We start from the raw sequence: 144,179 nt of genomic DNA on the forward strand, positions 1-144,179 counted from the left end.
ACACAAGTTTTGCATTGAATATTGAACGAGCAAGGCTTGTATAAACGTTATAGTGACATGCAAAATCGATTTTCAAATATTAATAACAATTTAAAAATATCAATGGTATATTAAATACAATTTAAATAAAAAAAAATTGAATGCCTCTTACATATTTGCAGCTTTCTGATGTAAATATCAACATTACCTTGGCGGGGTTTGGTGGTAGTGGGGGGGGTGTATATTGTAGCATCCCGTAAGAGTTATTGCTGCAAAGGGTTCTGGGTATTTGTTCTGTTGTGTTTATGTTGTGTTACGGTGCGGATGTTCTCCCTAAATGTGGTTGTCATTCTTGTTTGGTGTGGGTTCACAGTGTTGCGCATACTTGTAACAGTGTTAAAGTTGTTTATACGGCCACCCTCAGTGTGACCTGTATGGCGGTTGACCAAGTATGCTTTGCATTCACTTGTTTGTGTGTAAAGTCTGCATATAGTATGTGACTGGTTTGTATGGAGAAAAAGCGGGCGGGACGACAGGTTGTAGAGGACGTTGAAAACAGTGCCTTTAAGGCACGTCCCCAATGATGTTGTTTGGGTGGAAATCGAGAGAAATTCGGGAGAATGGTTGCCCCGGGTGATTTTCAACAAGGGCACTGAAATTCGGGAGTCTCCCGGGAAAATCGTGAGGGTTGGTAAGTATGAATATTAGCGGTGAATGCGGTGTTATAATACCGGCGGACCAGCTCTAATGTTAATTTGATATTGCCTCAAGGGCCAAATTAAATTACACGGTGGGCCAAATTTGGCCCGCGGGCCTGAGTTTGACACCCATGATGAACAGTAATTGCCATATTTATTCATATTTTTACTATCAGTCATGTGGCTCCATACTGACGATCTACCAAATAATTTCATATGTACAAGCGCAACATTATCATGGCGACAATAATCACATGAGGCAAGCGTCATATTATGGAAATAAATAGCTCTTTATGTCAGTAAAATATAGGTATGGGTACCCATCACATTTGAAGGGTACCAATTACGGGTGCCTGGGAATCTATACCAATACTCAACATTACCAATGGTGCGGTACAGCTCGGCAGGTAGAGTGTCCGAGGTTTGATCCCAGCTTCTGCCATCCTAGTCACTGCCGTTGTGTCCTTGGGCAAGACACTTTACCCACCTGCTCCCAGTGTCACCCACATTGGTTTAAATGTAACTTCGAAATTGTGTTTCACTTTGTAAAGCGCTTTGTCACTAGAGAAAAGCGCTATATAAATATAATTCACTTCACTTTTGTGTGTGTTAATAAATGTTAATTGCCCCTGTGTAGCTGGGATAGGCTCCAGCACCCACCCCGAACCCTGTAAGGCAGTGGTCCCCAACCACCGGGCTGCAAAATAATTTTTTATTATTATTATTTTTTTTTTTTTTAAATAAATAAAAAATATTTTTTTTATTTTATTAAATCAACATAAAAAACACAATATACACTTACGATTAGTGCACCAACCACAAAAACCTCCCTTTTTCATGTCAAAAACGTCCCTTTTTCATGACGAAGAAAAAAAAAAAAAAAAAAAGGACATCCCCAACCCACCACCCGGGCCGCGGGACAAATTATTAAGCGTTGACCGGTCCGCGGATACAAAAAGGTTGGGGACAATTGCCGTAAGGGACACGCGGTAGAAAATGGATGGATGGATGTTCGATAATACAACTACCATATTTTTCGGACCCGAGTACGCACCGGATTGTAAGGCACACTGCCGATGAGCGGGTCTCGTCAGGTTTATTTTATAGGTCTATAGGTCTCATTAAAAGGGGTCATGTTATGTCTTTCTAAATGGAAAACACTTCCTTGTGGTTTACATAACATGTAATGGTGGTTCTTTGGTCAAAATGCCATCCATCCATCATCTTTTGCTTATCCGAGGTCGGGTCACGGGGGCAGCAGCCTAAGCAGGGAAGCCCAGCCTTCCTTCTCCCCAACCACTTCGTCTAGCTCTTCCCGGGGGATCCCGAGGCGTTCCCAGGCCAGCCGGGAGACATAGTCTTCCCAACGTGTCCTGGGTCTTCCCCGTGGCCTCCTACCGGTTGGACGTGCCCTAAACACCTCCCTAGGGAGGCGTTCGGGTGGCATCCTGGCCAGATGCCCGAGCCACCTTTATCTGGCTCCTCTCGATGTGGAGGAGCAGCGGCTTTACTTTGAGTTCCTCCCGGATGGCAGAGCTTCTCACCCTATCTCTAAGGGAGAGCCCCGCCACACGGCGGAGGAAACTCATTTCGGCCGCTTGTACCCGGGATCTTATCTTTTCGATCATGACCCAAAGCTCATGACCATAGGTGAGGATGGGAATGTAGATCGACCGGTAAATTGAGAGCTTTGCCTTCCGGCTCAGCTCCTTCTTCAGCACAAAATGTTGCATAGACTATGTTTCACAGATCATCTTCAATACGCTTTCTGACAGTCGCTTCCAGATGTGCCGTTTTGTGGGCGGTCTCATTTACGTGACTCATCTTCGACAGTGTCTTCTCCCCGTCATCTTTTTTGTAGCGGGAGTGGAAGAAGAGTCAAAAGTTGGAGCTAACAGTTTTAATGACATTCAGACTTTACTTTAATCAATAACGGAGTAGCATCTCCTCATCCGTGGCTCACCAATACAATAACAATGCCTTAAATGTGTCCCGTGAAAAAAAGACGTCCCACCGGAACTCTCGAATAACCAAGGTTCCTTAGGTGAATAATGTTTACTCACTACACCGGTATGTTTTAGCGCTTTCATGGCGAGTTTACTGACAAATATAAGTAAGAACTTTACACTACTTTATATTAGAAATGGCAACAGTAGAGGATGAATATCCCATAAGATAGGGAAAAATAAGCTTATCGACTACGGCGTCCCCACAAACTACAAAGGCGGACTCATGCAAATTTTCAGGATTTATGCAGATCCCAGGTACCAGAAAGTAAGAAAAGTTGCTTTTGCATACTGCGAAACGAAACGCCAGCTAATATATCTTACCTTATACACACACCATATTAATACTCGGATGTTGAAGCACAGCACAATGCATCAAGCGATGAGACGTCATCAGCTTACCAAAGTCGTACTAAAACATTTTGATAGATTTTTGAGCACCGAGTGTTGTGTTCTATATTTTCAATGGAACATATAAAATGTTGGTGTTGTTTACTTGAGTCATATTGCAGTCTACGTGTATCTCTTATGTGTGACTGCCATCATATTGTAGTCTACAGGTATCTCTTATGTGTGACTGCCATCTACTTGTCACACTTATCATTTCACCATGTACCAAACAAAATAGCTTCGAGGTCTGTAAGCATAACCAAAATTATTCCGTACATTAGGCGCACCAGGTTATAAGGCTTATTGAGAAAATAAAATTATTTTAAGTGCGCCCCATTGTCTGAAAAATATGGTAATGTTTTTAATGCACAAATTTAAAATGAGCTGATTATGACAACTGTGCTGTCATTTGCTTTATCTTGTTTTCTTATTACATTTCAGTATCATTTGCAATGTTGTTGCACTTCCATGACATTAGATGGCAGTACTGTACAGGCTATATCTATAGTTGGTTGTCTAACTCCAAAGTAGCTTTTTTCCATGTGTTGCGGGCGTTATGTTGCGCCCTACAAAGTGTTTATAGTGTGTGTACGGTGCTCATTACACACCAGTGTTTGATCATAACATTGATCTTAGTTGTCTTTACTAAATTTGGAGGTGTCGAAATCGCCAGGTAAAATCACTAATGCTGATGGTAGCCTGTCTATAACAAATCCCATGTAAATTAGCATTAAGCCAGCGCACTTTGGAAGAGTTTGTTTGTTTGTTTGTTTGTTTGTTTGTTTGTTTATTATTTCTTCGGTCAGTGGTCAATAAAATAAACAAACAGTTTTACATCCATGAATTCATTAATTGACAATTTTACAGACCGAAAGGGTTTAGGCTGAAGTTGAGTGGTGCCTTACTTTACATTGGAGCTTTTTCTACCAAGCATCCGTTCTTTGTTGGTGTTCAATCTGGCCTGCAGGATATTCCCAAATATTTTTTTTAGATCTTTAAGATGGAAACTGTAGCTGCCATTATAATGTGCAGTGATGTTTTCAAGTTACCGTAAGTCTTGAACTATAAAAGTATTTAAATCGTTGGAATTGGCACTTTTGCATAATATTCTAGTTACTATGGTAATCTAAGTCACGGCAGCTCAGACGAGGCACCAAGCAGTGTGGGTTGGGAGCGTTTCCACGGAGTGTTTCCATAGCGACCAGCCTGAAATGTGGGTGTCAGGGACAGACGCAGACTGAGATTTTTACAACAAAGTTCTAAAGCTTAGTGATATATCATATACCTTAGATCAGGAGTGCCCACACTTTTTCTGCAGGCGAGCTACTTTTCAATTGACCAACTCGAGGGGATCTACCTCATTTATATATATCATTTATATTTATTTATTTATGAAAGAGACATTTTTGTAAACAAGTTAAATGTGTTTAATGATAATACAAGCATGTGTAACACATATAGATGTCTTTCTTTCACAAAGACAAGAATATAAGTTGGTGTATTACCTGATTCTGATGACTTGCATTGATTGGAATCAGACAGTAATGATGATAACGCCCACATTTTCAAATGGAGGAGAAAAAAAGTTGTCCTCTCTGTACAATACCACATGAAAGTGGTTGGTTTTTGGCATCTAATTCATCCAGCTTCCATACACTTTACAAGAAAAACATTGGCGGCAAATTCCGTAGCTTGCTTGATTGACATTCACGGCACCCGAGGGTCTTGTGAGATGACGCTGGCTGCTGCCAGTTCATTATTATGAAAAAATGACAGAGAGGAAGGCGAGAAACACTTTTTATTTCAACAGACTTTCGCGCCATCCCTTCCGTCAAAACTCTAAAGCCCGACTGCACATTTCCTATCTTCACAATAAAAGCCCTGCTTCATGCTGCCTGCGCTAACAAAATAAGAGTCTCGGAAAGCTGGCGTGCACAAGTGATGTGCACGCCAGCTTTCTGAGGGATCGCTTGTGCACGCCAGTTTTCCGAGACTCTGTATTTAGTTAGCGCAGGCAGCATGAAGCAGGGCTTTTATTGTGAAGATAGGAAATGTGCAGTCGGCCTTTAGAGTTTTGACGGAAGGTACGGCGCGAGAGTCTGTTGAAATAAAAAGTGTTTCTCGCCTTCCTCTCGGTCATATTTTCATAATAATGATCTTGCAGCAGCCAGCGTCATCTCACAAGACCCTCCGGTACCGTGAATGTCATTTAAGTGACGTCTTGGTGAAGATTGATGATCACTAATTTTTAGGTCTATTTTTTTAAAAAGCCTGGCTGGAGATTGACTGACACACCCCCCGCGGTCGACTGGTAGCTCACGATCGACGTAATGGGCACCCCTGCCTTAGATTGTAGGTGGGGGGAGGGTTTTTTTTACACTTCATGTACATATTTTGCTGTGTTTGTTGCATTTTTGTTGCGTTTCGCTTGATTGCAAAATATATCAATTGAGAGGGGTGTGACGTTCATATCAGAATCAGAATCAGCTTTATTGTCATTATGCAGGGTAACGAGATTGATCAATATTCAGTGTTTTATCATTCATAGTTAATATTGTAAATCCCACATTCTTTATTAGCATGTACATTCTGTGTCTCATTCAGTAAAAAAATAGAAATTCCATTCCATTTTTTAAGGCGGTCTGTCATAACGTTTTTAGCTTTCAATCAGACATTACTGTGTGGTTTTATGTTAGTGTTCCTAAAAATCAGATATATCGGCCCCCAGACACATTTTATTCTCTAAATCAGGGGTGTCAAACTCGAATACAGAGTGGGCCAAAATTCTAAACTGAACAAAGCCGCGGGCCATAGTTGAAAAACTTAACCTTTTAATAGGGACCCAAACAAGTTTTGCATTGAATATTGAACAAGCAAGGCTTATATAACTTTATAGTGACATGCAAAATCGAGTTTTCTTGGTAGCGGGGGTGTATATTGTAGCGTCCCGGAAGAGTTAGTGCTGCAAGGGGTTCTGGGTATTTGTTCTGTTGTGTTTATGTTGTGTTACGGTGCGGATGTTCTCCCGAAATGTGTTTGTCATTCTTGTTTGGTGTGGGTTCACAGTGTGGTGTAACAGTGTTAAAGTTGTTTATACGGCCACCCTCAGTGTGACTTGTATGGCTTTTGACCAAGTATGCCTTGCATTCACTTGTGTGTGTGTAGAAGCCGCATATAATACGTGACTGGGCCAGCACGCTGTTTGTATGGAAGAAAAGCGGACGTGATGACAGGTTGTAGAGGATGCTAAAAGCAGTACCTTTAAGGCACGCCCCCAATATTGTTGTCCGGAGGAAATTCGGGAGAATTTCATTTTCGGGGGGGGAGCCCTGAAATTCGTGATTCTCCTGGAAAGATCGGGAGGGTTGGCAAGTATGAGAATTAGCGTTGAATACGGTGATACAGCGGCACCGCCACTGTATAATACCGGCGGGCCAGCTCTAATTTTAATTTATTATTGCCTCGAGGGCCAAATTAAATTACACGGCGGGCCAAATTTGGCCTGCGGGCCAGAGTTTGACACCCATGCTCTAAATGCTGGGCCCCCCCAGCAAAATAATTGCCCAGAAGAAGTTTTAGCGGAGTTCACCCCGAGTGCTGCCTTAGTGATTGTTTCTTTGATATTGCAACCGGACGTGACGTCACAACCAACAAAGGTATCGTAACTTGGCAACACTTGATTGAATTGATACCCGGTAGCACCAACAAAATTCAGTCGCTGCCTATTAGAGTACCAAATTTCTTAGTGCTACCTGAGTACAAACTCGGCCACCTGCAACAAGTGTGTTGAAGGTGATATCGTGCAAGTGACGTCTTGTATTAGGGAAATCATGTCGCGTCAAGACAGAGGCACACAGACTCTGGTGCTCTTTTGAAAAGTTACTTCCAAACTTAACACGGCAACAGCAGTCGTCAGATCCAACACTTCATATGTTGCCGTAGCGCTAGTCACAACAGCAACTCAACACTTCCTCATCATGCCAAACTTTTTCAACTGGAGGCCCACATAGTGAAAAGAAATCCAAGGATGCGAGTGCATTTTTGATATTTCACTTTCAAAACCAGTACAATACAAGCCTGCATGTCAGCTTTGTGTTATTGGCGTCAATATTTCAACTGTTTCTCATTTCACTTGTGTTTTTTTATTCCACTTTATATGTTTTTTTTTCCAATTCCACGACCTCTGTGCCACAATAACGGTCATGGTGATCGGGGTGCAGTCACAAATCCCGAAATGTAAATTCTGAATATCAACATTTAACCACAAGCAGGTCGGGTTTTTTTTTTTTGCACATTATCTGTCTTCTGTATCTCAGCTGGTTTTGGTGCAATAATTATTACAAATTTTATTGTACATTGTTAAATTTAGTCATCCTCAGGATTTTCAGAAAAAAACTGGGCCGCATGTTGAATACTCTTGACAAAGTTTAGAATCCCATGATTTGTTGAACTGAAGATGCATATATTTTACTAAGGGTGGGCATCAAAGCAAGTTGACCTTGGCCAAAAAAAAAATGTTTGCCAAAAGGTGACATTAGCAATTTTATTTTTTTTAAGGTTTTATATCTAAGGATTATATAAATGACTATTTTGTTTAACTTGCATGTCACAAAATTCCGTAAAAACAAAAAAGCCATCATTTTCTGTTTTTTAAAGTACTTGTTCATTTACTATTTAGGCAACAGCATTGTTTCAGCATCGTTTGGCACCGGTATCAATTGTAAAGTACTGGAAAGTACTATCCCTTTTTTTACCTTTTCAACTAAAGAGGAGACCCACTCAATTATTAACACTGTATTAGTAATAAGAAATCCAATTCCCTCTATTTATATAGCACTTTTAACAACAAAAGTGTCTCCAGAGTGCTGCACATAAAATGAAACAATAAGAAGTAATCAAATTACAAGCATTCAAAATTAAACAACTTAACAATGAAAACATATATTAATAGAATAAAATAATTAAATACATTAATAAAATAGAATAAAACAATAAAAACATGTCTTTATTTTAATCGTATTCAATAAATTTAGGCTGAATTTAGTTTATAACGTTGTCAAATGATCTATGAAACCATGTGTTAATTACAAAGATTATCTATTCAACACATAAAACATACGCTTATGTCAGGCTGATTAGAGATATAAATATTAACCAATTATACTGCATAAAAGGGGGAAAATTATGTGGAGCTAAAATGATTACATTCTAACTAAATTAATAATAAATACAATTTAAAATCCATCCATCCATCCATTTTCTACCGCTTATTCCCTTTTGGGGTCGCTGGCGCCTATCTCAGCTACAATCGGGCGGAAGGCGGGGTACACCCTGGACAAGTCGCCACCTCATCGCAGGGCCAACACAGATAGACAGACAACATTCACACTCACATTCACACACTAGGGCCAATTTAGTGTTGCCAATCAACCTATCCCCAGGTGCATGTCTTTGGAAGTGGGAAGAAGCCGGAGTACCTGGAGGGAACCCACGCATTCACGGGGAGAACATGCAAACTCCACACAGAAAGATCCCAAGCCTGGATTTGAACCCAGGTCTGCAGGACCTTCGTATTGTGAGGCAGACGCACTAACCCCTCTTCCACCGTGAAGCCTACAATTTAAAATAATAAATATTATTAAATGTGTTTTATACATAAACTGGCAATACAATTGGAGTGCAACTAAAAATACAGCTTTACCAATTGAGTCATAATTTTTGCGCTTAAGAAACTTCTATGACATTAGCTCCAGACTTCTTCTGTTTGTTTGAGATAGTCATTACTGCCACAGTGGTAGAAACGTGTATTACAACTGAGTACTGCTGCGGTCCATACGAACCACAGCTGGGAAGCTGATATATATTGCCGGCCCTCTAGGACTCTGCACAGGACGAACAACATGGTAACTTCTTGTATGAAACATCAGGGGCAGCTGACACGACATGGCTTTTGTGTTTAGGTTTATCTGGCCTAGAGTACGTTAAGTGTATTACTACTTAAAGGGGAACATTATCACAATTTCAAAAGGGTTAAAAACAATAAAAATCAGTTCCCAGTGGCTTGTTGTATTTTTTGAAGTTTTTTTCAAAATTTTACCGGTCCCGGAATATCCCTAAATAAAGCTTTTAAGTGCCTTATTTTCGCTATCTTCGAAACCACTATCCATTTTCCTGTGACGTCACACAGTGCTGCCAATGTAAACAAACAATGGCAGATACCACAGCAAGATATAGCGACATTAGCTCGGATTCAGACTCGGATTTCAGCGGTTTAAGCGATTCAACAGATTACGCATGTATTGAAACAGATGGTTGGAGTATGAAAGTATTGAAGAAGAAACTGAAGCTATTGAGCGAATAGCTATTGACGCTATTCTTAGCCATAGCATGGCCGAATAGCTGCGTTAGCATCGCCGGTAAAATGTGCGGACCAAATGATCAGGACTTTCGCATTTTGTGATAATGGAGCAACTTAAATCCGTCGATTGGTAAGTGTTTGATTCGCATTAAATGAGGGCGGAAGGAAACATAATATAGTTGCAAATGCATCTGCAGGTTATCCATACATCTCTGTGCCATGTCTGCTTTAGCACCACCGTTAAATAGCATGTTAGCATCGATTAGCATAGCATGTTAGCATCGATTAGCTGGCAGTCAACATCAACAAAACTCACCTTTGTGAATTTGTTGATTTTATAGTTGCAAATGCATCTGCAGGTTATCCATACATCTCTGTGCCATGTCTGCTTTAGCACCGCCGGTAAATAGCATGTTAGCTTCGATTAGCATAGCATGTTAGCATCGATTAGCTGGCAGTCACGCCGCAACCAAGTATGTCTGATTAGCGCATAAGTCAACATCAACAACACTCACCTTTGTGATTTTGTTGACTTTATCATTGCAAATGCATCTGCAGGTTATCCATACATCTCTGTGCCATGTCTGTCATCGCCGGTAAAATGTGGAGACACTTTGGCACATTCAATGGGGGTCTGGCGGCAGACACTTTCGCATCTTCGGGCCAGTGGTGCAACTTGAATCCCTCCCTGTTAGTCTTGTTACACCCTCCGACAACACAACGTCGAGGCATGATGTCTCCAAGGTTCCAAAAAATAGTCGAAAAAACGGAAAATACCAGAGCTGAGACCCGGTGTTTACAATGTGTTGAAAATGAAAATGGCGGCTGTATTACCTCGGCGACGTCAGATTCTGACGTCATCACATCCAGAGCGATAAACAGAAAGCCAAAATTCACCCATTTAGAGTTCGTAAATCGGTTAAAAAAAAATATGGTCTTTTTTCTGCACCATCAAGGTATATATTGACGCTTACATAGGTCTGGTGATAATGTTCCCCTTTAAAAATGTGTTCTTTCTCAGTTGGCACACATGTACTCAGTGGTTCCTTACAACTACTGGCCAAGCGTGCATATTACAGTGTGTTCTACGTGACACTGTCAGAAAAGTTCCCACATCAACTAGTGTCACAGTTCACATCCCCTCAAGGTTTCTATGAAAAAGAATACAAAATTTCTAGATAAGTTCCATTTCCCATAGTTGAGGTTTACGGGTGTTGTGAACAGACTCCAGTTCAAAAGCAGCTCAAATAACCCAATGTGCTGATGGTGGAAGCACAACACGAAACTACTAATAATCAAGGCTGACATGCTCTAGCAGTTCCCCTTTCCGACTCTAATCAGATAAGAGGACCTGAGGCCCTCAACATCACCTTACCGGGGACTGGCATGACTGAGCACGTAGGTTGTACATTGACTTGATTTTTTTTTTTTTTTTTTTTTTTTAGGAATTACTGTGGTGATATAACTGCTTAAGCAATGACCTCTGCAAAAAAAATTAAAAAGGATTAATATCAGCAAAAATGGGTGCACTTTCACATGATTGAAATTTTTGTAAAGTTTGCAGCAGTTAGTCGGCTCACATTCAAACAAGCTGCAATCACTATTACTTGTTTTCATCAGCTCTAAACATGTAAGTTACGGCCCACGGAATAAACACACGCACGCGCCCATTAGTCATGTTTCTTGTCAGTTAATGATAGCGACTTGGCAATGCTTAGTAATCTCTAATTACAGTGCCCCTCGGAAAAATCTCCCGGAGCCACAATTCTCTCGAATTTCTCCCGATTTCTACCCAGACAACAATATTGGGGGCAGGCCTTAAAGGCACTGTCTTTCGCATCCTCTCTCACCTGAAAAGGAGACTATTATATATATGTCTCCATTATCCATAGGTTTAACCCATAAAGTAGGCAGGCACGGAGGTATTTCTCAGCGTGTGTTTATTCCAGCCGGCACGTTAATACACTGACACACCACATCCTGATTTCCATCATGCATTGCTTCAAAACTACGGCAAGTAGTAATGTCCAAAAACATAACAGATATGAAGCAGAAGAACGAAGAAGAGACGTGGCGACGACGAGTAAGAAGAAGTACGCTTGCAAGTTCCGAAATGATTGGAAAAAATAACTTCAGTTCATCCAGGACAGCTCGAAGGGGAAGGGGTATGCTGTCTGTAAATTTTGTGTATATATATATATATATATATATATATATATATATATATATATATATATATATAGTTGCATCCCAAAAACACCATACATACTGTGAAGCATGGGGGTGGAAACATCATGCTTTGGGGCTGTTTTTCTGCTAAGGGGACAGGAAGACTGATCCGTGTTAAGGAAAGAATGAATGGGGCCATGTATCGTGAGATTTTGAGCCAAAACCTCCTTCCATCAGTGAGAGCTTTGAAGATGAAACGGGGCTTGGTCTTCCAGCATGACCCGGGCATCGAAGGAGTGGCTCCGTAAGAAGCATTTGAAAGTCCTGGAGTGGCCTAGCCAGTCTCCAGACCTCAACCCCATAGAAAATCTGTGGAGGGAGTTGAAAGTCCTTGTTGCTCTGCGACAGCCCCAAAACATCACTGCTCTCGAGAAGATCTGCATAGAGGAATGGGCCAAAATACCAGCTACTGTGTGTGCAAACCTGGTAAAGCCCTATAGTAATCGTTCGACCTCTGTTATTGCCAACAAAGGTTATATTACAAAGTGTTGAGTTGAATTTTTGTTATTGACCAAATACTTATTTTCCACCATAATTTACAAATAAATTATTTAAAATTCCTACAATGTGAATTCCTGGATTTTTTTTTTCACATTCTGTCTCTCACAGTTGAAGTGTACCTATGATGAAAATTACAGACCTCTGTCATCATTTTAAGTGGGAGAACTTGCACAATCGCTGGCTGACTAAGTACTTTTTACCCCACTGTGTGTGTGTATATATATATATATATATATATATACATACATACATACATATATATATATCCATCCATTTTCTACCGCTTATTCCCTTTCGGGGTCGCGGGGGGTGCTGGCGCCTATCTCAGCTACAATATACATATGTATATATATATATATATATATATATATATATATATATATATATATATATATATATATATATATATATATATATATATATATATATATATATACATACATATATATATATATATATATATATATATATATATAAATCTTTTTTTTCTTTTTTTTTTTTCTTCTTCTTTGTCATGAAAAAGGGACGTTTTTGTCATGAAAAGGGGAGTTTTTTGTGGTTGGTGCACTATTTGTAAGTGTATATTTTGTTTTTTATGTTGATTTGATAAAAAAAAAATTTTTTTTTTTTTTTTATAAAAAATTATTCTGCGGCATGGTACCAATCGGGCCATGGCCCGGTACCAGGCCGCGGCCCGGTAGTTGGGGACCACTGACTTAAACCACTAATGGTGACATTTGCTAGCAGGTGGCTGCATTTTTAACACATGATGCCACTCAAACTGACAGCGTTAATTTCCCTCTGAAAGTATGGAATGAACTCACAACTAATCATTAACTTCACTCTGATGTAAAGACGCTTTAACGGAGCGTGAACTTTTGTAAATCAGGAGTGAAGTATGTAATCAACTCACACACACTGCTAGGCTCGCTTTTAAAAACTGTCACCGCAAAAAAAAAAAATCCCTGCTGCGTGTTTTACAAACGTTTACGCCAGATGACTCCACACCCTTCCGAAGGTTTGCTTAGGATGTTGCCAAAAATCTCATGAGAGAGGAAGGCTTTATAAATATATTTTAAAAAAAAGGCCTGCTTCAACATGTTTGGTTTAAGAGGAAAACCACACTTATCTCATTAAACCGTTCTTGCCCCTGGCGAGCAGCAACACTCACAGAAATGCGCGCAACTGTGTGTGTATCGGTCAACTTCAAAATGGCTAATTTACTGTGATCGTGTAACAAATTTGTCAGCTTTAATTAATTGCAGTGATTAATAAAAAAAATTTTTTAAAAAGCACTCCCAGAGGGAGTTGTAGGGTGTCCCCTGCCAGATGACAATTAATTGATTGTAATGGACACTTATTGGGTCTATTTGATTCCATGTGTACACTCTCAGTTACATTTATAAAATAACTTAATATGTAGAAGTTGGGGAGGAATTTAATTTTGTTTGACTCTGTTGCACAGTCAGGAAAATGTTTACTTTAAATATGTTCACTTTTATTGATGTAAACATGGAGTTTTTTTTATCATTATTATTATAGGCCTACTGAAACCCACTACTACCGACCACGCAGTCTGATAGTTTATATATCAATGATGAAATATCAACATTGCAACACATGGCAATACGGCCTTTTTAGTTCACTAAATTGCAATTTTAAATTTTACGCGAGTTTCTTGTTGAAAACGTCGCGGAATGATGACGCGTACGCGTGACGTCACGGACCGTCAGGAAATATTAGCGCTGCACCACTCGCGGCTAAAAGTCGTCTGCTTTAACCGCATAATTACACAGTATTTTGGACACCTGTGTTGCTGAATCTTTTTCAATTTGTTCATTTAATAGTGGAGACTATAAAGAAGAATGCTGTTGGTGGAAAGCGGTGGATTGCAGCTGTCTTTAGCATCGAGACACAGCCGTTGTTTCTTTGTTTGTTGTGAAAGCAGAGCGGTCAAGCGAACATGTTTTCTCTACGTCAACCAGCATGTTTTTGGATGGGGAAATTGTGATATATATCTTACCGGAGACATCAGTGGATTATTCGTCATCCTGCAGCAGCTGTCAAAAAAGGCAGGTGTGAGCTTGGCTCCTCGGCTTCTCTGAGACACTGCGTGTTCATCGCAGCCATCCGACCTGGATGTATGCCTTTACAATCTTTAAAATCTCACTAAAAGACTATTAAAACAATAAGCAGATAAGGGATCTTCCAGAATTATCCTGGTAAATGTGTCTAATTACATCTGAAACGCTCACACTGCCGCTCACACTTTTTTTTTTTTCTAGTCCTTCACTATCAATATCCTAATTCACAAATCTTTCATCCTCGCTCAAGTTAATGGGGAAATTCTCGCTTTCTCGGTCCGAATTGCTCTTAATGCTGTTGGCTCCCATTATAAACAATGTGAATATGTGTGGAGCCCTGCAACTCGTGACGTCACGCGCACATACTTCCGCTAAAGGCAGGGCTTTTCTATTAGCGACCAAAAGTTGTGAATTCTATCGTCAATGTTCTCTACTAAATCCTCTCAGCAAAAATATGGCAAATATCGCGAAATGATCGAGTATGACACATAGAATGGACCTGCTATTCCCGTTTAAATAAGAAAATCTCATTTCAGTAGGCCTTTAAATCAACATAAAAAACACAAGATACACTTACAATTAGTGCACCAACACACAAAATGCATACTCATTCACAGAAAAGGGTTGTTTCCTTCTGTTATTAATATTCTGGTTCCTACAACATATATCAATACAGTCTGCAAGGGATACAGTCCGCGAAGCACACATGATTGTGTATGCTGCTGGTCCACTAATATACTAACCTTTAACAGTTAATTTTACTCATTTTTAATAATTACTAGTTTCTATGTAACTGTATATTGTTTTACTTTCTTTTTTATTTAAGAAAATGTTTTTCATGTATCTTTTTTTTTTTTTATTTGTATTTTTTTAAATGACCTTATCTTCACTAAACCAGGTTGTCAATGAAATTAGATTGTTTAAAAAGTTCTTAAAACCAGGTCCAGTGCAGATTATGTCCAGGTCGGGCTCAGCAACATCACACACATTTTACACATAAAATTAGGGAACACAGATTGCATACAATCTATAATATTAAATTTTCAAAATAAGCATTTATATACAGTCCAGATTATGTCTAGTAAACATGGAGTTTGTTAAAGGAAAAGTGGACATGTTTTTATTTTATTTTAAATTTTTGCCTATTGTTCACAATTTTGAAAGACATGACTTTAATGTATCTTTTATGAGACAAATATTTTGTTTATTTGGCCAGGTCATTGTCACTGTGGTTTCTCTTAAAACAGTAATTGATCCTGTGCTGAAAAGTTTCCATTAGATCATGTATTATGGTGTTTATTTATTTATTATCATTATTGTTTTACGGCTGAAAAGGGCAGATTTTAAAATGAATAAATGAATAAAAAATTTATCGTTTTTTTTTTTTTTTAACTGATTACGAATCGGTATAAATAATAAGGATTCATTTGGAAAAAAATATAAATATATATTTTAACTATTTTGTAATCTCCTTAAAACTTGCCAAACGTAACAAAAACACTTTTAGGTACAGTATGTAACAATATGAATAAACTAGGGCTGTCAAAATAAGTTATTACGCATGTGACTATTAACCAAAAATATTGCATTAATCATGTAGATACACATATTATTCACGCAATTAATTTATTTTCATGATCAGCGATCAAATCAATGCATTTGTCGGTGCAAATATGAGTGAGCAGACTTGAACTGGCGTGCAAATTTCACTTCAAAATACACCCAATGTAAAGCGCTTTGAGTCGCTAGAGAAAAGCGCTATATAAATATAATTCACTTCACTTCACTTCACCCTGACTGGACTTAAGACAAAACTTTTAGCAAGTTTTGGTTAAATAACTGATGTGTACTAAAGTAAAACATTATAAAAATGTTTCTAGATGACATTCTGACAATAAAAATGCATTTTTGTCTAAATGGTTCTTTTATTAAATAAAAAAAAATAATCAGTTGACAGCCCTAGAATAACTACATTTTTTTAAAACCAGGTGTGTCAAACGTAAGGCCTGCGGGCCGGATCAGATGAGTTTGCTAAATATAAAAATGAGCCAAAATGTTTTTAATGAAAGACACTACTATTCTTAATGTGTCCACTAGATGTCGCAATAGCAATTCTTTGTATCTTTGGAGAATATCCTACATAGTGAAAAAAACAAAAAAAATACATGATGTTAGTGCACCAGTCGGAGAAAATGAGCAAACTACATAAACAACATCCTCTAATTTGGTTTTTATTTAAATTGTATCTTGACAGATTGAAAATTAATACATAATTTATCAGAAAGTATAAATAATGACAAATAAAGGTAGAACACTATCCAGCCCTCCATCCATTTCCTACCGCTTATTCCCTTTGGGGTCGCGGGGGGCGCTGGTGCCTATCTCAGCTACAATCGGGCGGAAGGCGGGGTACATCGTGGACAAGTCGCCACCTCATCGCAGGGCCAACACAGATAGACGGACAACATTCACACTCACATTCATACACTAGGGCCAATTTAGTGTTGCCAATCAACTTATCCCCAGGTGCATGTCTTTGGAAGTGGGAGAAGGCCGGAGTACCCGGAGGGAACCCACGCATTCACGGAGAGGACATGCAAACTCCACACAGAAAAATCCCGAGGCCGGGATTGAACCCAGGACTACTCAAGACCTTCGTATTGTGAGGCAGACGCACTAACCCCTCTTCCACCATGAAGCCGGAAGAATACTATAAACTGCAATATATATAAGTATTAAAAAAAACGAACAACATTATGATTTGCACATTTACAGTATGTGCTAGTTCTATTTTTAAACAAAGAAAACAATCCGAAGTTGTCTTTATTTTTAAGTTATCGTACCGTGTTTTTTACAATTCCGGCCCCATTTGCAAGTAGATTTTTCTTAATGTAGCCCCCCGATCTAAAATGAGTTTGAAGTGTTCTTTGTCTGCAATTATTCTGTGTTGGCACGCAAACCACACTTTTTCCCACCTTGCTGGAGGGAGGCCTGTGCTCCATTGAGAGTCGTTCTACTTGGAAAATGGTTTCTCAAAGCAAAAATGTTCAATGCTGACTGCTGTGGAATGTGCGTGCAGCTCTGGGAGATAAAGCAATAACTATATATACATTTGAAATAAACAAAACAAGACAGCTCAGCTAACCCAGATCCTTTTTTTTTTTTTTTTCAAAGAGTGAGAATCAAAGCGCAGGCAGCTACATTCACATTAAGTGGGAAGAATGTAACGCTGAACTCTAAATTACAGGCATTGCAATGTTGTCTGGTTACTCAGCAATCTATCAGTCACACAGGGAGTGAGCACGGGAGGGAGAAGAAGGGGTTGGGCAGCGATGGGGGGGTTAGACATGGAGCAGACAGGCGCCAGTCACAGCAGGATCAAAGCGGGAAAAAGTACCTCAGGGAAAGCAACGGTTAACTACATTTAACCAATTGTCCCACAGACAGTCAGTGTACTGCTGTGGGCAAACAAAAAACAGTTCCCATGAGATGGAAAAAAACATGCCGTATTAGGTTTCCCTGAAAATGATTTGACTTGATTTGAAGTGCTGCAAAGACTCGTTTGGACGGGCCTCTTTAATAGACCTCTTCAACTTGATTTGGGGTTTTAGTACTCACGTCTTTCAAAAGGATGGTCGACAAAGAACACAATAGGTTGAAATACAGCCAATACACAGCCATAGATAATTTCATTACCACAAGGCCAGGAGGTAGAAACTTACATAGTAACTCATCTGTGTATAAATGTACTGTAAATAACATCCTACTTTAATGAAACACATATTTTACAAACATGATTTTATTTTTTCGGGTCAGTTTTTTTGGGTACGTCTGCACACTTACAAGAAATAAGAGCACAACTTTGTCTTTTCATAGAATCGGACCAAGCTCAGCGCTATCCCTCTTTGTTGGTTGTTGTAGAGAGCACTGACAAATTAACTTTCCTGTGGAGTTAAAGCAGGGCTGAGGAACCCAAGACCCCGTGGGCCAAAAAGACTCAAGTGAGAGCATTTGATCCGGCCCACTGTACAGTTCTGAAAACCTCAGAGGAAACATGGGCATAATACATAACAAGAAACATTTGTTGGTAACGGGCCCTGATACAAAAAAGGTCCCCCAACTGCTTGTGTTAAAGTGACAGCTGAAGAAGTCAACAAAAAACCAAATAGACACAACATATATCATAAAATCCCTAGAAACATTTTGAGTACCCTCTGTGGTCTTACCCCTTCAGAAATATTTTTAGAGTGTCCAAGTTTAGTTTCAAAACAAAGGCTGTCGTTTCTAAGTAAGCCACCAACGCTTGCCCAAGAGGCATCCATCAAGGTTTTCTATCTTGTTTACTAGGAAGCCACTATTCGGCTAAGACGTCCTTCCTGATTTTTTCCCCAGAAAACAATCATACTTTACTTAAAAACTAAAAAATATTTGCACTGAGATGCAGTATTGGCGAGTAGTAACATTTCTGCTCTGGGAGAAACTACAAGGAGCAAAATTAGTTTTTAAAGTGATACTATTTACAGATTGACAATCCAATAAAAAACTTTTAGCAAAGTTAACAATGCCATGAAACTTCAGGATTTAAATGAGCGAAATGTGCTCCATGCATGTGATAACATTATTACAGCAGACAAACGTCCATCAAGTGGTACAGTTTGGTTTGCTTCGGTTTACCACAGTAGGGTTTGGAATGGTAAACCCTGGAGTGGTCTGTGTTTTAACTAGGCCAGGGGTTCCCAAAGTGTGGAAAAGTGAGCCTCACTTCAGAAAAAATAACACTGGGGCCTCACATAGTCCTAGATAAAAAAAAAATTTGAAGTGTACTTTGTGGAAAAACTGACACAAAAAATATTTTTGAGTATTTTAACTGATTTGTTTCGGTCAGACATATTAAGTGTTTGACTGTAAAGTATTTTGGACCTATTATATATCAGTTGTTTAAGTGTAATGTACATAGTTGTATATTTAACCGTCATATAAGGAGGTGTTTAAAATCACTATGTAAAATGATTTATGCCAGTAGTTCTCAACCTTGAACATTTTTTTAATTCAAGTACCCCCTAATAAGAGCAAAGCATTTTTGGTTAAAAAAGAGATAAAGAAGTAAAATACAGCACTATATCATCAGTTTCTGATTTATTAAATTGTATAACAGTGCAAAATATTGCTCATTTGTAGTGGTCTTTCTTGAACTATTTGGAAAAAAAGATATAAAAATAGCTACAAACTTGTTGAAAAATAAACAAGTGATTCAATTATAAATAAAGATTTCTACACATTGAAGTAATCATCAACTTAAAGTGCCCTCTTTGGGGATTAAAATAGATCTTAATTCTAAACATTTCTTCACAAAAAAAGAAATCTTTAACATCAATATTTATACAACATGTCCACAAAAATTCTAGCTGCCAACACTGAATATTGCATTGTTGTCTTTTTGATCATAGTTTATGAACTTACATTCATATTTTGTTGAAGTATTATTCAATAAATATATTTATAAAGGATTTTTGAATTGTTGCTATTTTTAGAATATTTAAAAAAAAATTAACTCACGTACCCCTTGGCATATTTTCAAGTACCCCCAGGGGTACGCATACCCCCATTTGAGAACCACTGATTTATGCCAATCAATAGCACGTGTACGGGAATTTCAATTTAAATCAGCATCTGGCTAAAACATTTGTTTAAATTCATTTTGTTTATGTTAAATGTCATGGGCACATTCTTTTGTATCATAAGCAAGTAAATTAAGCTGCTTTATTTCTGTACATTCAGTTGTATGGTGCTTCAAATTTAACGGCTCTTAAATACAAGTCAAATAATTTTGAATTTGCGGAGAAAACCCTATTGTTTCTGCAATGTTCAATAAAACTGGCACACATTTAATTATTTGCACTACTAAACCAAACTTTAAATTAAATATTGACAATTTTGAGTTTCCACAATTTAGGCCATTGCTTGTCATTAGGAGTGATGGTGGGTGGCTTAGCCAAACCAGTTGAGAACCACTGAAAAAGAGGATCTTTAAGGAGTGTTTTTTAGCAGTACATCCTTAAGAAAACTTTTCCCGGAGTTTTGGCAGTATGTTCTTAAAAACAGCAGGGCTCTCCTGAGGAAATAAGTCCTTAAAAACAGTAAAGCACGTCTGTGATAAAACTAGAAGATCTTTGACTGGTGTTTTTGCAGCAGCTCCTTGAAAACAACAGATGTTTCTATTATATTCACATATAACCAAAAAACGGGAAAAGAGGCAGTGTGAATGGGGCAACTATAGACAAACTCCGGATTTATAAATCTAAGATTTATTTATATGATAATAGTTGTTTCCCTTTGAAATTTAGCACTATGCAAAATGTTTCCACCCAGAGTGCCCGGCCCCTTTACACATAATACCCTCGGGTAGAATACACTCGGTCTGCAGATATCATGGACAATGTGGCATATATATATTTGATACTTAAATAGATGTATTTTAAGGAAATGTATCATTGATATGTCTTCTCAATCATCAATCAATCAATGTTTATTTATATAGCCCCAAATCACAAATGTCTCAAAGGACTGCACAAATCATTACGACTACAACATCCTCGGAAGAACCCACAAAAGGGCAAGGAAAACTCACACCCAGTGGGCAGGGAGAATTCACATCCAGTGGGACGCCAGTGACAATGCTGACTATGAGAAACCTTGGAGAGGACCTCAGATGTGGGCAACCCCCCCCCCTCTAGGGGACCGAAAGCAATGGATGTCGAGCGGGTCTAACATGATACTGTGAAAGTTCAATCCATAGTGGCTCCAACACAGCCGCGAGAGTTGAGTTCAAGCGGATCTAAGACAGCAGCGAGAGTCCCGTCCACAGGAAACCATCTAAAGCGGATCAGCAGCGTAGAGATGTCCCCAACCGATACAGGCGAGCGGTCCATCCTGGGTCCCGAAGAGCGGTCCATCCTGGGTCTCGACTCTGGACAGCCAGTACTTCATCCATGGTCATCGGACCGGACCCCCACCACAAGGGAGGGGGGGACATAGGAGAAAGAAAAGAAGCGGCAGATCAACTGGTCTAAAAAGGAGGTCTATTTAAAGGCTAGAGTATACAGATGAGTTTTAAGGTGAGACTTAAATGCTTCTCCCATTAGATGTTTGCTTGCCTTTTTATAGGTGGTGAAAAAAAACACATTTTCAAAGAGTGCATAGGGCCGCGACAATTAATCGGTTTATTTGATTAGAAAAAAGCTTTGATTTATATCATGATGATTTGATTAATTGTTTAATGTAGGCAACTAATAAATAACATATTTAATTAATACACAAACAGTTTCTGCACGGCGGCTGCAATAGAGCACACATGAGAGTGGTGGTGTGTGGGTGCCGTGATCAAGCTTTTTTTTTAAATAAATGCACACACGTGGAAAGTGCAATTTCAATGTTGATGAAGTGCATTTGTTAGAAAAATTAAGGAAGGAAATGGCAAACAGAGAAATTGTCTTCCCTAAAATATGTTTATGAAGTATATGTTGTGTCTATTTGTTTTTTTGTTGACTCCTTCAGCTGTCACTTTAACACAAGCAGGTGGGGGACCTTTTTTTTGTATCAGGGCCCGTTACCAACAAAGACAAGAACAAGAAAGTTTGATCATATTACGCCTGTACTGGCTCACCTGCACTGGCTTCCTGTGCACTTAAGATGTGACTTTAAGGTTTTACTACTTACGTATAAAATACGACATGGTCTACCTCCAGCCTATCTTGCCGATTGTATTGTACCATATGTCCCGGCAAGAAATCTGCGTTCAAAAGACTCCGGCTTATTAGTGATTCCTAGAGCCCAAAAAAAGTCTGCGGGCTATAGAGCGTTTTCCGTTCGGGCTCCAGTACTCTGGAATGCCCTCCCGGTAACAGTTCGAGATGCTACCTCAGTAGAAGCATTTAAGTCTCACCTTAAAACTCATCTGTATACACTAGCCTTTAAATAAACCTCCTTTTTAGACCAGTTGATCTGCCGCTTCTTTTCTTTCTCCTATGTCCCCCCCTCCCTTGTGGAGGGGGTCCGGTCCGATGACCATGGATGAAGTACTGGCTGTCCAGAGTCGAGACCCAGGATGGACCGCTCGTCGGGACCCAGGATGGACCGCTCGCCTGTATCGGTTGGGGACATCTCTACGCTGCTGATCCGCCTCCGCTTGAGATGGTCTCCTGTGGACGGGACTCTCGCTGCTTTCTTGGATCCGCTTGAACTGAACTCTCGCGGCTGTGCTGGAGCCACTATGGATTGAACTTTCACAGTATCATGTTAGACCCGCTCGACATCCATTGCTTTCGGTCCCCTAGAGGGGGGGGGGGGGGGGGGGGGGTCGCCCACATCTGAGGTCCTCTCCAAGGTTTCTCATAGTCAGCATTGTCACTGGCGTCCCACTGGGTGTGAATTCTCCCTGCCCACTGGGTGTGAGTTTTCCTTGCCCTTTTGTGGGTTCTTCCGAGGATGTTGTAGTCGTAATGATTTGTGCAGTCCTTGGAGACATTTGTGATTTGGGGCTATATAAATAAACATTGATTGATTGATTGATATATTTTGTTCGATTACTCAATGAATCAAACAACCTAATCGATTACTAAAATAATTGTTAGTTGGAGACCTTGCAGAGACTGTACAAAGCAGGGCTTTTCAACTGGTGGCCCAGGAATAACACCAGACAGGGTTCAAAATCTTTGACCTGGCTAAAATTTTTGCAGCAGATTCCTAAAAACAAGCTTATTTTTGACAGGCATTTTCGCTGTAGGTCCTTAAAAACTGCAGATTTTCAGGAATACACAAATCTAGATAAGAATTCATGCTGAGAGCAGACTTGAGAGGGCCCTCGTGTCCCCTTGCAACTCAGGGATGTGGTTTGGTTCGCAAGTATCAATCAATCAATCAGTGGAGTCACCTTCTTTCCCAATGACCCAATCCACCATCAAACATTTTAGGCGAACCATCAGATCAAAGTTTGCGCCATTCCATCAGAATCAGAATCAGAAATACTTTAATAATCCCAGAGGGGAAATTAAGATTTTCAGAATAATCCCATTCAAGATCAGACAAACATAACTGGGAGACAGAACAGGATCGCTGACGGGTATGCCAACTTCCGGCGCCCCTTACAAAAAAGGTGTGAAACAGGTAAACGCTGGGGGTGTCGGGGGGGAGAAAAAAAAAAAATCAGTCTAAGCCTGGGCCCCTGGAGATGGTGTCATGACTGAGGCCAAGGGGGGAAAAAATTATACACATAGCACACATAAACGTGTGTAAGACAAAAACATCAAAGAACACAGCGGTCATTAAAGACATTAAAAGAGCAGAGCTGATGCAACCAGCGACTTTTACACACAGCCACAAAAGTAAAACAAAAAACAAAAAATACATATACACTGTGGTAGCCTCTGCGGTGTTCCACGCCATCGTCTGCTGGGGTGGGGGAAGCAATGCCAGAGACAGGAGGAGACCCAACAAAGCAACCAAGAGAGCCGACTCCACCCTCGGCCGCCCACTAACTCTCGTCCAGTGTCCAGTCCGCATGGATGACCGAGGATGCGTCTAAGGAGACCGAGGTGTCTGATACCTGCGTTTGTTTATATTGTAGCGTCCCGGAAGAGTTAAGACTGCAGGGAATTTGTTCTGTAGTGTTTATGTTGTGTTGCGGTGCAAATATTACTCCAAAATGTGTTTGTCATTGTTGTTTAGCGTGGTTTCACTATATGACAAATGTTTATGACAGTGTTGGCGTTGTTCATACCGTGTGACATGTATAGCTGTTGGATAAGTATGCCTTCATTCGATTGTGTGCTAAAGTCAAGATTGTTGCGTCATTAGTTCATTGATCGGTGCGGCATCTTCAGTAATGCGGACACTGTATCGATCCGTTGTGGTGAAGAAGGAGCTGAGCCGGAAGGCAAAGCTCTCAATTTACCGGTCGATCTAGGTTCCCATCCTCACCTATGGTCATGAGCTTTGGGTTATGACCGAAAAGACAAGATCACGGGTACAGGCGGCCGAAATTAGTTTCCTCCGCCAGGTGGCGGGGCTTTCCTTTAGAGATAGGGTGAGAGAAACTCTAAGTAAAGCCGCTGCTCCTCCACATCGAGAGGAGCCAGATGAGGTGGTTCGGGCATCTGGTCAGGATGCCACCAGAACGCCTCCCACAGGAGGCGTTTAGGGCACGTCTGACCGGTAGGAGGCCACGGGGAAGACCCAGGACTAGGGTTGGGTATCGAGTATCGAGTATCGATTGGAACTGGGACTAACTTTCCGATTCTCTCGGAATCGTTCAAAAGTTTAAATTTCGATTCCTAGTTTCGATACCCAGTCCGCCAACCGGAAGAAGCCGCTGAACACCAACAAAGAAGCGCCCACCGCCGGACGTGTTAGCATAGCCGAACCTATGTAGCCGAGCGTCAGCGGTCGAAAGTGTGACTTTATTTTACTAAAAAAAATGAAATATTGGCAAAATGTAACAGGTGCGACAGGACTGTTTCGTGTTTAAGAGGGTGCACGTCGAACATGATGAAGCACTTCCGAGTTCATGGAGTACAAATAAATGCGTGTCCGGTCTTCGACGCGCTGCGCTGACCGTCCTCCTCTGCCTCTTCCTCTAGCTCTGGCTCCGACGCCCAGCCTGGCACCTCAGTGACTGCACTGCAGTCCGAATCCAGTAAGTAAAACAATACATATGCAATAAATAATGTGTTTTGCGCCAACGTTGAGGCAGCTAACAAATTAGCCTGCGTATTTTTTCATAGACAATTTACAACCTGCTAGCCAGGCTCCGCGATGTGTTCAGCGCACTCTGTTCACCGTAGCGGCAATGGGGAAGATGTCGGTGCCACGGACGGAAGTCAAAAGACTGCATCCCTTTTCAGAGGTGGAATCTCCAACATTTAGGTTAGTTAAGCAATAACATTAGAGCTAAGCTAATCGATACTGGGCTAAACAGTAACAGCAACATTACATGTTTGTTTATGTTTGCAGGGATATGGTGAAAACTCTCAACCCAAAATACATACCACCTTCCAGGGACTACCTGGCAAACACATTGATCCCGGCATGGTAGAAGAAGAATCGGAATCGAGAATCGTCAGGAATCGGAATCGTTCGAATTCAAACAATACCCAACCCGACCGAGGACACGTTGGAAGGACTATGTCTCCCGGCTGGCCTGGGAATGCCTCGGGATGCCCCGGGAAGAGCTGGACGAAGTGGCTGGGGAGTGGAAAGTGTGGGTTTCCCTGCTTAGGCTGCTGCCCCCGCGACCCGACCCCGGATAAGCGGAAGAAGAGAGATGGATGGATGGACGGATAGTTCATTGATGGGCACAATGAAATCTTGATTAGACTTTGTTAATAAAAGACTCGATATTTGCTAACTTTAACTTTATGTAAAATTGGCCAACCTCACCACAAAATTAACGACAACAAGATTGATTGGCGCCTACGGACCCGTCAGCGATCCTGTCCCGTGTCTCTGTGAAGTGTGTCTACTCTTGAATGGGATTGTGCTGAAAATCTTAAATTCCCCTCGGGGTTTATGGAAGTATTTATTTTTCTGTTATAGAGTAATAATGCAAACCGAAGATGTTAAGTGGAACGCCAGAGAACAAGGAGAAATATACAAACCCTGTTTCCATATGAGTTGGGAACTTGTGTAAATATGAACAGAATAGAATGGTTTGCAAATCATTTTCAACCCATATTCAGTTGAATATGCTACAAAGACAACATATTTGATGTTCAAACTGATAAACCTTTTTTTTTTTTTTTTTCAAATAATAATTAATGGAATAATTAACTTTAGAATTTGATGCCAGCAACACAAATACTGATAAAGTTGAGGAATGCTCATCAAACACTTATATCTAACATCCCACAGGTGTGCAGGCTAATTGGGAACAGTTGGGTGCCATGATTGGGTATAAAAGCAGCTTCCATGAAATGCTAAATAATTCACAAACAAAACTGGGGTGAGGGTCACCACTTTGTAAGCGAATTGTCGAACAGTTTTAGAACAACATTTCTCAATAAGCTATTGCAAGGAATTTAGGAATTTCACCATCTACTGTCTGTAAAATCATCAAAAAGTTCAGAGAATCTGGAGAAATCCCTGCACGTAAGCGATATTACAAACTTTTGATCCTTCAGGCGGTACTGCATCAAAAACCGACATAAGCGTGTAAAGGATATCACCACATGGGCTCAGGAACACTTCATAAAACCACTGTCAGTAACTACAGTCGGTCGCTACATCTGTAAGTGCAAGTTAAAACTCTACTATGCAAAGCCAAACCCATTTATCAACAACACCAAGAAACGCCGCTGGCTTCGCTGGGCCCGAGCTCATCTGAGATGGACTGATGCAAAGTGGAAAGGTGTTCTGTGGTCTGACGAGTCCACATGTCAAATAATATTTGGAAACAGAGGACATGGTGTTCTCCAGAACAAAGAGAAAAATAAACATTCGGATTGTTATAGGCGCAAAGTTCAAAAGCCAGCATCTGTGATGGTATGGGGGTGTTATAGTGCCCAAGGCATGGGTAACTTACACATCTGTGAAGGCACCATTAATGCTGAAAGGTCCATACAGGTTTTGGAGCAACATATGTTGTCATCCAAGCAACGTTATCAAGGACGCCCCTGCTTATTTCACGAAGACAATGCCAAGCCACGTGTTACAACGGCGTGGTTTTGTAGTAAAAGAGTGCGGGTACTTTCCTGGCCCGCCTGCACTCCACACCTGTCTCCCATTGAAAATGTGTGGCGCATTATGAAGGGTAAAATACGACAGCTCGCCCCATCGTTGTTTGTGAATTACTTAGCATTTCATGGAAGCTGCTTTTATACCCAATCATGGCACCCACCTGTTCCCAATTAGCCTGCACACCTGTGGGATGTTCCAAATAAGTGTTTGATGAGAATTTCTCAACTTTATCAGTATTTATTCCCATCGTTCCCAACTTCGTTGACATGTGCTGCTGGCATCAAATTCTAAAGTTAATGATTATTTGCCAATAAAAAAACGTTTATCAGTTTGAACATCAAATATGTTGTCTTTGTAGCATATTCAACTGAGTATGGGTTGAAAATGATTTGCAAATCATTGTATTTTGTTTGTATTTACATCTAAAACAATTTCCCAACTCATATGGAATCGGGGTTTGTACATTATTTCTTCCTCTATATCAGTGGTTCTTAACCTGGGTTCGATTGAACTCTAGGGGTTCGGTGAGTCGGGCTTAGGGCTTCGGCCAAGGTCAAAACATACCCGACTCTTCGTGTAAATACAAACTTCTCCCTGTTGGCATATTACGGATACGGCAACAGGTGATTTATTTGCAGGTGTGTAATTTGTTGTGAGTTTATGCACTGTCTTAGTTTTGTTGTCTGAACAAGGTGATGTTCATGCACGGTTCATTTTGTGCACCAGTAAAGAAAATATGGTAACACTCTAGTACAGGGAACATATTCACCATTAATTAGTTGCTTTTTAACAAGCAAATTAGTAACATATTGGCTCTTAACTAGTCATTATGTACTAATTAATGCCTTATTCGGCATGGCCTTATTATAACACTAACCCTGACGCTAAACCTAACCAAATAACTCTAAATTAAGTCTTTATTAATTAGAATATGTTCCCCTAGTATAGTGGTTCTTACCCTGGGTTCGATCGAACCCTAGGGGTTCGGTGAGTCGGCCTCAGGGGTTCAGCGGACCCTCTGCCGCGGAGGTTGAAACACACCCGACTCATCATGTACCATGAATTGATTAACGTGGACCCCGATTTAAACAAGTTGAAAAACTTATTTAGGTGTTACCATTTAGAGGTCAGTTGTACGGAATATGCACTGAACTGTGCAATCTACTAATAAAATGTTCAATCAATCAATCAATCACTTAAATAAAAACTTCTCCTTATTGGCGTGTTATGGATACGGCAACAGCAGATTTCACACTGATTTGCAGGTGTGTAATTTGTTGTGAGTTCATGCACTGTGTTGGTTTTGTTCTTTGAACATGGTGCACAAAAAAAATTATATATGTATATATGTATATATATATATATATATATATATATATTAGGGGTGTGGGAAAAAATGTATTCGAATACAAATCGAATCGTTTACGTTGTGGGATTCAGAATCGATTCTCATTTTTAAATATCTATTTATTTTTTTTAATCAATCCAACAAACCACTACACAACAATACCATAACAATGCAATCCAATTCCAAAACCAAACCTGACCCAGCAACCCTCAGAACTGCAATAAACAGAGCAATTGAGAGGAGACACAAACACGACACAGAACAAACCAAAAGTAATGAAACAAAAATGAATATTATCAACAACAGTATCAATATTAGTTATAATTTTAGCATAGCAGTGATTAAAAATCCCTCATTGACATTATCATTAGACTTTTATAAAAATAACAAAAAAGAACAATAGTGTCACAGTGGCTTACACTTGCATCGCATCTCATAAACTTGACAACACACTGTGTCCAATGTTTTCACAAAGATAAAATAAGTCATATTTTTGGTTCATTTAATAGTTAAAACAAATTTACATTATTGCAATCAGTTGATAAAACATTGTCCTTTACAATTATAGAAGCTTTTTTTTTTTTTTTAAATCTACTACTGTGCTAGCATGTCAGCAGACTGGGGTAAATCCTGCTGAAATCCTATGTATTGAATGAATACAGAATCGTTTTGAATCGGAAAAATATCGTTTTTGAATTGAGAATAGAATCGAATCGAAAAAAATCAATATATTATCGAATCGTGACCCCAAGAATCAATATTGAATCGAATCGTGGGACACCCAAAGATTCACAGCCCTAATATATATATATATATATATATATATATATATATATATATATATATATATATATATATACTGTATTTCCTTGAATTGCCGCCTGGGCGCTAATTAATTTAAAACCTCTTCTCACTCCTGCGCTTACCAAAGGCATGCGGTAAAAGTAAGCATGCGCTAATTATTTGAAAACCTCTTCTCACTCCGGCACTTACCAAAGGTATGCAGTAAAAAAAATTGAGTGTGATGTAAGCTTGGACCTTAAATCCTACTGAATAGCTCTTAATCTTCTTCCCTTCATGCGATTTCAAATTACCGGTATTGAGATCAGCCTCCTCCATTTTGAAAATGATGACAGGGGAAGTGTCACTCGTGACGTCACGAGTTTGACCAGGCGGTAATACTAAGCATGCGCTAATTATTTTGGGAAGCGAGTTAGTAATTCAAGGCAGGCGCATACTATATGCCCCTGCGGCAATTCAAGGAAATATTATATATATACATTTGTATTTTAGTTGTATTTTTTTATTATTATTAATTTATTTATTTTCACTAAAGAAGGGTGAATGCACATGTGAAACTGGTGGGGTTCAGTACCTCCAACAAGGTTTAGAACCAATGCTGTAAATAAAGTGCCCCTGGTTCGGGGTGTGCACATGAAGAGCCTGGCCTGTCAGAGACAGGGGGCGGAGCCAAGGGGCCCCACTTACACAAGACCGCATGTAGCATGAAAATAGGGAAACTTTAAGGCACGTCACTGTGAGAGGACTTCAGTAGCGCTAAACAGTCGTCAACATTTGTACTCTTTTGGCTCGACGAGACAAGCAAAACAGCGACCGGAGGGGGGGGAGCGCGGAGGGATATTAGGGTTGTATGGCACCTCAGTTGTGCGTCATGAATCCTGCGCAAGGATCGCCACCCTCGGCTGCAGCAAGGGAGGACGCCTCCGCACCGGAGCGGCTCGACCCGTCACCTGTCACCAGATGTAAAGGCGCAAGAGTGGATCTGCCCTTTAGTGTGGAATCGCTCATATCTGTGGACAGGACGGCGGCAAGAACTCTGCGATTGACGGAGCCCAGCAGAGGATGCGTGAGGATAGAGGAGACTCCGACAGTGGAACTTAAAACCGAGGATGTGGACGTCAACGACACGGAGAGAACCCACTGGCTCCAGTCTTCACCTCCTAGTGAGTCAGGTTTGCTGTAGAATTCAATATTTGGGCTAAAGTTCTGCTGGCAATGGGGAGATGCATAAAATGCATTGCATCAATTTTACTAATATTTTGACTTTTTTAAGTGCATGGCTACTAAATTAAGTGGCAAGATTATTCAGAGACCTACTGCAAAAAATTAAAAAATATATTATACATTTGAATATATATGCATTGTAAAACGCATGTTCTCCCAATACAACTGTTTGGTTGCCAATATGTGCACGTATAATAAATGTAAGAAAAGTTGCAGAAGATAATTAATGATGTATTTGCAGGACTCCCCAGCCCGACACATTGCAATCTGCGCAAACACAAGAACAATAGGAAACCCAGAACTCCCTTTACGAGCTCTCAGCTGCTGTCCCTGGAGAGAAAGTTCCGTCAGAAACAATATCTCTCCATCGCAGAGAGAGCGGAGTTCTCCAGCTCACTCAGCCTCACAGAGACCCAAGTCAAGATTTGGTTTCAGAACCGCCGGGCCAAGGCCAAAAGACTGCAAGAAGCCGAGCTGGAGAAGCTCAAGCTGGCCGCCAAGCCGATGCTGCCGGCCTTCGCGTTCCCCTTCCCGCTGAGCGCACCGATGGGCGCCCCGGCCCTCTACGGCCCTCGGCCCGCCTTGCACGCACCAGGACTATTCGGTGGACCTTACGGGATGTACTACTTGTCTTAAACCTTTTTTTTTAAGACGTGTTATGTGAGACATGCTGCCTTAAAAATGTCCATAAAAGTCTCTTTTAAATGAAGAAATATGTGAGGATATTTATTTAGTAAAAAATATTCATTTCTTTAATAAATATATTAAACTATTCAAATAAAATGCACAATTGGCCTTTAAAAAAATCTAACGAAAAAAGACCCAAATTACTTTTAAAAATAAAATTACACTAATTGTAAAGCCTGCAAAAAAAGAAATTGCAACAATTCATTCCAAGAATAATTTAAAAAAAAATATATAGAGGATATAAACTTACTGGGTTTATTGTAAACAATGTGACAGGATTTATGTATGAAGTATGAAAGCCAAAAAAAAATTAATGTGACATTCCTAATCCAAAGATATATCAACCATTCCAATTACATTGTTTGTTTTTCAAATCGTCAATAAAGTTCTGTCAATACAAGAACTTATTTTACCAATGCCGTTGATTTTTCCACATTGATAAAAATAATGAAATAAACATCTTTGAATTTAAATTAAAACGGACCTCAAGTTGTTTTTTTGACTTTGCACAGATGCTTGAAAAGCTCTCACAAGAAAGGAAACTATATAGCGACAAAGTTGATGTATTTTATATTTAGTGAGTGAATTTGCATCTGTTAATGTGTGAATTGAATATTTTTGACGGATGGGGAAAAAAAACATTTTGGAAAATTAAAGTCTATTACAGAAATATTGAAGTTTGTGTTCTGTTGTTTTCAAAAGTCACAAATAATGCGTCTTCTTCTGCCACACATGAATGAGAGGCTATCAAAATGAAATGTTATTAACTTTATTTATTGTAATTTGTTAAGAGAATTAATCATAAAAATGGGTATTGCAAAGGCAAACCTTTTATAGGTTTTATTTCCTCCTTCCTCTGTGACCTCTGAAGCCTCGGATGGAGCCGTGTCCAAAGCACACATTAGATGGCACCCTATGGGAGAAAACATTTGTAAAAAATAATCAATATTTAAGCAGATTTAGATCTAAACTTTATCCGAAAACAAAATTCTTAAACAAACCTGTAGGAGTATCGTGGCTTCAAGGAATCACCGTGGTGTGTGTTTGTTGTGTTGTGGACCGCAGGAAAAATATTGGCCTGCTCTTCCGCCGAGGCACATTTTTCAGTTAATTTAACTTCTGCTGTGGAAACTAACATCTCCATGGATTCCTCTTGCTCGCCTTGTTTGGACTTATTATCGTCACACGAAACCTCACTCCCGTCATCCACTACCTCCATTGCGGTGTCTGTCTGCTGCTGATGTTTTGACTCTCGAAGTCTAATAATAAGAGAGAGGAATATTAGTAACACTCATAGACCACCACTAAATGTGTATTTGATGTGGCTAAACAACTCAAGTTAAAATGTGACTAGTAAAGTAAAAAGGTATGGAATATTATTAGCCCGTCATATGTCAACGCGTGTGTTAATTAATATTTAGAGTGGCTGAACCTATTTTGTTAATAACTGTGCCATAAACAGGCCATGAAGAAATGTTTGTTTATCATTTCTCCAGTCAGTGGTCAATAAAATAAACAAACAGTTTTACATTCATGAATTCATAAATTGACAATTTTACAGACCGAAAGGGTTTAGGCTGAAATTGAGCACTTATTTCGCCTAACCCTAAACACTAAGCCCCAAAAATAAAGGTACCAAGTTTAACGATTTATAATGAAGGTTTGCTGCCACCTATTGAGCAAATTAGGTAAATGCAGTCTCACCCCTTGTCTCTTTTGGGTTTGTCAAATCTGAAGTCTGGAGGATACTTGTGAATTCGTACAAGGTGGTCCTTCCTGAGTATGCTCGTCCTGAATGTGTGTTCACATCCTTCCACCAAACACTGGTACTGTTAATTATGAAGTAATCATGGACAGAGACACACAAGCATGTATTTCACATGACATCCTATTGATAAAGTTTCAGAAAAGGGAACTGGGTGGGTTTTCATAAGTACCATACCATATCTTGCCGCTGCGCAAGGATCATGAAGAGAGAGTCATGCCACTCCTGAATGTGAATATCCAGGAGCCGGGAAGAGGGCAGAGAGCGTCGGCAGGAGCAGCAAACGTGTCTATGCAAGGAGTTGTAGTGGTGTTCATACTCCTCCAAAGTGCTGTGGGTGGCATTGCATCCAGAGATGTGACAGGCAAACTCTGACACACTGCGCAGAAGAACAAACAAATACTATTGAGCATCTAAAATTAAGGTATAAGCTTTTAGTCCTAAATGGTAAATGTCAAATTTAATGTGTGACGCATCTTAAAGGGGCCCTATTATGCAAAACCAACTTTTCTTACCGATTGGTAGTTCTGGGTGATATATCGATTTTATCAATAAATTGGAGTTTTGTGTTGCAGACGATTTAAAAAACAAAGAATCGATTTTTCCCTCCAATTTCTCTGGCCCATGAGCTTCCGTAGCCCTTGCCCACCCCCCTCACTTCCTTAATTCACACACCAAACCAAACATTGGACGTTTGTTCCAAAGAAAAGAAAAGTGCCGTCAGTGCTTTAGAAATGTGGCAACAGGCGTGAAACAAGTGACTGCACGCTGCAAATTTCCTTTAAAAAAGACAAGAGCACAACAAACTTGTTCCTGCAACTCTTGATGAGGCAAACAAGACCGCAATACCAAAGAAACTCCACCAAAGAAGCACTTTACTGTGTTGGAATAATTTACACAAGGTACCAAGTATGATGAGAAAGGAGAACAATGCACAGAGCAATCACTAAAGCAGTCACTCAGCACATCTAAACCAGACAGCTTGTACGCAAAACTCTCTAGAAATTATAACGCATTTATTCATCAATATAGTGATATTTTACATGCGCAATAAAGTGTACATTGTTTTTCACATCAGTAGACACTAACAAGGAACCCATGACACTTCATGGAAAAGCCTGCATTTTATCAACCTACTAAAAGTCAATATTTTCCCTTATTATCTATTTACATACAAGGGACAATACGTATTTGTAATATATACAGAATTATTAAATACAAGACAGATGTTTTAATTTTCCACTTTGTTGATATGATTAATTTTTATTACCATTTATGATTATTGGTATCTATTGATTTATTGGAGTTTATTTGCTTGCAGTGTGCAATGCTATGTTGCTATTTACCAAAGTATTTTATTCAAGGTAGAAGTTTTAAGTTTGCACTTTATTAATCTGAATGTTGGAGATTACTATTTATTTGCCTGCAATGTGCAATGCTCCATTTTTGTTTGCAAAAGTATTTTATTCAAGACAGAAGTATTGCCTCCTAAAGGAAGCGCTTAATTTAGTTTTTGGAAAATTATTGCATAAAAACAAAAATTTTTATCTGGTATAAAAATAACAACAATATTCAAATTAGAATGTTGCTAAGAGTAAGATGAAGTGTATTTTCAAACAAATATATTTTCATCAAATAAAAGCAAAACTTGTTTTAAATGTACTGGCTTCTTTAAAAAAAGGGAAAAAAATTGGATATCAAATTTTCCTGGAAAAATGTTGAGATGTTACTTTCAGGCCAAATCGCCTAGGCGGACCTACTACTAAAAGCTTTTTTGTATTTGGGAAATACATTAATCTAAAAAAAAAATTAAATCAAACCACCAAGGCATAGTGGAGATATTTATAAAATAATCTTGCCTTCCTTTTTACTTCCAACAAACGAGCTGTTTGGAATTTGCTTCTTTTGTGACCAGTTGTGCCGCGACGTCAGCGGATAATCCATATATAGTAGAAATGTACCCAGAGTGCCATGCGTGCGTCCGTCATAGAATGTACCAGCTATCCCCGTTTGAATAAGAAAATCTCATTTCAGTAGGCCTTTAAAGCTGCATGTCTATAAGATTAATAATGAATTCAGGTATACATAAATATTACATGTATGTATGTATGTATCTTACATTTAAAAATGCTAGCAAGCGAAGTGACCGAAAGGCCTACTGAAATGAGATTTTCTTATTTAAACGGGGATAGCAGGTCTATTCTATGTGTCATACTTGATCATTTTGCGATATTGCCATATTTTTGCTGAAAGGATTTAGTAGAGAACATCGACGATAAAGTTCGCAACTTTTGGTAGCTAATAAAAAAGCCTTTCATGTACTGGAAGTAGCAGACAATGTGCGCGTGACGTCACGGGTTGTGGATCTCCTCACATCCTCACAGCAGCGAGAGCGATTCGGACCAAGAAAGTGACAATTTCCCCATTAATTTGAGCGAGAATGAAAGATTTGTGGATCAGGAAAGTGACAGTGAAGGACTAGAAAAAAATTTTAAAAAATTAAAAAAGACTATTCAGTCGGAGCAATTTACATGTTATTAGACACATTTACTAGGATAATTCAGGAAAATCACTTATCTGCTTATTGCAGGGGTCGGGAACCTTTTTGGCTGAGAGAGCCTTGAAAGCCAAATACTTTAAAATGTATTTCCATGAGAGCCATGCCATATTTTTTAACAAGGAATACAACCAAATGCGTTCATTTTTTAAGTAAGACCAACATTTTTAGAGTATAATAAGGCTCTAATTCTTTTGAATAACATTGTTATTTCTATAACAGGTGCGGTAGAATACGGATGGATGGATTAAAATAAATGAGAATGTTTTATATTTTGAACATTATTTTTAACACCGTGATTACCAGCGGAATTATTCATTACTTATCGTGTTAAGCAATGTCAGCTAACATTTATCTGAGAGCCAGATGCAGTCATCAAAAGAGCCACATCTGGCTCTAGAGCCATAGGTTCCCTACCCCTGGCTTATTGTGTTACTAGTGTTTTAGTGAGATTATGTGATCGTACCTGTACAACCTGAAGGTCGGCCCCGCACTTTTCTTCAGCATTAGTCGACGGGTAGTGGCGATGCCCATCTCTGCCATTCGCAAGGGACCTTCTTCGAAACACGATCTTTCGAAATGATTGCTGCATAATACACTGTACTTTGTGTGTGTGGTCAAATCCAACCGTGTTCGCTTGACCGCTCTGTTCCATAGTAAAGCTTCACCGTCATCTTCCGGGAATGTAAACAATGAAACACCGGCTGTGTTTTTGTTGCTAAAGGCGGCCGCAATACACCGCTTCCCACCTACAGCTTTCTTCTTTGACGTCTCCATTATTCATTGAACAAATTGCAAAAGATTCAACAACACAGATGTCCATAATACTGTGGAATTATGTGATGAAAAGAGACGACTTAAAACTGTGAACGGTGCTGGAACAAAATGTCCTCTACAATGCGTGACGTTACGCGCATACGTCATCATACCGTGACGTTTTAGCATGATACTTCCGATCGAAATTTAAAATTGCAATTTAGTAAACTAAACCGGCCGTATTGGCATGTGTTGCAATGTTAATATTTCATCATTGATATATAAACTATCAGACTGCGTGGTCAGTAGTAGTGGGTTTCAGTAGGCCTTTAAATGTGGCAAAAATATCATAAAATGACAGATTAAAGCTGCATGTCTATCAGATCAATAATGAATTCAGGTACACATAAATATGACATGTATGTATGTATGTTACATTTAAAATACTAGCAAGCGAAGTGACCTAAAGGCCTACTGAAACCCACTACTATTGACCACGCAGTCTGATAGTTTATATATCAGTGATGAAATATTAACATTGCAACACATGCCAACACGGCCAGTTTAGTTTACTAAATTGCAATTTTAAATTTCCCGCGAAGTATCCTGTTGAAAACGTCGCGGAATGATGACTCGTATGATGACGCGTGCGTTTGACGTCTAGGGTTGTAGCGGACATTATTTTCCAGCCCGATCCAAGCTATAAGTAGTCTGCTTTAATCGCATAATTACACAGTATTCTGGACATCTGTGTTGCTGAATCTTTTGCAATTTGTTCAATTAATAATGGAGAAGTCAAAGTAGAAAGATGGAGGTGGGAAGCGGTGTATTGCAGCTGCCTTTAGCAACACAAACACAGCCGGTGTTTCCTTGTTTAAAATTCCCAAAGGTGAAGCTTTAATATGGAACAGAGCGGTCAAGCGAACATGTTTCCCGACCACATGTCAACCGGCAGGTTTCGGTGAGAAAATTGTAGTAATAAGCTAGCTCTTACCGTAGTTATGAGCAGAGCTTGCGTGGCTTCCCTCAAAGACACTGGCGGTCACCACACCCATGGCCACACCCCTCCGGCTTTCAGGTACCATATAATCTCACTAAAACACTATTAACACAATAGGCAGATAAGGGATTTTCCAGAATCATCCTAGTAAATGTGTCTAATAACATCTAAATCGCTCCCACTGCCCTCGCCTTTTTTTGTCTAGTCCTTCACTCTCACTATCCTCAGCCACAAATCTTTCATCCTCGCTCAAATTGATGGGGAAATCTTCGCCTTCTCGATCCGAATCGCTCTAGCTGCTGGTGGCCATGACTATAAACAATGTGAGGATGTGAGCTCTACAACCGGTGACATCACAAGCACATTATCTGCTACTTCCGGTAAAGGTAAGGCTTTTCTATTAGCGACCAAAAGTTGCAAACTTTATCGTCGATGTGCTCTACTAAATCCTTTCAGCCAAAATATGGCAATATCGCGAAATGATCAAGTATGACACATAGAATGGACCTTCTATCCCCGTTTGAATAAGAAAATACTATTTCAGTAGGCCTCTAAGTTTGTGCACAATTGTCACCTGAGAGTTGCGTTGTCTTCTTGTGTCTCTGAAATATAAAGGTCTTGGAGGTACATGTGTCTTTCCACGTCACCATCCTGCAAAGATAGTTCGTCATGAGAAGAAAAGTAGCAGGCTGGTAAGTTAATGTTGGTGTTTATGTTGTCACTACCTCGAACAGTTCATGGTCCTTAGGATGATAGATGAGCCGAGGGCTGAAGTTAAAGGGGTTTTCCTCTTCTTGCTGAGTGGTTTCCGTAGCGCAGTCTCCTCTCTGACATTCCCCTAAAACATATAACCTTGTCGGGACGACTTCTGACTTTGCCATTACCGTATGTCGTCGTTGTCGTACTCTTAAAATGGTAAAAGTGTAGCACTGTAGTGTTTTGGTTTGCAGCCGCACGTGTCGCGGGTTGATTACGTAGAGCGCAAACATCCAATGGCACGCTATGAAATTGGGAAACGGCGCCATCTATAGATCAGGGGGGGGGATTAAACCAGGAGTAGCAAGAGCTCGCTCACGACCTCGGTAATCGTTTTTCACGTATTATTGCCACAAATAATTATTAAATATGTTGTGTAGTTATTCTGTAATATAGCTAGTCCGTTAAAATACATAACTTATTAATAATCGAACGTGTAGGACTCAGCCGTCTTGCATGGATTTTGTGTTTATAGCAGTGAGGTAAAGCGGCCAGCAGATGGCAGCAAACAACACGTTTTTATTTTAAATTAATTGACGCGTATTTTAGTGCAATTGCTAATCATAAATGTGTAAACCTGTAAATATGTTTATTTCTTATGTGCGACCTATTATATAGACTCCCTTTTTAGACCAGTTGATCTGCCGTTTCTTTTCTTTTTCTCCTATGTCCCACTCTCCCTTGTGGAGGGGGTCCGGTCCGATCCGGTGGCCATGTACTGCTCGCCTGTGTATCGGCTGGGGACATCTCTGCGCTGCTGATCCGCCTCCGCTTGGGATGTTTTCCTGCTGGCTCCGCTGTGAACGGGACTCTCGCTGCTGTGTTGTATCTGCTTTGGACTGGACTCTTGCGACTGTGTTGGATCCATTATGGATTGAACTTTCACAGTATCATGTTAGACCCGCTCGACATCCATTGCTTTCCTCCTCTCCAAGGTTCTCATAGTCATCATTGTCACCGACGTCCCACTGGGTGTGAGTTTTCCTTGCCCTTATGTGGGCCTACCGAGGATATCGTAGTGGTTTGTGCAGCCCTTTGAGACACTAGTGATTTAGGGCTATATAAGTAAACATTGATTGATTGATTGATTGATTATCTGTGTCAGTGGTTCTCAAATGGGGGTACGCGTACCCCTGGGGGTACTTGAAGGTATGCCAAGGGGCTACGTGAGAGTTTTTTAAAATATTCTAAAAAGAGCAACAATTGAAAAATCCTTTATAAATATATTTATTGAATAATACTTCAACAACATGTGAATGTAAGTTCATAAACTGTGAATAGAATAGAACAGAATAGAAAGTACTTAAATGCAACAATGCAATATTCAGTGTTGACAGCTACGATTTTGTGGACATGTTACATAAATATTGATGTTAAAGATGTATTTTTTGTGAAGAAATGTTTAGAATTAAGTTGATGAATCCAGATGAATCTCTATTACAATCCCCAAAGAGGGAAGGATTCTTTGAATTGATTAACGTGGACCCCGACTTAAACAAGTTGAAAAACCTATTCGGGTGTTACCATTTAGTTGTCAATTGTACGGAATATGTACTGGACTGTGCAATCTACTAATAAAAGTATCAATCAATAGAAAAAAAAAACTTCTATGTGTAGAAATCTTTATTTATAATTGAATCACTTGTTTCTTTTTCAACAAGTTTTTTGTTATTTTTATGTCTTTTTTTCCAAATAGTTCAAGAAAGACCACTACAAATGAGCAATATTTTGCACTGTCATACAATTTAATAAATAAGAAACCGATGACATACTGCTGTATTTTACTTCTTTATCTTTTTTTTTTTCAACCAAAAATGCTTTGGTCTGATTAGGGGGTACTTGAATTAAAAACATGTTCACAGGGGGTACATCTCTGAAAAAAGGTTGAGAACCACTGCTCTAAAATCCGTAGATGTTATTGTCTCATATGCATGCACAGTAGATGTCAGTATTGTCCTGTTTAAGAGTGTCACAACATTGCTGTTTACTGCAGACAAACTGCTTTACGGTAGACAAAAAGGTGACTGCTGTTGTTGTGTGTTGTTACCGCGCTTGGAGGACGTTAATGAGACTGCCTAACAATAAACCCACATAAGAAACCAAGAACTTGCCCTCGATCATTCTACAGTCATAACGTCATTGGGCAGGCACTATGTTTATATTGTGGGAAAGCGGACGTGAAAACAGGCTGTCGACAAGTCACAGGTCCGCATGTTTCGGGAGATTTTCGGGAGAAAATTTGTCCCGGGAGGTTTTCGGGAGAGGCGCTGAATTTCGGGAGTCTCCCTCCGGGAGAGTTGGCAAGTACTCGGCCGTTTTACATGGATTTTGTGTTTATAGCAGTGTGGTAACGCGGCCAGCAGAGGGCAGCAAACGACAACACGTTTTTATTTTTAATTAATTGACGAGTATTTTAGTGCAATTGCTCATCATCAATGTGTTCACCTGTAGATATGTTTATTCCTCATTCATATGTTGTTTTTAGTAGACTATTTATTTGTGCAACGTATTATCTGTGTATTCTGACATTTTAGTTGTTTAGCAAAGTAGAGAAGTTGTCTGGGAAATCATTTCCAAATCTGAATTTTGACACACTCAGAGACATACAGAATATATATGACGAAATGGTTCTGACTGTGATGTTTTTTTGTGTTTTTTTTTGTTGTACTTTTAGGATTTGTAAGCGTCAGAGGGTCAGTTTCGGGAAATTACAACACAAAGGGGCGGAGATACACAAGTCTTGGCTTTTTTCTCAGACTGTCAAGCTCACAATGACGGAGTCCACTCAAGCAACATGACCCGATTTGGATATTTGATATGGATTTTCTTCTCATCGTGGGGTATTTTTAGATTTTTATTTCTGAGTTTCTTTTTTTCTTTCTTCCTTGCATTTTTCTCATCGGCATGTTGATATTTGCAGGAAGTGTGTGGACTCTACCTCACGTGGTAAAGTATCAAATAGTGACTCCTCAGAAGCTGAAATATTCATCTCACATCATCAGTGATGATGCCACCCATCAGGTAACCTACATACTGTGTGTGTTTATATATATATATAATACATATAAATACATATATACATAAATATATACATAAATACACACATATACATCTACATATACATACATATATATACATACCTATGTACATGCACATATACATACATACTTACATATATATGCATGTATGTATGTACATATATATGTATGTAGGTATGTATATATGTATGTACAGTATGTATGTACATTTATATGTGTATGATTGTATGAATGTAAATATGTATGTATATAGGTGTGTATGTATGTGCATATATATATTTATGTGTGTATGTGTATACATGTATGAATGAATGAATGGTTTATTTTGAGCCATGCAAACAAAGCAAGAGAATGACATAAAATACAAAAGAAATATATAGATACATTATTTTTACACCTACATTGAAAACATTACATGTGATTAATCTTTTGTAGATGTCAAGATTGGCTCAAAAGGGAGTGGGAAGAAGTAAACTTATTAGGTCCCACCCCCATACATATACAATATATATATATACAATATATAATACAATAATATATATAATATAATTCAATTCAGTGGTTGCTGCTATATATTGTCTATATAAAATACATTTAAATTCACACACATTTACATTTATACATATGTACACTCACATATGTACACAACACACACACACACATATATACAATTTATATATATATACATAAATATATATATATATATATATATATGTATATATGTACACACATACATACACATTATCACATACATACACACATGCATATACCCAAAATACACACACACACACACACACACACACACACACACACACACACACACACACACACACACACACACACACACCTAATATAAATACTATGAATATAATAGTATATATAATATACACTTTTGTCTAAACATGTATATACATATACATACATATACATGTATGTATATGTGTATATGTGTAATATATCTATATACTTATATATACATATATATATGTATATATGTATATGTATATATATATAATTCATATAAATACATATATACATAAACATATACATAAATACACACACATATATATCTACATATACATACATATGTATACATACCTATGTACATGCACATATACATACATACTTACATATATATGCATGTATGTATGTACATATATATGTATGTAGGTATGTATATATGTATGTATAGTATGTATGTACATTTATATGTGTATGATTGTATGAATGTAAATATGTATGTATATAGGTGTGTATGTTTGTGCATGTATATATTTATGTATGTGTGTATGTGTATACATGCATGTATATGTGTATATGTGTAATATATCCATATACTTATATATACATACATATATACATGCAAAAAATACATACATACATATGTATGTATGTATATATATGTATCTACCTATATGTGTATGTATATTTGTATGTATATATGTATGTATATAGGTAGTTATGTATATGCATGTATATATAGGTGTGTATTTATGTATGCATGTATGTGAATATATGTATGTATATGTATATACACATATATATATATATATATATATATATATATATATATATATATATATATATATATATATATATATATATATATATATATATATATATATATATATATATATATATATATATATATATATATATATATATATGTGCAACCATTGGCCTATGAAACTTCGACTGAAGCAACCTGTGTGTTGTGTGTGTTAGACATACCCTGACGTACTGGAGTACTCTCTGAAGATTGCAGGACAAAACTGCACATTGCACCTGGAGAGAAATAAGTAAGAGAGGTTTACAATGTGTCTACATGAGCACACATTTTTTTAAATGTTTTTCTAATACGTCCAATTATTACACTAAATAATTTCAGGGAGCTTATTGGAAGAACTTTCTCTGTGACACATTTTTCCGAGGGAGGCGTCCAACTAACAACAAAACCTGCTCTTGAGGTATGTGTGTGGTTTTTGGATATGCTTAGTTATTTAGTCTTTCATGTCCATTTAGACTCTGTAATGACATTTTAATGTAATGGTGCAAAATGTACTGCATGGCTCCTAGACCATACATTGACTTATTAAGAGGAGTTTTTTTTTTTCTACACATAATCTTCCCAAGGTACAGTATACCTACTATAAAAATGAACCTGGATACGCTTTAGTGTAGTGTAGTGTAGAGCTTGTGCAGAAAAATTATCGTGAGATACCCCGAAGGGGATAAACAGTAGAAAATGTGTGGATGGACAAAAACAATTGGACACAAACATAAAACCCACAAACAACTATAATGTATAATAATAAACATTTAATTGTTTGATTTTTTTCTTCACAATTTCAGTATGATCGTGTGTGGACTTTTTGTGGGACGTTCCCTTAACTCTTCCCATTAAGTTGCAAGCATCCAAATGTCCAAAATGTCTCTGAATGATTGTTAACTATCATTTCCCATATAGATGTATTATAGCCTAGAGGTGTGTCCCAAGACTTTTGTCCATATGGTGTATTTCTAATGTAGTGCTTTCAACACACGAGATTGCAGCATGTACTGGTCTGTGTTAATCAAGTACAGGATGTCCTGTGGCATCAATTATTGTTGTCACATTTGCGCTCCAGGATTTGACAAATGGGCCGAGACTTTTGCTTCATCAATGACCAATTTCCTTCCTCTAAATCCGACGTCTCATACAGGAAGTTGATTACTAATATGTAAGATGTATGCATCTGGCTATGACTCATAAAGAGCAACACATAATGTCTGATTTGAGATTATTGTATGTTTATTTGTGTTAAAATCACTCCTTTCCTGACATATTCAGAACCACTGTTACTACCATGGGCACATAGTGGGAGTGGAAGACTCCTCTGCCAGCGTGGAACTGTGCTCCGGGATCAAGTAAGTATTTAAGGCTAGTCTTTCCCTTATTTTCTTCCGTTCTGTGAAAATGATCCCACAAGGGTTATTGTTTCCTTTAGCATGGCACAGCCAAATTCACTTAGGCCCATGATGACTTGCGACTGACCACTGTGACTCATGTCCAGCCTGCAAAAATAGAGACTCTGCTGCAGCCGTTTCCTCCATTAGAATTAATTAGATCACATGTGACGTGTCTGAGAGCCAGACGTCCCTGTCTGATGCTGGTCTCGCTATTTCATACACTAGCTGTAGAAAATGGATGGATGGAGTTCAACTGTCGCCATCATGAAATCTTTACAACTGTTACGCTGTCGGTGATTGTCTTAAGTAATATTAAAAATTCCTAACTGTCATAGATGTAAAAGGAGAAGTTAAGCTCTGAAATTAAAGAGGGCGCTGTTCAGTATCGTGACAACTTATCGGCTCAGCCTCCCAGCATTACTATATACAGTGGGGCAAAAAAGTATTTAGTCAGCCACCGATTGTGCAAGTTCTCCCTCTTAAAAGGATGACAGAGGTGTGTAATTTTCATCATAGGTACACTTCAACTGTGAGAGACAGAATGTGAAAAAAAAATCCAGGAATTCACACTGTAGGAATTCTAAAGAATTTATTTGTAAAATATGGTGGAAAATAAGTATTTGGTCAACCATTCAAAGCTCTCACTGATGGAAGGAGGTTTTGTCTCAAAATCTCACGATACATGGCCCCATTCATTCTTTCCTTAACACGGATCAATCGTCCTGTCCCCTTAGCAGAAAAACAGCCCCAAAACATGATGTTTCCACCCCCATGCTTCACAGTAGGTATGGTGTTCTTGGGATGCAACTCAGTATTCTTCTTCCTCCAAACACGACGAGTTGAGTTGATACCAAAAAGTTATATTTTGGTTTCATCTGACCACATGACATTCTCCCAATCCTCTGCTGTATCATCCATGTATCCATTTTGGTATAAACTCAACTCGTCGTGTTTGGAGGAAGAAGAATACTGAGTTGCATCCCAAGAACACCATTCCTACTGTGAAGCATGGGGGTGGAAACATCATGCTTTGGGGCTGTTTTTCTGCTAAAGGGATAGGACGATTGATCCGTGTTAAGGAAAGAATGAATGGGGCCATGTATCGTGAGATTTTGAGCCAAAACCTACTTTCATCAGTGAAAGCTTTGAATGGTTGACCAAATACTTATTTTCCACCACAATTTACAAATAAATTCTTTAAAATTCCTACAATCTGAATTCCAGGATTTTTTTTTCACCTTCTGTCTCTCACAGTTAAAGTGTACCTATGAGGAAAATTACAGACCTCTGTCATTATTTTAAGTGGGAGAACTTGCACAATCGGTGGCTGACTAAATACTTTTTTTTGCCCCACTGTATAAGTATAATTAAAAAGGTGCAATTGTGACTTAAGGGTGTTGTTTCATGTCAAGAGGGTTTTTACAATGTTGAAAGCATATATAGAAGGTACTAAACATTTTTTATGCCTACACTAGCTATGAAAATATTTGATTCTTACTTCACAGAAATCATTAATCGCGAGCATTTCCGGAGCCATTTAACAGCAATAAATGAGGACTGTAATATGAAGTTAAACTACTCGTTCTTGTGATGTATTTATGAAGCGAACATCTAATAATTGGGGCCTTATAGGTATTACTGAGATGAATAAGTATTATGTTGTGCAGGGATTTACAACTGGATCCATTTGGAGTGGGTGTGTGTTTGTTTGGAAAATCTGTATTTTATAGTTGAAGATATTTATATTTATACTAATATAACTAATATTTATATTAGTTTAAATCAAATCACTTTGATATTTACCCTTTGGTAAATCACTTTGATATTTAGCCTCTAGTTACCAAATGTACAGATACAGTCATCCCTTGTTTATCTTGGTTAATTGGTTCCGGACATGGCCGTGAAAAAGACATTTCCGCAAAGTAGGAATCATTAATCTTAAATCAAACATTTTCAGAGCTAGAGTATAAAAAACTGTTTATTAAACAATTAAAAATAAAACATTATGATAGCCCTCTTGACATGTAATATCACCTTTTGGTATTCTTTACACTCTTTTAAATCTTAATAGTGCCTCAGGCTGAGCCAATGAGCGGCCACAATATTGACCAGTACACTCTGGTTAACTTAGTCTGCTATATTGACCAACAGTACTGCAGTAATGTTATTCATATTTTCAATTCATTTAGCCTTTTTTTTTTTGCTTGAAAATGCTTAAGTTACTTGATTTATGCCAAAAACGCTGTAGAATACGTTCTACAAAATAAACAAAGCCAAAAAAATCTGCGATTTGGTAAAGCCGCCAAATTTTAAGCGTAATTTGGCGAGGAACGATAGTATATAGTAAGTGAAATACAGTGGTACCTCGGTTTTCATACTCCCAAGTATTAGTATAATTTGGTTTTAGCCAAAAAATGTCCCGGTTTTAGTCCAATTTTAAACAATAAATCAGAACATGCTTTGTTGAATCCTTTAAAGCAGGGGTGTCAAACGTAAGTTCCGAGGGCCGGATCAGGCCCGCAAACAGGTTTTATCCGGCCCGCGGGATGAGTTTGCTAAGTATAAAAATTAACATGGAATTTTTGAATGAAATAAACAGCTATTCCAAATGTGTCCACTGGATGTTGCAATAGCAATTTTTTGAAGATGATGCTACATATGTAAAAATTAAACCACGTGTTAATACATCAGTCGAGGAAAATGATCAAACTCCATAAATAAAATACTGTAATTAAATTTTTTATATATTTTTATCATGATGGATTGAACTTTAACACCAATGAGTTGAATGATGAACATTATCACAATGATTAATGCAGAAAATATAAATAATAACAACTAAAGATAGAATACCATTAACCGCAACATGTGAGTGTAAAAAAAAACCCGACCACATTATGACTTGTACATTTTCAGAATGTGCTTGTTCTATTTTTCAACAAAGAAAACAATCTGAAGTTGTCTTTATTTTAAAGTTATCGTGCCGTAATTTTACCGGCCCACTCGGGAGTAGATTTCTCTCCATGTGGCCCCCGATCCAAAATGAGTTTGACACCCCCTGCTTTAAAGGCTCACGCTTTAAAAAAAAAAAAAAAAATTGTATGTGTGATTGGAATTTCAAATTTTACAACTTTGGGATTATTGGACTTTTTAATTTACATAATAGTTGTGTTTCGTAACAAAATTCAATAACATTAGATAATAATCTCATCGAATAGAAATCATTTGGACATTATACAATGAATGTTCTCCCCAACCCTCATTAACTTCCTCTTTTTCCTTTCAGAGGGTTTGTGCGCCTCCAGGACCAAACGTACCTGATAGAACCCCTGGCCAGCGCAGCAGGTGAACAGCAGGCCGACGGTGGGGGCGCTAAAGTTTACAGCGACAAGGGTCCACATGCCGTGTACAACTACAAACATCTGAGAAGGAAGAGGAGCTCTTGTTCCCATGGAAACATAACCATGTACTATGATCACGGAGCCCATCCGTCTGGACTGTTCCAGCTCAGCAGTCTGGTAAAGACACATAGTGTATATAAGCACTCCACAAAAAAGCACAAAATATTGATAAGAAAATAGCAAAATCCTTGCACTGTCTGTTAAAACAATACGACATACAATTAGGTTTGAATGAATCATTGCAAATTAACACATTTTGTATCAGATGCCATTATGGTGTGTAGGTCAGTGGTTCTTAACCTTGTTAGAGGTACTGAACCCCACCAGTTTCATATGCGCATCCACCGAACCCTTCTTTAGTGAAAAATAAAATGTTTTTCAAATTCAAGACAAATTTACATGATCTTTTTACTAGTGCAGAAAATGAACCGTGCATGAACATCAACCTTGTTCAAAGAACAAAACCAACACAGTGCATGAACTCGTAACAAATGACACACCTGCAAATCAGTTTGGGTTCTGCTGTTGCCGTATCCCTAATAAGTTTTTATGTACACGATGAGTCGGGTGTGGCTTGAGTGGAGGCTCCACCGAACCCCTAGGGTTCGATCGAACCCTGGTTAAGGACCACTGGTCTAGGTGTACTTAACCTTCCTCTTGTGTTAGCTTTCTGTTACCATCTCTTATGTTAACGGGTCGGTTTTGACCCATGTTTTAAATCAGCTGTAAAATACACTAAAAACAATTATCTATCATCCAATTTGTTTCTCATCTCTTGGTTACCTTGTTAGGCTTCCTTATCTTTGAAAATATTGGTTTTAATATTTTTGGTTTGGGCCATTGGGCCTTATTTTGTCAGAATACCCCTCGATTTCAATTTTTAAAAATGGTAAAACGAACCTCAAGAGAATTATATAAATAAAAAAAAGGTTGTTGTGTTACCTAACTATTACCCAGGGGTATTAGAACACATCTCTTAAATAAATGTGTTTTGTTTATTTTTTCATTTTAAGAATTTTAACTATAGTAACATCTGTGGTGTTACGGGTCAATTTCGACCCATATATGTTTACTTCAAGAAAAAGGCTAAAAAGTATTTTTTTCAGCAACAGAAATCCAACATCAAACAAACAACCAATCAAGCAAATGAAACCAAGAGAAATAGATTACTAGTTCCAAAACTAATAAAAAAACAAAATCAGAGTGGCAAAAAGTGACACTTTTAGTGTCCGTCTTTTGTTTGTTTTTGTACAGGATAACAAGGTAAAATGAGAATCCACTAAAGCTCACATGATTGGGAGAGGAGCTGGCTGTCAGTGTGTTCAGTTTTGGCTCTTATCATTGCTTTATCATCTTATTTTTATAACCGGGTCGAAACCGACCCTAACAACACCAAGGGCATAATTTCTACCAGAGCATTTTATAATTTAGTGAAAAAAATTTAAATGTTTTATTTTGTTTACAAAGAGGTTCCTGACAAAGTCAAAAAGCTTTGATGCAAAAAAATAAATGTATGTGGTGTTTTTATGCATTTAAAAACTAAAACGGGTCGGTGCCGACCCTAACACAAGACGAAGGTTAATAAAGTGTCCATTAAGTTCACTTTATGTCCATCTGTTTACTGTATATTAAATGCTTCATTCAATGCATGGGCAGAAAGTAGGTTTTATTTGGAAGCATTCCTCACAAGCTGCACAAAAATCAGTAAATTACTATACTTCCAATCGCCCTTCTAATGTTTATGGTGGGGTTTTTTTTGCATTATGTTTATGTTTTATATATTTCATGTATTATCTAAACAAGGTGGTGTCCAAACTACGGCTTGTGAGGCTGGCCGGCGTCTCCAGTTTGGCCCGCGAGGCATCATGAGTTAAATAAGGAATCTGGACCGCAAAGTGTTTGCAGTTTAATTTCAAATATTTGACATTCTTCCATCCATCCATCCATCCATCCATCTTCTTCCGCTTATCCGAGGTCGGGTCGCGGGGGCAACAGCCTAAGCAGGGAAACCCAGACTTCCCTCTCCCCAGCCACTTCGTCTAGCTCTTCCCGGGGGATCCCGAGGCGTTCCCAGGCCAGCCGGGAGACATAGTCTTCCCAACATGTCCTTGGTCTTCCCCGTGGCCTCTTACCGGTTGCACGTGCCCTAAACACCTCCCTAGGGAGGCGTTCGGGTGGCATCCTGACCAGATGCCCGAACCACCTCATCTGGCTCCTCTCGATGTGGAGGAGCAGCGGCTTTACTTTGAGTTCCTCCCGGATGGCAGAGCTTCTCACCCTATCTCTAAGGGAGAGCCCCGCCACACGGCGGAGGAAACTCATTTCGGCCGCTTGTACCCGTGATCTTATCCTTTCGGCCATGACCCAAAGCTCATGACCATAGGTGAGGATGGGATCGTAGATTGACCGGTAAATTGAGAGCTTTGCCTTCCGGCTCAGCTCCTTCTTCACCACAACGGATCGGTACAACGTCCGCATTACTGAAGACGCCGCACCGATCCGCCTGTCGATCTCACGATCCACTCTTCCCCCACTCGTGAACAAGACTCCTAGGTACTTGAACTCCTCCACTTGGGGCAGGGTCTCCTCCCCAACACGGAGATGGCATTCCACCCTTTTCCGGGCGAGAACCATGGACTCAGACTTGGAGATGCTGATTCTCATTCCGGTCGCTTCACACTCGGCTGCGAACCGATCCAGTGAGAGCTGAAGATCCCCGCCAGATGAAGCCATCAGGACCACATCATCTGCAAAAAGCAGAGACCTAATCCTGCGGTCACCAAACCGGAACCCCTCAACGCCTTGACTGCGCCTAGAAATTCTGTCCATAAAAGTTATGAACAGAATCGGTGACAAAGGACATTTGACATTCTGATTTCCGCAATTATCCATGTAATTTTGTGGATAACGTGAGTAAATCAGGTCAATAAACATGAGTTGTGCTTTGAACGACATAAGGGACAGCATTTACTTATACGACCCATGCCAAACAACCTTCCCTAATAATGGCGCAAAAGAAAAAATGCAACCAACACACAAAGTCAACACACACGGTCACACATAACACAACCTGCTCACTCAACTTGGTGATTATTTAAAAATAAATGTCCAAACACCATAAAACATCCTAAATTACACCCATTCAAATCCATTACAAAGCATTATGGAAAAATGAAAAATTGTCTCTTTCTACCCGTGTTTGGTGTATTTTAGCTACTTGATATTTCTGATTGAGCATTTGAACTTTCATCTACTCTTACTATACAGTTATATTAAGTATTAATTACACATCCTTTATATTAATGTAATATGTACCCATAGATACGTGCGTATAGGCTATATACTGTATTGTATTGTTTGAGTTTGGACACCCCTGATCTAAACTATCTGTGTCCCCCAGAGAAGCAGAGCCCAAACCAAGGACAAAGAAAGAAAACCAAGAACTGTGGAGCTCGCCATAGTGGTCGACTACACCGAGGTTTGATTCCCCTTCTTAATGTCAGCACTTGCAGCTGCTGACCCTTAATCTGTTTGCAATGCACATTTCTTTCAAGATGAAACTGATTAATTGCTGAACTGATGTAAATGTTTTCTTTCCAGTACAAGAAGTTTGGCAGTAATAAGATTGTGGAGGCCAGAGTGCTTGAAATAGCAAACCACGTTGACAGGGTACGTGTCTCTTACTAGTACAGTAAAATAGGTTGATTCTAAAATGTGTATGACTGTAGATTCTGTGTTAACTGTGGGTCTGAATAGCAGAAACTCAGAGAGGAACCGTGTGTGGATACGGTGTGTTCTTTACAAATGATTAAAAGGGAAAGTTCTCTCACTTTAACTGTGAATCTTAACACCCTAACGGAGGATGTTCACACATATCACACATTCCTTGTTTGCATATTTTCTAAGAATTGGGCCAACGTCAATGAGTCATCAGACACTAGACCCAACAGTGATGGTCTGTGGCAGAATCATAGCACCAGTATATCCTAGCTTCTGTGGTTTCTAGCGTCTCATGTCTGACTCCTTTCTGTACGGTTATCCTCATAAGTCCTCAATGGGAATTCCTTGCTATTTCAATTTCAAATTGTGTTGCAGCTCTATCGACCCGTAGGCATTCGTGTGATGTTAGTGAGTCTGGATATCTGGTCGTACAAAGATCAAATAGAGGTCAGCACCAATCCCGAGCAAACCCTCAGCCGCTTTCTCGAGTGGCGCCAGCGTAGCCTCCTGCCGAGGACTAAACATGACAACGCACAATTCATCACGTAAGACGGAGACGTGTTTTTTGGCTCACACCAAGAGAGGTTAAGTACTATGTTAACATTTTTCGTTTTCTTCATTTTAGAGGGGTAGATTTTGAAAACACCACTGTTGGACTGGCCAACACAAATGCGATGTGCACTTCTACCTCGGGAGCAGTAAATCAGGTAGGTGCATTCTTTAGTTTTGATACAATCTATTCGCCATTCATCAGAAGATAAAATAGACTTTACTAATCCCATCTCGGGGAAATTCCAAGGTTGCAGTGTAAAATGTACATTAACGGGATGAAAAGTAAACATGACTTGATAAAAAATGGAATAACAAGTACTACAGTGAAAGTAGGAAACTTTAAATAATAAACTCTATAGTAGCTCACATACCGTATACGAAAAATATTACGCATATTACATTATTTACTGGTCCACAGTTCCACGACCAGGACGAAAAGCACACTGTTCCTCCTGAATAGTCAAACCTCGGATTCAGGAGGAACAGTGGGGTTTTCGTCCTGGTCGTGGAACTGTGGACCAGCTCTATACTCTCGGCAGGGTTCTTGAGGGTGCATGGGAGTTTGCCCAACCAGTCTACATGTGCTTTGTGGACTTGGAGAAGGCATTCGACCGTGTCCCTCGGGAAATCCTGTGGGGAGGGCTCAGAGAGTATGGGGTATCGGACTGGCTGATTGTGGCGGTTCGCTCCCTGTACGATCAGTGTCAGAACTCAGTCCGCATTTCGGGCAGTAAGTCGGAGACGTTTCCAGTGAGAGTTGGACTCCGCAAAAGCTGTCCTTTGTCACCAATTCTGTTTATAACTTTTATGGACAGAATTTCTTGGCGCAGTGAAGGCGTTGAGGGGTTCTGGTTTGGTGGCCACAGGATTAGGTCTCTGCTTTTTTGCAGATGATTGGGTCCTGATGGCTTCGTCTGGCCGGGATCTTCAGCTCTCACTGGATCAGTTCGCAGCGAGTGTGAAACGACCGGGATGAGAATCAGCACCTCCAAGTCCGAGTCCATGGTTCTTGCCCGGAAAAGGGTGGAGTGCCATTTTCGGGTTGGGGAGGAGAACCTGCCCCAAGCGGAGGAGTTCAAGTACCTAGGAGTCTTGTTCACGAGTGAGGGAAGAGTGGATCGCGAGATCAACAGGCGGATCAGTGCGGCGTCTTCAGTAATGCGGACGCTGTATCGATCCGTTGTGGTGAAGAAGAAGTTGAGCCGGAGGGCAAATCTCAAATTTACCGGTCAATCTACGTTCCCATCCTCACCTATGGTCATGAGGTTCGGGTTGTGACCGAAAGGACAAGATCACGGGTACAAGCGGACGAAATTAGTTTCCTCCGTCGGGTGGCGGGGCTCTCCCTTAGAGATAGGGTGAGAAGCTCTGCCATCCGGGAGGAACTCAAAGTAAAGCTACTGGTCCTCCACATCGAGAGGAGCCAGATGAGGTAGTTCGGGCATCTAGTCAGGATGCCACCCGAACCCCTCCCAACCGGTAGGAGCCCACGGGGAAGACCCAGGACACGTTGGGAAGACTATGTCTCCCGGCTGGCCTGGGAACGCCACGGGATCCCCCGGGAAGAGCTGGACGAAGTGGCTGGGAAGAGGGAAGTCTGGGCTTACCTGCTTAGGCTGCTGCCCCCGCGACCCGACCTTGGATAAGCGGAAGATGATGGATGGATGGATGGATGGACATTATTTACAATTGCCGGTTATAAAGTTTATGAGACTGCAGATGTAACAGCCTGTTGCTGAAGGAGCTAATTAATAGCCTCCATAATTTCATGGACCTCCATAATTATTTTTTTTTTCCTTTTTTTTTTTTATTTTTTTTCCCTTGGCCTCAGTCTGCACCCCCTCTCCAAGGCCCAGGCTAAGACCGATTTTTTTATTTCATTTTAATCTTCTATTCCCCCCCCCCTTGTTTACCTGTATCTCATCTTTTTTTTGTAAGGGGCGCTGGAAGCCGGCAGACCCGTCAGCGATCCTGTTCTGTCTCCCTGTAATGTTTGTCTGATCTTGAATGGGATTGTGCTGAAAATTGTAATTTTCCTGAAGGAACTCTCCTGACGGAATGAATAAAGTACTATCTAATCTAATCTAATCTAATGCATGGTGTGAGTGGGGAATTGGAGATGGATATTACGGAGGTCATTTTAGGTACCATTTCACAATTTTAACAATAACATCAACAAGTTTAAAGAGGAAGTAAACTGCCATAAAACACTTGTCACGTTCAGATGTAAGCAAAGTTTGAAGCGTCACCCCAGTTACAGGTACAGGTAAAAATGCATTAAATGACAAAAAAGCAGAGAATGCAGCTCGGAGGTGCAAATCTGGAATGTTGAACGCACACAAGTCAATGAAAGGACGGTGCTGGCATAGGAAGCCTCCTGATTAGTGATCCCTAGCTGGTGTGACTCATGATCACTAATCAGATGCAGGAGTGCAGATCCGCACCCAGCAAGGGAGGTGGCGTGGTGGAGAAAGCACACAGGGAATGGAAATAACCAAAAAGAGAGATGTCACGAAAGTAAATGCAAAACACATGAACAAATCAAACAAAGTACAAACCTGCCGTGACATGTTATGGCAACACTACTTTATTGACTTAAATGATGTAATAATAATAGTAATAGTAATAGTAAAACATAAAACCTCAGTGTATTATTTTTAATGATGGATGGCAATGGTGTATATCCATGACAGAGATGTATATTCAAAATCTCACTTTTTATTCACTGTCACTCCAGTGTAAGAAGAAGTCAACCATTGTCCAAAAAAAAAAGATATTTCTTCATTGTGTACTGCTTTAAGTCCTTTTTTAAAGTAAATATAACAAAGTACAACAAGCCATGAATTGATTAACGTGGACCCCGACTTAAACAAGTTGAGAAACTTATTCGGGTGTTACCATTTAGTGGTCAATTGTGCGGAATATGTACTGAACTGTGCAATTTACTAATAAAAGTTTCAATCAATCAATCAATCAAAAGCCAAATGTGCAAATTTAATCAGTGGTTGAAAGCGGAAGGTGTTTTTTTCTCAAAAATTGTTCAACTAAGTTTAAGAGACTGCTTTGATATTTGTAATTTTTTGGGGGGGGTTATCGTGCTAAAACCAATGTAATGTTGGCCAAAATATGGTGTATAACTGAAAAACTGAGAAAAAAAAAAAAACACATCTTATCATTGTGTTACAGATGACATGCCTTATATTCATGTTCTTTATCTAATTTCAAGTTTAATAATTACTTTCAAATATGCCGCAAGCCAATAAAAAATGAGTGCGACATGATTGTTTTACTTGACTTAATATTCCTCCATTGTGCCCACAGGATCATAACAATAATGCAATAGGAGTGTCCTCCACTATTGCCCATGAGATGGGTCACAACCTGGGCTTGTCTCATGATACACAAAACTGCATCTGTGGCTCTTTGACGTCGAAAAAAGGCTGCATCATGGCTGGGAGTGTTGGGTAAGCTCATTGTTTTCACTAATAAATTGCAGTAATGTCAAACTTAACCTCCTTGAACGCCCCCCTAGTGTTGTGTATCCAGAGTTGTTTAGCAGCTGCAGCCAGCAGCAGCTCAGCAGATTCCTGGAGGAGGTCAACCCAGCTTGCCTGCTTGATACCCCTCCTACTAGTCGAATTTATGGGGGGCCGGTGTGTGGCAATGCCTTCCTGGAGCCTGGGGAGGAGTGTGACTGTGGGACTGTAGAGGTACTGTATGCAGTGCTTACATAAACATTCACATGGATAAAGGAGTCCATCAAGGAAGCCTAGATTGTAACGTTGTGTACATGTCCTGTCCCTAAGGAATGCAAGAATCCCTGCTGTAATGCTACAAACTGCAAACTTAACACCAGAGCCCAGTGTGCTGAGGGCGAATGCTGCCACAACTGTCTAGTGCGTAATGTTCACTCTTACTGAGCGACCGTGTCTCTTGACAATGTTCAGGCTCATTTCTGGTCCATCACCATTTGCAGCTGAAAGCGTCAGGCAGCGTCTGCCGGCCAAAGACAGGAAACTGTGACTTGGCAGAATACTGCACTGGACTGTCCGCCTCCTGTCCTCTCGACGCCTACGTCCAGAACGGCCTGTCGTGCAACGGTGGGAAAGGATACTGCTATAATGGAAAGTGTCCGTCGCGACAGCAACACTGCAAGAGGCTATGGGGACCAGGTAGGAGACAAATTGAAATTATAATACAGTAGTACCTCAACTTATGAGCTTAATATCTTCTATGACGGAGAGCTTAGCTCAAAACACTTGTATTTTAAATAAAGGTCTTCTATTGAAGTGAATTGAAATCACTACCCTCTGCCCCCAACCCTGACCCCATCCATCCATCCATCCATCCATCATCTTCCGCTTATCCGAGGTCGGGTCGCGGGGGCAGCAGCCTAAGCAGGGAAGCCCAGACTTCCCTATCTCCAGCCACTTCGTCTAGCTCTTCCCGGGGGATCCCGAGGCGTTCCCAGGCCAGCCGGGAGACATAGTCTTTCCAACGTGTCCTGGGTCTTCCCCGTGGCCTCCTACTAGCTGGACGTGCCCTAAACACATCCCTAGGGAGGCGTTTGGGTGGCATCCTGACCAGATGCCCGAACCACCTCATCTGGCTCCTCTCGATGTGGAGGAGCAGCGGCTTTACGTTGAGCTCCTCCCGGATGGCAGAGCTTCTCACCCTATCTCTAAGGGAGAGACCCGCCACCCGGCGGAGGAAACTCATTTCGGCCGCTTGTACCCGTGATCTTATCCTTTCGGTCATGACCCAAAGCTCATGACCATAGGTGAGGATGGGAACGTAGATCGACCGGTAAATTGAGAGCTTTGCCTTCCGGCTCAGCTCCTTCTTCACCACAACGGATCGATACAACGTCCGCATTACTGAAGACGCCGCACCGATCCGCCTGTCGATCTCACGATCCACTCTTCCCCCACTCGTGAACAAGACTCCTAGGTACTTGAACTCTTCCACTTGGGGCAGGGTCTCCTCCCCAACCCGGAGATGGCACTCCACCCTTTTCCGGGCGAGAACCATGGACTCGGACTTGGAGGTGCTGATTCTCATTCCAGTCGCTTCACACTCGGCTGCGAACCGATCCAGTGAGAGCTGAAGATCCCGGCCAGATGAAGCCATCAGGACTACATCATCTGCAAAAAGCAGAGACCTAATCCCGTGGCCACCAAACCGGAACCCCTCAATGCCTTGACTGCGCCTAGAAATTCTGTCCATAAAAGTTATGAACAGAATCGGTGACAAAGGACAGCCTTGGCGGAGTCCAACCTTCACTGGAAACGTGTCCGACTTACTGCCAGCAATGCGGACCAACCCTGACCCCAGAACAGTAAAATTTTAACATAGCTTTAAAAAGAGAGAAGTAACTTTTTGATAAGAAATATTGTATGAAAACAATATAATATAGAACAGGGGTCACCAATGAGGTGCCCGCGGGCACCAGGTAGCCCGTAAGGACCAGGTGAGTAGCCCGCTGGCCTGTTCTAAAAATAGCTCAAATAGCAGCACTTACCAGTGAGCTGCCTCTATTTTTTTTTTAATTTTATTTATTTACTAGCAAGCTGGTTTCACTTTGCTTGACATTTTTGATTCTAAGAGAGACAAAACTCAAATAGAATTTGAAAATCGCCCAAAATATTTTAAAGACATGGTCTTCACTTGTTTAAATGAATTCATTTATTATTTTACTTTGCTTCTTATAACTTTCAGAAAGACAATTTTATAGAAAAAATACAACCTTAAGATGATTTTTAGAATTTTTAAATAAATGATAAATGGGTTGTACTTGTATAGCGCTTTTCTACCTTCAAGGTACTCAAAGCGCTTTGACACTACTTCCACATTTACCCATTCACACACACATTCGCACACTGATGGAGGGAGCTGCCATGCAAGGCGCCAACCAGCACCCATCAGGAGCAAGGGTGAAGTGTCTTGCTCAGGACACAACGGACGTGACGAGGTTGGTACTAGGTGGGATTTGAACCAGGGCCCCTCAGGTTGCGCACGGCCACTCTCCCACTGCGCCACACATTTACCTTTTAAATTCCTTCCTCTTCTTTCCTGACAATTTAAATCAATGTTCAAGTAAATTAATTATTTTTATTGTAGAGAATTATGAATACATTTTAATTTAATTCTTCATTTTAGCTTCTGTTTTTTCGACAAAGAATATTTGTGAAATATTTCTTCAAACTTATTATGATTAAAATTCCAAAAATTATTCTGTCAAATCTAGAAAATCTGTACAATCAAATTTAAATATTATTTAAAAGTCTTTTGAATTTCTTTTAAAATTTTTGTTCTGGAAAATCTAGAAGAAATAATGATTTGTCTTTGTTAGAAATATAGCTTGGTCCAATTTGTTATATATTCTAACAAAGTGCAAATTGGATTTTAACCTATTTAAAACATGTCATTAAAAATATATATTTATTGTGTGAAATCATTAAGATGATCAGTGTTTCCATAAAGATAAATATCAATAATTATTAAAAGTAACATAGAGTTAAAGGTAAATTGAGCATATCGGCTATTTCTGGCAATTTATTTAAGTGTGTATCAAACTGGTAGCCCTTCGCATTAATTAGTACCCAAGAAGTAGCTCTTGGTCTCAAAAAGGTTGGAATATATTGCTAACAACTACAGTTTTTTGAAGTAATGTAATAATAATGTTCATAATTTACCTTGGAGAGTGGACTTCTCTGTCAAACACACCGTCAGCAGCTTTTCCATATTTTTCTTGAAGAAAAAATGTCTGCTGTTTAGATATAATTTTATTGTCTTTAGCTTGCGTTAGGGGAAGTTCTCCCCATGACTGCGTGGGTTCCCTCCGGGTAGTCCGGCTTTTTCCCACCTTCAAAGACATCCACCTGGGGATAGGTTGATTGTCAACCCTAAATTGGCCCGAGTGTGTGAACGTGAGTGTGAATGTTGTCTGTCTATCTGTGTTGGCCCTGTGATGAGGTGGCGACTTGTCCAGGGTGTACGCTGCCTTCTGCCCCAGTGCAGCTGGTATAGGCTCCAGCACCCATGTGACCCCAAGAGGAACAAACGGTAGAAAGTTGATAGATGGATGGGCTTCCGTTGGACGTATTCTGCTCTTGTACAGACTTGCAGTGATACGCTCAAATTGCTTCTCCAAGTTGGCGACACCATCTTCCATCCATCCATTTTCTACCGCTTATTCCCTTTTGGGGTCGCGGGGGGCGCTGGCGCCTATCTCGGCTACAATCGGGCGGAAGGCGAGGTACACCCTAGACAAGTCGCCACCTCATCGCAGGGCCAACACAGATGGACAGACAACATTCACACTCACATTCACACACTAGGGCCAATTTAGTGTTGCCAATCAACCTATCCCCAGGTGCATGTCTTTGGAAGTGGGAGGAAGCCGGAGTACCCGGAGGGAACCCACGCATTCACGGGGAGAACATGCAAACTCCACACAGAAAGATCCCGAGCCTGGATTTGAACCCAGGACTGCAGGACCTTCGTATTGTGAGGCAGACGCACTAACCCCTCTTCCACCGTGAAGCCCGCGACACCATCTTTCATGTTTTTATTGATTTAATTTTAAATTCAATGAATATCATACACTACTTCTTCTCAGCACTGTTTTTTTTTTACACTTCCTCACTTTCTTCCTTCCCATGTTTGTAAAAGCCAAGTTATGTCAAGCTCTAGCGTTAAGTTAAAGCTAGGGAGTAAGACCAAATGTTTTGAGCACAGGGTTCACTGTGACATTTGCTATGCCAACTAATAGTGGGGATGCTTGTACCTCAGATTTTTGTTTGTAACTTAAAGCGTAACAATTAGCCGAGAGATAGCTCTTATCTCAAAACACTCTTAAGTTGAGGGACATTTTAGTTGAGGTACCACTGTATCTTTGTTTCTGTAATATCAGGACGTCTTGGTCACATATTTCCTTTCTCTAGATGCTGAAGTGGCGGCAGATGCTTGTTTCTTCCAACATGGAGGCTGCAGAAAAACCTTTTTTAGCCAAAGATGTTTGGGAAAGTATGTATTTACATTATAGTATGCTTGCACATGTCGAAGTCTTAGTTTTTGTGTTTTATAAATTTGTGTTGTTCGGTTGCAGAGATCAATCATGCAGGACACTTTTCTGTACCGGAGGCTGGGAGTTCCCAGTCACATCAAGGAAATCTTTCTACAAAGTAGGAAATGAGCAATGCAATGAGGCAACAATGAATCCCAAAGACAACTACCCTGCAGATTTTGGCATGGTGCCCACTGGAACTAAGTGTGGCAACAACATGGTAAACAAAATGATTATTTTGACATATAGATGACATTAGACTCATCCAAACGTGATGTGTGTCTCAGGTATGCTACAATCAAAGGTGTCAGGACATCAGTAGCATCAGAACATATGGGACCAATGACTGCTCAGCCAAATGCAACAACCGCGGGGTGAGAAATCATTTAAACACTACAAAGATGTGAAGCATTTTGCAGAAACAACACTAAAACTAACTGCGCGTATCTCTCACAGGTCTGCAACCATGAGAGCAAGTGCCACTGTGATCCCGGCTGGGCCCCACCTTTCTGTGATGTGCTGGAGTCGGACTTGCATGAAGGTACTGTCCACATTTTTACACATTTCTATTTATATGATTAGCAACACGGGGGGAGAGGGGTTAGTGCGTCTGCCTCACAATACGAAGTTCCTGCAGTCCTGGGTTCAAATCCAGGCTCGGGATCTTTCTGTGTGGAGTTTGCATGTTCTCCCCGTGAATGCGTGGGTTCCCTCCGGGTACTCCGGCTTCCTCCCACTTCCAAAGACATGCACCTGGGGATAGGTTGATTGGCAACACTAAATTGGCCCTAGTGTGTGAATGTTGTCTGTCTATCTGTGTTGGCCCTGCGATGAGGTGGCGACTTGTCCAGGGTGTACCCTGCCTTCCGCCCGATTGTAGCTGAGATAGGCGCCAGCACCCCCCGCGACCCCGAAAGGGAATAAGCGGTAGAAAATGGATGGATGGATGGATTAGCAACAATTCCCGTGTTTAACTATGGGAGAAATTAGCTTTCACTATATTGAAAATATTCAAAAGTCTTTTTTCCAAGCTAACCAGGGTTCAGTTCAGTGCTTAACATCCTACATTAAGATTTTCCAAACATACTGTACAATATACAGTGTTTGATGAGGGACTCCCACTGACTTCGACTACGTCCCACCGGAGAATAACGCTTGTCAGATACTTATTTCCATGTTCAATCAGTTACATTTATTTGCATCAGCAAAACGACATAATCACAGGGCTCTTTAGGCACAAACGTCACCACACTTTGTTGGATCATGTAGACGCCACCATGTGTTCATTCTAAACCCATAGCTTTTTATGCTAAAAAGGAGGGAAGTCACATAAGGGCTCGTATGTACCTTCCACACCGTTTATTATTTTCGTCTGCCTTCTATGAGCGTATTTGTCACGCCTGTAGATTTCGTTTTGTTTTGTGCCATGTTTGGTTATGTTATGTTTAGTTTTTGGGACATTTAGTTCTGTCTTTGCACTTCCTGGTTCTTTTTCGTCTCCATGCCAACCCATTAGTGCCACCTGGTCTCCCAGTCACGTCCCTGTCCTCAGCCTCACACCTGTTTTCACTAATCATCATAGCTGCTATTTAAGCCATTCTGTTTTTTTTTACTTCGTCCTGGCAACATCACCTCCTTCATGCCCTCGAGCACTTTCTATGTCTTCCATGCCATTGATCCAGGCCCCTTGTCCTTTTCCAAGTAAGTTTTGTTATTCATGCCTTTGTGCAAGTGCTTTCTTTTCGTGTTTATAGTTATAGCCTCTGTGCTAGTCTTCTGTTTCACAGCCCAGTTTTTGTACGTCCGCCCTCGGGCACGCTTTTTGTTTGTTCCTTTTGAGTGTTAAATAAAACAATATGTACTCACATTGACGCCTGGCTCGTTCCAAATTCCCTCTGCGTCGAGGAAACAACCCAAATCCAAGTCTTAGTTTGATAGTATTAGTCCTTGATGGTAAACAATATTTGGTATAAACAGTCCCTTTGCTATTATTTATCGGTACACACGTGCAACAATGTTCTGTCCCCTTACACCTTATGTTCTTGTTGAACAAAATAAGACGACACTCACTTGACTGTTTTGTACATTCTGTTCAACCACACTTCTGCATAGGTCAACAGGTCATGGAGTTAATTACATGCACAATACTTTTCCACACTAATCTTTCCACATAGTTTTAAGTAGTCAATATTAAAATAAATTCTAAGATCATCTTTAGCAAGTATAGATATTTAATAATCATTTTAAAAGTCAGTACTAAAGTGAAATAAATCGTAACAACATGATACAAGCAGTTCCAAGAATGGTCTAAAATAACAACACCGTTCTTTTAATAATGGATTAGATTTATATAGCGCTTTTCGAGACACTCAAAGCGCTTCACAGATAAGTGAGAACCCATCATTCATTCACACCTGGTGGTGGTAAGCTATTTATTATTATTATTATTCCACATTTTATGTTATTCAAAATCTTTGGAATAATATTTTTAGAATGTCCATCGGGCCAATAAGAAACTACCTGCGGGCAGTAAATGGCTCCCGCGCCGCACTTTGGACACACTTGTCCTATGTTCTGTTGTACTTCTTTTGACAACAAACTCGTTGTCTCAACAGTGCCACTGCAAGTAATTGCAAACCCTCTACAGCAGGGGTGCCCATTACGTCGATCGCGAGCTACCAGTCGACCGCGGGGGGTGTGTCAGTCGATCTCCAGCCAGGCTTTTAAAAAAAATAGACCTAAAAATTAGTGATCATCAATCTTCACCAAGACATCACTTAAATGACATTCACGGTACCGGAGGGTCTTGTGAGATGACGCTGGCTGCTGCAAGATCATTATTATTAAAATATGACCGAGAGGAAGGCGAGAAACACTTTTTATTTCAACAGACTCTCGCGCCGTACCTTCCGTCAAAACTCTAAAGGCCGACTGCACATTTCCTATCTTCACAATAAAAGCCCTGCTTCATGCTGCCTGTGCTAACTAAATACAGAGTCTCGGAAAACTGGCGTGCACAAGCGATCCCTCAGAAAGCTGGCGTGCACATCACTTTTTTTTGTTGGCGCAGGCAGCATGAAGCAGGGCTTTTATTGTGAAGATAGGAAATGTGCAGTCGGCCTTTAGAGTTTTGACGGAAGGGACGGCGCGAAAGTCTGTTGAAATAAAAAGTGTTTCTCGCCTTCCTCTCTGTCATTTTTTCATAATAATGAACTGGCAGCAGCCAGCGTCATCTCACAAGACCCTCGGGTGCCGTGAATGTCAATCAAGCAAGCTACGGAATTTGCTGCCAATGTTTTTCCTGTAAAGTGTATGGAAGCTGGATGAATTAGATGCCAAAAACCAACCACTTTCATGTGGTATTGTACAGAAAGGACAACTTTTTTTCTCCTCCATTTGAAAATGTGGGCGTTATCATCATTACTGTCTGATTCCAATCAATGCAAGTCATCAGAATCAGGTAATACACCAACTTATATTCTTGTCTTCGTGAAAGAAAGACATCTATATGTGTTACATATGCTTGTATTATCATTAAACACATTTAACTTGTTTACAAAAATGTCTCTTTCATAAATAAATAAATATAAATGATATATATAAATGAGGTAGATCCCCTCGAGTTGGTCAATTGAAAAGTAGCTCGCCTGCAGAAAAAGTGTGGGCACCCCTGCTCTACAGTAATCCTTTGTATGTCGCTGGTTAATTGGTAGGGATCACTAATTGTAAATATTTTTATCGCTAGAACTTTAAATACTGTTTACTACCTTCTTAATACTTTTTTTAAACATTACATTTGCGTGTATGAATAATGCAAGTCATCTTATTCAAACAAAACCAAGTTTTTACACAATTTAATTTGCGGATGTGAGATATGCACCCATAGCAAAAACGTCTACGCTCATCTGTCGCTCAATCTTGTATTTTGAGTTCAATTTGAGCTTCTCATTGGTTGATCATTTGTTTCTTAAATCTTGCTCCTAAGGGACCCTTCGGAGCAAGAGATAAGCTCAAAAGACACAAGACATCACTGTGACAAAGGAGGTTAAGTTGAGATAACCATTTGAGCAATAACTGAGAAGTGGGATACACAGAGGAGCTCTCATATAAAGAGAATGTAATGAGATGTCTGAAACAAATATGAGCTTTAAAATCAGGGTACACACAGGAGAAGTCATAACCTCATCACACGGCAACACAGACAACCAATCACACTCACACATGAGAGACAATTCAGTGTCACCAATCAGCCTACATCAGGGAGAGAATTCATGCAGTCAGGGGGAGAACATGCAAACTCCACACAAAAAGACCCCGAGCCCAGGAATTGAACCCACAACTTTCTCATTGGATGGCTCAAGCACCAACCATAGCACCATCAGTTATCGTCCAGAAGCATACTGCATGTGTACAGGTCTCAAAATTGTCTTTTGAGCATATCATTTACGTTTGGGTTACGTTTTGAATCTCAGGATAATACTGTACATGGCGTGTGTGTAAGAAAGAAAAAAATACATAGATGGTGTAAATATATATATATATATATATATATATATATATATATATATATACATATATATATATATATATATATATATATATATATATATACATATATATATATATATGTATATATGTATGTATGTATGTATGTATATACATATAAATATAATATGTATGTGTATATATATGTATATATATAGTGTGTATATATATATATATAATATATATATGTATTTATGTATATATATACATATATGTATATATATATATATACATTTATATATATGTGTGTATATATACAATTATATATAAATGATGTCACGTTATCGATGGGGAAAATGCATTTTTAGACAATATGTTTGCCTGAACGGCTAGGAGCCACAAGAGTAACAAGAAAATGGATTAGAAAGGTTAGATTTAAAAAAATAATAAAAAAAAAAAAAAACTTTTATTTATTCATTTATTTATTTTTAACTTGGGACTTCCTGCGGGCCAGATTTGGGCTGTAGTTTGGGGACCCCTGACATAGACCATATAGCCATATTTTCTGGATTAATAATTTTCCCAAATTCTGGCATGATATAAACTGAAACATGATTGAGGTATAGTTAAAATGTGCCACATGAAATGCATTACTGAATTTTCTTATTTACTGAGATAGAAAAGAGACGAACATAATAACTCAAATAGTGAGCAGAGAGAGACAAAACCAAGTATATCTCTCACTAAGACATAATTGAGACGTATTGGAAACGAGCTCATTTATCTCTCATTTTTGTCAGAATTGAGATCATGAAAAGAGACAATTGTTAGGCGACTTTGAGATCTCACACACCGCTCACTGGGAGACTTATTTCTTAGGAGACACATTTGAGAAGAATGAGAAAACCACTTTGGTCTCGATTAGTGCTCTTTTATGTCTAGGAGATCTGAATAAAGCATAAATGAGATTACATCTTTAATTGTGCTTTGCTATGGGAAATAAAAAAAATAATATTTACATATGCTAGCTGGTGGATTTCTTGTTATTTATATTTTTATTTTATTTTATTTTATTTTGATCCAGGCAGGCAATTTGATTCGGCACAATGAATATTTTTTTTTTTTTATCAGTTCATCCATTATTGCATACACTCATTGCTAAAATTCACAAATTACAACCAAATTTGAAATCCTTGTCATACGTAATCATTTTGATCAATCTAGTGATAATCTTGAATGAATCATGGAAAATGGGGGCAAAAAAGTGTTTACATGATTTTTAAGCATATATCATCTCAAAGATCAATGAACACAACAATACTTTGTTCTATGATGTACAGCAAGATGAATATTGGACATGGAAAACAAAAAGTAGCCTACAGTTCAAAGACAGTATGACTGAAGTCTTGTAATCTTGCATGAAGTTGAACTCTCAAACAAACAAAGTGACAGTCAGTCCATGTTCGTAAACGAGTTATGACTATGTGGAGTGTGTGTTTTACACGTGATTGTGTCCTGTTTTCTTGTCCTGCTCTTACATGAAACAGTTTAGACAACTGTGGTCTGTTCTTGGAATGAAGTGATTTCATGGAACTCCCCTTATTTGCTGTCACATTTCCTGAGCAACTAATAAATACTGATAATCTATCTCATGTGTATTTACAGGAGGCGGACTGGTGCTCATTGTGTCTCTGGTCATAGGCTTGCTCATACTGTTGGTCGTCCTCATTGGAGGATTTGTGTGCTTCAGCCGGACGAGGCAACCTCCAAAGAGGTTTCGATATTCAGTTCCCTCTTTTAATCTCAATAAACAAATGAAATACGACAGTTCTTACGCTTCAGTGTATGTTCCTTTTACAGATCCTTCCAGTCTACCTCAGGACAGACAAATCCATTGTTTCGCCCAGGCAACGCACGAGGCAGCCCTCATCTTCGCTCCACAACCATCAGCCAGCCAACGTTTGTGGAATCATCTGCAAGCAGAATCTGCAAACCGCTGCCGTGCATTGCCGATAGACCATCGGGTGCGGTGTTCAAGCACTGCAGAACAGCTCCTGAGGTTTGTAGTTTGAGAATGCAGATGTTTTCCATTCAAGTAATTAAAAATCAACTGGAATGGACAATGGACATATAATTGACAACTGCTAAATGCACAGATAGTATAGAGAACCTATAGACTACAGTTGTAAAAAATCCTTAAAAAAAAAAAAAAAACATTGAATCAACAAGTTAATCAAATTTTTCTTTAAAAAAAATGGCCCTTGAGGACTAAAAACTTATATCTGACAGAGACCATTTTTGCCCAACTGACAGAAATACACTATATTGCCAAAAGTGTTTGGCCACCAGCCTTGACTCACATATGAACTTGGAAGTGCCATCCCATTCCTAACCCACAGGGTTCAATATGATGTTGGTCCACCTTTTGCAGCTATTACAGTTTCAGCTTTTCTTCGAAGCCTGTCTATTTATAGGAATTTTCGACCATTCTTCCAAAAGCGCATTGGTGAGGTCGCACGCTGATGTTAGTCGAGAAGGCCATGGCTCTCGGTCTCCGTTCTAATTCATCCCAAAGCTGTTCTATCGGGTTCAGGTCAGGACTTTGCAGGCCAGTCAAGTTAATCCACATCAGACTCTGTCATCCATGTCTTTATGGACCTGGCTTTGTGCACCAGTGCACAAGTCATGTTAGAAGAGAAAGGGGGTCCGCTCCAAACTATTCCCACAAGGTTGGGAGCATGGAATTGTCCAAAATTTTTTGGTATCCTGGAGCATTCAATGTTCCTTTAACTGTAACTAAGGGGTCACTCCCAACTCCTGAAAGACAACCCCACATCATAATTCCTCCTCCACCAAATTTTAGTGTATGTCTCTAATTTTATATATTGAGTTAGGATCTTAGACTAGTCCAAATTAGCACTGTGGGTTTTCTTTGACTCTAGCAGTGTAGTCCTCATTCAGTAAACACTTTGGGCCAGGGGTCTCTGACACTGATATTTAAGTAGCTCATAAAGAGTCAAAGAATATTTGTAATGATATTTGTATTTTTATGCATCTGTTTATTAAAACCAAACATTATTCTGCACTGTTTAAGTAGAGATCTGCTTTGTCAATAAAGTACAACTTAATCATTGCCATTCATATAAATCAAGCACAAATAGATTTAGGTTACAAACCTCATATGTTCAGACCTCTTCATATTATGATGTACTGGCCTGTGTATGAAAACATGTCTCATCGTGAATATTTTTAACATTTTAAAAATCTTAGACACGGGCTCCTAAAATGGTCTTTCTTACATACCCATGGACCGCTACGTTGACCTCACTACTTTTCAGGCTCAAATCCAAGTCCATTGGAGAGCGTTTCAAAATGTTAATCAGAAAAAAAAAGTCATCTTTATCTTGTCTTTGTCTCCTGCAGCCCCCCAGAACTGTACCTCAGCCGTCAAATATCCAACAGGTAGCATGTTCCAGTCATTTGTACCCCCAAGTAGCCATCCTTATCATTCTGAATGTTTATGTTTCTACTTAACTCACAAAATGTGCTTATTTTAGGGTTTAAGGCCACTCTTGAAACCACCAGCTGTGCCAAACAAGCCAGTCTACTCTGAGGTAATAATTCTAATGTCAGACCCGGGCATATATATATATATATATATATATATAGGGGGAACCCCTCATGAAACAGTTCTGTAGAGATGAAGTAGTCTTGTGATTTTTCCCACACCTACATATTGCGCTCTACCACGGTATCGAGCACTGTTCTCTGGATAATCCAATCAAGACATATATATATATATATATAAATATATATATATATATATATATATATATATATAGACGCATTGAAATATACTGTGTGTATATATATATATATACATACTGTACATATATGTAGACACCTCATTTCAATGCATCTTTTTTATACATATACACACACACATATATACATATATATATATATATATATATATATATATATACACACACAGTATATTTCAATGCGTCTTCTTCATTTTCATGACTATTCACATTGTAGATTGTCACTGAAGGCCTCAAAACTATGCCACCTGTGAAGTGAAAATCCTTTCAGGTGACTACCTCTTAAAGCTCATCAAGAGAATGCCAAGAGTGTGCAAAACAGTAATCAGAGCAAAGGGTGGGTATTTTGAAAAAAACTAGAATATAAAACATGTTTTCAGTTATTTCACCTTTTTTTGTTAAGTACATAACTCCACATGTGTTCATTCATAGATTTGAAGCCTTGAGTTACAATCTACAATGAATGAATGAATGAAAATAGTGAAAAACAAATAAAGAAAACGCATTGAATGAGAAGGTGTGTCCAAACTTTTGGCCTGTGCTGTGTATCTAAAATACGTCTAAAGCCATCTTGTGGGGTTAAAAAAAACTGTTACCTACAGCCACAGCTGTTAATGCCATTGTGATTGGTGGTTATTTGCAGTTGTAGACCTTATTGTGAACTCTTGATAGACTAATAAGTGATTCGAAGCTGTTCCTGACTGCATGTGTTTCTTCCAGACCCGGCCACTACCTCCATCCAGACCTCTACCGCCTCTTGCGTCAAAACCAGTAGGTCAACAACTCGTCACGTTGACATTTTAACAGCCCCTAAGTTTGTCGTTTGTCCTAATGTAATTACCCGCTTTCTCATAGGTCACAAAGCCAAAACCTCTGACGCCTCCAGTGAAGCCAAAGCCCGCTGTTGTCCCGGTACCGCTGCCTCATACTCAGCTGGTATGTAAGCCAGAACACACCACCCGATATCCACCACATTTTGTCAGCTGCCATTCTTATATGTATTAGAGGAATGCATGAGGGTGTTTCTTGTTTTGGGGCACCGTCCCAATATAGCAGTTTAATGAACAAGTGGCGGATTTGTGTTAGTGTGCCATCTGAATAACATGAGTGAACAGAAAGAGACTACAAATACAGAGGTGGAGGAAGTTAATTAAAAAGACACTAAAAGAAGCTTATACCTTGTGTTTGCTGACTAGTTATTTGTGTAGCTTGCAGGAAGAGCCGCCCTCATTCTGCACAACAGGCCCAGATGACCGAGGAAAATAACTCCAAACACAGAGATCCTCAGACATTGATGATCTTATCTCACCTTCAAAGACTTTCCTTAAAAGGCTTTCTGGAGACGTGGGGTCAAGGGCTCACGTGAGGTCGAGATGCATCAGTGAATCAACATGAAATATACGCCTCTGCACCGTGAGGAATTACCGCCGTCTGCCTTGCTTCTTTTTCTAATGAAAACCTGAAAACTGTGATTGACACATTCAACTATTATGTGCTATTCAAGACAAATGGCCCCGCCGCCATGATGATGATGATGATGATGTGTTTGAAGGGAAACGTCTCTCCTCAATCCTGAGATATGTGAACACTTAATGACTGCACTGCTGATGCTGTAACTCTTTTGACTTTTACCACAGCCGCACATTGTTTTGGTACTGACTTTCTAAAGAGATGATTTAGGGATTTTTAAATGCGGCACCAATGTGGGCACTTTAAAAGTTATTTTATTATAAGAACAAGAGCGCAGAACATATCTATTGTGGGACTGTATGAATGTATACATTTGACTGTTGTTTGTTCTCTTATTAACATACATTCTCAAGGGATTTTTGTATTGTGTAATCTATGCAGTAATCACACTGTCCCTTAAAATAATCATGTCTTATCCTTTACAATGGAGATAAATCTGATAATCATTTATATTTATAAAGATGTCCATTACCTGTGCATAATTGTTTTCAAATAAATTACACTGTAAACTTGTGTCTACCCAGAACTTATTTGCAGGTGATCATCAACACCTGTGGACATAAAGTACAGGCCAAAAGTTTGGACACAAACCTTCTCTTTCAATGTGTTTTCTTTATTTTCACGACTATTTACATTGTATATTATTACTGAAGGCATCAAAACCATGAATGAACACATGTGGAGGTATGTACTTAACAAAAAAGGTGAAATAACTGAAAACATGTTTATATTCTAGTTCCTTCAAAATAGCCACCCTTTGCTCTGATTACTTTTTCGCACACTCTTGGCATTCTCTTGATGAGCTTCAAGAGGTAGTCACCTGAAATGGTTTTTACTTCACAGCTGTGCTTGAAGCTCATCGAGAGAATTCCAAGAGTGTTCCAAGCAGTAATCAGAGTAATGGATGGCTATATGGAAGAAACTAGAATATAAAACATGTTTTCAGTTATTTCACCTTTTTTTGTTAAGTACATAACTCCACATGTGTTCATTCATAGTTTTAATGCCTTCAGTGACAATATACAATGTAAAAAGTCATGGAAATAAAGAAAATGCATTGAATGAGCAGAAGCTGTGTCCAAACTTTTGGCCTGTACTGTACATGTATTCGTTTGCTCTAGAAAAATTGTATTCCGAAAGAGTTTTGACCAAATCATAACTCTATTCTTTGAGCATGTTTGTGACCAAAAACATCCATAAACAGACCGCAAAGTTAAATATCATGCAAATGGTGTTGATCTGGGTCTGTACGAATGCTGCCTACACTGACAACCTGCAGTTCATCGAGAGAATTATGAATTACAACATGTACTGTGAAGCGACCGGAATGAGAATCAGCACCTCCAAGTCCGAGTCCATGGTTCTCGCCCGGAAAAGGGCGGAATGCCATCTCCGGGTTGGGGAGGAGACCCTGCCCCAAGTGGAGGAGTTCAAGTACCTAGGAGTCTTGTTCACGAGTGAGGGAAGAGTGGATCGTGAGATCGACAGGCGGATCGGTCTGGCGTCTTCAGTAATGCGGACGTTGTACCGATCCGTTGTGGTGAAGAAGGAGCTGAGCCGGAAGGCAAAGCTCTCAATTTACCGGTCGATCTACGTTCCCATCCTCACCTATGGTCATGAGCTTTGGGTCATGACCGAAAGGATAAGATCACGGGTACAAGCGGCCGAAATGAGTTTCCTCCGCCGTGTGGCGGGGCTCTGCCTTAGAGATAGGGTGAGAAGCTCTGCCATCCGGGAGGAACTCAAAGTAGAGCCGCTGCTCCTCCACATCGAGAGGAGCCAGATGAGGTGGTTCGGGCATCTGGTCAGGATGCCACCCGAACGCCTCCCTAGGGAGGTGTTTAGAGCACGTCCAACCGGTAGGAGGCCACGGGGAAGACCCAGGACACATTGGGAAGACTATGTCTCCCGGCTGGCCTGGGAACGCCTCGGGATCCCCCGGGAAGAGCTAGACGAAGTGGCTGGGGAGAGGGAAGTCTGGGCTTCCCTGCTTAGGCTGTTGCCCCCGCGACCCGACCTCGGATAAGCGGAAGATGATGGATGGATGGATGAACATGTACTGTGACATTTTTAGGTAGAGCAAGATCTCCTGAATTCAATCGGCCAATGTGCCCACGTCTGCCTACGCCATGTTAGCGCCAACCCAGCTGGCACAAGACATTGATAAAACTTTGATTATACATACATTTCCTTTCAAACTGACTTTAAAACAACCTTGCGAAATAGTAGTATATGTAAAATGAGAAAATGTTGATGTCTAATGTTGGATCCACGTTGTTGGTTATGAAAAGACCAAATGGTCAAATGAACATCAGTGTCACGGCCAGGGCGCATTCCAATGTACACTCATCCGTGCGCTCTGCTGATTGCGCCTCCAAGAGTGCACCAGAGCCGGCAAATGGTAAATGGGTAAATGGGTTATACTTTTATAGCTTTTTTCTACCTTCAAGGTACTCAAAGCGCTTTGACACTATTTCCACATTCACCCATTCACACACTAATGGATGGAGCATCCATGCAAGGTCCTAACCACAACCCATCAGGAGCTTAAGAACTGTCTTGCTCAAGGACAACGGACGTGATAAGGTTGGTAGAAGGTGGGGATTGAACCAGGAACCCTCAGGTTGCGGGCACGGCCACTCTACCAACCGCTGCAATCAGCACACCTGAAAATGATCATCAAGCCTGCCTTCATAAGCCTGCACCACCTGTTATCCCGCGCCAGAACTTAGTCATCTGTTCCCGTACAGTAGGCCAACGAATGAAGCTCTATGCATTCTCTATCTGTGTTTCTCCACCGTCTCGATGATTGGTCTTGTGTCTTCCTTGTCATCCTCCCTGCAGTCTGCCTCCGTTCCACGTTTTTGATTGATTGATTGAAACTTTTCTTAGTAGATTGCACAGTTCAGTAAATATTCCGTACAATTGACCACTAAATGGTAACACCCGAATAAGTTTTTCAACTTGTTTAAGTCGGGGTTCACGTTACTAAATGTACATCAAACGTTTTTAGATGTGTCTCGTTTTCCTGCGTTCCCTCTGTTTATATGGCTGCCTCTTGGATCTCGACCTCCCTCATGGACACGGATCTTCGACACCTCTCTGTAGCCCCTAACTTTCTGCCTGCTCACAGATCTACAAGCCCGCTCAGACCCTGTTGGACTTCGGCCTCTCAACACTCACGGTAACAATCAGCAAGTAATTCCCACACATAGTCACACACCATACACTCTTGGATTTTGTCACACTCTATTCCCTTCTTATTTTATCCACCATCCATTTCTACCACTTGTCCCTTTTGGGGGCACGGGGGGTGCTGGAGCCTATCTCAGCTGCATTCGGGCGGAAGGCTCTGTACACCCTGGACAAGTTGCCACCTCATCACAGGGCCAACACAGATGGACAGAGAACATTCACACTCACATTCACACACTAAGGGCCAATTTAGTGTTGCCAATCAGACTATCCCCAGGTGCATGTCTTTGGAAGTGGGAGGAAGCCGGAGTACCCGGAAGGAACCCACGCAGTCACAGGGAGGACATGCAAACTCCACACAGAAAGATCCCGAGCCCGGGATTGAACTCAGGACTACTCAGGACCTTCGTATTGTGAGGCACATGCACTAACCCCTGTCCAACCGTGCTGCCTTTGTTCTTTTAAGTTATTTGTTATTTATATGTAGTTAATATACTACGTCCCTGTTGTCTATCCCGTACCTCCTCTTGTTGTACACAACAGTCAGAACCCAACATTGATTAAACATTGTCAAAAAGTATGTTTCAAAGTGTTGGAAAATATTGGTTGGAAAATGTTAAAAATTCAATGGTCAAGTCAACATTAGAACCCAACATTGATTAAACGTTGTCAAAAGCTTTCGTCCTCTCCAAGGTTCTCATAGTCATTATTGTCACCGATGTCCCACTGGGTCATCATTGTCACCGACGTCCCACTGGGTGTGAGTTTTCCTTGCCCTTATGTGGACATACCGAAAATGGCGTAGTGGTTTGTGTTGTGGTTTGTGCAGCCCTTTGAGACACTAGTGATTTAGGGCTATATAAGTAAACATCGATTGATTGATTGATTGAAAAGAGCATGTTGTTCAATGTCCGGACATAAGTCTAAAAGTTCTCAACGGTGATTCGGGAAGTAATACCATTTATGCAAAGGGTGACATTTTGATTTTAGAAGAACACAACAGGAATTTGCATGTCCTTCCCGTGACTGCGTGGGTTCCCTCTGGGTAGTCCGGCTTCCTCCCACCTCCAAAGACATGCACCTGGGGATAGGTTGAAATGGCAACTCTAAATTGGCCCTAGTGCGTGAATGTTGTCTATCTCTGTTGGCCCTGTGATGAGGTGGCGAATTGTCCAGGGTGTACGTCGCCTTCCGTCCGATTGTAGCTGAGATAGGCTCCAGCGACCCCGAAGGGAATAAGTGGGAGAAAAAAAAAGGATGAATGTGAGTGCACAACAATTATTTCATCTAGTTACAAAAGCAAACACACACAAATTCAACCCAAAGGTAAAAATAAGTCTAAACTGAACATGTCCAACATGTCAACAATGTCTATTATACCATGATTTGATTAACGTGGACCCCGACTTAAACAAGTTGAAAAACTTATTCGGTCAGGTATTACCATTTCGTGGTCAATTGTGCGGAATATGTACAGTACTGTGCAATCTACTAATAAAAGACTCAATCAATCAATCAATGTCAAAGTGGAAGAAACGGTATTTTGAAAACGTGGTCACCCCAAATGTGGAATGGACACAAATGTCTATCGTATAGTTCAGGGGTCAGCAACCCAAAATGTTGAAAGAGCCATATTGGACCAAAAATACAAAAACAAATCCGTCTGGAGCCGCATAAAATTAAAAGCTATATTACATACAAATAGTGTGTCATGAGACATAAATTGAATCAAGAAGACTTAAAGGAAACTAAATGAGCTCAAATATAGCTACAAATGAGGCATAATGATGTACATACAGCTCGCCTAAATAGCATGTTAGCATCGATTAGCTTGCAGTCATGCGGTGACTATATGTCTGATTAGCACTCCACACAAGTCAATAACATCAACAAAACTCACCTTTGTGCACAACGTTATAAGTTTGGTGGACAAAATGAGACAGAAAAAGAAGTGGCATAAAACAAGTCTTAGAAAGTCGGAGAAAGTTATACATGTAAACAAACTACGGTGAGTTCGAGGACCGTCTAAATTAGTAGGACAAAACGACGCTCGCCAAATACTCGAATCAGTGAAGCATGTTTAATATAAACAGTAGGGCTGCGAATCTTTGGGTGTCCCGCGATTCGATTCAATATCGATTCTTGGGGTCACGATTCGATAATATAACGATTTTTTTCGATTCAACACGATTCTGGATTCAAAAACGATATTTTTACGATTCAAAACGGTTCTGTATTCATTCAATACATAGGATTTCAGCAGGATCTACACCAGTCTGCTGAAATGCTAGCAGAGTAATAGATTTTTTTTAAAAAAGCTTTTATAATTGTATAGGACAATTTTTTATAAACTGATTGCAATAATGTAAACTTGTTTTAACTATTAAAAGAACCAAAAGTATGACTTATTTTATCTTTGTGAAAACATTGCACACACACACATAATGTAAATGAGGGATTTTTAATCACTGCTATGCTGAAATTATGACTAATATTGATACTGTTGTTGATAATATTCGTTTTTGTTTCACTACTTTTGGTTTGTTCTGTGTTGTGTTTGTGTCTCCTCTCAATTGCTCTGTTTATTGCAGTTCAGAGTGTTGCTGGGTCAGGTTTGGTTTTGGAATTGGATTGCATTGTTATGGTATTGCCATGTAGTGGTTTGTTGGATTGATTAAAAAAAAAATCGATTAATAAAAAAAATGAGAATCGATTGTGAATCGCACAACGTATTCGATTCGATTCCATCCACCCATCCATTTTCCCGCTTAATCCCTTTTGGGGTTGCGGGGGGCGCTATTCGATTTTATTTTTTCCCACACCCCTAATAAACAGTGTGCTTTATAGCAATTAGGGAGGTTTGTGTCAAGTTTATCCTCCTGCAGAAACCATATTAAAACAAAAAATATGTTTTTTTTCCCCTCATCCATCCCCATTTTTCACATATTTTTGAAATAGTTCCAGAGAGCCACCAGGGCGGCGCTAAAGAGCCACAGGTTGCCGACCTCTGCTATAGTTAAATAAAATGTAGTGTTAATTATTTGCACTGCGTCGTTCACGCACGGAGAACACGCTGCGTGCGCAAGTCTGCCTACGTAACTGTACTACTTCAAAGTGCTCCTTGCGCTGCTTCCGCTTTTTACGCTACGTTGCCTAGCAACCACCTCGAAACAACCAAGAGAGTTGACAGGCGCCTGAGCGGGCAAACTTACACGTTCAGTTTGTTTTTGTTTGGAAAAGTAACCAAAACACGTCCGCGGCGAATGGAGCGAGAGTTAGACGAGGAAGAGCTGCAGGATTTCTACGCATGGATCGATAAAATCCCTCTCTCGAGGCCCAAAAGAAACATCACCAATGACTTCAGCGACGGAGGTACCGAAGCTAATGCTAAAGCTAAGCTAGGAGATCAAACACGCCGCATCATTAAGTACACCTGGGATAAATGAGATCTAATTTAAGAACTGTTTCAGAAGTTCTCCCTTTTACAGTTGCTATTATCATTTTTTTGACTGGAACTATCCGAGAAATGTTCATGTTGTTGTAGGTACTCACATATATTGATTTATTTGTCTTGTCTGTTTCCAGTAATGGCAGCTGAAGTTGTTAAGCATTTCTTCCCAAAGCTGATTGACTTGCACAACTACACTCCTGCCAGCTCAACTCAACAAAAGCTCAGCAACTGGAGCCTTCTCAACAGGCAAGAAAACTATCCATCTATCCCTGAGAGATGTTCCTAATATTTAGACTTTTTTTGTGTGGCTTTTTAAAGTCACCAAAATGACAAAGAGGAATTTTATTTGCTATTTTCTATATCGCGGCGTGTGGTTTGCTGTCATTTAATGTATGATGCGCTTCAGTAGCCACACTGCATTATACAAACCCTGTTTCCATATGAGTTGGGAAATTGTGTTGGATGTAAATATAAACGGAATACAATGATTTGCAAATCCTTTTCAAGTTGAATGCACTACAAAAACAAGATATTTGATGTTCAAACTCATAAACTTTATTTTTTTTTGCAAATAATAATTAACTTAGAATTTCATGGCTGCAACACGAGCCAAAGTAGTTGGGAAAGGACATGTTCACCACTGTGTAACACCACCTTTTCTTTTAACAACACTCAATAAACATTTGGGAACTGACGAAACTAATTGTTGAAGCTTTGAAAATGCAATTCTTTCCCATTCTTGTTTTATGTAGAGCTTCAGTCGTTCAACAGACGGGGATCTCCGCTGTCGTATTTTACGCTTCATAATGCGCCACACATTTTCGATGGGAGACAGGTCTGGACTGCAGGCGGGCCAGGAAAATACCCGCACTCTTTTTTGACGAAGCCACGCTGTTGTAACACTTGTCTTGCTGAAGTAAGCAGGGGCGTCCATGACAACGTTGCTTGGATGACAACATATGTTGCTCCAAAACCTGTATGTACCTTCCAGCATTTATGGTGCCTTCACAGATGTGTAAGTTATCCATGCCTTGGGCACTAATACACTCCCATAGCATCACAGATGCTGGCTTTGAACTTTGCGCCTATAAAAATCAGAGTGGTTATTTTCCTCTTTGTTCCGGAGGACACCACGTCCTCTGTTTACAAATATGATTTGAAATGTGGGCTCGTCAGACCACAGAACACTTTTCCACTTTGCATCAGTCCATCTTAGGTGAGCTCGGGCCCAGCCAAGCCGGCGGCGTTTCACGATATTGTTGATAAATGGGTTTGTCTTTGCATAACAGAGTTTTAACTTGCACTTACAGATGTAGCGACCAACTGTAGTTACTGACAGTGGTTTTATGAAGTGTTCCTGAGCCCATGTGGTGATATCCTTTACACACTGATGTCGGTTTTTGATGCAGTACCCGACTGAGGGATCAAAAGTCCGTAATATCATCGCTTACGTGCAGTGATTTCTCCAGATTCTCTGAACTTTTTGATGATTTTACGGACAGTAGATGGTAAAATCCCGAAATTCCTTGCAATAGCTTGTTGAGAAATGTTGTTCTAAAACTGACAATTTGCTTACAAAGTGATGACCCTCACCCCATCCTTGTTTGTGAATTACTTAGCATTTCATGGAAGCTGTTTTTATACCCAATCATGGCACCCACCTGTTCCCAATTAGCCTGCAGACCTGTGGGATGTCCCAAATAAGTGTTTGATGAGCATTCCTCAACTTTATCAGTATTTATTGCCACCCTTCCCAACTTCTTTGTCACGTGTTGCTGGCATCAAATTCTAAAGATATTGATTGTTTACAAAAAAAAGTGTTTATCAGTTTGAACATCTAATATGTTGTCTTTGTAGCATATTCAACTGAATATGGGTTGAAAATGATTTGCAAATCATTGTATTCCGTTTATATTTACATCTGACACAATTTCCCAACTTATATGGAAACGGGGTTTGTACAAGCACAATGACGATACCAGGAATTACCAAGTAGGGACTAGTTTTGTACCGATATCAACATTTTTCTACCGGTACCGGTACCAAAATGTGTGTCCAGGGACGTACTTTCTGAGTTTATGAACGTAACGTACATTTTAAAAAAACAAAAGAAGATTTTGTGATGCTAAAAAATATCGATGTAATCATAGAAGTATCAACTGGATATGCTCCTGTACTTGGTATCATTACAGTGGATGTCAGGTGTAGATCCACCAATGGCGTTTGTATACATTGTGACGCCGGTAAGCTAGGGTGTGTAGTGAAGCCTGTTTAGCTATTCCTCGTCCTGCAGGGATGATACTTGTAAAAAAGAAATACTTTGTCGCCATGGAGGTGAGGATTATCAGAATCAGAAGTAGCTAAAACACTGCCAACAGTGGCTATACGTTAGCCGCTAGCTAGCTAGCCATGTCTTAAAGCACCGCTCCCTGAGGGGGTGTCGGTGTTATAGTTTTACCTTTATTGTTAGTTTTTAAGCCAAAACGCGTCCATTGTCCCTTTTCTGTCTACACACTGTCGACTTGTAAGTACTATGCGATTGTGCGCTGGCGAATATGCTCGTCTGCTCCTAAAGCCAGCAGTGACATGACGTGACAATGACGTAGGTGAAGGGGACCGGTACATTTCAGAGGGGGTATAGTACCAAATATTATCCATTAGTATTGCGGTACTATACTAATATCGGTGTACCGTACAACCCTAGTAGGGATGTGAGTCTTACAGTAACTCACTATTGATTTGATTTGATTTTGATTCTTGGGGTGACGATTCAATTCAGAATCGATTCTCGCATGTATTTTGTGTGTAAATGATTATATTTTCAAAACGGGTAAAAAAGATCCTATCGGCTGCTATGTAAACGTGCAACGAGTAAACACAGAGATGGCTTAAAAACATATTTTGTAGATTTGATTCTTAAACGTGTTGAATGGATTTAGAATTGTAATAAATTAAAATCTTGATTTGAATGTGAATTTATTTTTCCCAGCACCCACAAGAGTGAATACACTCCTCAAATTTTTGCAAAGCATTTGACTATAATTTCTGAAGAGCCGATCCTATACAAATGAACCTTAAGTATATTTCAAAATAGTCAGTGTACAGCTGACTATTTACCAAAAATGAAATGCTACATATTCAATTCCATTTTAATCCTATTTTGTCTCTGGTTGTTTTTTTGACCCAGAATACATTTTTGTAGCTTATCGATGGCGATAACGTGACTTAAGTTTGTCTAGTGCTCTCCTACCCACTACTCCCAGTGGACATTTCAACATATTCAGCGGACAGAACTTAGCTAAACTCTCTGCATTGGCTGTGAGAACCAGCCCAAACACTGTCTTGGATCACTTACATGGCAAACAGCCACTTGGGATCCCTGTGGTGTTTATCAAAATGCAACATCAATTCAAATCGCCGTCCATCTGCTGCTCATAATTGGAACCAGCTGTGTATGTGTGTGTGTGTTTGCGTACACAGGAAGGTGTTTTCCAAGTTGAACTTCCACGTGCCTGAGAAGTCAGTGAAGAAGATTGTACTAAGAACGGCGGGAGTGATCGAGAGCGTGCTGACCGCCCTACGTGAGAAGATAGACAAGAAGCTAGAGTACAACTCACAGAACGTACTAGTATGTTACCTACATCAGTGGTCCCAAAACCCCGGGTCGCAAAAAAATCTTTTTTTTTTTTTTTTGTCTTCCGAGTATCTTATTTTGAAAGACGCCCCACTTCCGCCCATCACACTATTGCACTTGATTGAGCCTCATTCAGCACTGTGTGCAGTTACACTGGCATAATGAGTCAAAACAAACATCAGGAGTTAAATAAAAATAGTGAATACAGGAAGTAGTGGCCGAAAATAAACTCCCTATAAACTCGTTTTTCGATTACGATTTTGATTTTTAGGTAAAAACTACAAAAAAACAACAAAGGAGTGTGATTTGCTTTCAGCAAATAAAAAGGCACATTGTACGCTTATTTGAAGACAAACCTTTGTGTCTAATGACTTTCTGCATTATCTGTATCAACATGTCAGCTTTTTATCATTACATTTTACCTTTTTGCCCAATTTTTCCATTTTTTATGGATTTTTTGTTTGTTTTATTTCCACAAAATGTGACGTGTTGATAAAAAAGTTGTGTTCCGCAAATGCCCCACGGGCCATATTTTGAATGCCACTGTGTTACATATTTGTAAATTACATAGGTGTTGCCAAATGACAGATACGTTTCTCTAGGCGGTGTCTTCAAGTTTTCAGCACTTACGGAAGTTGCTACTGGAGATTTTTCAGTGTCTTGCTACTCGTAGAGTAACTACATTACCCAGAAGTCTTAGCGCGGTCTTTCTAAATGAGTGGGTCAGGGTCACATGGGGGCGTCATAAGTATGACACAAACGATATTCATCAATTTTGTCCATACGGTAGAATTCATGTTTGAACGATTCCCAGCCTTGTAACTAGGTGGCAGCAGTGATCAAGCTAATAAACAGGCTTCGTATTCTACCCAGTCAGAATAGTAAGTACACAGGAACACATGTGTAAACAGCCAACAGGCCGAGAAATGGACAAGATTGTGACAGGAATAAAAATAAAAAAGGAGGAGTCGTCAGCAGCAAAGGAAACAAGTTAAGCAGAATCAAATGGCTCAGTTGTACGACAAAGCATACATACAGTCTCGATCAAAAGTTTACATACACTTGTAAAGAACATAATGTCATGGCTGTCTTGAGTTTCCAATAATTTCTACAACTCTTATTTTTTTGTGATAGAGTGATTGGATTACAAACTTGTTGGTTACAAAAAACATTCATGAAGTTTGGTTATTTTATGAATTTATTATGGGTCTACTGAACATGTGACTTTTGATTGATTGATTGATTGATTGATACTTTTATTAGTAGATTGCACAGTACAGTACATATTCCGTACAATTGACCACTAAATGGTAACACCCGAATAAGTTTTTCAACCTGTTTAAGTCGGTGTCCACGTTAATCAATTCACGGTAAATCTGCTGGGTCAAAAGTATACATACAGCAATGTTAATATTTGGTTACATTTCCCTTGGCAAGTCTTACTGCAATAAGGCACTTTTGGTAGCCGTCTACAAGCTTCTAGCAAGCTTTTGGTTGAATTTTTGACCACTCGTCTTGGCAAAATATGTGCGGTTCAGCTAAATGTATTGGTTTCCTGACATGGACTTGTTTCTTCAACATTGTCTACATCTTTAAGTCAGGACTTTGGGAAGGCCATTCTAAAAACATAATTCTTTTTGGGGTCTTTGCCCTATTGGAACATCCAACTGCGCCCAAGACCCAACCTCTGCGCTGATGATTTTAGGTTATCCTGAAGAATTTGGAGGTAATCCTCCTTTTTCATTGTCCCATTTAAAGCGCCAGTTCCATTGGCAGCAAAACAGGACCAGAGCATAATACTACCACCACCATAATTGACGGTAAGAATGGTGTTCCTCGGGTTAAAGGCCTCACCTTTACTCCTCCAAACATAATGCTGGGTATTGTTGCCTAACACCTCAATTGTTGTTTCATATGACCACTTTCCTCCAGACGGTCTTATCTTTATCCATGTAATGTCAGATGAAACAAACATTGAGCTGTTTGGTTGAAGTTGTTATATCTGCTCATTTCATTCATCTACTTTGTTAGTAAGGTAATTGTAAAAAGAATGTAACTCACACAGTGCATGTACGCATTAATAAATAAATATGATCAACTTTTTCAATATTAATTAAAGCGGAATTGGAATCATAGACAATAGTGCGAGCGGAGATACGAGTGAGTATCCTGTAGAGTTGTAAATAAATAGTTCCTGTGTTGCTAAAAGCTGCTGTACCTACGCCATTGTGTCATAGAAACTAACAAACATCACATTTTGCACACTTTGCACATGGTTGCATGCACGCTGTCTGGGCTTATGAAGGCGGACCTCCGGTCATGTGGCGAATAGTGCGCCTTTCATCACCGCTTGCTTGTATTTAATTAGCGAATAAATGCACGATGCAAGACACACTCCTGTCCTTCACTTTTAAATTACACATCTCCTTGCTATAAAAAGTGGACACAATTGCACCACAAAACCCTTCTGCTGCTTGTTATTCTCTGGAATAGTGTCAGGTTTTCCCCTGACAGTTTGTCTATGTTTTAGTTTTTTCCTCTGCATTTGTCTGTTTCCTCTGTGTTTAGTATCTCCTGTCTTTAGTTCCTGTCTAGTGCTCTTATTTTGTCAGCTTCCTGTCTTGTTCCCTGAGTGCTGTGTTCCTCCTCAGCAGCGGCTGATTGGCACCTGGCCACACCAGTTGCCAATCAGCCCGCTCCTATTTGTACGTGCTTTGTCTTGTGTCAGTTGCTGGGTCATTGTATAGTATTATCATTCGGACTTGTATTGTCGTTGCCACATATCACACTTGTCGTGCTACCTGTCGTGTCGTTTTGTTACAGCTACTACCTGTCATGCTACATTTTGTCCTGGTCGTCGTAGCGGTAAGCTGTTTCTGCTACTATTAGTTGTTTCCAGTTTTTCTGTTTGCTACCCACTAGCTTCCATGCTAAAGTTCATTTTTGTTTTCTAGCTTTCAGTGCTAGCTCCCTTAGTTTGTTGTTCCGCCCACGTGCATGCTTTCTGTTTGTTCTTGTTTAGTTTTAATTAAATCATGTTTTCATATACCATGCCTGCCTCCATCTCTGCATCTTGGGGTTCATCAACAACAAATACCTCTGAAAAATAGTAAGTGCGTGTGAGGTGTTTTGAGAAGCGTATAAACGATGCATCTGCTGCAATTATGAGTTTAATTGTGGCCTCAAACAAATGAATCAGTGGGAAACACTGATGTGTATGAGGAGCGCATGTGCCTATTCAGACTGGAGCGGGATCTTGCAGGAAAGAGGAGCCTACGGTATCTTGGTGACACAAGGCATAATAGAGAAGAAAATTGATATAACATACATTTTGAACAATCAGATTTTGTTTCAAAATTGATAAATCGTGCATTTCTAGTTGACATGTTTGACATATTAACTGGGATTAAGGAAGTGATTCATCCACCCACATGGTGAGCAATCAGGTGTCTCAGCTTTCAAAAGACTTACTTCCCAACCACAAAAGACCCTCAACAGAGAAGGAATGGATGAAGGCAGGTGACTCAACTTCAACCATGTAAAGAAGACCAGCTTTTCAATGTGGAAAATTAAGGAGGCCTTAAAATGCTGTTTGAGACTACATATAATTTATGTGGCAGAATATCCTAAAATCATCACAAAAGCACTGACAGCCCTTTTTCTTTTGCAACATCTTAACTTTGTGGGTTTTGTGCTGCAACAGCAACTAAAAAACAACAAAGACTGGACATAAGGAACACACTTTGATTGTCTCCCACTACCCTCAGATTTAGCCGTACTAGTTGCAGGTAAGGATAGGGATTCCACAGATTCAGCATTAGGTGAGTTCAAGTGTAATAATACTGTACTAATTGGTGTGAAAAAGTTACAGTATTTCCCCGTTTATTCATATTACATTATTAACGTCACCAACCCCCGCCGGGCCGCCAATTGTCTGCAGGAAGCGAGTCGGTCCTTTGGCTCAAAAGGGTTGGGGACCACTGAACGATAAGACAGAACTTTTAAATACAGTAATACATGTCCAAAATGTGTTCTTTTTCATTTAGGATTTGGGATACTATGACACCAGCAACGCAGAGAGCAGTCACACAGGTAACATCTTCTCACTCGCATTGTGTTACTCCAATTGAAACAATATTGTTGGAAAGCATGTTTTTCCTTTTGAAAGCCCTGTAGTTAATGTTTAACAATTTTGCGAAAGTCTCAGAAGTCCCGCAATACTGTAATGGATGTGTGTTGGCCAAACTCTTACTTTGATACTGGAATTTACATTTGCTTTTTGTAAGCCGTACTGTTTTGCTCGTATGGCTTTATGCTAATGAGGTGTTTGTCCAAGAAGCGCTGTCATCTACTTTTTACAAATACAGTACATTGTAACTCTGCACTAATATAACTTACTTTACTAATTATTATTATTTTTAATGTTATTACTTATGCAGTATATTTTAAATGAATTCAGAACCCAAAGTGAATAAAAATGTTAGCAAGTGCTATGTTAAGGAAAAGGGGTAGGATTAAATAAGCTCTGATTCTTCTTACTCCTTTTCGAACATGTTGGATAGAGAAACTGGAAATTGTGATGTATCATGTTATACGCATGCATATTTGTAATAAACTGAAACCATATATCAGTGTATCTTAACCATAGAACCCATTTTTGGGCTGTGAGGGCCCCTGAGTGGGCCGCCAAAAATGATCTGTTTCAAAGCGGTGGGCTGTATGGGTAATACACTTTTCCACCACTTGTGGCAGTAATGACAATGTCAAAGACACAGAAGAAGTCTCACACTAAAGTCATAGAGATGTTTCCTTAAGTGCAAAATTTAAGACTAAAGTGGTAAAGCTGTATTTTCATTTGCACTTTAATTTTATTGGCAGTCTATTTTAGTCAATATTATTATTTAGGTCAGAATGTATTTTAGCACTGCGTAATTGTATGTACATTTATTTTTCGGCAGTTTTTAAGAGTCCCTTGTATATTTGATTAGCATTTTTTTTTGTAATTAGCCTGACCTAGGCCTTGATAATAACCTTTGAGAGTAACACATGCTTTAATACCATTTGACAAGGTTTATTCTGTTAAACTATATGTGGGTTAGATATTACAGGTGTGGGAAAACATCGATTCAAATACGAATCGCGATTTTCACGTTGTGCGATTCAGAATCGATTCTCTTTTCTTTTTTTTAAATCGATTTTTGTTTTTATTTTTATTTTTATTTTATTTTTTATCAATCCAACAAACCAATACACAGTAATACCATAACAATGCAATCCAATTCCGAAACCATACCTGACCCAGCAACACTCAGAACTGCAATAAACAAAGATTCGCATCCCTATTAGATACACTTATTGAATATGATTATAATCAATCAATCAATTTCCTTTATTTAACCAGGTAAAGACTCATTGAGATTAAAATGTCTTTTTCAAAGTTACAATAATAATTACAACAAGACAATACAACAACAACCGCAGTCATGCCACATGTCAAAAATAATTTAAAATGATTAATAATAGTAATAACAGAAATAAAATAGTAATAATTCAATTTGAATTTCAATGAATTCCGGTAGCCTAATCAAGAGTAAGATTACTAATTCAGTGTAATATTTGAGTGGGCCCTGCCCCCCTCTGTATTTGAAAAGTTGGGCCTGAGGTCCAAGAGGTTAAGAACCCCTGCCATTTATTACATACCACAACGTAACTTTACGCATAATAATAATAATAATAATAATGGATTAGATTTATATCGCGCTTTTCTATTGTTAGATACTCAAAGCGCTCACAGAGTAGTGGGAACCCATCATTCATTCACACACGGTTGGTGGTAAGCTACATCTGTAGCCACAGCTGCCCTGGGGTAGACTGACGGAAGCGTGGCTGCCAGTTTGCGCCTACGGCCCCTCCGACCACCACCAATCATTCATTCACCAGTGTGAGTGGCACCGGGGGCAAGGGTGAAGTGTCCTGCCCAGGGACACAATGGCAGCGATTTGGATGTTAATAGGTGGGAAGCGAACCTGCAACCGTCAGGTTTCTGGCACGGCCGCTCTACCCACTACGCCATGCCGCCCCTTCCCACTACGCCATCCCGCCAGGCGGACCTTCGTATGTAAGGGACAGCCTCTGACTGTGGATGCTTTTTAAAAAAAGGCTTAAAAACCCATCTTTTAAAAAAAGCCTTTTTATAGATATGCATGCTGGTTCAAGCTATTGGGCTGTTTCTAGTTTTATATTTTATTTGTATTATTTTTTTATTATTATTATTGTTATTATTACTATTTTTTACATTGTACTTTGAGGTTGTTTGCTCAACGTAAAGTGCTTTTTTACAAATAAAATCTGTTATTATTATGTTGGCTGTATTACGGCCTTTATTTAAAGATGTGTAGTGAAGCCTATCTTTTTTTATGTGTGTAAAGCTGTCCTCTTGTAAAGCTGTCCTCTTGTAAAGTGGTGAGCATATACACGGAAGGAGACTTTTTAAGTCGTTTTTGTTTGTGAAGGTAATGACTGCAAGTAATCATTAGTATCTTTGTAAAATCCAAAGAGTCTTGTGTCACCTCTGCAGTATTGTCCTATGACCCCAAGCTTGCTGTCCTGTCAGTGCATGTGTTGCTATTAAGACAATGGTGACCACACCTGATTAGCAAATGTCACAACCTTTCGGGAGTCAGTCACTGATCTCTCTTCCGCTTCTCACACCTCATCCGTTCTTCCAAAAAAAAAATTTGTGTGCTGACCTTAGATCAGTCTCTTCCGCTCTCTTTCCTCCCCCGCCCTGCACACTATCACAAACAGAGCACATAGTGCAGGTCTTCCTATCAGCAGATGGCCTAATCACAGACCTAAAAGCCGCACGGCAGAACATCAAGGCCTTCTCTATCCTTGTTCTGCTACTTCTCAACCCCACCACTACTAAGAGTGTTCAACAAAAGCAAACTTTTCATATCACATGAAGTAGACACGATGGTTTTAGGGCAGGGGTCGGTAACCCACGGCTCTGTAGCCGCATGCGGCTTTTTAGCGCCGCCCTAGTGGCCCTCTGGAGCTATTTCAAAAATATATGAAAAATGGAAATGATGAGGGGAAAAAAAATATTTTTTGTTTTAATATGGTTTCTGCAGGAGGACAAACATGACACAAACCTCCCTAATTGCTATAAAGCACACTGTTTATATTAAACATGCTTCACTGATTCGAGTATTTGGCGAGCGCCGTTTTGTCCTACTAATTTTGCCGGTCCTTGAACTCACCGTAGTTTGCACGGCAGAACATCAAGGCCTTCTCCTTGTTCTGCTACTTCTCAACCCCACCACTACTAAAAGTGTTTAACAAAAGCAAACTTTTCATATCACATGAAGTAGACACGATGGTTTTAGGGCAGGGGTCGGCAACCCACGGCTCTGTAGCCGCATGCGGCTTTTTAGCGCCGCCCTAGTAGCTCTCTGGAGCTATTTCAAAAATATATGAAAAATGGAAATGATGAGGGGAAAAAAACGTATTTTTTGTTTTAATATGGTTTCTGCAGGAGGACAAACATGCCACAAACTTCCCTAATTGCTATAAAGCACACTGTTTATATTAAACATGCTTCACTGATTCGAGTATTTGGCGAGCACCGTTTTGTCCTACTAATTTTGGCGGTCCTTGAACTCACCGTAGTTTGCACGGCAGAACATCAAGGCCTTCTCTATCCTTGTTCTGCTACTTCTCAACCCCACCACTACTAAAAATGTTCAACAAAAGCAAACTATTCATATCACATGAAGTAGACACGATGGTTTTAGGGCAGGGGTCGGCAACCCACGGCTCTGGAGCCGCATGCGGCTTTTTAGCGCCGCCCTGGTGGCTCTCTGGAGCTTTTTCAAAAATATATGAAAAATGGAAATGATGAGGGGAAAAAACGTATTTTTTGTTTTAATATGGTTTCTGCAGGAGGACAAACATGCCACAAACCTCCCTAATTGCTATAAAGCACACTGTTTATATTAAACATGCTTCACTGATTCGAGTATTTGGCGAGCACCGTTTTGTCCTAATTTTGGCGGTCCTTGAACTCACCGTAGTTTGTTTACATGTATAACTTTCTCCGACTTTCTATGACGTGTTTTATGCCACTTCTTTTTCTGTCTCATTTTGTCCACCAAACTTTTAACGTTGTGCGTGAATTCACAAAGGTGAATTTTGTTGATGTTATTGACTTGTGTGGAGTGCTAATCAGACAGATGGTCACTGCATGACTCCAAACTAATTGATGCTAACATGCTATTTAGGCTAGCTGTATGTACATATTGCATCATTATGCCTCATTTGAGCTATATTTGAGCTCATTTAGTTTCATTTAAGTCCTCTTGATTCAATTTATGTCTCATGACACACTATCTGTATGTAATATGGATTTACATTTTTTGCGGTTCCAGACCGATTTGTTTTTGTATTTTTGGTCCAATATGGCTATTTCAATATTTTGGGTTTCCGACCCCTGTTTTAGGGGTATATGTCATGGGTTTCTTAATTTTTCTTCAGATCTTGGTGAGTCTGAGGTGAGGTATCTGTCTCAGATGGCATCTGACGGGCTGAGCAAGGATGATAAGTTGAAATTGGAAAAAAGGTAACAGCATAATATAGCCTCACACACTATAACCTGCAATGTAAATAATTGTTGTCTTTCTTTGATGGCACATCAGAATACAAAACACAGCCCAGTTTTACTCCAACTTGGACCCGCCTCTGCGGAAAATTCTGAAAGAAAAAGAGCATGCGGCCATGGCTTTGCAGGAGACAGTCGAGGTATGCACACTCTTCAATCTGGAAAATGCATCGCTTGGCTTGTCTTCCTATTTTATTCTCTGCTGGGGAAAAAAATAGGTCATATAGACATTTTGCAGGTGTGTAAATGTGTGTGTGTGCATAAATGGCACAAGCTGTGTCAGCAGTAGTTGGTGAGTCAGTTTCACCCCAGCGGATGTAACGCTCAATGTGTGACAACATCTGCATGTGCGACCAGAGGCTACACAAGGACACAAATGTGGAACACTTCCTTAATTTTTCAACACCCATTGCTCACTTTTAGACCCTACCCATATTGTGTGTGTGTGTGTGTGTGTGTGTGTGTGTGTGTGTGTGCAGATCCTGCAGATGAAGGTGAGCAAGTTAGAGCGTCTGGTTCAGCTGAAGGACATGCGGATAGAAGATCTGAGGCAGAACCTGGAAAAGTGTAACTGTATGAATGGAAAACAAATTTATTCTAACGTGTAGCATGCAAAACTTAGAAATACTTAAATTAAGTACAAGACTTGGAATTGTTTGTTTTGCTTCGGGTAATCCCTTAAACAAAAAGAAGCAGTGTTAATTTACGGTTTGTTAATTTACTTATATTTTTTTAACTGTCGCTCCCATAAGAAACAATAGAATGAGTTATACTTGTAAAGCGCTTTTCTACCTTCAAGTTACTCAAAGTGCTTTGACCCTATTTGGCGGGAGCTGCCATGCAAGGCCCCAACCACGACCTATCTGGAGCAATGGTGAAGTTGTCTTCTTTTTTTTTCTTTTTTTCATCCCAAAAACGAAACACATCCAAGCATTTCATTAGGTAAAATACAAGAGAAGTATACCACACTTTTATTTTGTAAAGTAAATCTGTACGGCAGATATGAGCATCTATTGTACGTCAGGGGTTTCAAACTCATTTTAGATTGGGGGCCACATGGAGAGAAATCTACTCCCAAGTGGGCCAGTAAAATTACGGCACGATAACTTAAAAATAAAGACAACTTCAGGTTGTTTTCTTTGTTTAAAAATAGAACAAGCACATTCTGAAAATGTACAAGTCATAATGTCGTCGTGTTTTTTTTACACTCACATGTTGCGGTTAATGGTATTCTATCTTTATTTGTTATTATTTATATTTTCTGCATAAATCATTGTGATAATGTTCATCATTCAACTCATTGGTTTTAAAGTTCAATCTATCAAGATAAAAATACATCAAAAATTGAATTACAGTACGGGGCGGTTTAGCTCGGTTGGTAGAGCGGCCGTGCCAGCAACTTGAGGGTTGCAGGTTCGATTCCTGCTTCCGCCATCCTAGTCAATGCCGTTGTGTCCTTGGGCAAGACACTTTACCCACCTGCTCCCAGTGCCACCCACACTGGTTTAAATGTAACTTAGATATTGGGTTTCACTATGTAAAGCGCTTTGAGTCGCTAGAGAAAAGCGCTATATAAATATAATTCACTTCACATAATTCTCTTTTTATTTATGGAGTTTGATCATTTTCCTCGACTGATGTATTAACACGTGGTTTAATTTTTACATATGTAGCATCATCTACAAAAAATTGCTATTGCGACATCCAGTGGACACATTTAGAACAGCTGTTTATTTCATTCAAAAATTTCATGTTAATTTTTATACTTAGCAAACTCATCCCACGGGCCAGATAAAACCTGTTCGCGGGCCTGATCTGGCCCTCGGGCCTTACGTTTGGCACCCCTGATCTACATTAACAATATGATTTCAGGACAGGTCAGATTAAAAAAAAAAAGGTTACAATATTTTATTAGTTTTTTTTAACCCGTTGGCCAGATTGTTGACTCTAGTTTTTTTGGGTCCCCCTGGTTTAGAGTATCAAAAGGAGGCCTTTTATGGCTGCTTATGGGTTATTTGCCGATTCTTGCTTTTTGTGGAGTCTCGTCCGAAGATGGCGAAAATTTGTCCTTAGGGGTTTATAAAACACTGTAAATACATTTGGAAATAAATATGCTTCTTTTTGTGCAAGGGACCGCTTTGAACTACACCAGCTACTTCATGTGATAATGTGGTTGTAAAGTGTGTTATTGTTTTGTTCAAGACACAGTGTATATTGTCACTGTTTGATATCTTCAGGTCATACTTTAACACGTCATCCTCTGTTCTTTGTGGATTTTTATTATTATTTAAACATGTGTGGGCTTTTGTACAGCTCAAGATGTTTGGTTGCCATGTACTCTCAATAAATAGACAAAACGCTTTTATGTTATAAATCCCAGCTGGGTTTACTTAACAAGCACTGTCACCTCCTTCCCCTTTTCATATTGCAACACTTCATTTTTACAGAAATTCATGTTCTTTTGAAGTGTGACTACAGCTTAAAGGGGAACTGCACTTTAGTTGGAATTTTGCCCATAGTTCACAAATGGCTTTTTTGGGGGGGGGGTAAAGATGATCAAAATACGCCTGCAAGATGTACCATGAATTGATTAACGTGGACCCCGACTTAAACAAGTTAGGGTGTTAGCATTTAGTGGTCAATTGTACGGAATATGTACTGAACTGTGCAATCTACTAATAAAAGTATGAATCAATCAATCAAAAGGCTAATGGGAGTCACCATTGTAGCCTTTAAAGCAGGGGTCACCAACGCGGTGCCCGCGGGCACCAGGTTGCCTGTAAGGACCAGACAAGTAACCCGCTGGCCTGTTCTAGAAATAGCTCAAATAGCAGCACTTACCAGTGAGCTGCCTCTATTTTTTAAATTGGATGTATTTACTAGCAGGCTGGTCTGGCTTTGCTCGACATTTTTAATTCTAAGACAGACAAGACTCAAATAGAATTTGAAAATCCAACAAAATATTTTAAAGACTTGGTCTTCACTTTTTTAAATAAATTCTTTTTTTAATTTTTTTATTTGCTTCTTATAACTTTCGGAAAGACAATTTTAGAGGAAAAATACAACCTTAAAAACGATTTTTAAACGCATATACCTTTTTACCTTTTAAAATCCTTCCTCTTCTTTCTTGACAATTTAATCAATGTTCAAGTAATTAATTTTTTTATTGTAAAGAATTATAAATACATTTTAATCTAATTCTTCATTTTAGCTTCTGTTTTTTCGACGAAGAATATTTGTGAAATATTTTTTCAAACTTATGATCAAAATTTTTAAAAATTATTCTGGAAAATCTAGAAAATCTGTAGAATCAAATTTAAATCTTATTTCAAAGTCTTTTGAAATTATTTTAAAATTTTTGTTCTGGAAAATCTAGAAGAAATAATTATTTGTCTTTGTTAGAAATATAGCTTGTTCCAATTTGTTATATATTTTAACAAAGTTCAGATTGGATTTTAACCTATTTAAAACACGTCATCAAAATTCTAAAACTAATCTTAATCAGGAAAAAATTACTAATGATGTTCCATAAATTATTTTTTTATTTTTTCAAAAAGATTCGAATTAGCTAGTTTTTCTCTTCATTTTTTTCGGTTGAATTTTGAATTTTAAAAAGTCGAAATTGAAGATAAACTATGTTTCACAATCAAATTTTCATTTTTTTCGTGTTTTCTCCTCTTTTAAACCGTTCAATTAAGTGTTTTTTTAATAATTTATTCTCTACAAAAAACCTTGCGTAAAAGGAAAAAAAATGTACGACAGAATGACAGACAGAAATACCCATTTTTTTATATTTATAGATTTATTTATTAAAGGTAAATTGAGCAAATTGGCTATTTTTGGCAACTTATTTAAGTGTGTATCAAACTGGTAGCACTTTGCATTAATCAGTACCCAAGAAGTAGCTCTTGGTTTCAAAAAGGTTGGTGACCCTTGCTTTAAAGCCTTCTTAAACAACTTCAAAACCCTCCATCAATGTTTAATATATAAATATAATATAGTAACAGACACGTTCATAACAATATAAAATATGTACAATAAATATACTGTATTTTGGTCATTTTAAGCATTACCAGAACCTTTTTGCCCCAGCGCATTTATTTCTGTTTCCATAGCGATGCACTTCCAACTTCCTGCAACAAATGTGTGTGTCCCCCCCCCCCCCCCCATTAGCTGCATTGCTAGCCACCTAGAACGAGCAGATTATTACAAGTTAGAATGCAAAAAAAAAATTTACATTTAGTTTTTTTGTCTCTCATAAGGATTGTGCAATAAAAGTGCAGTTCCCTTTTAATGATAGACACATAGTGTTGAGTAGATTTCCTTTCCACCGTGGTATTAATAGAAGACAAGGCTGATTCAACATAATTTTTTTAGGTCTAATGTCAAAGTGTTAGGTCATGTTAGTAATGGAAAGAGCTGACACTATTAGCCCCATTTTAGAAATGAGAGCTTGCAAAAATACTGTATAAAAATTTGCTGTAATTTCTGGGCTGTAGCCCGCCTCTAATTATCACCTGTTTTTTGGACAAATTTAATCGTGTACATATATTAGCCCCGCATGTCTACCAGCTGCAGGTGCAGACATCGAAACATGAACTATTTACACATGCACTTGAGTTTCTTTTACACAATGAGGGTGAGTCAATAACGCACGAAATGGCTGAATTGAATGATCATGTGAACGCGTTTGATTTAATGTGAACAATTTAATTGGTCCACTGTGACCCGTTCAGCAATTTCGTTGGTCTAATCTGACAAGGTTAAATTTATCTGCGACATGTAAAGTACGTGAATCTGGAAAAATCCATAAATTAGCCTGCAGCATTTTACATTTTAAATGTTGGCATTGAGCTAGACAGGTAGTCTTTTCTCAAGGATGTGGTTATCACTTTTACATTTTTTTTGATAAGGTATAAGTATCTCTTCCATTGCATGGTTCGATTTTTTTTTTTTTTTTGCTCGTACCTGCTTTTTGCAGGAAAATCTAGGCCCCTTGCGTACGGCAGGAGTTCGCCACAGTTTCCATCCATTTCCTACCGCATTTTGTTGTAGCCGTTTTGAAAACAAATGATAAATGTAGGCATTATCCTGTTGTATCTTTCCTTCTTTCTTTTCTTAGTTTATTTCAAACATAACATTCCTACAACATTATACATCAGGCAATTTCATCATTTCACAATAAACAATACATCATGTCCGAAAAGGAGTAGGAAGAAGCAAAGCTTATTTAATCCTACCCCTTTTCCACTTCAGAGCACCCACAAATATATACATTAATTCACTGACCTTTACAGCAAAATATCAAAATAGCAAAATGACATCCGTGAATGAGTAACACAACAGTTTTGTAATATGTACCTAATTAATTCAGTCATTATTACCATACTGAGATGAAGAATACCTTATTTTCAATAAGTTTGAAAGTGTTTCTCATAACTCTTCTTCTTTGTACTTTGTAAGCACTAATATTTTGAACAACCCCTTAAACTGGATCATATCAGTATCAATGAATCAATCAATGTTTATTTATATAGCCCCAAATCACAAATGTCTCAAAGGACTGCACAAATCATTACGACTACAACATCCTTGGAAGAACCCACAAAAGGGCAAGGAAAACTCAGTCCCAGTGGGCAGGGAGAATTCACATCCAGTGGGACGCCAGTGACAATGCTGACTATGAGAAACCTTGGAGAGGACCTCAGATGTGGGCAACCCCCCCCTCTAGGGGACCGAAAGCAATGGATGTCGAGCGGGTCTAACATGATACTGTGAAAGTTCAATCCATAGTGGCTCCAACACAGCCGCGAGAGTTCAGTTCAAGCGGATCCAAGACAGCAGCCAGAGTCCCGTCCACAGGAAACCATCTCAAGCGGAGGCGGATCAGCAGCGTAGAGATGTCCCCAACCGATAAAGGCGAGCGGTCCATCCTGTGTCTCGACTCTGGACAGCCAGTACTTCATCCATGGTCATCGGACCGGACCCCCTCCACAAGGGAGGGGGGGGACATAGGAGAAAGAAAAGAAGCGGCAGATCAACTGGTCTAAAAAGGAGGTCTATTTAAAGGCTAGAGTATACAGATGTGTTTTAAGGTGAGACTTAAATGCTTCTACTGAGGTAGCATCTTGAACTGTTACCGGGAGGGCATTCCAGAGTACTGGAGCCCGAACGGAAAACGCTCTATAGCCCGCAGACTTTTTTTGGGCTCTAGGAATCACTAATAAGCCGGAGTCTTTTGAACGCAGATTTCTTGCCGGGACTTATGGTACAATACAATCGGCAAGATAGGATGGAGCTAGACCGTGTAGTATTTTATACGTAAGTAGTAAAACCTTAAAGTCACATCTTAAGTGCACAGGAAGCCAGTGCAGGTGAGCCAGTACAGGCGTAATGTGATCAAACTTTCTTGTTCTTGTCAAAAGTCTAGCAGCCGCATTTTGTACCAACTGTAATCTTTTAATGCTAGACATGGGGAGACCCGAAAATAATACGTTACAGTAATCGAGACGAGACGTAACAAACGCATGGATAATGATCTCGGCGTCTTTAGAGGACAGAATGGAGCGAATTTTAGCGATATTACGGGGATGAAAGAAGGCCGTTTTAGTAACGCTTTTAATGTGTGACTCAAAGGAGAGAGTTGGGTCGAAGATAACACCCAGATTTTTTACCGAGTCACCTTGTTTTATTATTTGGTTGTCAAATGTTAAAGTTGTATTATTAAATAGAGGTCGGTGTCCAGCAGGACCGATAATCAGCATTTCCGTTTTTTTGGTGTTGAGTTGCAAAAAGTTAGCGGACATCCATTGTTTAATTTCATTAAGACACGCCTCCAGCTGACTACAATCCGGCGTGTTGGTCAGCTTTAGGGGCATGTAGAGTTGGGTGTCATCAGCATAGCAGTGAAAGCTAACACCGTATTTGCGTATGACGTCACCCAGCGGCAGCATGTAGATGCTGAAGAGTACAGGGCCAAGGACCGAACCCTGGGGAACTCCACACGTTACCTTAACATAGTCCGAGGTCACACTGTTATGGGAGACGCACTGCATCCTATCAGTAAGATAAGAGTTAAACCAAGACAGGGCTGAGTCTGACATACCAATTCGTGTTTTGATACGCTCTAATAAAATATTATGATCGACGGTATCGATGTTTAACTTCTTTACTTAATCCATCCCATAATTTATTTCCACATACTGATATGCTAAAGTTTTTAAGTGTTGTACGTGCATACAAATGTTTTAAATTTGATTTTCTACTAAGGTTATATTTCTCCTCTTTAGTTGAGAGGAATTGTTGTACATTCTTTGGTAGCAGGTTATAATTTGCTTTGTACATCAATTTAGCTGTTTGCAATTTGACCAAATCACCAAACTTTAATATTTTTGAGTCAATAAATAAAGGGTTTGTATGGTCTCTATATCCAACATTATGTATTATTCTAATTGATCTTTTTTGTAACACAGTTAACGAATGTAGCGCACATTTGTAGTTGTTTCCTCATATTTCTGCACAATAACTCAGATATGGTAACACTAGCGAGCAGTAGAGAATATAAAGTGATTTTTGGCCCAGGACGTATTTTACTTTATTCATTATTGAAATGTTTTTTGCCACCTTATGTCGTATGTTTTGTATTTATATGAGATTTCCAGTTAATTTTATCATCTATTAAAACTCCCCAAAATCATTTTCTTTTACCCTTTCAATATCTACTCCGTCCATTTGTATTCGTGTCTGATGCTCTTTTCTACTGTTACCAAATAGCATTATTTTAGTTTTACGGAGATTTAAAGATAGTCTGTTTTTATCAAACGATTTTTTTTTTATTTGTTCATTTCTTCCGTTATTATTTGTATTATCTTCTATATGTTCTCTCCTGAACAGAAAGCAGGTGTGTCGTCTGCAAATAAAACTAACTTCAAGTCCTTTGTAACTTTACAAATGTTGTTTGTATAAAGATTAAACAATCTTGGTCCCAGTATTGATCCCTGGGGTACACCACAAGATATATCCAACCGTGTTGGCATATTTTCACCCATCTTCACATATTGCTTACCCAGTTTTTTACACACATTTTATATGGAGTTTTGGAAAAAGGTTATCATAAAGTTCACCTAATTCATTAAAAAAATTATACAAAAGAAAACAAATTTTTATGCATATGTAAATGTATTCAGTTAGAAACATTCATTCAATTTCTTCTTTCCTTCATGGATCTAAACTTTACCGCTGCCGGGTTTGTTTGTTTTTATTGTAATATTTTCAGAATGTGTTTGTTCTATTTTTGACCAAAGTAAAACAAAGAAAACAATCTGAAGTTGTTTTCTATTTTTTGAGTTTTAATGCCATGATTTTAAAAGTCCGGCCTGCGTCTGCACTGATTTTCCTCCATGCCGCCCGTCTAACTTAATAACAAAACTATGCAGTTTTACAGAAAACTGCTTATGAATGGGAGGCATTGCATTGAAAGTGGCCTCAGACTTCAACTGTAACATGTACTATTGTTTTTTTTAAACAATACTGAAGTGAAGTGAAGTGAATTATATTTATATAGTGCTTTTCTCTAGTGACTCAAAGCGCTCTACATAGTAAAACCCAATATCTAAGTTACATTTAAACCAGTGTGGGTGGCACCGGGAGCAGGTGGGTAAAGTGTCTTGCCCAAGGACACAATGGCAGTGACTAGAATCGGGGAAGCGGGGATCGAACCTGAACCCTCAAGTTGCTGGCCTGGCCGCGCTAACAACCGAGCTATGCCGCCATGTATTCATATAGTGATGAATACATGGCCTATTGGACAAAAATGGATTGTGTGTATAGTCTGTGATATCATGAATAACATTAAGGGATTGTGTGTATAGTCTGTGATATCATGAAGAACCCAGCAGAAGTAGTGGGTTTGAGAATCAGTGAATAAAATCAGTCGCATGACTTTTGGAAGGGACTAATAACAAAAACTGAGGTATTTCTGGAATTGTGAAGTGAATTATATTTATATAGCGCTTTTCTCTAGTGACTCAAAGCGCTCTACATAGTAAAACCCAATATCTAAGTTACATTTAAACCAGTGTGGGTGGCACCGGGAGCAGGTGGGTAAAGTGTCTTGCCCAAGGACACAATGACAGTGACTAGAATCGGGGAGGCGGGGATCAAACCTGGAACCCTCAAGTTGCTGGCCTGGCCGCGCTAACAACCGAGCTATGCCGCCATGTATTCATATAGTGATGAATACATGGCCCATTGGACAAAAATGGATTGTGTGTATTGTCTGTGATATCATGAATAACATTAAGGGATTGTGTGTATAGTCTGTGATATCATGAAGAACCCAGCAGAAGTAGTGGGTTTGAGAATCAGTGAATAAAATCAGTCGCATGACTTTTGGAAGGGACTAATAACAAAAACTGAGGTATTTCTGGAATTGTGAAGTGAATTATATTTATATAGCGCTTTTGTCTCATGACTCAAAGCGCTCTACATAGTAAAACCAGATACCTAAGTTACATTTAAACCAGTGTGGGTGGCACCGGGAGCAGGTGGGTAAAGTGTCTTGCCCAAGGACACAACGGCAGTGACTAGGATGGCGGAAGCGGGGACCAAACCTGAACCCTCAAGTTGCTGGCACGGCCGCTCTACCAACCGAGCTATATTGCCATGTATTCATATTGTGATGAATACATGGCCTATAGGACATAAAGGGATTGTGTATATAGTCTGTGATATCATGAATAACATTAAGGGATTGTGTGTATAGTCTGTGATATCATGAAGAACCCAGCAGAAGTAGTGGGTTTGAGAATCAGTGAATAAAATCAGTCGCATGACTTTTGGAAGGGACTAATAACAAAAACTGACGTATTTCTGGAATTGTGAAGTGAATTATATTTATATAGCGCTTTTGTCTAGTGACTCAAAGCGCTCTACATAGTAAAACCCAATATCTAAAGTTACATTTAAACCAGTGTGGGTGGCACCGGGAGCAGGTGGGTAAAGTGTCTTGCCCAAGGACACAACAGCAGTGACTAGGATGGCGGAAGCGGGGACCAAACCTGAACCCTCAAGTTGCTGGCACGGCCGCTGTACCAACCGAGCTATATAGCCATGTATTCATATTGTGATGAATACATGGCCTATAGGACATAAAGGGATTGTGTATATAGTCTGTGATATCATGAATAACAAAGGGATTGTGTGTATAGTCTGTGATATCATGAAGAACCCAGCAGAAGTAGTGGGTTTGAGAATCAGTGAATAAATGCAATAATACTTAATGATACTACCGGCCCTTACAGAAAATCCCGGCCCTTGGACAAATGTACATTTACCATGAATTGATAAACGTGGACCCTGACTTAAATAAGTTGAAAAACATATTTTCGGGTGTTACCATTTAGTGGTCTATTGTACGGAATATGTACTGTGCAATCTACCAATAAAAGTTTCAATCAATCAAAAATACAGTACTTGAGGACCCCTGGTTGAAAGACTCGCAGGGGAAAAATGGTGTGAAAATAAGTCAGAAAAGACAAAAAAAAAATGCAAGGTAATGTTTTTAGTATGAGTGTGAAGCTCCAGCACACAGTGTTGGAATGTAAGACCACCAAAGTGAAGCCGTGACTTGCCGGTGAATCACACTATCACTCCATCTGTGCTGTTTGGGGTTGAAATGTACACTTGTCAGAATGGAACAACCGCACCCTGCAACTGTTCTACGAGGGAGAGATTGTGATGACGGCGAAGGAAGGAGAGCGCTGACACCGACTCGACCTTTACTTCCTGAGGGAAAACTGCTCACATTTCCAATCCTCCCCATTTCAATAAAACATATTTAACGCTAACAATATTAGCGGCGCGCTGATAAAAATGAAGTCAGACTCAAATGATCTGTTTTTTGTTTTTTTTATTAGTGGCGCCACAAGATAGATATATGCATTTAATAAAGTGACCTTGGCACTATGGGCTCTTAGGAAGTTGTCCCCTCTTCTAGTGAAGTACTCACATGCTCACACATGTTGAGTGCTTCCTGCAGGCACCAATAAACAGCTGACTGGCCTTCTGTAGATGAGGTTTCACAATGCTGTTTACTCATCAGTGTGTGACACGCTGGGATTGTTCATGCTGACATTTATCAACACAAAGCAACTCACACCTTTAATCCATTCTCCTCCTTCAAGAATATGCTTTTGTTTCTGAAATATGTTTGGCATTTGTTAAACACGGGGGTTCCCAAACTTTTTGACTCGGGGCCGCATTGGGTTAAAAAGATTTGGCCAGGGACCGGGCTGGATGTATGTATATATATATATATATATGTATATATATATATATATATATATATATATATATATATATATATGTATATATATATATATATATATATATATATATATATATATATACACACACATATATATATACATATATGTGTGTGTAACATCATTTACAAAGGTCATGTGTCACTATCATTCTGGTTGGGATATCAAATTACAAACAAACAAAAAAATTACTTGAGCTTTGAATTATCACACTTGAGTAGTCATTGGACTGAACATGAATACCAGAAATATGGACTTAATGAGAATATAAAGTGCTGCAAACAAGTTAGCGAAGACCCAATTTAGACTGTTGCCTATATTGTGTGTATGTATATATATATATATATATATATATATATATATATATATACATATATATACATACACATATATATATATACATATATACATATATATACATACACATATATGTATGTATATATATATCCTATATATACATATATATATATATATATATCCTATATATACATATATATATATATATATATACATACACATATATGTATGTATATATATATATATATATATATATATATATATATATATATATATATATATATATATATATATATATATATATATATATATATATATATCCATCCATCCATTTCTACAGCTTATTCCTTTGGGATCGCGGGGGGCGCTGGTGCCTACATACATACATATATATATATATATATATATATATATATATATATATATATATATATATATATATATATATATATATATATATACACACATTAATATATATGAATGAATGTATGTATAAATATGTATGTATATATACATATGTGTGTGTATATATATAATATACATGTGTGTGTATATACATATGTTTATATATGTATATATATTGGTATATATATATATGTGTGTGTGTGTATATATATATATACATATATAACATATAAGTGTGTGTGTGAATGTGTGTGTGTGTATATATATATATATATATATATATATATCTATATGCATGTCTAAAAATGCATATACGTGTGTGTGTGTGTGCATATATATGTATATATATATATATATATATATATATACACACACACACACACACACACACACACACACACACACACACACACACACACACACACACACACACACACACACGTATATGCATTTTTAGACAATGTGATTTGCTTGAGTGACTAGGAGACACCGAGACTAACAAGCGGTAGAAAATGGATTAGAAAGGACAGATTTTTAAAAATTATAATAAAAAAATAAAAATAAATGTTTATTTTATTTTTTTTACTTGGGACTTCCCGTGGGCCGGATTTTGGACGCTGGCGGGCCGTGGTTTGGGGACTCCTGGTTTAACAAAGTGGAGCTAAAACTGGGGTAGTGGGCTCCATCTAGTGGTATGCAAAGTATAATCTTTTATTTTCCTGTTTTCAAAATAATACTGTCTTAGGCCTACTTATTTACTGCTTTTCGTTGTTGGTCATTACGGTGGTCTTTGGAGAGCCAATTCTTTTCTGAGGTCGAACTTGGTGGAAAAATACCTGATGTTGCTTGGTTTGTCTTGGAAGACATTTGGCCGAACCAACTTCAACTGACTAACTGGATATTTATGGCGTTATGGCTCCCTCTGCGGGAAGCTATGGGTACTACATCCCTGCAGCTCTTCGTGTTAAAGGACAGTCTTGATGAATTTATGATTTTGCCTTTAATTTAGTGATTATAATCAGAGTAAACCCCAGCGCACCGATTTTAGGCTAACAAAAGATTATTCTTAAACTCATTTGAGAACAATTAAACATAATTCAAAATACAAAAAGCAAATTGTTTGTTTTTCAAGACATTTAGTTTATGTGGTGGATGAGGTCTAAATGGTCCCGTGTGTGAATGTTGTCAGTCTATCTGTGTTGGCCCTGTGGCAACTTGTCCAAGGTGTACACCGCCTTCCGCCCAATTGTAGCTGAGATAGGCTCCAGCGCCCCCCGCGACCCCTAAGGGAATAAGTGGTAGAAAAATGGATGGATGGATGAGGTCCTCATGAATCACACATGAGCCAACATAACTGAGCTCAGTTGGCTTCCTGCATATTGTAAAAGATTTAAGAATGTTTTCGATAATGTTTGGTTATGTGTCGCTATCATTCTGGTTGGGATATCCAATTACAAACAAAACATTTTTTTACTTGAGCTTTGAATTATCACACATGAGTAGTCATTGGACTGAACATGAATACCAGAAATATGGACTTAATGAGAATATAAAGTGCTGCGATCAAGTTAGCGAAGACCCAATTTAGACTGTTGCCTCCACTTTGTCCTTTACGGCAGTGGTTGGTCCCCAACCACCGGGCCGTGGCCCGGTACCACAGAATAATTTTTTATTAATTTTTATTTAAAAAATAAATAAATACAACTTTTTTTAATTAAATCAACATACAAAACACAATATACATTTACAATTAGTGCACCAACCACAAAAACCTCCCTTTTTCATGACAAAGGAAAAAAATTAAATAAATAAATAAATAAATTATTAAGCGTTGACCGATCCGCGGATACAAAAAGGTTGGGGACCACTGCTTTACGGGACCACACAATCTGTACAGCAGACCCGGGAATGACACCATAGCCCTCAGTTCAAAACCTAGCAAAAATTTTAACAAATAAGACCTAAAACACGAGTGTTCCTGTTGTATGGATGCACTTGGACCATTTTAACCACACTGGCAGATCCTTGCATTGACATTTTAACTTTGCAGGTAAACATAAAAACTGGGCTCCAAAGTTGTGATTTGCATAACTGAGGCGTTCCTCAAAGCACCCCTTTGTTTTTTCCAATTTTTAGCAGTTTTTCAGAATGTGATTTATGTAGCTAAGGCAGTGGTTCTTAACCTTGTTGGAGCTACTTGAACCCCACCACTTTCATATGTGCTACCACCAAAACCTCCTTTAGTGAAAAAAAAATACCGTATTTCCTTGAATTGCCGCCGGGACGCTAATTAATTTAAAACCTCTTCTCACTCCTGCGCTTACCAAAGGCATGCGGTAAAAGTAATCATGCGCTAATTATTTTAAAACCTTTTCTCACCCCGGCACTTACCAAAGGCATGCAGTAAAAATTTGAGTGTGCTGTGAGGATACCATCATGAAAAGAACATTTAATTTAAAAAAAAATGGTCTTACCTTTACTTGTAAATATAGTCCATGCCAGCTCTTTCTGATCAAAATCATCGATAAGTTGTTTATAGAAATCTTCCTTATCTTTCTTCAGTTTTGAAAGCCTCTCTGTCTTGATTGAGATCTTCCTTTATTACCTCCTGCTTCGATTGAAAGTCCAATTTAGAAAACTGCTATCATATCCGTCCCAGGTCAAATCACATCACTCAGTCACTTCTTCTGCAGCCGAGTAGTCGCAAGAAGGATCACTAGCGCCCTCTACCACCAGGAGGCCGGAGTCATTTAATGACTCATATTTAACACACGCAGCTACGGTATTGTGACGGTCTCAAGCCGTCGTCTTGTGGGTTCCCAGGACCACCAAGGAAGGACATGGTTTGACTTTATTTTTCAATAAAACCTCAGTCCAGGTCGCTCTTCCGCTCGCTCGCTGTCTCCTCACCGCCATCTTAATAAAACATAGCTGCTTACTGTTCTTTTTAGCATACCGGTATTCTATAGCTTGGACCTTAAATCCTACTGAATAGCTCTTAATCTTCTTCCCTTTATGCAATTTCAAATTACCGGTATTGAAATCAACCTCCTCCATTTTGAAAATTATGACAGGGGAAGTGTCACGAGTTTGACCAGGCGGTAATACTAAGCATGCGCTAATTATTTTGCGAAGCGAGTTCGACCCAGGCAGCAATTCAAGGCAGGCGCATACTTTATGCCCTGCGGCAATTCAAGGAAATACGGTATTTTTTTTTTCAGATTCAAGACAAAGTTATATGGTTTTTTTTTTACTGTTGCACAAAAACCGTGCATGAACATCACCTTGTTCAGAGAACAAAACCAACACAAGAAATGACACGCCTGCAAATCAGTGTGACTTCTGCTGTTGCCATATCCATAATACACCGATAGGGAGAAGTTTTTATTTACATGATGAGTCAGGCGTGTCTTAATCAATCAATGTTTACTTATATAGCCCTAAATCACTAGTGTCTCAAAGGGCTGCACAAACCACCACGACATCCTCGGTAGGCCCACATAAGGGCAAGGAAAACTCACACCCAGTGGGACATCGGTGACAATAATGACCCTGTGGGACGTCGGTGACAATGATGACTATGAGAACCTTGGAGAGGAGGAAAGCAATGGATATCGAGCGGGTCTAACATGATACTGTGAAAGTTCAATCCACAATGGATCCAACACAGTCGCGAGAGTCCAGTCCAAAGCGGATCCAACACAGCAGCGAGACCTCCGCCGAACCCCTGAGGCCGACTCACCGAACGCCTAGGGTTCGATCGAACCCAGGTTAAGAACCACTGAGCTAAGGTTTTGCTGTAGAATGTTTACTTCAGATGCAGTCATTTGTTCTTCAAGATTCCAGTTTAGGTCCTCACTTTTTAACCATTTGGGCCATTTCCCTATTTCAGTTCAAAAACTCGTGAAAGACACATTTTTGCAGCAGATTCTTAAAAATACTACAGTGCTGTCATAGAGATAATCGTTTTTTTGCAGCGGGTCCTTAAAAACAGCACAGCGCTCCTGTAACTAACAAAAATGAATAGACCAAAATCAAATTTTACTGACTGGATAAGACACTGGTTTTGAAGTACCGGTACTTACAACATCCTAATGGAAGAAGTCTGGCCCTTAGCTTTCTGGAAATGTAGCCCAAAAAACAATTAAGTAGAAAAATCCCAGTACACAGATTCACACACAAATTTGATCAGCATGAACTAAAACGGGAGCACAAACAAGATACTGTTTTGAGCTGGCACAAAGTGGCAGCCTCGAGGTAGGAATTAATTTATATTGGATGCATCTGATCTGGTTGATAAAGCATGTATAAATAGTAGCGCACAAGTCCAAACAAAAGTTAACGGTATTGCATCACTCAAGAAAGTGTATTTTTTTTATTACTTTTTTAATTATAACCATTGCATCTTTGTACTTTTTGAAAAAAGAACACCAAACTAAATGTGGCATCACCTCTTAATTGGTCAAATTGTTTTGAATAATTAGTGTGAGCTGGAGTCTATCCCAGTTAAATGCCTACTGAAACCCACTACTACCGACCACACAGTCTGATAGTTTATATATCAATGATGAAATATTAACATTGCAACACATGCCAATACGGCCTTTTTAGTTTACTAAATAGCAATTTTAATTTCCCGCAAAGTTTCTTGTTGAAAACGTTGTGGAATGATGACGTGCGCACGTGACGTCACGGACTGTCAGGAAATATTATAAAAGTCGTCTCTTTTCATCGCGCAATTACACAGTATTCTGGACATCCGTGTTGCTAAATCTTTTGCAATTTGTTCAATTAATAATGGGGAAGTCAAAGTAGAAAGGAGTTGGGAAGCTTTAGCCTTTAGCCACACAAACACACGGTGATTCCTTGTTTAAAATTCCGGGAGGTGAAGCTTTACTATGGATCAGAGTGGTCAAGTGAACATGGATCCCGACCACTGGTCAACCGGCAGGTTTCGGAGAGAAAATTGTGTTAAAAAGTCGCCTCTTTCCAGAGATCCGTGGAGTTTGCGCTGTCCTTGTATCTGCCTCAGACACTGGCCTCAAGACACCCGTGGACACACCCCTCCGACTATCAGGTACTATTTAACCCCACTAAAACACTAGCAACACAACAGAAAGATAAGGGATTTCCCAGAATTATCCTAGTAAATGTGTCTAAAAACATCTGAATCCGTCCCAATGCAATCACTTTTTTTTTATTATTACTTTCTTTTTCCAACTCCTTCGCTATCGATATCATCCACAAATCTTTCATCCTCGCTCAAATTAATGGGGAAATTGTCATTTTCTCAGAACAGAATAGCTCTTGCTGCTGGAGGCTCACATTAAAAACAATGTGAGGACGTGAGGAGCCCTCACACCGGTGACGTCATCGTCTGCTACTTCCGGTACAGGCAAGGCTTTTTTATTAGCGACCAAAAGTTGCGAACTTTATCGTCAATGTTCTCCTAAATCCTTTCAGCAAAAATATGGCAATATCACGAAATAATCAACTATGACACATAGAATGGACCTGCTATCCCCGTTTGAATAAGAAAATCTCATTTCAATAGACCTTTAAGTTTGTGTAAAAGATGGGTTTTAATAGAAAATCCTAAATTCAATCAACACATGTGGATAGGTACCAAAATAGGCTTTATTTAAGAACATTGTCAAAACATTTTGCATATAAACCTCTTAAAACAAGAACATTTCAGATTTCACAGATTACTTTTTTTTTTTTTTTTTTTTTTCACAAAATAAAAATAACTCAATTTGGAGTGATTTAAACCCCTCATTTGCATCGTTAATTGAACCTGCCACCAGCAAACAGCAGAGGAAGAGTGCGGCCATTCAGAGGTCACGTAAACATCAAAACTGTCTCTTTACACAAGTACTTTCTTTTAACTCCAGTCTACCGTAAGGCGGGACAGTGTGACAAACCTGAACTCATTTAAAAAAAAAAAAAATTTGTAGAAAAAAGTAATAGTAGCCCTGGCTTGCACGTTAAGTTCTTAGCAAAAATAGTAAAACGATACAAGCATTAATTGTGTTAACTGAGAAACTTAGCAGGCCTGTATGTGCAGTTTTTTCAATGACTGGTAACTTAATTTTTCCCACAAAAAATATCAACCTGGACAACTATTGGATGTCCAGTTTTGACAATGAAAACCTGTCCTGGTGGCGTTACGATCCAGTATAAACAGCAGGAAGCAAATTAAGCCAAAAGTCCTGGCTGACTTTTTTTTTTTAAAGACAACCAATCTCTTCAGATAAAGTTCCTGAGAATGAACCGTTAACCACCGCGTGTGAATAAGCCGTAAAAGGTGGCAGCTAATTGCAGGCACTACGTTTATCACCAGAATCAGGCCTAAGTAAAACGCTCAAAACCCGAAGCAGCGGACCAACAAGGACAGGAAGTCACAACCTCTTCCAGTGGAAAGTAGTCAACTTAAAATTCAGGGTTGGGGGAGAAAAGTCTGCTTTGTTTTAGCAGCAGAATGTAATCATTGTTCAGGAGGAGAACAGTGCAATGTGTCGTGTTTGACGTACAAACAAAAACAAGTTACAAGGCATTTTAACACAAACAAAAATAGACCAACCAGCAGTGTGTGTGTAAGTAAAAGAAACAGATCCTCCTCCTGCTTGTAATTAGTGTCACTTGCTGCATTCCAGTCCAGATACTCAATAGCTTCCCATGTCAACAATCAGCTTGCATACCACGTGGTTAGCGCAAATTCAAAAGCAAAGTTAAACAGATGCAAGCGCATGTAAATTTTCTTTGCTGTGCTGTCGCCTTGCAGGTGGAAGCTTTTTTTTTTTAATCACTATGAATTTGTAATTTTATTTCATTTTTTTAAATACAAAATAAAGCTTACCGCCTCAACTGGACATTTATTCAAGCGAATATCCACAAACCAAAAAAACAAACATTCCCTTTAATTGTCTTCCGAAATGTCACTTCTGTTTTTAGATTATTGTAAATCTCTTTGCAATTTAAGACTTGAGTCTTCAAGCTCACCTGCCAGCTCCAGTTCTACTGTAAACAGGAACACCTGCGGGTCTGACTTGCAGCTTTTAGCAAGTGCGCCTCCTATGGCTTGTTTTCGGCTTGGAGGCTTCCCTCCACAAACATATTTGGGATGTCTTGGCCAAAGTAGATCTTACTGTTTGCTGCTATGGCCTGGAACTTCATCAGCTCCAAGTACTCTGGGGTTAACTTCAGCTGCAGAGAAGCACACACGATTGTTAGGCTGACTTCTACTGTATGGCTAAGGAAAAACGCAATCAGGGATCCCACTCTTTCCTGGGACTTTTTTGACCACTTCAAAAACCTTTGATGGCCCGATCACTACAACTCTCCTCTGCGCAGTTCTAGCGCAATGATACTAGCGACTAGAGATGTCCGATAATGGCTTTTTTGCCAATATCCCGATATTGTCCAACTCTTCATTACCAAAACCGATATCAACTGATACCGATATATACAGTCGTGGAATAAACACATTATTATGCCTAATTTTGATGTGATGCCCCACTGGACGCATTAAACAATGTAACAAGGTTCTCCAAAATAAATCAACTCAATAAAATACAGTAAATAAGTAGGCCAATGGAAAAAAATGCCAGCATGGCACTGCCATATTTATTATTGAAGTCACAAAGTGCATTATTTTTTTTAACATGCCTCAAAAAAGCAGCTTGGAATTTGGGACATGCTCTCCCTGAGAGAGCATGGGGAGGTTGGGGTAGGGGGTAGCGGGGGGGTGTATGTTGTAGCATCCCGGAAGAGTTAGTACTGCAAAGGGTTCTGGGTATTTGTTCTGTTGTGTTTATGTTGTGTTACGGTGCAGATGTTCTCCCGAAATGTGTTTGTCATTCTTGTGTGGTGTGGGTTCACAGTGTGGCGCATATTTGTAACAGTGTTAAAGTTGTTTATCCAGCCACCCTCAGTGTGACCTGTATGGCTGTTGACCAAGTATGCATGCATTCACTTGTGTGTGTGAAAAACCGCAGGTATTATGTGACTGGCCAGCATGCAAAGGTAGTGCCTTTAAGGTTTATTGGCACTCTGTACTTCTCCCTACGTTTGTGTACACAGCGGTCTTTTAAAAAGTCATACATTTTACTTTTTGAAACAGATAGATAATTTTGAAACCAATAATTTCCGACATTATCTTTTAAAGCATTAATCGGCCGATAATATCGGACATCTCTACTAGCGACACTTTTCAACTGAGTTTTGTCTTTTGCCGGGAATAGGTTGTCCACTCAAAAATCAAGCTTAATTCAAATAAAACATGCAACCCTTTAAAGTATCAGTAAAGTGGAAAAGCAAGTTGCCTCTATACTAAAGCCATTGTGAAATATATCTCATGTGTGATACACAAAGACTTCCAAAGTTTGCGACTAAATAAATATGGTCAAAATAGCATAAATCTCAGAGATTCACGAGACATTTTGAGAGATGAGCTAGCCAGACACGTCATCGCGTGACGTAGAGGTCGGAACCACAGATCCTTTCACTATCAACAACAACAACAACAATGCAAATTATGCAGACTTTGTGAGAGCCAACACTGATTATTTTGGAAAACAGTAAGATCCATAAACTTGTATTGTAGATCCTGACTATAAAGGAGGACGGGCTGCAAGTTTTAGAAGCGCTGCTAAATGGATCCAGCTTTAGTGAAGCACGATAGCGTCATTGCTAAGTGCTTAACAAGAATTACAAATTACAAACATAATAAAACGATAGCTTACTGTACAATGTCTGCGCGTTCTTCGATGACGACTGATAGGAAGCCTAACTTCCTGTTATATGAAGAATTAATCATGATGCACACGAAGGGTTAACAAGGAAAAGTCTCCTCGCAGACACGTCTTAGGTTGTGTGTTTGTCTCCATCTCCGGGTAATAATTGAATGTCACAGATGACAACTTCTAGATTCATGGCTAAATCCTCCTGATATCCAGGTGAAAGGCATTATTTATAATCTAGAAAAAGGCACCGCACAGTAAAGCAGCAGAGGGCTACTGAGCTGTATGTTATCAAGCGGCCGCTAAGAAATAGTTTGTCTGCGTTAGCACTCATAACAACATCGCTACAATTTGGTTAATATTCAGGTCACGATATGTATTGAGTACTGTTGGGAGGTTTTGGGTGGTTATTTAGAGGTTTTTGTGGGCAGAATAGAGAGCCCCCACTGACTACATTGTTAGACGTATGTATTCATTTATTTTTTTACTTAGAATGTATTAACATAAAGAAATATATATGTGTTCATGTTTTATATAAGGTTTGTGAATGAGACAGCACATCTCTCTCAAATTGTTTCAGTATGACTAATCTGATAGTATGGTCAGAGTGCAGAAGTGTAACTTCAGTGAGTTCAATCCCCGAAATTATCGAAGACGTTCGAAGCACAATATTCAAAATGCCTGACTGAATTTGTGGCATTTTGTTATGTTAAGACGGTATTTTCTCATACTTTGCGGATTGTAAATACAATTGGATATGGTTTAATGAATACAATGAAACACAATTCAGCACATAAAGACAACTTGTTTTTCCATTCTACTGGTACTTCAAGGGTAATGTTGGCAGCCTTGTGAAGTGTTGACAATACTACTGTAGGTATTGTTACACCGAAGACAATCTACCAAACACACATTTCATGACTTACTCTGCCATGTTTATAAATGTGTCAACATATTTTACCTGGTTAGCTTCAGCTGATTTGGCAGCAGTGTAAAACTCTGCATCTGCCTTTGCCTTCTCCCTTGCAAGGAAGGCAGCGTCTGAATGAGGCACAAACGAATAACAAGCTGTAAATGACCGGTCTCACAGATGACAAGGAGACAAGTGAAGACTGACCCTCTATTTCGGAGATCTTCTTCTCAGTCTCCTTCTCCATCACTTTCTGCTTGAAATGGATCTCCGCAACCTGAGCCAGCTTTTGAGCCTCTGCACATACACAAATATGAAGTTCAAGCAGCAGGTAGAATTGGAGGTGAGAAGACTGGAGGAATAGAAACAAGTTAACTGGGCTATAGTAAACCACATTTACCAATAATGGCCTTCTTCCTCTCAGTCTCTGCCTCTTTTTCGACCACCTTTTGAGTCTGAACGGTAATTAACAGACGGGTCTTCTCGGCTTCCCTGTACAAACAAAAACAAGGTTCCCACAAATATTAGTCTTCCTGCTGTTGGACTCCCCTTAAAATCAAGTTAGTTATAGGAAAGAAATGACGTTCACAGCAACATCAAGTCAAACTCACATAAGTTCAAAGTTCCGCCTGATAGACTCTGGGATCTTTGGCTTGGTAACACGGACAGCCTGGATGAAAACACATCTTACTCCAATTTCATAGCTCAGTGGTTCTGAAACTTTTGTCACCAAGTTCCACCTCAGAAAAAACCTGGCTCTCCAGGTACCAGCATAATGACAAACATTAAAATACAGTAGCACAGTAGGCCTAAGTATTCATTAAAAAACAAGACAGAGGTTTTATTTAACAAATAGTTGATATTCTTGGCCAATGTAACACTGCACACAGTTTAAACAGTAAAGGAAAATTAAATACTGTACTTTATTCAAATGATTCTTTGGTGTCCCATAAGATAGAGCCTGCGTACCACAGTTTGAAAATCACTGTCATAGCGATTTAAAGCAGTTATTTAATGATCGGTGCGTTGAGCATTCAAGAACAGTATGAGGCACAATCACTATACATTAGCTAGTCTCAGATCATGCATAACCCTGAACAAACTTAAATATTTGCAAAAAAAGATCAAACTGATCCAATGTCAAATGGCCGTTGTGCAGTTTAGAGACCATTTCATTTTGATGAAGATTGGGTACAGATGCAAAGACAGGAATCTAGTTACTTTGTCTGTAATAAATGCTTATTTTTTCTTTAAGCTTGGCAGTTTTTTACATTCTGGGATAGCATCAGAAGTGGGATAACACCTGTGTGAAAGAGTATTCCGCAGTGTGTTACGTTCACCATCCAACATTAGTGTTGTGTTGAAAGCAATTGTCACTGAAAAGTACTGTAAATGTCACACCAGACAACAGAATCTAATAGTTTGTCGCCATCTGAAAGTGCACAGTGGACAATATCCCTTTTTTCTAGGAATTGTATGAAAAGGCAAAGGCAGACAGAAGTCATGTGAACTGTTTTGTTTTTTTATACAGGCAGTCTTTATAAAATACCTTTTAGTGATTTGCTACAAAATTTAGGTCATTATACTCCACTTGGTATTTTTGTGTAATCCCACTACCATAAACTTCAACAAAAAGTAGTTGATATTTTAAAAGTATGGTTGCAACTGTGAGAGTAAACCACCCAAGTCAAGTGATATTTGTACTAAAAAATTACCTGTATGGTAAGTCCAGGGGCCATGGCATTCAGATCTTTCTGCAGTGCAGTCTTCAGGTTCTCATCAATAATATCTGCACAACAAATATAAACACTTCATCTTAATTATTCTACTTCACTTGATCCTCCACACTGCACCAGTTAGTTCCGTTGCATCAGACTAACCAAACAACTCTATGTAGACCTCCTGGAGGGTGTGCACGCTGCAAAACTGGTTAAGTTCGTGGTGAATCTTGTTGAAAATTAGAGTTTTGTCGTAGTCGGCTGTGTAGTTCCTCACAATATCCAACACTACAAAAAACATCAACAGGAGAAGTAATAAGACAATTGTGACAGACAGTTGACACAACAGTTTAATGCAAATTGCAAAACAAAGGAAATGTTGCAAATCGTTTTAACATGTACCTGCTGAGGTGACAAGCATGTTGACAACCTCAATCCGGTCAAAGTAGATCATCACCCCACCACTATTAAGGAGACAAAACAATTGACAAATTAGTTTTTTTTCTTGGTACACATTAAAAGTTATATTAGAAAAACTATTGTATATTTATTTTGTTTTACTAAAAAGGAGTATCAAAGGGGACATAGAATGATTTAATCTACATTTAAAACACCCTGTGGTCTGGATATTTATTGGATTTGCTTCTGTGTACACTTGGTACATTTTGCTTCACAGTCCCTTTTATAACCCATCCATCCATTTCCTACCGCTTCACTTTCTGCATATGTCTGCAAGAAGTTTGTAGAAGCGTTCCCAGATTGCAAATAAAAGCAGACTACAACCTGTTCAAAAGTATCATAATTTATCTTTTAAAGCTTATACATCTTAAAGATGAACGTCACCGCTATTGTTTTTCAAAGCACGATCTAAAATCAACTTCATAAACATCATATAGATTCAACCCATATCAACATCAGGTATACCTGCACACTTTTTGATCGCTACAGCGCTACATAAAAAAAAAAAAAAAAGACAAATGCTCCTAAAAGCAGCATTTATGCTCAAAGCACCCTTATGTCACGACATATTGTACGTCGGTATTATGCACATGCCAAGATTAAATTAAAATAATAATTTATCCTATCTTTATCTTGCGTTTTCTCACATTCAAATGACATCATACAGAGCGCCGCCCTACCTGGCTGATAACTTTACCTAAAAAGTATGTACACCTCACTGTGATGTTGCAACGTAACCCAACAGCAAACCACCACCGACAAATGCATCCAAAATTGTGTGCAAACTCACTCCTGAATGCTTGATCCTAATGATTTGGCATTGTTAAACACGAGTATCCAACATTGTAACATTTATAAGTCAGAAAAGACAAATCATTAAAAAGGGGACCTTTAGTGCAAATACAACTTCTCTTGCCATTTGGTACATACTGTTGTGTATTTGGGCTCTTCATAAGTGCCAAAAATGTGAAATCAAACCATGGAGGCATTGCGAATATATTTATAAAACAACCTTGCCTTTCTTTAAACTACCGTGAAACGAACTGTTTGGAATTTGCCTTTCTCAGGACGTTTTTCCCAAGTGTGACATCAGCAGATTATTGATATATGGAATACATTTACTTAAAGGGCTTTACTCAAGTCTGTCATAGTAGTCCGCTTTTGTAGTCAATAAGCACCTTCTTTTTTTGCTATGCTCTTGATGTGGGACAGACTGTCTCGTACATGCACATGCATCCTCCGCTGTTGCCATTTCTAATACTAAGTAGTGTATTCAAGTAGCGCTTGAACTAAATCTGTCAGTAGACTTATTATGGACGTGCTAAAAACTACAACAAAGATGGCGGGAGAAGATGCAGTCAAAGTGGAGGCACATAAATAAGTCCGTCCAAAAAGAGCGCATGCTGAAGAGACGGTCAGAAAACAGATGGAAAATGGTCTGTAAAACTTAATATTCACCATTTTCACCAAAGAACCACCATTACATGTTATTTAGACCACAATGACGAGTTTTAAATGTAGAAAAAAAATGATAATAAGACCCCTTTATGGCAACAATAAAAAAAATAATTGAGACAAAAGAGGTGCTGAATTATGAGAATAATGTCAATGTACCAGCAAGTGGATGTCCAAATTCCCACACAACATTAAAAGAAGCAGCCATTGTTTCGGCAACCATGGGCAGGTCAATATTCATCATCATTTATTTTTATTCCTTTCATGAAAATGCATATATGCAAGCCATGTACAATTGACACTTTTGTTTTTTTTTTGTTTCTTATAGATTTCCATGATCAGAAAGGAGCAGATGGAAGAATAATATTCTTATATTTATCTGCCCCCTTTTTAACATTGGTGGCAGGTTCAATTCCTCCTTCCAAGACGTGCTTGCACGTATAAGAACATCCATGGTTGTTTACTTTGATGAATCATGATTGTTTGAGATTATCCCAAAACATTAGGCCAATCAGAGGCAAGATAGGGCGGGTCATCGAACCAGGAAGGGAAATCACAAGAGATCCCAAAGGACGACGACAGAGTCGAAGGAAATAAATAAGGAATATTCAAGTGGGCGATTTATATATTAAAAAAAACTGAAGATGGCAGGGGGATTCACTTCTTCAGATTTTTCTTTTAGGAATGTATGACGTCCAGGAAACCCGCATTGCGTCTATTTGGCCAAAGGTATGGGTCAGAATAAAACATTAAATTTGAGGTGTTTACCATACCAGCCCAAATCAAAAGTGTTCTCGAGTTGCCAAGCCGGGCATATTTCGCGTGAGAAATGTTGCCAAAAATGTATGCCGAAGTGAGGAAGATCACAGTCGCACAATTAAGTCAAGTCACTTACTTACTTGTCACTGACCAGAACAGTATGTGTGTGACAGTCCATTACATAATCGACTGGGAATTAAAAAGTGCCTGCTTGCAAAATCATTTTTTATCTGAGTTTGATACATTTTGTGTTATTTCCCCGTGACTACGTGGGTTCCTTCCGGGTACTCCGGCTTCCTCCCACTTCCAAAGACATGCACCAGGGGATAGGTTGATTGGCAACACTAAATTGGCCGTAGTGTGTGAATGTTGTCTGTCTATCTGTGTTGGCGCTGTGATGAGGTGGGGACTTGTCCAGGGTGTACCCCGCTTTCCGCCCGATTGTAGCTGAGATTGGCACGAGCGCCCCCCGCGATCCCAAAGGGAATAAGCGGTACAAAATGGATGAATGGATGGATGCACAGCTATGTTATTTATTTTATATAGAAAGAATATTTTTCCATTTATATAATGTAACGCTGTACTACTTAAACAGTTTATTTTCTGTGCTGTTAATACCCATCTTGAATAACTGACTGTTTACAGTACAGTTGTCATTCACTTCATAATTCAGTGAATCTTACTCAAAAATGAATATCTTTACATGTATACTTTCACCAGAAAATATATCGAGATATATATTAAATATCGAGTTTAACTAAACATATAACGAGATATACTTATCCCTCCATATCGCCGAGCCCTACTCCTTTGTAAAGGCAATATTTGACATTACAGCTAATTATATTCTAGTACCTTGTTCCACAAGGTACATTCTTGATCTCATCGGTCTGGAGTGTAGTCTGAAACACAAAAAAACGTCAGCATTTTTTACAAAACAAGACCTTGACAGACTCCAACATGTAAACTCAGTCTATTACAGCTAAATATGGACAAATGGTGATTAGGTGAGGTTCCTGTTGTTTTGTGTGTGTTGAAACAAGTCGACTCTTACTTCCTCATGTTTGTGTCAAAAGGCCGAGAAGGCAGAGTGCTAGTGGAGATTACCTGCACTGATCTGAAGGTTGTGATGAAAGGCAGCATAATATGATATCCAGGACCATTAGGGCCTGTCAACAAAGCCCCACCCCTGAAAAGACAAAAACAAAAAAAAAGTTATGAAAATATTTCCTAACATCTGATGATCCGCTGATTACACATCAGGAGGGTTGGATAAAGAAAGATGGCTTGGAGCCCAGAAAGTAAACTGGCAACTTTGGCTGCAGAATGTGAGTCAACATAAACTGCATGTCAAGGTGAGCATTTACCTGTAGTAAACGGCAAGGTGTCCTTCCTCTATTTTATGAATGGATGAGTGTAACAGGATGGCCATTACTCCTGCTATGGCTGCAAACACAGCCCCTACCTGCGGTATCGCCATTCTCACTGGCTCACCCCTGCAGGCACACACACATACCCACCACAAAATTAACATCGTGAAATTATTTTTTATTGAACCACCAAATGCTGTGAAGCTTTTCTATTGCCTGTCAATTAAAAACAATGAAAATAAAAGCTGTTTAATTGGATGTGCATTGCAACACGTACAGTATACACCAAACCAGTGTTTTTCAACCTTTTCTGAGCCAGGGCACATTTTTTTCTTTGAAAAAATCCAAAAGGCACACCACCAGCAGAAAACATAAAAAAAATTAAACTCAGTAGCCGATTTCGACAATAAAAAGTCGCAATTGTTAGATATGAATTCAAACCATAACCAAGCATGCATCACTGTAGCTCTTGTCTCAAAGGAGGTGTACTGCCACCACCTGTCACATGCGGGGAATAACATTCAAAAAAGACATGAAACTGCTACAGGAAAATACCAAAAAAAAGAGAAAAAGCCACCAAAATAGGAGCACAAGACAAGAACCAAAACACTACACATAGGAAAAGACCAAAATACTCAAAATAAGTCGACTTATTTTGTCTTGTGCTCCTAATTTGGTGGCTTTTTCTGTTTTTTTTGGTATTTTCCTGTAGCAGTTTCATGTCTTTTTTGAATGTTATTCCCCGCACCTGCTCTGTTTTACCAATCAAGAATATTTCAGTTGTTATCCTTCTTTGTGGGGACGTTATTAATTGTCATGTCATGTACGGATGTAATTTGTGGACGCAATCTGCTCCACACGCTGCAAGTCTTTGCTGTTGTCCAGCATTCTGTGTTTGTTTATTTTGTAGCCAGTTCAGTTTTAGTTTTGTTTCGCATAACCATCCCTAAGCTTCAATGCCTTTTCGTAGCGGCACTCGCCTTTTGTTTATTTTTGGTTTAAGTTATAGATACCTTTAAATCATTCATTTTTATTGTGATTACTTATGGAGTATATTGTGAATACATTGAGAACAGGAAGTGAATAAAAGTTTTAGCAACTGCTACAGTATATATAAGAAAAGGCGTAGGATTAAATAAGCTCTGCTTCTTCCTACTCCTTTTCGAACATGTTGAAAAGAGAAACTGGAAATTGTGATGTATCATGTTGTATGCTTGCATGTTCGAAATGAACTCAAACTCAACTTTTTACCTGCACACTGCCTCCCGCATATTGTAATCACGACAAACCATGTTCCCGACTTCTACCAAGCAATTAGCTACCTGCTGCCACCTACTGATATGGAAGAGTATTACATGGTTACTCTGCCGAGCCGCGGACAGTGCAGACACTCAACAACAAGGGTCTCAAACTCAATGTACCTGGGGGCCACTGGACGCAGAGTCTGAGTGAGGCTGGGCCGCAAGAAAAGAGTTTCTTAAAAAAAAAATGTGCATACTCCTCAGCATGTCTAGTTGTATAATAACATTTCAAATTGTATTCATTGTGTACCGCAACTTTCTCTGTGCATATCCCAGTTTTCCTGGAATTGTCTTTGAACATCACTAACTCTTCACTGCAGGGTTTGAAAAACACATGTTTGGGGTTGTGGAAGATATATATGTATTTAGCCGACGCACAGAGAATAATGTTATTTCCGCAATGTGTTTCGTTCCGCTTTTCCTCCCTACAGCAACATGGCGGTCGGCGGATAATAGCCGGCCGGGAAAGTACCAGGATAGCGAACGCAAAAAAGTAACGGCTCCCGGAGTGTTATCCGGCGTCATATAGAAATATAAGTAGTGTTCATCATGTGAGGCAATGCAAATTGAACAATAAGAAAAAAACAAATAACGGTTTGAATTGGTCCAGGTTATCGGGGACTGTTATTACTGACGGACAGGTGTCACGGCGTGACTGCAGCCAGGCACGTAAGAAAACCCTCGTCGGTCGCTTGCACTCATTTGCCGCTTTCCCACTAACGCAGGGGTAGGCAACCTAGAATGTTGAAAGAGCCATTTTGGACCCAAATAACACAACGCTGTCAAGCGCCATTCATTTTAAGGTGGGCGCCGCAAAATAGCTTGTTGCGGGTCGCAATTGGCCCGCGTGTCTGGGACCCCTACTCAACAACAACGGCACGTGGCGCAGTGGAGGAGTGGCTGTGCACAACCCGAGGGTCCCTGGTTCAATTCCCACCTAGTACCAACCTTGTCACCTCCGTTGTGTCCTGAGCAAGAGACTTCACCCTTGCTCCTGATGGGTGCTGGTTAGCGCCTCGCATGGCAGCTCCCTCCATCAGTGTGTGAATGTGTGTGAATGGGTAAATGTGGAAGTAGTGTAAAAGCGCTTTGAATACCTTGAAGGTAGAAAAGCGCTGTGCAAGTACAACCCATTTATCATTCATTTGCAGTTTATAATTACTGGTTTGCAAAAAATAATTTTAACCCAATAAAGTGAAATTACATAATCCCCCACGGCACACCAGACTGTATCTCACGGCACACTATTGTGCCGCGGCACAGTGGTTGGAAAACAGTGCACTACACAAGGGAAATATTGCTCAATCGTAAGAGTAAAATGTGTCAATTATTTAAAAAAAATCACATTAACAAATACATTCTACCAAGCAACAACTAAATACTTATGACATTATCACATAAAAAACTCTCATTCGTCCCAAACTCTAAACTTTAGGAGTTAATGCTGACAGACCGACCGCATTCTAGCTAGTTAGCCGGCTAGCTAACGTTCACTACCGGGGGCGGCTTTAGCTATCCGCGCTACCTCAATGGCCAGTTAGCGTCCAACAAGCGGTCCAAAGAGGCTGCCCTTGTGTGCGTGAACACGGGGAAAACTGACGAATGAATGTCAAGTTGAAAAAAAGACCAGGAAAATTACCTCTATCTCCGACAGTCGAGCGCTACTTGTATTCACTTAACGGCACATCCCCCGTGTCCACTGGTGTAGTGATGGGTCGTTCGAGAACGAAGCGATACTTTTAAACGGGTCTTTGAAGCGTACGATCAGCGCGCTCAAGCTGCAAGGGATTGCTCAATGTGTAGCGTCGTCAGTCATTAGAAAAAGTCGCTCAAGTTACATGTTCGAAGTTATTGTGAATGTCGTTCATGCTTAAGAATGTCGTGCTGTCATTCTTTGATCACACTGTAATTGTAGTGCTCTGTCTAGTCTAGCTGGATCTAATATAGCCACGTTATGTAAACAGCTAAACAATCCAGAGTTATGTGCGTGTACTGTAATATTATTTGTAACGTAGTAACCTAAGCAACAAAAAAAAGTAAAGAGCCGTCAAAGCGATCGTTATAGTGAGCCGAATCAAAAGGTTATGTTCTTTATAAAGAGCCAAACTTGAAACTGCCCATCGCTCCGCACTGGCCGCCACCCACAGGATTTACAAGCTTTTTTAATGTACCTTGCTACGTGTGCTGCGTTCAGGGGCCGTCGGAATATTTTGCACAACCTGATTTGACAATTCCAACGTACAGATAAACATTGCAAAACAGCTCCGGCATTTAATGCCGAAATCTAAATAATATTGTTTAAATTATGTACATCGTATTACAAATGCTCTAGAGTCAAACATCTTCTACTCTGTTCCCACGGCCATATGGCTCTACAACGCATCACACGAAGGCCAAGGGTCATCATGGTGATGTCACATTACAACTTAATTGAGACTCTTTCTTTCCAGCATCTTACTGTTCCGTTTTGCAATTCTGGAACATTTACATCTTTATGTCTGTCCGGGAATAGAAATAAATAAATAAATATAAATATATATAAATAAATATATATATATGTATATATAATTTGCAAATGTATACGTATATACTTTATACATACATATGTATACATACATACATATGTATATATATAATACATACATACATGCATACATACATATAAATATATATATATATATATACACACATACATACATGCATACATACATATACATATGTATATATATAATACATACATACATGCATACATACATATAAATATATATATATATACACACATACATACATGCATACATACATATAAATATATATATATATACACACATATATACACATACATACATATAAATAAATAAATAATTAAATATATATATATATATATATATATATATGTATATAGATAGATAGATAGATAGATAGATAGATAGATAGATAGATAGATAGATAGATAGTACTTTATTGATTCCTTCAGGAGAGTTCCTTCAGGAAAATTAAAATTCCAGCAGCAGTGTACAGAGTTGAGATCAATTTAAAGAAAAAAGTAAAAAGTAAATAATGGGGGTTTAAAAGGAAACAAAATAGAGAAATATTACAAAAAGAATAAAAACAATGGGAATAACAATAAAACAGTAAAATAAGAATATAACAAGACAAAGTAGGCAGTAGTGACCATGTTATGAAAAAACGTATTGCATATATATATATATATATATATATATACACACACATACATACATACATACTGCACATACATATACAGTACAGGCCAAATAGTTTTGATGCCTTCAGTGACAATTTACAACGTAAATAGTCATGAAAATAAAGGAAACGCATTGAAATGAGAAGGTGTGTCCAAAATTTTGGCCTGTACTGTTATATATATATATATATATATATATATATATATATATATGTATATATATATATATATATATATATATATATATATATATATATATATATATATATATATATATATATATATATTACATACACACGCACGCACACACGTTTGAAACACAGGATGTTCCACCGACGTATAATCCTTGATATCACTCGACAAATATTTATTTGATAAATTCCAGAGATCTTTTCCATTGCTTTGATTTTTCGCTCGTATCTGCTTTTTGTAGAAAGATCAAGGCCCTCAGCGTACTCAGAAAGTCGTGCGCTGCCTGCTGCACAACAGCCATCTTGGCTTGGTTGACAACCACAGGTCCTTTACTTCCAGGAAGAAGTCACATGACGGAATACAAGCATTAGTGTGTGGTGACAGAATGAATGTCAACAATAACTACTTTGACAAGCAAAACCCATACAGTACATGAATACTTACAAAAGCACTTGTTCCAGGACCTATTGTTTACATTTTCTGAGAATTTCATCTGAAATCATCCATTGCTAATATTGGTAACTATCAGATTACTGGTTGCATCTTTTTGTGAAGCAGCACATTTTTTCAGAACAGTACCGGTTGTATGAATTAATTTTACATATATTTAGGTAATAAATTAATCTAAGCAACAACATTGTCTAAAAAGCCATTTGGGAGCCTAAAAGACCTTGAATGGAGTATTTCCCATCACTATTTAGTATGAAAAAACACTGCAAAGTAGCTGACATTTGTTTTGATACCAATTTGATTCTAAGCAATATTGTTCAAATTGCATGCACATATCATTATGCACTGGAGCCAAGAGTGTTACATTAAATGAGTTTGTTTTAAATATGCCAACTTTGCCGTACTTATCACATCTACAGTATATACTGTAATGTGTAACAGTGACTTTCCTTCCACAAAGACTGGAGCGAAAGCATTTTGTACACCAAAACTAGTACACAAAATAATTCAAACAGATTAAAACAGAAGAGGTTCCGTTAAATTTACTCTTTCATAGCAATCATTTACTCTCATAAAGTAAAACAAATAAGTTACAGCTTGAAAACACTTCAAATTTGAAATAAAATGTATTAGATCTAAAACATAATGGCTGACATCACTGTGTATAACACATTCTATATTACCTCATAAATAATGTAAAGATACACAAAAATACATAAACATGTAAGGTTTTTGTTTTACTGTGTTTTTGTTTCAAAATTTTGAGTATTTGGTTGGTCGTTTGAGACCTGTTGGTTGTGCTTTGCTGTTCCGAGACGAGTCCAACTCCAGTCTTGATCCTGGAGGGACAAAAAAAAAAAGTCATTCACATTTTTCATAACAGGACAGAATATTAGTTAGGGGGGAAAATGGCCAAGTGCTGCAATCTTGACCAAGTTTGATCATGATACACAATCAAAATATATTCAATAACTATTTATTGACACATAGCTGCAAAGTTTTAATTTATCTGAACTGAATTGTGCTGAACTGAAAAAAAAAAAAAAAACAGAGGGGAAAGGACACAAACAGGAAATAACACTACCTGCTTTTGGAAATGTAAAAAAAAAAAAATTTTTTTTTTTTTTAATGTTTGTCATCTACACTACTTTGTGCGTTAATTTATTTTACTACAGTAAAAGATTTGTGCTTTGATACGAATACTCCTCATGTATACATAACACATTTAGAGTGGGGTTGTCCAAGGTGCGATCTGCGGTAAAAATTCTGGTAATAATGAAAAAATCCTGAAACCAGACAGTGATCCGGATTCCCCCTCCCCACAAAACAAATTGTAATCATTTATTCCTTATCACTTTTCTGACATTTCCTCAAAGTTTAATAAAAATGTCCCCGAAATGTTTGAGTTATCTATCACGGAATGAAATAAATGGAGTGAAGTGTCTTGTCAGTCATCCACTTTGTTTGTCTCTGCGAGTGGAGGCGGGGCCGTTCACATACAGCTTGCAGGTAAAAAAACATAAAAAATGGAGGACTGTACAACCACAGTGTACTATGATTTAAGTTGAAGTTATCAAGTATCTCTTCTTTGTTTTCTGGGTTAATCAGGCCGATCACAAAATATTTGGAATGTGCATCACTTAGAAGCTTGATGACAACTTTATTAGAAACAATGCGGAGATCCTGGACAACTTCAACTTAAATCGTAGCACAGCCTTCTGTCTTCTTTGTTTATGTGCAAGCAAAAATCCATGGAAAACTAGCAAAAAAAGTTAGAAAAAGTCAAGTATAAAGTTATATGACTGCAAAATTGGGCTTCACTGTGGAAGAGGGGTTAGTGCGTCTGCCTCACAATACGAAGGTCCTGCAGTCCTGGGTTCAATTCCAGGCTGAGGATCTTTCTGTGTGGAGTTTGCATGTTCTCCCCGTGAATGCGTGGGTTCCCTCCGGGTACTCCGGCTTCCTCCCACTTCCAAACACATGCACCTGGGGATAGGTTGCTTGGCAACACTAAATTGGCCCTAGTGTGTGAATGTGAGTGTGAATTATGTCTGTCTATCTGTGTTGGCCCTGTGATGAGGTGGCGACTTGTCCAGGGTGTACCCCGCCTTCCGCCCGATTGTAGCTGAGATAGGCGCCAGCGCCCCCTGCGACCCCGAAAGGGAATAAGCGGTAGGAAATGGATGGATGGATGGACTGCAAAATTATCTGTAAAAGTTAGCATGCCAATGTTAGCATGATTTGCAAAAAATAATGTACCGGTATTTGACTGTATATTAAATAATGCGTAATTAGGAAAACAATTAACTATTCATATGTGTTTTACTTAAAAAAAATAAATAATGAAAAACATTTTATCCTTTTTTTTTTCTTTGTTCGGGTTTCAAATTTAAAAAAAAAAATGATACACAGGTTTAGCCTTGTTCCAAAATAAAAAATATTAAACAGTATGAAGGCGGCGTTCTGAATCCATCCATCTTCTACAACTTGTCCCTCTTGGGATAAAGGGGGTGGCTGGAGCCTATCCCAGCTGCATTCGGGCAGAAGGTGGGGTACACCCTGGACAAGTAGCCACCTTATTGACAGACAGACAACATTCACAATCACACACTAGGGGCCAATTTAGTGTTGCCAATCAACCTATCCCCAGGAAGCCGGAGTACTAGGAGAACATGCAAACACCACACAGAAAGACACCGAGTCCGGGGATCGAACCCAGAACCTTCTTATTGTGAAGCACACACGCTAACTAACCCCTGTGCCATGTGAATCCTTGGTGGAAAATGTTTTAGCAAATGAGTGCCAGTAATCAGCTTTAAAAACCGACATACTGTGAATGAGTGTACATTACCATGACACTGTGCTCTTTCTCATCACTGGCATCCTGCAGCAGAGACGAGAGTTGACCCAAATAACGGCAATTGTCGTCCAGTAACTGATGAACGGTTTCACTGCACAAGAAAAGGGGACTTTTAATACTGTAAAGACAACAGAATTATACTGCACATTTTCATAGAGATTTCAGTTTGCATAAAATAATCACCTTTCACTGCTGTGCTGAATAGAACTTGGTGACGAAGAATTACTCTGGGCCTTAAGACACAAACACAGGTTATTTATTTTGTGAACTTTGACATATTATGTTTTATTGCTACCCTTTAATCAAAAAAACACCATAGCTACTGAAGTCAGTGTTTCAAAGACGTTCATTTATTTGTGGATGCATTTTGTGTTCGCTTCCTCCTCACTTTTTAGCACTAATGCACCCAGTGGGCCAGAGAATAAGAAAGAGGAATCATTAAAAAAAAGTGTTACGACTTCAACATTTCTCAACCGATTCGAACGACTCTCAAGTCAAAATGCTCCTTTTTAGCTTATTTTGCGGAAAAAAAGTTAACATGCTACTGTTAGAATGCTAGCTTGCTAATATTAGCGTGCTAACATTTTTAAAATGGGAACTGCACTTTTTGGGGATTTTTGCCGATCGTTCATAATCATTATGAAAGACATGACGACGGAAGTATCTTTTAAATGTATTCTCAATAGTACCGTATTTTTCGGAGTATAAGTCACTCCGGAGTATAAGTCGCACCTGCAGAAAATGCATAAAAAAGAAGGGAAAAAAAAACATACATAAGTCGCACTAGAGTATAAGTCACATTTTTTGGGGAAATTTTTTGGATAATATCCAACACCAAGAATAGACATTTGAAAGGCAATTTAAAATAAAGAATAGTGAACAACAGGCTGAATAAGTGTACGTTATATGACGCATAAATAAGCAACTGAGAACGTGCCTGGTATGTTAACGTAACATATTATGGTAAGAGAAAATGCTATAAGTTTACCAAACAATCTGTCACTCTAATCGTTAAACCCGATTAAATCTTATAGGTCCAGGCTCTTACGTGAATGAGCTAAATAATATTATTTAATATTTTACGGCATTGTGTTAATAATTTCACACATAAGTTGCCTCTGAGTATAAGTCACACCGCCAGGCCAATCTATAAAAAAAAAACTGCGACTTATAGTCCGAAAAGTACGGTAAATAAACACGCTCAAAAATGTGCTTACAAAGGAGCATATGGGAGCCGCTCTATTCTACCTATAACGCCTTTAAAAAAACATCCAAACACCTCCGTTAAGGTTTTACATACATGATGTGCCTGTAGTAACAGGCACATTTATGATAACATTTAATGTTTAATTATTTTGCTCATTTAAATTTAAAAATGCATCACAACGTTTGCTTTTTTTCCCCAACAACATCACATATTACAACTCACTGCAGACTTCATGAGAGCCAACAAACATAATAAAAAACATTACTTACTGTACAGGGTCTGCTCTTATTAAGTTGCCGACTGAGAGAACCTTGTTGTACTCCCTTTTAGATGAATATACTCGTAATCCTCGCAAAGAAAATGAGGGTAGAATCGCGCGTCTTTTAATGTGGTCCTCGCCATTTCCGGGTCCAAATTGGCTGTCAAAGTGTACCAACTTGCCGGAATATGTCCGAATCCTTCAACTATCCAGGTGAAAGGCATGATTTATGATTTACAATAAAGCTTGATGAGCAAAAAACAAGGGAGCAGCTGATCAGTCGATCATGTCAACATTGGCCCGCAAGCTTGTGATTCCAGCGCCGCTAGAAATAGTTATTCTGCGTGAGCGCTTATAATAACAGTATCACTAATACTTGCTTAATATTCTAGTCACAAAATGTAAATAGAGTATTGTTGGCACTTTTTAGATGTTTTTTTATTGGACTTTATGGGCGTGAAAGAGGACATCCCATTGGCTCCGCTGTAAGCGGACTATTATTTACGTTTTTTCACAAGTTAGAATTCATTAAAAAATACACCCGTCGCTATGTTTTTAATAATGATCGTGAACGATAGGCCATATTCCAAAAAAGTGCAGTTTCTCTTTAAGCTTATGTTGCAGCCGTATACCTCAGTCATATAACTTGGAACTTGATACATGCTAATTGTTAGCATGCCAACTGTCAGCATGATGATAACTTTTTAAGCTAATTTTGCAACCATACACCTCAGTCATGTAACTTTCCGTACATTTTTTCCTTTGCTTTGAACCCTGCGACTTATAAAATAGTGTGGCTAATTTCTGGATTTTTTTTTTACGGCCATGAAGCAAATAGTTGTCATTAAACACTTGCCCGAATGCAGCTGAGATAGGCTCCAGCGACCCCTCATGATCTCAAAAGGGACAAGCGGTAAAATATGGATGGATCGCACTTGCAAAAACACTCAAATGTTGTTAATGTTTGTGCTATGGCGCCATCTTTTGGATGAGTTTGCTCACTGCAGGTGTTGCTGAGTTAATGTGAATACCTGCTGTTTCAAGCTTTGAACCAGAAGTAGAAGTGTCATAAAGTCTTCTAATCCTTACTAGTGTTTCTAGTCATATGGATTCTACAATCATTACTTCAAGCAACGTGTGTAAGTTTTGCAATTTAACTAAAACAATGCTTAGTTACTAAATCATCCCAAGTAAGATGTAGGATTGTTTTCATTCATATTTGTCCTTTCTATTGTAATGTAATGAAGCTAATGTCATTAGGATTAGCTAATATGCGTGTCGTTGTTAGTATTATTTGCTTACAATGGCATTCTGTTCATATTGTTCTAGTTTCACAAATTCTTCAGTGAATTCACCAAAACGTCACCCTGGAGTTGTTGAGTCTGTTTAGCTGATTAGAGAGCTGGCTTCCGCAGCTAGTGCGTCCATGATGATGACTTCTGTTTTGTTTGATCATCCGTTTTACTGCCATGTTACAGACACCGTTTGGAAAAAATTAGCTATGTAAATAAACTTTTACAAAATATTTCTATGTAAAAAACTAATTTCCCAACATATGTATCTGCGGCTTAAAGTCCGGTGCGGCTTATATATTGAGAATACTTTTTTTCCCCTAAAAATTGGTGGGTGGGGCTTACATGCCGGTGCAGAAAATACAGTAGTGCTTGACAATTGCGAACTTTTTCAAGACAATTTTGCAGTTGCCCCTTAGAGTGATCATGCTAACATTTTGCATTTCAGTTTGGCTTGCGCATTTCAGCATTCACACACAATTTCTCCCGAATGTGTCTTATTGCTAAATTTAGCGAATAATGACGGCCTATTAGATCATCCTTGCCAAAGAAGTGACGAGGGAAACATTTACTGCAGACTTCCAGAGAGTTTTTTCAACACCAGTTGCTAAATACTCACACAGGCAATCTTGAGAAGGTACCAGAACTCCTTCTGCCGCTTGGTTTGCATCTGCAGTATGGCTGACTCTGCCTTCTTTATGTCCTCCACTGCCCTCTCCAACTTTGGGAACAGATCAACGATGCGTCGCTTGCACACTAGAATTGTACTGCAGAGTAAGACGTGAATTAATACTGGTGATGCTGCACTCAGTATGATTGTTGTTGGACCAGTTACCTAAGGTGAGTGTACAAGTCTTTAAGTACTCTGTCTTGGTTCTGAACCATTTGGAGTATGGCTTTGACCATGCCTGAACTGTCACTGTAACCGTGCGGAGGGTCAGGGCCTGTAGAAGAAACATTCAATCAAAGTTTATTTATACATCCCTTAATCTTTGGATCTGAACCCATTCCTCTAAGACTCTGCTAATAACAACGCATTTGCACTAACTTTTGCACTTGGCTTTTAGTTGCTTGTAGAGTTCAATAGCTTTTCCCTCACTGTGGAAAGAGACACGAGAAGGAACTTACATTATATGGCATAGAAAAATTATCCTCGCATTGTTACAAACATACTCACAGCTCTTCCATTAAATCCCCCTGTCGCCTCAAAAACGGACTCCGCTGCAATTCCACAATTTCAGAATGTAGAGATATGATTTCTTCATCCATATATGTCATGTCAGCAACCTGCAGCAGAAATACACCTTATATGAGTACACTACTTTACAGTTCCGCAACCACGTTATTATGTGTTCTCAAGAGACAATACTGCAGAAATGTTACTTGGATATAACAGAGTCCCATGTGCAGATGGTATAGCAGTACTGTCTTTAAAAAATAAGTTCACATAAAGCCTTTTTTTCTTTAAATAACTGGTCACCCAAGTGATTAGTTTGGGCTCCTTATGTTGAAAAGTGCCATGACGCCTTGTTTCTTTAGTGAGTGGATCATGCTCTGCTTCACATTGTCACAGTATTTGTTGGAACGTTTGCAGCTCCCCAATGCCGGCACTCGACAAACACACCTCCTCAAAACCCTAATTCATTACAATTTGAAAAGTTGCAAAGCCATTGTCAGCCCGAGTTGAGTCTTTAGAGAGGCTCTTTTAAGTAAATAATGAGAACACAGATTATACCGGAGAGAGCTGTTTTTATACGCAACTGAGCCTCCATTCTTTATCGAAGACCCGTTCAAAACTCAAATATGACATCTCCTGGCCAAACAAGAGAATGCCGCCTGCCGTTTTTAGAACGGAAGTGCAGGCACTACCTCAACATTGTTGATGTAAAAGGCCAGAACATACATGTGTGAGTACATTATGTCCCACAGCAAAGTGTTTGTCCATGCCAGTAAGTAATATCATAAATCCTCTCTCATCGCCACTACAAATCTGCATCTGAATTAATTTAACATATATGAAGTATTTTTTTTTTAAAGTACAGTAGTAACCCAACTTACAAGCTTAATTGGTTCAGTGACAGAGCGCTTAACTCAAAACACTCACATACCAACCGCCCATTGAAATGGCTTGAAAAATTCTCGCCCCCCCAAAAAGAACAATTTTATGCATTTTAAAAAGATAAGCTATCTTTTACATGTACAACTTTCTCCGATGCTGCTACAGAAAGACGTGTTTTATGCCACTCCTTCTTTGTCCGCCAAACCTTTTTTATTGTGCGTGAATGCACAAGGGTGGCGTCCGAAGATGACGATGTGTTACTACACTAGAAAGAAAATTCCTCAGGGTTCGCTCTTACAATAGCAATGTCGCAACAGCTTGGTTATAAAAAAGGTTACGGAACCGGTATTTTCCAAACAAAGTATAGTACCGTTTTTGATTCATTAGTACTGCGATAGAATACTAGTACCGTTATCGGCCAAAAGATGTCAGTTTGACCCCAGTACAATGCCCGGGGGGCGTGTGACCCCATTGAACATGCTTTATCAGTATCATTCAGTATCATCCTTCAAACCCCATTTCAAACATGGAAGCTGACATCCTTTGGCCGATAACTGTATTACATGAGTAGGGTTGTACGTTACACCGGTACTAGCACAGTATCGCAGTACTAATAAATCAAAAACGGTACTGTACTCTGTTTAAAAAGTATCGTTTTTTTAGGTAAGAAAACGCATATTAAAAATGTACTACTAACGACTACAGTAGTTTCATGAAGTAATGTATGTACAACATTTACCTTGGTACGGTATCTCTTCTTCTCCGTCAAACACACTATTAGCAGATTATCCATATTTTCATGGATAAATGTCCACTGATTAGATATTATTTTAATATTCTTGGCGGTCGTTACTCATTCGGCTTCAGTCGGGTGAAGACTAGCAGTTATACACTCAAATGTCTATCTGTGTTGGCCCTGCGATGAGGTGGCGACTTGTCCAGGGTGTATCCCGCCTACTGCCCGAATGCAGCTGAGATAGGCTCCAGCACCCCCTGGGACTCCGAAAGGGACAAGCAGTAGAAAATGGATGGATGGATCGGCTTCTCCAAGTTGGCGACACGATTGCCTTGTTTTTGATCATCCATCCATCTTCTTCCGCTTATCCAAAGTCGGGTCGCAGGGGCAGAAGCCTAGGCTGAAAAGCCTTGACTTCCCTTTCCCCCATCTACTTTGTCCAGTACTTCATTTCTTTCTTTAATTCAATGACTTATATCAGCCTTTAAGAAAAAATTATAAATGTATTTACTGAATTGTAAAATTTCCATAGTTGAGGGAGTAACCTTAAACTAAATTAATTCTTATTTTATGTGTTATTTTGTACCACTGTTGATTTTCTGTGTTGATTGATGCCGATGAATCCTTTATTTAAAATATTTTATACATATAATGATACTGATTAACTATAATGTGAACTCATGTACCGGTATTACAATCTTGTAGTTTCATTTGTTTAATATATTTTGCAATGTTTTTAAACTGTTTTGTAATAAATAATGTTTTGGGTGGACCCCAGTAAGATCAGCTGACGATGGGGATCCTTTGAAATAAACTATCATCCCTCCTTTTTATAGGTCCTTCTTAACATTACATTCGTGAAGGAGTAATTATGTTACTATGTGACTAATTAGTAATTTGTCAAACACCAAGTTTCATTTTCATAGTACTTGAGTAAATATAGTGTAATATAAACTTGAGGCGTGTACTCGCTATTGTGAAATACTGTCCTACCTTTGCAAACCCATCAGCCTTTGCTTCATTTTCATGCCAGGTCCTTAGCATCTTTTCTGAAGCTGCACAACAAAAGATAGTTCCTCAGTCTGCTTCCATGGATGCATGAAAAAACAGCGCGATAAGAAACAACTCACATATGCCCGTGTGTTTCTGCTTGTTGTAATGCTCTAAGTCGTATTGGATGCTGGTCTTAAAGAAAGCCAGTTTGGCCTGCAGTTGCTGTGACTGGGAGAAGAGCAGGTTCTTGTAGCGAGTTAGGTTGGTGTTGTAACGCAGCAGACTGAGGCTACTCAGACACAAAGACAGAACAATTATATTTTGTGGGAGCCGGTAGAGCTCACCCTTTTTAGGAGGTGAAGCAAAATAACAACGAATTGGTAAAAAAAATTAGGAAAAACTGCATCCAGTCTGTGTTCACTTACATAGCAGCCCGTTGTCCCTGGTAAAGCCGTGTGTAGTCCTCCTTGAGTCCACAAATGTAGCTGACTGCTTCCCCCCACACTTTTCTTAAAGCAGTCAGTGGTAGCTGTGTCTTTGTCTCCCTGACTATGAAAACAAACATCCATTTGTTTATCGTCATTTTAAAAAAAGAAGTAATTGATCGTCCAGGCCTAATTCTACTTTTTTTCAGTTAAACAAATTCATTCTTAACAAATGACTGAAGGCAAAAACAAGATTTGTGCTCCGTAATAAAGTCTCACCTATAAAGTTGACACTGTCTGGCAGTGGTCTGGCAGTTAGGGGTCCCGAGTACTTGGACAGGCTCTTATCAAACAGGAAAACGATGGATGTGTCCCAGCCTCTCTGAGACAAAAGAATAACAATACATTTAGTGTCTATAAAAGTTAGGGCTGTCAAATGATTGCATTACATAGACAGGTTGCTGTGAATTAATTTTGATTAGTTACAAGTAAATGGGACCTATGATGACATTGATCGACATTTAAAACACTTCCTTGTGGTCCAAATAATATGTATTGCTTGGTGTAAATTTTGCTCCACAGTCACTTTTACAACTCGTTTTATGAGTCCGTCTGCAAGATGTTCGATTCTGGAGGAGTTCCCAGATTGCAAATGAAAACACGCCTCACCCTCTCCAGAATTAGCATAATTTATCTATTGAAAATGTACACTGTTTAAATATTTATCTCGAAAACGTCACCGCAAATTTTTTCAGACATGTTAAAAAATAAACATTATACAAATTCACCCGGTCACAACATTAAGTAAAAATAATTACAAAAGTACACTTCATTCATTAATGGTATTACAAAAATGATAAGTTAAAATAATACATAATGTCGCATATAGAGAACATAAAAACCCTTTATTCATTGAATCCAAAATACTGAAATGCCACGAATTAGTGAATTTACAAAAAGCTAAAATTATGCACAAAGCAAACTATAATTTGCTACCCAAAAATATACAACAGTTCTTCTCAACAAAAGAGTAAAATGTCATTTAAAACATTTGTACGGACTTACAACACCTAAGAAGTCCAGTATACTGTATCAGTATGTGGAATTAAATTATGGATGGAATGGATTAATAAGCAAAGAAATCCAACAATGTACTAATATGATCCACTTCAAGAAACTCTTCAAACTTAAAGTGTTTACAAAGTACAAAGAAGAAGAACCATGATAAACATTCTGAATTTATTTCATCCATCCATTCATTTTGTAGTTAATCTTACTCATCTCACCATGTGAAATATAACTGACTTCACCAATTATTATTCATTTATTTTTATTGTTATTACTTATGGGGTATATTGTGAATAAATTGAAAACAGGAAGTGAACAAAAGTCTTAACAACTGCTATGTAAAGGAAAAGGGGTAGGATTTAATAAGCTCTGCTTCTTCTGAATCCTTTTCGAACATGTTGATTAGAGAAACTGGAAATTGTGATGTATCATGTTGGATGCATGCATGTTCAAAATAAACTCAAAACTCAATCTCAAACACCTGCCAGTCACTAATCGGTTCAGACTCTGTATAAAAAAGCTGCTTTGAACCGTATTTATGTCACTACACTGCCCCGCCAACACAGGCAACAAATAATACCAGCAAGCTCACGCAAAAATGCATGAACCTTATGATTTGACACATTGGCATTGTTTAACACAAGATTGTAACATTTGTTTGGCAGAAAATATGAAATTATTCATGCGTCCCTTTAAATTTTTGCGTTATTAATGCACTATTCTAGGATAAAAGTGTTTCTTTTTTTGTACTCAAATTTCCCATTGAGAGGACCAATGTGTTGTTTAGCATCTTCCATATTGACTTGTTTGGTTCTGCAGCCTGCCACTACCGGATCAACAGCCCACATGCGCAATATGTTACCAGAGACAATTCAGGGATTTGTAAGTGATTCTGTACTGCAGGTGGGTTAATTGCGGTAACATTTTTAATCACATTAATAACGATGATGGATTAATCTGAATCAGCACGTTATTTTTGACAGCCCTAAAAAATACATAATACAATCACACACAGGTTTCTACGAGTTAAACGATGATGTTCATTGTTACATTTGATGCCAGTTTCCTAATGAGGTCACGTACCAATCCATCTGGCAGACAGTGTGCAGGTGGCCTGCGTGGGTCGAGGGAGATTCCAGTCTCTAACAGCAGTTCTTGATTAAGTGGGGAGATGTGCGTCCGCGTCTCCAGATGAAGCTGCAGTGAGTGTAAGCTCTCTTCGGTGTCCAAAACCAAAGAGTGCAGCTGGGCTGATGTCATGTCCAGCACATGGATCACCTGGGAAAACACAGATTGCACATTATGCCTGTTTGTTTTCCACATGGCTCAATTTATTTTAATGGCCCTTGAATTTAGTCACTTACCGGACCCCTTCATTAAATTCATGGTAACTGCGTTATGCAAAGAGCGGCATTGTTACAAATCCAGCCTTATAATACTACTTATGTAGTGCATTTCTACTGTACAACACTGTAAACAACAACCACAGTAGGAAACATACTGTTAAATTAAAACCTATCTGACAATGTCAATAATAAGAATAGTATTATTATCCTTGCAAAGGCAAAATTAATGATACAATTTGTATTGGGTCTCAGACAGGTGTACTTAACTGCTGTGAGTGGAGAGTATAATGTTTATGTCGTTTCGCCATTACTGCATGCTTTAAGTGTAATACTGAGATATGACGACAAACTGACTTAAAGGGAACCTGTAATGAAATGTGTCTTTTCCTACATATAAATGTTGCAATGTTGGATACTTGTCTTAAACAATGTCAAAACATCATTAGACTTAGACTTAGACTTCCTTTTTATTGTCATTCACATTTGAACTTTACAGTACAAATAAGAACGAAATTTCGTTGCATTAGCTCTTGGTAGTGCAGGATAAAAAAAAACAAGCAATAAGGTGCAGATATAAATAAATAGATTATTGTACAGATAAATACATTGCACTTTTTCACATGCGTCCATGTTTATGGATGTATGTTATATTGTTTTTTTTATTCCAGCGAGTTAATCCATTTTGGGGGGAGTTGAGAGGATAATTTAATTATGATGCGTTCAAGAGTCTTACGGCCTGAGGGAAGAAGCTGTTACAGAACATGGAGGTTCTGCTACGGAGGCAGCGGAACCTCTTCCTAGAGTCCAGCAGTGAAAACAGTCCTTGGTGGGGGTGGGATAGGAGGTTGATGAATTTTAGCATGACCTTGCAAGCAGTTTAGGATGCCTATGTTCGTGGGGTTTTGCAGTAAGGTGGAAGTAGTTTTTTGGACATTAGGTCAATCTCTCAACCAGCTCTCAGGCAGTGAGCAAACACAAAAAAAGGTAGGCTAAAGTATCATTTTCACCAAATCTTGGCATTCGCATAATCACACCAACATGCATCATGATGCTTTTTTTTTATGCAGTCTTAATTGATTGGCGAGTGTGCATGTGGACCTAATGTTATGACCGGGAGAATTCATATAAAGTTTATGAAGTTTATTTTTGACTGTGTCTGGAAAAAAAATAGCAGTGACATTAACCTTGACGATGTATATTTAAACATTCATGTACATTTTCAGAAGATAACTTATTACACTTTTGGAGAGAGTGGGGCGTGCTTTCATTTGCAATCTGGGCCGGGATTTGAACTCACGACCTACCGATCTCAGGGTGGACACTCTAACCAAAAGGCTATTGAGCCTTGTTCTGATAGGTTCAGAAACCACTGGAATCATTTTGATTGCGCAAATACCTCAAAATGTATGCTCGTTTCAAAATATATTTGCAAATCCTGTCAAAATAATGTTTAAATTGTTATAGCCTGTGGGTGCTTCATGCCTTGACTAGATTCATGGATGAGTAAAGAAAACTTCCAGAGTAATGCTATTGCTATTACTGACCTTCATATTAATAATATTTTGGAGAGCACTGTAACAGTGTGCCTTATTCGTAACAGGATCCAAGCCTCCACCGCGTGCGTCAGGGTCCCACAGTAACAACATCTGGAGCAAATTCTCAACTGGCTCCAGCAACGGTCTTAACACAGACATATGCAAACATGCAAAATGAACAGAAGATGATTTCTTTTGTAACATACAAAAAATTATTTTTGTCTGACTACAGTACTTGCTGAGGTTGTTAGGATAAGGAAGATGTGTGGAGAATCGAACTTCTCCATTCATGTCCTCCACTGCCATTATGTCCTTAGCACCTTTGCTCTTGACTTTGCTCGTCCTAAAAAAAAAACGCACACATATGCAATAAATTATGTGAAAATTCACAATCCGGTTTGAGTATACACCTTTGACAAAGTCACATGTGAAAAACCATTTAAGTTTTTAGATATCAGAACGGGACGGCGTGGCGCAGTGGGTGAGTGGCCGTGCGCAACCCGAGCGTCCCTGGTTCAATTCCCACCTAGTACCAACCTCGTCACGTCCGTTGTGTCCTGAGCAAGACACTTCACCCTTGCTCCTGATGGGTGCTGGTTGGCGCCTTGCATGGCAGCTCCCTCCATCAGTGTGTGAATGTGTGTGTGAATGGGTAAATGTGGAAGTAGTGTCAAAGCGCTTTGAGTACCTTGAAGGTAGAAAAGCGCTATACAAGTACAACCCATTTATCATTTATTTATTTAGATATAAGTTGGTGTTTATAACTATACGGCACGGACCTACCACTGTACAGGCTGCATGTGGTGCAAAAAGGGACGGAAGCCACATGTGCATTCAAAGATCACTGTTCCAAAACTCCAATAGTCCACAGTTACAGTGTATGGTTTACTCTCAAACAACTCCGGAGCCTGCAGCACAAAGCAAATTGTATAAAGCTCATTAAGTTGCAGAAACACACAAACACCCATGTTAACACACTTACAAGATACTGGAGCGTTCCAACGAATGACGTACAGACACTGCCTTGGTCGAGATCTTTAGCATAACCGAGATCTATGATTTTATGAACAAGCTGGTGGAGAAAAAATAAAATAAGAGCAAGAGTGTGCACAAGAATATAAAAAAAGCAGAATAGGATACTTTTATACAAAGGCAGAATGTTTACCTTGCCATTGATCTCTTGCAGAACTATGTTCTCTGGTTTTAGGTCTCTGTGAATTATCTTATTTTCATGAAGATATTGGATACCACAACCTGGAAATAAATAAACTGTAAACATACTGAAGCTTTTTTTTAAAGGAAGTAAAAAAAAGAGGTTTACACACCAATGTCACTTAGTAGAGCGAGGACTTCACTCTCCTTTAGCCCACAGCAATTTTCTGGTTTATTCAGAACCTAGTAAGATTAATAAGATGACGTACTGTATGTACCAACGACAATACCAACGACAATAACAACGTTTTCATTACTTTACGTAGGTCTCCTCTAGAGCAGTACTCCATGGCCAGTAGAGGAAGGTCATTCAGAGCGATTGAACTCAATTCTTCTGGAACTTCGCTAGCCTCAACAACATTAACGTGGTTTAACCTGAAATATATATAGAGGTCACCATTTAAATCTACATTTACTAATAATCCCTATACTCACTTCTTCATGATCTGGATTTCTCTGGTCCAGCGTTCCTTATTCTTGTAGCTCAGGTCGAGGCGGCAGATTTTAACAGCTAACTTCTTTCCAGACTCCTGCTCCAAACACAGTTTGTAAATAATAACAATGTCATGTCACAATAAGTAACGCTTGCCTTAGGGATGAGAGCACATACAAGATGCTGGTAGAGGTAGACGTGCCCAAAGCCTCCCATCCCGAGCCTCTCCTTCATCTCCCATTGTCCACACTGCTGGTTCTGCTTGAAGGTTGCCCGCTCCATGATCCGAATGTGGGCACTACTGGGCAAAACAGCTGACTAAAAAAAAAAATGTCTTATGTACTTGACAGCTGCAGTTTCAGTTTTTTTTAATATATATATATACTGCAGGTTTGTGTGTGAGCAGAGCACACAACCACTTATTTCTAAAATGAGAATTACTTTCAAATGTTGTCATTGTTGTTTTCCTAAATTGTAACACCCAAAAGATATTAATATTTGGAAACCCAAATATTCAACTACATAATGCGATGTTTAGGACATGGACTTTTTTGTAAACAAATGTTGAAGTTTTAATCATTTTTGTATGATTCAGTTTCAGATGAAAGGATTTACTGTAAGAACATGTCTCAGATTTTATATTATTCATACTAACAAACACACATTGGTTACTCAAGTCTTTTGAGAGTTTTTGGAAATAGAAATAGTGGACTCACAAACTGGACTGGATTCACAATTCAAACGCTTTGTACTAAGAGGGTCAAAGTCGCCTACACCTCTTGAAGAGACTGAGTGCCTTCTGTGTGTGCAGGTCACTACTACGCAATTTTTATGACACTGGTGGCTTCTGCGGTGTTCTATGCCGTTGTTTGCGGTGGTGGGGCCAGCACAATCACAGACAGGAACAGACTTAATAAACTGATTCGGAGAGCTGACTCTGTCCTAGGCTGCCCACTAGACAACATTGAGGAGGTGGCTAACAAAAATATGTTTATTTATTTACAGGCATAATTTCATATTACATTATTGTTTCTTTTGATAATATTAGAGTCAGTTCTGCTAAAAGGGAATGTCGAGAAACTTAAAGCTTAAGGATAGGGTCCCACAATTAAAACATACATCATCATATAATATATAAAATACAGTACAATACAGTTCATTTCAAAATCTACCAACACAATACCCATTTACAATTTCATACCAACGTACCAACAGGTTTACATGTACAAAAAAAGGAAACCTTTAAAAAATTCACCATATCAGTCTTGAAATTGCATTATTCAAATTTGATTAAAAAGTTGCATCTTGAAGATTTATGTCATACATACAGGGGTCAAGACCAAAATTATGCGACCAATCTGAAATTCTCAGCCATGAGGAGTGTGTAAAAAAAGAGGATCTGAAGGAGCGTTTAAGTTCGCCGATGATATAGATAGATAGATAGTACTTTATTGATTCCTTCAGGAAAATTAAAATTCCAGCAGCAGTGTACAGAGTTGAGATCAATTTAAAAAAAAGGAAAAAGTAAATAATGGGGGTTTAAATGGAAACAAAATAGAGAAATATTACAATAACAATAAAAAAATAAAAAGCAACAATGGGAATAAAAATATAACAGTAAAATAAGAATATAACAAGAGAAAGTAGGCAATAGTGACCATGTTATGAAAACGTATTGCACTGTTATTGTTTTGCATCCCCTGTCATCCTTGTACCCACCGCCCCAGAGAGGAGGTGTGCAGTCTAATGGCGTGTGGGACAAAGGAGTTCTTTAGTCTATTTGTCCCGCACTTGGGATGAAGCAGTCTAGCACTGAACAGGCTCCTCTGGCTACTGATAACGCTATGCAGAGGGTGACTGGCATCATCCAGGATGCTCACTAGTTTGTCAACAGTCCTCTTCTCTGCCACCGTCACCAGTGAGTCCAGTTTCATTCCGATTGTAGAACCGGCCCGCCTGATCAGTTTCTCCAGTCTGGAGCTGTCCTACTTAGATGTACTGCCCCCCCAGCACACTTCCATGTAGAATAGAACACTGGCAACCACAGACTGCTAACACATGTTACTTTCTTCTGAAGAATGTCCAGTTTTCAAAGATGACTAGGATACGTCTTACACCATATGACATTGCAATAGTTTATATGTGGTTCAAACAGAGTCCGGTACAAAAAAAGGAGAGCGTCAAGAGGAAGAAAGTGCCTCAATTTTGATAATAACCGACATTTTTAGATAATTCACCCATTAAATATTCAATACGTTTTTTTTAAATGTATATATCCCTCTATACTCCTAGGAATTTAGTGCGCTGTCAGAATTGACCAAGCTCTGTGTTTTGTAGCAGTGGGAATTCCTTCTCTATTATTAGATCCGGTTCTAATGGCTCGACTCAGGTAAAAGAGTCGACTCTTTCGACTCCCAAGTGGATCCATGTATTTCTTCTATGTGTGTTGTAACAATGTTTGTTTGTTTGTTCAATGGTAAAGTTATGTGTGAAATTAATGAACAATGTCCATCCATCCATCCATTTTCTACCGCTTATTCCCTGTTGGGGTCACGGGGAGTGCTGGAGCCTATCTCAGCTACAATCGGGTGGAAGGCGGCGTACCACCTGGACGCCACGTCATCGCAGGGCCAACACAGATAGACAGACAACATTCACACTCACATTCACACACTAGGGCCAATTTAGTGTTGCCAATCAACCTATCCCCAAGTGCATGTATTTGGGGGTGGGAGGAAGCCGGACTCCCGGAGGGAACCTACGCAGTCACGGGATGAACATGCAAACAAGAAACAGAAAAATCCTGAGCACAGGATCTTTGTATTGTGAGGCAGACGCACTAACCCCTTTTACACCGTGCTGCCAATTTAATAGCCAAAAATAGCCACCCTTTGCTCTGATTACTGCTTTGCACATTCTTGGCATTCTCGAGGGTGAGGGTGGTCGCATTTTATTCTCCTCCCGTCTTCTCCCTGCTTTCTCTCTTTCTCTTGTTCCGTCTACACTTTTTGATTCCCCTTCGGGGTGCTGGACAGCTGAGTATTGTTGTTTAGCTGCCCCCCCATCTTCCCGTGGCTCCCACTCCCTCCCCTCTGTTGCAAGTTGTTGGGATTTTATGTAACATGTTTATGTGTGCTATGGCTTTGAGTTTTTTTCCTTGGCCTCAGTCTGGACCCCCTCCCAGGAGTCCAGCGTTTGACTGCATATTTTTTTTACTCTTCCCACCTTCCCCAATATCACCTGTTTCCCCCCTTTTTATTGGGCGCCATTAGTGGCTGATCCGTCCGCGGTCCTGTTCTTATCTCCCTGTAATGTATGTCTGCTCTTAGTGGGACTCTGCTGAAAAGAAATGGGTTGTATTTGTATAGCGCTTTTCTACCTTCAAGGTACTCAAAGCACTTTGACACTACTTCCACATTTACCCATTTACACACACATTCACACACTGATGGAGGGAGCTGCCATGCAATGCACCCATCAGGAGCAAGGGTGAAGTGTCTTGCTCAGGACACAACGGACGTGACGAGGTTGGTACTAGGTGGGATTTGAACCAGGGACCCTCGGGTTGCGCACGGCCACTCTTCCACTGCGCCACGCCGTCCCTCAGTAATCTCAGTTCTTACATGTCTTGTACATGATAAAGAATGGATAATAATAAAAGGACCTTGATGAGCTTCAAGTACACCTGTAAAGTGAAAACTATTTCAGGTGACTACCTCTTGAAGCTCATCGAGAGAATGCCAAGAGTGTGCAAATCAGTAGTCAGAGCAAAGGGTGGCTATTTTGAAGGAACAAGAATATAAAACCTGTTTTCAGTTATTTCACAATTTTTTGTTAAAGTACATAACTACACACGTGTTCATTCATAGATGTGATGCCTTCAGTGACAATTTACAATGTAAATAGTCATGAAAATAAAGAAAACACATTGAATGAGATAAGGTGTGTCTAAACTTTTGGCCTGCACTGTATATGTCGACCAAGTTGACATCCACCAATCCATCAATTTTCTACCGCTTGTCCATTTCGGGGTCGCGGGGGGTGCTGTAGCTTATCTCATCTACACATTTTTTTGTCAATTTTGTACAATAGAATGAAAATGAACCTTGGTGTTTGACAAATTACTAATTAGTCACATAGTAACATAATTACTCCTTCACGAATGTAATGTTAACAAGGACCTATAAAAGTGAAGTAGTGAAGTGAATTATATTTATATAACGCTTTTTCTCTAGTGACTCAAAGCGCTTTACATAGTGAAACCCAATATCTAAGTTACATTTAAACCAGTGTGGGTGGCACTGGCAGCAGGTGGGTAAAGTGTCTTGCCCAAGGACACAACAGCAGTGGCTGGGATGGCAGAAGCGGGTATCGAACCTGCAACCCTAAAGTTGCTGGTACGGCCACTCTACCAACCGAGCTATACCGGGAGGGATGATAGTTTATTTCAAAGGATCCCCATTGTCAGCTGGTCTTACTGGGGTCCACACAAAACATTACATATTACAAAACAGTTTAAAAACTTTGTAAAACATATAAAATAAATTAAACTACAAGCTTGTAATAAATGAGTTCACATTTTAGTTAATCAGTATAATTATATGTATAAAATGTTTTAAATAAAGGATTCATCGGCATCAATCAACATAAAAAATCAACACTGGTACAAAATAACACATAAAATAATAAAAATGTATTTAGTTTAAGGTTACTCCCTCAACTATGTAAGTTTTCATTCCAGTAAATATATTTGTACTTTTTTCTTAAAGTCTGATATAAGTCATTGAATTAAAGAAAGAAATGAAAAACTGGACAAAGTAGCTGGGGAGAGGGAAGTGTAGGCTTCTCTGCTTGGGTTGCTGCCCCTGCAACCCAACTTTGGAAAAAGTGGAAGAAGATGGGATGGATGGTTGGATGATCAAAAACAAGGCAGATTGTGTTGCCAACTTGGGTAGCCCATCCATTAATCCATTTTCTACTGCTTGTCCCTTTCAGGGTCGCGGGGGGTGATGGAGCTTATCTCAGCTACACATTTTGGTCATTTTTTTATTTTCTACAATAGAATTTCGTTTTTTTTCCGTCCTGTCCCATGTTGATTATGTAAGAAGAAATTAATTGAAAGATGTTTTGAATATTGTTCATTCGGGCTTCACGGAGGAAGAGGGGTTAGTGCGTCTGCCTCACAATACGAAGGTCCTGAGAAGTCAAGAGTTCAATCCCAGGCTCGGGATCTTTCTGTGTGGAGTTTGCATGTCCTCCCCGTGAATGCGTGCGTTCATTCCGGGTACTCCGGCTTCCTCCCACTTCCAAAGACATGCACCTGGGGATAGGTTGATTGGCAACACTAAATTGGCCCTAGTGTGTGAATGTGAGTGTGAATGGTGTCTGTCTATCCGTGTTGGCCCTGCGATGAGATGACGACTTGTCCAGGGTGTATGCCGCCTTCCGCCCAATTGTAGCTGAGATAGGCACCAGCGCCCCCCGCCACCCCAAAGGGAATAAGCGGTAGAATATGGATGGACATTGTTCATTAATTTCACACATAACTTTACCATTAAACGAACAAACAAACATTGTTACAACACACATACAAGAAATACATGGATCCACTTGGGAGTCGAAAGAGTCGACTCTTTTACCTGAGTCGAGCCATTAGAACCGAATCTAATAATAGAGAAGGAATTCCCACTGCTACAAAACACAGAGCTTGGTCAATTCTGACAGAAAATGCCAAATAGCTACGAAACAGCCGCGTTGACCTTCACGATCCAGTTTAATGTCATTATATCTCCAATGTGTAGTGAATCTTACCTCTCTGCGACGTCAGTGTTGGGTTGGCATAACCACGTCTTGTAAATCAGCACATTTTTAGCAAGCCAGGACTAGGATAGCTAAATGTGTGTTGTTGTTGTCGGTCCTTTTTCTGAATATTGTTGGAGCGAAACGCCTCCCAGCTAGTAACTGTCACCCTCTTTACCCTGTCTAATGGTCCCTAGAGACGTTCCAGCTTTATATTGTTGTTGTTTTGCTCTAACAAATCCAAACGAAAGTTCATAAAACTAAGTGAAAGTACAGTCATGGCAAAACCCCGAGAGTCGTATCTGCGCATGCGTGAACGGATCACCGTAAAAGGAAATACGGAAGAAAGTTGTCTTCGTTGCAATATATATATACATATATATCTTTTTTTTTTACATTTTTATGAAATATTTATTTCATCCGATTTAAATGTGATCAACGAGATGACAGCTTTTCCCATGAAAATCCATGTTGGCCATGGTAGGGTATCCATTCGGTCAGTAGAGGGCACCATAGCATCAAAATTGTGAGCAATTGTTTTTACTATAATTTGGGAATTTCATATCCCAGTGTATGACGTAACTGTAATGCAGTTTCTAGGCACTGGGGGCGTATTTGAGCGATTTGTGAAGATTGCAACGCATGAACAATCTACAGAAAAACTACATTCTGATACAGTATTTTTTATTTACCGTTTGGTTCATTCATTTGATATTCTGTTACGCATATATGAACACTTATTACATAAAACCATATATTTTATCATAGAATATAGTCATCAAAATGCTAGATTTTGTCATGAAAGTGCTATATTTCCCTTAACTATATTTTGTCATCATAGTCATTGTAAAAACGCAGTTGGAGTCATTTTATCCATCCATCCATCCATTTTCTACCGCTTATTCCCTTTCGGGGTCGCGGGGGGCGCTGGCGCCTATCTCAGCTACAATCGGGCGGAAGGCGGGGTACACCCTGGACAAGTCGCCACCTCATCGCAGGGCCAACACGGATAGACAGACAACATTCACACTCACATTCACACAAATCAAATCAAATCAACTTCATTTATACAGCACATTTAAAATTTACCACGGGGGTAGCCAAAGTGCTGTACAATGGGCAGGTTAAAAACGAGAACCGAGCAAACACAACACAACACAAACAGAACATGATAAAAATAAAACCCTAACATTATTTTAGTCTTTTTACAGCTTGTTTCTAATCCAAAGAGTTTCAGTTTATTTGGAACACGCATGCAAAAAAATTGATACATCACAATTTCCCGTTTCTATTCCATCCATCCATCCATCTTCTTCCGCTCATCCGAGGTCGGGTCGCGGGGTCAACAGCCTAAGCAGGGAAACCCAGACTTCCCTCTCCCCAGCCACTTCGTCTAGCTCTTCTAAATAAAACATAAAAACAGGTTCACAGCAGGTGTATAATGGTATAACGGAATGTGTATAATCACATTCATTATTTAGAATACATACAGCAGCTCCACAAAGACATGTTTGTTTGCTACAATTATCCTACTAAATCTCAATTGCAATGCTTATACTTATACATAGTAAGGGACATATTCAATATACTGTTGTAGAAATCTGCTATCTTAATTCACTGAACATTGTTAGTTCTCTTATGCTATATTTTGCATCTGATTGTAGGTTGTGGGCTTTTTCTGTTGTAGTATTAAAAAAAAAAAACAGTGAAGTTGGCACGTTGTGTAAATCGTAAATAAAAACAGAATAAAATTATTTGTAAATCCTTTTCAACCTATTTTCAACAGAATAGACTGCAACGACAAGATATTTAACATTTAAACAGGTAAACGTTGTTATTTTTGAGTATATTAGCTAATTTGTAATTTGATGACTGCAACATGTTTCAAAAAAGCTGGCACAAATGGCAAAAAAACTGAGAAGGTTGAGGAATGCTCATCAAACACGTGTTTGGAACATCCCACTGGTGAACAGGCTAACTGGGAACAGGTGGGTGCCATGATTGGGTATAAAAGAAATGCTCAGTCATTCACAAACAAGGATGGGGCGAGGGTCACAA

The 144,179-nt window shown here is 39.2% G+C and overlaps 6 protein-coding genes across 10 annotated transcripts; 3 read left to right on the forward strand and 3 right to left on the reverse strand.

Moving 5' to 3' along the window:
• Positions 1-29,812: 29,812 nt before the first annotated feature.
• Positions 29,813-31,704, forward strand: msx3 (muscle segment homeobox 3). Its single transcript, XM_061910277.1, has 2 exons — positions 29,813-30,286; positions 30,589-31,704. The coding sequence occupies exons 1-2, from the start codon at positions 29,974-29,976 to the stop codon at positions 30,981-30,983; spliced, it is 708 nt and encodes a 235-aa protein (XP_061766261.1). The 5' UTR covers positions 29,813-29,973; the 3' UTR covers positions 30,984-31,704.
• Positions 31,705-31,787: 83 nt separating this feature from the next.
• On the reverse strand, positions 31,788-38,117 carry znf511 (zinc finger protein 511). The gene is made up of 6 exons (XM_061910275.1): positions 37,838-38,117; positions 37,687-37,763; positions 32,977-33,178; positions 32,739-32,863; positions 32,036-32,293; positions 31,788-31,947 (listed from the first exon to the last, which is right to left on the reverse strand). The coding sequence occupies exons 1-6, from the start codon at positions 38,099-38,101 to the stop codon at positions 31,875-31,877; spliced, it is 999 nt and encodes a 332-aa protein (XP_061766259.1). The 5' UTR covers positions 38,102-38,117; the 3' UTR covers positions 31,788-31,874.
• A 2,453-nt stretch (positions 38,118-40,570) lies between these two features.
• Positions 40,571-69,888, forward strand: adam8a (ADAM metallopeptidase domain 8a). Its single transcript, XM_061910278.1, has 25 exons — positions 40,571-40,708; positions 40,789-40,889; positions 42,632-42,705; positions 42,795-42,873; positions 43,737-43,813; positions 47,142-47,373; positions 50,657-50,734; positions 50,857-50,925; positions 51,352-51,521; positions 51,602-51,683; positions 54,850-54,992; positions 55,061-55,238; positions 55,335-55,424; positions 55,505-55,700; positions 59,475-59,556; positions 59,639-59,816; positions 59,884-59,970; positions 60,053-60,137; positions 65,747-65,855; positions 65,942-66,140; positions 67,505-67,543; positions 67,639-67,695; positions 68,626-68,676; positions 68,761-68,841; positions 69,114-69,888. The coding sequence occupies exons 1-25, from the start codon at positions 40,663-40,665 to the stop codon at positions 69,156-69,158; spliced, it is 2,628 nt and encodes an 875-aa protein (XP_061766262.1). The 5' UTR covers positions 40,571-40,662; the 3' UTR covers positions 69,159-69,888.
• A 5,830-nt stretch (positions 69,889-75,718) lies between these two features.
• On the forward strand, positions 75,719-90,668 carry spef1 (sperm flagellar 1). 2 transcript variants are annotated; one of them, XM_061910279.1, is made up of 7 exons: positions 75,719-75,942; positions 76,156-76,267; positions 79,502-79,649; positions 83,702-83,747; positions 88,191-88,275; positions 88,352-88,454; positions 88,794-90,668. In XM_061910279.1, exons 1-7 carry the CDS (start codon positions 75,834-75,836, stop codon positions 88,920-88,922), a joined length of 732 nt encoding a protein of 243 aa, XP_061766263.1. In that variant the 5' UTR covers positions 75,719-75,833; the 3' UTR covers positions 88,923-90,668. The 2 variants fall into 2 exon arrangements, with proteins under 2 accessions (XP_061766263.1, XP_061766264.1); XM_061910280.1 differs by having other exon boundaries at positions 79,502-79,643.
• A 15,291-nt stretch (positions 90,669-105,959) lies between these two features.
• On the reverse strand, positions 105,960-118,849 carry erlin1 (ER lipid raft associated 1). 2 transcript variants are annotated; one of them, XM_061910281.1, is made up of 12 exons: positions 118,693-118,849; positions 115,750-115,878; positions 115,490-115,571; positions 115,238-115,284; positions 112,112-112,173; positions 111,872-111,997; positions 111,707-111,780; positions 110,603-110,661; positions 110,392-110,483; positions 110,199-110,288; positions 110,043-110,122; positions 105,960-107,546 (listed from the first exon to the last, which is right to left on the reverse strand). In XM_061910281.1, the coding sequence occupies exons 2-12, from the start codon at positions 115,860-115,862 to the stop codon at positions 107,415-107,417; spliced, it is 957 nt and encodes a 318-aa protein (XP_061766265.1). In that variant the 5' UTR covers positions 115,863-115,878; positions 118,693-118,849; the 3' UTR covers positions 105,960-107,414. The 2 variants fall into 2 exon arrangements, with proteins under 2 accessions (XP_061766265.1, XP_061766266.1); XM_061910282.1 differs by having other exon boundaries at positions 118,579-118,705.
• A 1,692-nt stretch (positions 118,850-120,541) lies between these two features.
• LOC133559012 (inhibitor of nuclear factor kappa-B kinase subunit alpha-like) lies at positions 120,542-142,438 on the reverse strand. 3 transcript variants are annotated; one of them, XM_061910286.1, is made up of 22 exons: positions 142,134-142,438; positions 136,500-136,620; positions 136,325-136,419; positions 136,147-136,264; positions 136,003-136,072; positions 135,843-135,931; positions 135,660-135,749; positions 135,461-135,585; positions 134,913-135,020; positions 134,687-134,822; positions 132,880-133,074; positions 131,008-131,110; positions 130,729-130,852; positions 130,441-130,592; positions 130,304-130,365; positions 127,693-127,802; positions 127,564-127,613; positions 127,351-127,459; positions 127,135-127,282; positions 123,941-123,990; positions 123,749-123,848; positions 120,542-121,736 (listed from the first exon to the last, which is right to left on the reverse strand). In XM_061910286.1, the coding sequence occupies exons 2-22, from the start codon at positions 136,602-136,604 to the stop codon at positions 121,635-121,637; spliced, it is 2,241 nt and encodes a 746-aa protein (XP_061766270.1). In that variant the 5' UTR covers positions 136,605-136,620; positions 142,134-142,438; the 3' UTR covers positions 120,542-121,634. The 3 variants fall into 3 exon arrangements, with proteins under 3 accessions (XP_061766270.1, XP_061766268.1, XP_061766267.1); XM_061910284.1 differs by having other exon boundaries at positions 136,500-136,636; XM_061910283.1 differs by having other exon boundaries at positions 136,500-136,640.
• Positions 142,439-144,179: the final 1,741 nt, after the last annotated feature.

The sequence above is a fragment of the Nerophis ophidion genome, linkage group LG09, assembly GCF_033978795.1.
Source record: "Nerophis ophidion isolate RoL-2023_Sa linkage group LG09, RoL_Noph_v1.0, whole genome shotgun sequence".
Classification (NCBI taxonomy): Eukaryota; Metazoa; Chordata; class Actinopteri; order Syngnathiformes; family Syngnathidae; genus Nerophis; species Nerophis ophidion.

Coding starts and splice junctions, on each gene's coding strand:
- znf511 (XM_061910275.1), bottom strand. CDS start 38,101: ATGTTTGCGCTCTACGTAATCAACCCGCGACACGTGCGGCTGCAAACC. Junction 37,764..37,837: donor AGGACCATGAACTGTTCGAG/GTAGTGACAACA, acceptor CTATCTTTGCAG/GATGGTGACGTGGAAAGACA. Junction 31,948..32,035: donor AAGCCACGATACTCCTACAG/GTTTGTTTAAGA, acceptor TTTCTCCCATAG/GGTGCCATCTAATGTGTGCT.
- erlin1 (XM_061910281.1), bottom strand. CDS start 115,862: ATGGCGATACCGCAGGTAGGGGCTGTGTTTGCAGCCATAGCAGGAGTA. Junction 111,998..112,111: donor CATGCTTGTCACCTCAGCAG/GTACATGTTAAA, acceptor TGTTTTTTGTAG/TGTTGGATATTGTGAGGAAC. Junction 110,662..111,706: donor CCCCTGGACTTACCATACAG/GTAATTTTTTAG, acceptor GTTTTCATCCAG/GCTGTCCGTGTTACCAAGCC.
- adam8a (XM_061910278.1), top strand. CDS start 40,663: ATGACCCGATTTGGATATTTGATATGGATTTTCTTCTCATCGTGGG. Junction 60,138..65,746: donor GGAGTCGGACTTGCATGAAG/GTACTGTCCACA, acceptor GTGTATTTACAG/GAGGCGGACTGGTGCTCATT. Junction 68,842..69,113: donor CGCTGCCTCATACTCAGCTG/GTATGTAAGCCA, acceptor TTATTTGTGTAG/CTTGCAGGAAGAGCCGCCCT.
- msx3 (XM_061910277.1), top strand. CDS start 29,974: ATGGCACCTCAGTTGTGCGTCATGAATCCTGCGCAAGGATCGCCACCC. Junction 30,287..30,588: donor GCTCCAGTCTTCACCTCCTA/GTGAGTCAGGTT, acceptor ATGTATTTGCAG/GACTCCCCAGCCCGACACAT.
- spef1 (XM_061910279.1), top strand. CDS start 75,834: ATGGAGCGAGAGTTAGACGAGGAAGAGCTGCAGGATTTCTACGCATGG. Junction 75,943..76,155: donor CAATGACTTCAGCGACGGAG/GTACCGAAGCTA, acceptor GTCTGTTTCCAG/TAATGGCAGCTGAAGTTGTT. Junction 88,455..88,793: donor CTTTGCAGGAGACAGTCGAG/GTATGCACACTC, acceptor GTGTGTGTGCAG/ATCCTGCAGATGAAGGTGAG.
- LOC133559012 (XM_061910286.1), bottom strand. CDS start 136,604: ATGGAGCGGGCAACCTTCAAGCAGAACCAGCAGTGTGGACAATGGGAG. Junction 136,073..136,146: donor CTAGAGGAGACCTACGTAAA/GTAATGAAAACG, acceptor TAATCTTACTAG/GTTCTGAATAAACCAGAAAA. Junction 127,614..127,692: donor GGGGATTTAATGGAAGAGCT/GTGAGTATGTTT, acceptor CTCTTTCCACAG/TGAGGGAAAAGCTATTGAAC.